General features: G+C 45.0%; 2 protein-coding genes and 1 non-coding gene across 3 annotated transcripts; 2 read left to right on the top strand and 1 right to left on the bottom strand.

The window, feature by feature from the left end:
- Nucleotides 1-34971: 34971 nt before the first annotated feature.
- LOC134361448 (U4 spliceosomal RNA) lies at nucleotides 34972-35114 on the top strand. Its single transcript, XR_010021451.1, has one exon. It is a non-coding gene; the product is annotated as a U4 spliceosomal RNA (small nuclear RNA).
- Nucleotides 35115-67611: 32497 nt separating this feature from the next.
- NUP50 (nucleoporin 50) lies at nucleotides 67612-88449 on the top strand. Its single transcript, XM_063075866.1, has 8 exons — nucleotides 67612-67913; nucleotides 71274-71352; nucleotides 73580-73663; nucleotides 77723-77906; nucleotides 79491-80150; nucleotides 82159-82240; nucleotides 83781-83899; nucleotides 84808-88449. Exons 2-8 carry the CDS (start codon nucleotides 71284-71286, stop codon nucleotides 85008-85010), a joined length of 1401 nt encoding a protein of 466 aa, XP_062931936.1. The 5' UTR covers nucleotides 67612-67913; nucleotides 71274-71283; the 3' UTR covers nucleotides 85011-88449.
- A 1476-nt stretch (nucleotides 88450-89925) lies between these two features.
- On the bottom strand, nucleotides 89926-140117 carry KIAA0930 (KIAA0930 ortholog). The gene is made up of 10 exons (XM_063075396.1): nucleotides 140005-140117; nucleotides 109628-109782; nucleotides 104332-104457; nucleotides 104165-104242; nucleotides 103811-103912; nucleotides 102462-102602; nucleotides 101546-101740; nucleotides 98541-98703; nucleotides 96667-96825; nucleotides 89926-96055 (listed from the first exon to the last, which is right to left on the bottom strand). The coding sequence occupies exons 1-10, from the start codon at nucleotides 140066-140068 to the stop codon at nucleotides 96015-96017; spliced, it is 1224 nt and encodes a 407-aa protein (XP_062931466.1). The 5' UTR covers nucleotides 140069-140117; the 3' UTR covers nucleotides 89926-96014.
- Between the last annotated feature and the right edge of the window lie 4062 nt (nucleotides 140118-144179).

The raw sequence follows: 144179 nt of genomic DNA, 5'->3' as shown, positions 1-144179 counted from the left end.
AGAGCCAATGCTCTGAATCAGGAGTTGCAATGTATGTACCAATCCTGCCACCTGCCCTACTTTACCCCTTTGCCAGTATCAGATAGCCTCTCCCTTCCTGACATGTAAGGAAGAAAATAAGTCAGACCTTGGTACATCTCATTTCAAATAACCTCACTCCCTGCTATGATTTTAATGTTTGTCTTTTTCAAAGATCATGTTGGAACTTAATCCCCAATATGGTATTTGAAAGGTGGAGCCTTTAAGAGGTGATCGCATCATGGGTACTATGCCCTCGTGAATGTTTGGTGAGTGATCAGGTGTCATGGATTATCAGGGTGTAGACTGGGGGCTTTATAAGGAGGGGAAGAAAGCACGTGGAAATGCTCTCCCTCAGCCCTCACTATGCAGTACCCTGCATCACCACGGAACTCTGTACAGAGTTTCCACCGATAAGAAGGCCCTTGCCAAATGTGATCCCTGGACCTTGGACTTCCCAGCTTCCAAAACTGGAAGAAATAAATTTCGTTTCTTCACAAATTACCCAGTTTCAGGTATTCTGTTATAAGCAAAAGAAAACTAATACACTCCCTTATCAAAATCCAATTAGAAACCCTACAAATCCCAAGGTACTAAAATTACAATGTAACTTGCTTTCTTCAAAAGTGATTAGAACAAACTTACTCACCAGGGAAGGTGATGGAGAAGGGAAACGGATAGTCTAAATATACTGGGCGACTTCCCCTGAGACATAATTAGTGTATCTTAGCAAGTGTTCATTTTCAGCTCTGTTATAATTTTCAGCAGCAGGTTGAGCAGCTGAGAATGAAGTCACAGCTATTAATTAGTACATAGATTTATCAAGTAGTAAGAAATAGAAACAAATGGTTGGGGGAATGGAAGTACAAATCATTCCATACATTGATTCCCATGACGGTTGTGTTGATCTGGCTGTTGGGCTTAAGGGAGGTGAGGCTGCTGTCCTCTTTGCCCAATGGCCTGGTTGCTGCTGTGAGAGTGTGTAAGTCCGTTTCTGTCACTTATAACAGAATACCTGACAGTGGGTAGTTTACAGGAAATAAAACTTATTTCTTACAGCTTTGGAGGCTGGGAAATCCATGGTCCAGGGGGCGCATCTGGTGAGGGTCTTCTTCTATGTGGGAACTCCCTACGGGTTCCCATGGTGACCGGGTTGTCACATGGCGAGAATGGGCTGAGGAAGAGAGCTACCTGCTCACTCGCTCTCCTTATAAAGCCATCAGAACCACGCCCATGACTCCATACAATGGATCAATCCATTCACCAGGGCACAGTCCTCACGATGCAATCACCTCTCAAAGGCCCCACCTTTCAAAAACCATAATTGCATCTCCCATCCCCTTATTGCTGTTACAATGGAGGTCAAGTTTCTAATACCTGAACTTTTGTCAGACACATTTAACCCGTGGCAGAGAATGAGGCATGCTACCATCCTCTGGCGGCAGGGCAGTACAAAATCATCCTCCTCCGAGTGAAGCCTTCCCAAACCAGCTCAGCCCAGAGTCACTTCCCCATTCTGTGAATTCCAGACCAGTCATTTACACATTCTTCATGTCCCATCCAGGACAATGCTTGTGCTGTTGCCTTCTATCATTGCTAAACTCATACTGCTGTTTAACTTCTACTGACATTTCTGAAATATTCCCCATGAGAACATAAACTTGAGGGTGGAGACCATAGCCATCCCCCCCACGTCCAGAACTGAATCCTAATTTCAATGAAGTTACTTAGGAAATCGTTACTATTTTAATTGAGGTATATTACCTTCCTACAGAAAATACACTCATCCCATTGAGTGGGAACTTGGGTATCATAAGCTTCAGGGTCATTCAGAGCTGAGGTTATGGAACAGCAAGCTACCAGTAGACAGAGATGGGGGACGGACAGAGGGAGATGAGACTCTACAGACAACCTCAGGTCAATGAGTCCCTGCAACCCCACAGTGACTCGGTGACAGTAATGGGATGAGAGGTGGACCTTTCTTCTTCAAATTAAATGTCTTCTTTCAGATAGCTTACAACTTCACTAATCTCATTTGGACTCACAAAAGTAATTGTTTCGCCTCCTGGCTCTAGCCTTTTTCAATACAAAAAAAGTTTAGTGGGAGAAATCCCAAGTGATCCTCGTTTGGGCCGTGGGGATAAGCCAGGGTGGTCATACATGGGTCTCTTCCATGAGGCAATGTCTTAGTAAGAGGACTGTTCATTCATCCACCGAATATGTACCGAGCCCTTAGAATGGGCAAGATATAGTGCTAGACACTGGGGACGGTGGGGCTAGTGGGTAGAAAGGAGAGGGACAGACAGATGAATCAAAGCTCGAGCCTGCCTTCCAGATGCTTACTGTGGGAATGGGGGAATAAAGCTAGCACATAAATAACAACAGTACAATAGGGATTGATAGGGGGCCGGAGAAGTTCAGAGAAACTTTTTGGAAGCACATGAAAGTAACTGAAATACAAAGACTTTTGTTGGTTCCCTCCCTCTCAGACTTTCTGCCAGGAAAGTGGAGAAACTAGAGAACCCTCTGGGACCAGGTTAAGTGTCCACTTAGGGTCTCTTGGTCATTGTATTCATTTATTTAAAAATATTATATTTATTTATAATATTATTTGGATCTATTGTGCTCATTTTTGTTATATTGGATACATTGTATTTATTGATTTAAAGGCATTGTATTTATTGATTTAAGGATCACGGTGAGTAAATATTGCAGACTGATCATGTAAAAATTGCCATAACCACGAAAAAAAAATTATCTGAAGTGGTTACAAATGTGCTAATGCTTAAATGGACTAAGTGGCCCTTTTCTTTCCCAATGAGAGAGGGTGATATTTAAGGACTTTGGCTCAGGCATCCATTAAATGAAGATTTAGTGCTAGTCTGTAAATAAGCCCCAGAGAGAGCTTACTGTGGCTCAGAGTGGAGGTTCTGAAAGTGACAACAGCCCAAACACTACCTCAGATACATGCCAGCTCTGTGACCTGGGCAAACTGCTCAACCTCTCATGTCTCAGTTTCCCTAACCTTTTAGGGTTGTTGCAAGGATTAAAAGAGCTAACACATATAAAGGTAGAGAGGGCTGCATAAAAGTTAGCTAGTTATTATAAATATCATCACTAGGACCATGTGACAGACATTCTCCAGATAACCTCCTAGCAGTAAGTGTGGCAGGCAAGTAAGAGAGAAAAAGTCCAGAAGCAGCCAGCCTGTCTACTGAGTTCAAGCTGATTTTAAAATGAGGAGAGGGAGGTAATTTCCTGTAATCCCTAACAAGAGGTATGTGAGACTATTATTACTTTTATCTAGGAGAGCGCAAAGTCAGGAGACTGACTGTTTTGGGTCTTCAGAGAAAGGGAGGGGGGCTGCTGTGCGGGGGCAGGGAGAGGATGCTCAGGAACAGGCTTCTTAGTGTTTTTCGTGAGCTGTTTGCTAAGCCCAGGGTAAACAACTTTCTGTCCCCAGCACCTCTGGCCCTGCAGCCTGTGGCTAAGCCAGAGCAATGCTCAGCTGACTGAGTCTGGCTTCAAAGGAAAGAGAGCTGATTGGATTTTTCTGGCAGAAAGTGTGAGCTCTGATAGGCTTGGATTTGAAAGCAATGAAAAGGTGGGGGAAAGGGGGGAAATCTGGGTGGTGTGAATAGGAGAAAACATTTTTTAAATAAAATCTACAGGATCCCACTTCCCAGAACCAGACATACCACACCAGTGTCTCAGGGCCCACCCGGGGACCCAAGGCATGGAGAAGGGGACCGGACCCCCCTCCCACAATCAGGCACACCATGCCAGCACCTCAGGGCCTGCCCGGGGACCCAGGGCATGGAAAAGGGGACCGGACCCCCCCCTCCCACAACCAGGCACACCACGCCAGTGCCTTGGGGCCCACCCAGTCACCCGGGGCATGGAGATAGGGACCAGACTGCCCTCCTACCACCAGGCACATGTCATCAGTGCCTCAGGGCCTGCCCAGTGACACCAGGGCATGGAGAAGGGGACCAGACCCCCCTCTCACAACCAGACACACTGCGCCAGTGCCTCAGGGCCTGCTTGGGGACCCAGGCCATGGAGAAGGGGACCAGACACACCCACAAGCAGGCACACCACCAGCACAAAGGATCATGCCAAAAACATCACCTACATGAGTGTGGCCCACCACAGCCACCACAATAACCACGGCTGCTGCAAAAGCAGCTAGACGCCACAACCGCCAACCACTGGAGTGCATTGACACAAGGAGAGTCACCAGCAGAGATAAAGAAAAGAAGAGGATGGCTCTCTCCACAAAGCCCATTTCAGAGTGACAGAAGAAGCATCTGCTCTATGATAATATTGGGGGACCTGATCACATCTCTCAGCATTGGACAGATGATCTAGGCAACAAATTAACGGAGTAACCATTATTCTTTCAGAAGGAGAGAAGAAATCTAGGGTAATTGGGGGTGAGGGACTGGGGGATGGGGAGAGATTGGACAAGGGGCATAAAGAATAATTATGATTTGTAACAATATATATGCTGGTAATAATGATTTGATCAACATATATCAATGTTGAACCCAAAAAATATATATAATCAATTTTGATTCAATAAATAAAATAAATTAAAATAAAATAAAATCTAAACCCCTACTAGGGTCACAAAGAAAAGAGAAAAGACTCATAAAAGTCACATACATTTCTTTTTCCAAGCTTTTTTTTTTTTGGCAGCTGGCCTGTACAGGGCTCTGAATGCTTGACCTTTCTGTTATAACACTGCACTCCAACCAACTGAGCTAACCCCCCAACCCCATTTCTTTTTATATTAAAGACTGTCATGCATCTAATTTGCAATGATAAAATGCCTTCCTTTTTAAAATTTTAAGAGTAAGAGACCCTATAAGATAAAATATAATTTACAGTTAAGTAACCAAAAAAATGATTAAAGATAAGATAAACCAGTTTCAAAAGTATCTTCAACTAAATTTGTTCAAAGCTGTAATATCACACTGTGTGCTAGTTAATAATTTTTGAAATTTTAACTTTCAAATAAACCCTTCAAGGATGAAAAAATATAAAAGAATGAATAGAAATAAGCCAGATACAAAAGAGCAATTATTGCATGATTCTACTTATTTAGGTACCTATAATAGGCAAATTCATAAAGACAGAAAGTAAAATAGAGCTTACCAGAGCTGGGGAGAAGAGGAACGGAGAGTCGTTGTTTAATGGGCACAGAGTTTCTGTTTGGGATGATAAAAAAGCTCTGGAAATGAATAGTGGTGATGCTGGTACAACTTTGTGAATGTACTTAGTGCCACTGAATTGAACACTTACAATAAATACACTTAAATACAGTGTCTGGACAGGGCTGCCAATTCATTCTATGATGAGGTCAGTGTCACCCCGATACCAAAACCGGACAAAGACATCACAAGAAAAGAAAACTATGATATTCTTTTTGATTATAATGCAAAAATTCTCAACAAAATACTAGCAAACCGAATCCAGAAACATAAAAAGTATTATACACAATGACCAAATGAGATTTATCCCAGGAATCAAATGAGATTCTTATCCCAGGAATGCAAGTTTGGTTCGGCATCCAAAAATCAATTACTTTAATACACCACCTCAATAGAATAAAGGACAAAAACTACACGATTATCTCCACAGACACAGAAAAGGCATTTGAAAAAGCTCAAAACTCTTTCATAAAAACATCCAGCAAACTAGGAATAGAAGGGAAGTTCTCAACCCAATAAAGATTATCTGCGAAAAACCTACACTCACATCACACTTGATGGTGAAAGGCTGAATGCTTTCCCCAAAGATCAGAAACAAGATGAGGATGTCTGTTCTTGCTACTTCCATTAAACATTTTACTGGAGGTTCTAAACAGAGCACTTAGACAATAAAAAGAAGTAAAAATCATCCAGATTAGAAAGGAAGGGGTAAAACTATCTCTTTATAGATGACATGCCCTTGTATACAGAAAATCCTAAGAAAGCCACAAAAACTACTAGAACTAGATGGAGTTCAGCAAAATTACAGAACATAAGATCAGTATCAAAAACCTATTATATCTCTATACATTAGCAAAGAAAAATCTGAAAGTGAAATGAAGACAATTCCATTTACGATGGCGTAAATAAGAATCAAGCACGTGGAAGTGCATTTAACAAGACAAGTGTAAGATTTGTACACTGAAAACATTAAAGACATACATAAATGAAAAGACACCATGTTCATGCATTAGAAGAGGTGATATTGTTAAGATCCCCAAATTCATCTACAGATTCAATATAATCCGTATCAAAATTCCAGCTGCTTCTTTTGCAGAAATTGACAAGCTGATCCTAAAATTCATATGGAAATGCAAGGGACTCAGAATAGCCAAAACAGTCTCGAAAATGATCAAACTTGGAAAACTCACTTCCTGTTTCTGAAATTTACTACATAGCTGCAGTAACCAAGACCATGTGGCACTAACGTAAGAACAGACATATAGGGGCCAGCCCGTGGCTCACTCGGGAGAGTGTGGTGCTGATAACACCAAGGCCATGGGTTTGGATCCCATATGGATGAGCGTGGTGCTGACAACACCAAGTCAAGGGTTAAGATCCCCTTACTGGCCATCTTTTTTTTTTTTTTAAAAAAGAACAGACATATATATCAGAGGAGTAGAATCAAGAGCCCAGAAATAAAGCTTCACATTCATGGTCAATTGACTTCAACAAGTGTGCCAAGACCATCCAATGGGGAAAGAATAGTGTTTTCAACAACTGGTGCTGGGACAACTAGACATGCATATACAAAAGAATAAAGTTGAACTACTACCTTACACTATAGGCAAAAAATTAACTCAAAATGAATCAAAGCCCTACTTTACACCACAAACAAAAATTAACTCAAAATGGATCAAATACCTAAACATAAGACCCAAAACTATAAAATTCTTAGAAAAAAATACAGGAGAAAAACTTCATGACATTGGATTTGGCAATGATTTCTTGACTATGACAACAAAAGCACATGCAACAAGAGAATAAATAGATAAACTGGACTACATCAAAAGTAAAAACTTCTATGCATCAAAGGACACAATACGTAGAGTGAAAAGGCAACCCTGGAAAAGGAGAAAATGTTTGCAAATCATATATCTGAAAAGGGATTAATATCCACACTATATAAAGAACTCATACAACTCAACAGCAGAAAGACAAGCCAATTTTTTTAAAATGGCAGAGGACTCAAGTAGACATTTCTCTACAGAAGACATACAAATGGCCAATAATTACATGAAAAGATACTCATTATGGAAATGCAAATCAAAACCACATGAGGTACCACCTCATACCCATTAGGATGGCTACTATAAAAACAACAACAGAAGATAGCAAGTGTTGGCAAGGACGTGGAGAAACTGCAACCTTGCACACTGTTGGTGGGATGTAAAATGGTGCTGTGGAAAATAATATGGCAGTTCCTCAAAAAATTAAATTAGAATTACCATCTGATCCAGCAATTCCATCTGGGTATATATCTGAAGTAATTGAAAGCAGGGTCTCAAAGAGATATTTGTGCACTCATGTTTGTAGCAGCATTATTTATAACAGCCAAAAGGTGGAAGCAAACCAAGTGTCCATGGATGTATGAATGGATAAACAAAATGTGGTGTATGTGTTCAAGGGAATATTATACAGCCTTAAAAAGAAAGGAAATTCTGACATATGCTACAACATGACTGAACTTTGAGGACAATATAGTAAGTGAAATAAGCCAGTCACCAAAGGACAAAGTCTGCATGATTCCACTTGTATGATGTACCTAGAGTATTGAAATTCATAGAGACAGAAAGTAGAATGGTGATTTCCAGGGGTTGGGAACAGTGGGGAGTAATTCTGTGGATGGATGGTGGTGATGATTAAGTACAATCACTGTGAATGTACTTAATACCACTGAAATATATGCTTAAAAATGATTAAGATGGTAAATTTTACGTTATTTTTTTTTCTTTGTGGCTGGCCATTACAGGGATCTAAACCCTTGACCTTGGTGTTACAAGGTGGCACTCAAACCAACTGAGCTAACTAGCTAACCTGTTACGTGTATTTTATCACAGTTTTTAAGAATCAAAAGAGAGGATAGAAAAAATAGATTGAAGTTCCAAAATAAGAGCTAAAACTATGAAACTCTTCAAAGAAAACACAGGTATAAATCTTTGTGACCTTGGATTAGACAATGGCATCTTAGATATGACACTAAAAGCATGAACAATAACAAAAAAATAGATAAATAGGATTTCAACAAAATTAAAAACTTTTGTGTTTCAAAGGAAACCATCAAGAAAGTGAAAAGGCAACCCACAGAATGGGAGAAATATTTGGTTATCATATACCTGACAAGGGACTGGTATCCAGGACATATAAAGAATTTTTACAACTCAATAAAAAAAGACAACCCAATTATTTAACTTTTTTTATTTTTCCCCTCTCCACATCCGTAACCCAATATTTTTAAATGAGCAAAGGATTTGAAGAAATATTTATCAGAAGAAGACATACAAACATCCCACAAGCACATGAGAAGATGTTCAACATTGTTAGTCATCAGGAAAATGCTAACTAAAATCACAATGAGATGACATTGCACATCCGCTAGTACGGCTGTGATCAAAAGAATGGAAAATAAGGGCTGGCCGGTTAGCTCAGCTGGTTAGAGCACGGCCTTCTAACACCAAGGTCAAGGATTGGGTTCCCTGCACAGTCTGGCCATAGATAACAGGTGTTGATGAGGATGTGGAGAAACTGGAACACTTATACATTGCTGCTTGGAATGTAGAATGGTTCAGCTGCTTTGGAAAACAATTTGGAAGTTCCTCATAACGTTAAACATAAGAGTTACCATATGTCCCAGGAATTCCACTCTTAAGTGTACACCCAAGAGAACGGAAAACATGTTCACACAAAGACTGTTACGTGAATGTTCGTAGCAGTGTTATTCATACAAGCCAAAAAGTAGAAACACAAATGTCCATCAACTAATAACCTGATAATTACAAACAAAATGTGGTATATCCATATAATAGAATATAATTCAGCCTTAAAAAGGAAGGAAGTACTGATGCATGCTATAACATGGGTGAACCTCCAAAACATGCTACATCTCAGAAGCCTGTCACAAAAGATCACATATTGTATGACCCCATTCATGTGGAACGTCAGAATAGGGAAACCTACAGAGACAGAGAGTAGATTAGTGGTTGCTAGGGGCAGGCGGGGAGGGGAAATGATGAGTGACTGCTAAAGGGGACAGAGTTTCTTTTCGGGGTGATGAAAATGTTATAATTGAGTGTGAGGATAATTCTGCAACTTTGTGACGGTACTAAAAACCATTGAATTGTACAATTTAAATTGGTAAATTTTGTTATGTGAATTATATCTCAATAAAATGGAATGATGTGTTTTCTTCTCCTACTTAGGTGGCAATGCAGAGGGGATGGTTAGATTTAACCGGGATTGGGGATTTGCCGAGAGTGCTATGAAGAGAGAAAGGAGAAGGAGAATCATAGGTGTTTGCAGGTGAGTGGCTGTGATAAGGGGCCATGGACTACAAATTGGGAAAGAAGGGAAGGGACAACGTGGGTGGTGGGGGTGAGGAACAGTGAAACACTTGTAGGGTCAAGGGATTGGAGTCTCCATGAGGTTGAAGAACTGCTGCAGTGGGGCATCAGAGTAAGTTATGTAGAAGGATTCGAGTGTGGGGAGATGAGGGTCAAAGAAAGGATGCTTAAAATAGCGATGTGGGGTGGTCCAGTTATTAGTGATTGATCAGGGCTAGGGCAGGTCTACGTGAGTGGACAGTGGAGCAATGTAGAGGAATGTAGAGGAATGTAGTGGAATGAGGAGATTAAGCAACTGAGAGACATGGTAATATGTGATGATGTTGAAGTCACCAAGAATGACAACAGGCCTGGTGGTGGAAAGACAGAGACTCAGGCACTAAAGTCATCAATGAATGCGGGAAGGGAAATGATTGGAATGTTGCTAGATGATAGCAACAGGAAGAGAAAGTGACAGGAGTGTCGTAGCTGCTTAGTAAATAACCAATGAGCAAATGAGCGAGTGAAATCTTGCCTAGCTGTTTTTGGGTATCTTGCTGTAATAACAACCGCCCCAAAACATATTGGCTAAAAACAACTGTTTTATTATTTCTCATGATTTGAGATTGACTAGAGCTCAGCTGAACAATTCTTCTTCTGCTCTCCCTTGGGGTCTCTCATGCAGTTGTAGTCAGATGGCATCAGGGGCTTTACCCACGTGTCTGGTGCTTTGGCCAGGCCGATTGAAATGCTGGATCGGCTCAGCTAGGGCTCTCGGGCATGCTCTCTCTCCTCTCTCTCTCTGTCTCTCTCTCTGTCTCTGTCTCTGTCTCTCTCTCTCTCTCTCTCTCTCTCTCTCTGTCTCTCTCCCCGCTCCTCTTCCCCCACCCTGTCGTCTGTGTAGCCTCATGGCTTCTCCCTCTCCATGTGGCCTCTCTAGGACTCCTTACACAGTAGCTCAGAGCTCCCCAAAGTGCAAAAGCACCCTTGAGGCTTAGACCCAGAATTGGCCCAGCATCCCTTGGGCTCCACCGTATTGGTTAAAGTGAGTCACAGGGCCAGTGTGGGAGGGGCTATACAAGGACATGAATACCAGGAGGTGGACCCACTGGAGCCATTGCTGAAATAAGCAACAACACCAGCTTCAATGCCAGTGCCCCAATCCGCGGCCCCACTGCACTCCATTCCATCCACACCAGTCTCCTTTTTTTGCTGCTTCTATCACTAGCTTAAGAAAATGCAAACATACACCTATAGCTGAGTACATTTCACCCACAAAAACAAATTGTCCTAAGCTTCGTGCTTGGCATGATAAGTGCCGGGCCAAGAATCTTTAACCTGGGTAATTGTGGCTCTGCTGCTGGGCCACTGTGGGCACATCATTCTTTGAACCTCAGTTTCCCTATCCATAGGTGAGAGAAAAGAGTAATACACAGTTTGCCCACCTCGTAGCATTGTTATAAGAATTTCAATAAAACGCACTGACACAGATGAAGGATCTTTGGGAAAGCTTAGAACACTGCACAGGCAGGTATTACTTAATAAGCATATGACTATTTTAGCTTTGCATCTTGCTTTTTTAAAGCCTATTTCTTTGGAAAATCTGGCCTTCTATAAGAATGCTGATTTTTACACTGTCGTGTTACTGTAAGTACACAGGGCTACAAGCTCCCATCCACAATCCACCAGTGGTTACTGATATTGCTTGAGCAATATCCTGTTTACAAGTTCTGATGGAACTGTACTTTGGGCTATAGAACAAAAATAAAACTCACTTGTCCAGTAAGTTAAGTAAATAAACTTACTTGTCCAGTAAGTCCGGTTACAGGACTTAACAGGTCAGAATCTCAGATTACACATAATAGACTTTTAATGTATATTAATGAGAATAGTCCTATAAGATGCCTGCATATAAACAGGTACAATAAAACCATGAATTGTTCTTGTCAGGAGTAAAGTTGCCATTTCATGAGCACAGAATTTCTGTCCTCTGAATAGCTGATGTGACTTTTGGCATAACAAACCTAAGGGTCTGATTCCAAAAATATATATCTCCTAAGATTCAAGAGCCCTGAAAAGGTTGACTGATTGAAAGACAGATGTAGAAAGAGATGTTTCATGAATTGGATAGTGGCATTCTGAGAATCCCTGAGATTCTCAGCTATTCTGTGGGAAGTTTCCTGTAGTACAATTGTAATACTGCTCTCAAGTGAAATAGCAATGCAGGTGGCAGATAAATGTGCTCCACAGCATCTACTGTGGCTAAATTCAGGCCTCTGTCACATTCAGCTAAATGATATAATGGCTTTCTAACTCCTCTTCCCTCATTACTTTTCTTAGACTGCTTTTCTTAGACTGCTGTTCAAGACTTCTCACAGTCTGGCCTTTTACTGGTAAATGGGGCAAAAGTGAAATGTTCCCCAAGGAACCCAGAGATAAGGGAAATTAGGCTGCTCTCTGAGATTTACTCTAGAATTCTTGGACAATGATAACATTAATGATTCGCAGGAGTAATCAGGGAATTTCTACAAATGTGAGATCCAAGAGTTTGGAATCCATGACCCCAAACTCCAATCAAGAAGTCTAGGCGGTGCTGTGCTGGTAAATGTTCAGCTGGCTCTCTGAGGAAGAAGTCCTGATTTGCAGAGTTTGCCAATGTCCATGGTGTAAATGCTCACACCATGGCTAGTTCAAACCACCAACTTGACATAACTGAATGAAGAGTCGGGGAGAGATGTGCACAATCAATTCTCCCGAGCCAGCATGAGCCAGTTCCAGCAGCCTCCCAAGTCTTGGAGAGACAGGACTGGACTGTGAGTGTACATTAGTAAGCGGAAAATAAACTAACCATATTTTACCCTATTTGAAGAAATTCTGTGCAAACTAAAGAAATGGCAACCATAGAAAAGAGGGAAAAAAAGAAGAACAAAGAGCCAAATCCACAGTGTCTGCATGGCACTGTCCAGGAAGAGGGGACCACGCTCCCAGACTCAAGACGACCCCGCACAGAGGGGCCAGCCCTCATATCAGGCTGGCTGCATCAGACTGGAAACTCTCAGTTCTACCCCCACAATCTGATCCCCTGCTCATAAAGCAGCTTTCTGTTCAGAACTTGGTTTCCCTTGAAGAGTGGGTTTGTCTGTCTAGAAAGGAGAAGGCATGGTCTGCTGATCAAGTATTTTACTCTATTGGACAGTTTTATTTATCATTTATTGTTAATTGACAAACGGGAATTGGAAAACATTTTCCCATTCACAGTCTTTTATCATGTCCTGACTGCTTGGGTGGCAGTGGACGCCAGTGCTCTCCCCAGTACCCAGAGACTGCCAAGGCTCTGGCCAGCACTCTGCTCCGCCTCTAGTCCCTGAGCACAGATCAGCAACTGCCCTGAACGGACAAGCAATGGCAATGTCCTGGCTGCTTTGGGTGGTCTCCAGGGCCTTCAAACAGGTGTTTTGGTGTGCTATTCAGCTTTTGGAATTGCTCTCAGTAGGAAAGTTGGTCTGTTATAAGGTACTCATCATAACTAGAAGTGGAACCCCTTGAAAATATCTTTCTCTATATCTGATCATGTTTACTCCTATTTCAAGATCTAGTTTGGGCTGGCCAGTTAGCTCAGTTGTTTAGAGCACAGTCTTCTAACACCAGCATCATGGGTTCAGATCCCCATACCAGCCAGAGCCAAAAAAACCAAAAAAAAGTTCTAGTTCAAATGACCTCCTTGTCATAGTTTTCTCTACCCAGGAAGAACTGTTTCCCCCAAAGCAGCGTATAATACCTAATTTCTTCCATTGCCCAAGGAAGTGAAAGAAAACTGTCATAAATAAGACTTCTTCTAGCTGTGGACATTTTCTTTATGAATTTGTGAGGAGCAGGAAGAGGGGAGAGGAAGCCTCGCAATGAGACCTGCCTTCAAAGTCAAGGTCCAAAAATGGGGTGACCTCTGCCCTCCTGACATGTAACTACTTAAGATTAGACTGTGACCCACATCAGTGTTGCCACATGCCATAGGACACTGTGGATTCTGACAGGCGTGGGAACATTAATTAAGACAGAAAGTGTTGTGCATAGAAAAGGCAGCTCCAGGGTGCTTTCAACATGCAGATGCTCTGAGGGGGCAGAAGAAAGGACAACTAGGGATCAGAAGCACCACTAAGAAGGGCTTTGTGAAAGACCATCACTTGGATTACTGGAAGGTGACAGCCTAACCAATGATCTCACTACTGGCTCTGCTGATGAATGTGTTATTCTGAAAACTGCTATACTTGCAAGGTCTAAATGGTCCTAGATTTTCAGAAATAACACGAAGATGGTATGAAATCATAATTCTGCTAAGCCTTTTTTAAAAAAAAACTCAAAGCATAAGAACCATTTCTTAAACATTTTAGCACAATTGTCCACCGGACATCTTTTTCCTGAAATCCTTGGTTTTGACAAAGGCAATGAGCAATTTTAAAAAATTCCGAAAATGAAGGGCCAGCCCGTGGCTCACTCGGGAGAGTGCGCTGCTGATAACACCAAGGCCACGGGTTCGGATCCCATATAGGGATGGGCAGTTTGCTCACTTGGGGGAGCGTGGTGCTGACAACACCAAGTCAAGGGTTAAGGTCCCCTCACCACTCATCTTTAAAAAAAAAAAATTCCAAAAATGAAAAGGCTGCCATGATCGTTCCCATCCATTCTGATCTCGTTCTTTGCTATTTTATACTTTCTCATTTTGAAGCTCTTCAACTGTCCTTTATAGGTCTGTGAGAATGATTTGCAAAGCCTTAAGAACATTTCCCTCATCTCCAACTACTAATTCCCTAAATAATTCTGTGGCCTGTCATTTGCAGGACCCCCAGTCTCCCTCATTGTCCTCAGGGTGTGCTGTGCACGGCACATGTAGGGAAGGCATGCAAGGGAGCAGTCCCTTGCTCTCTTTAAATGGGCATCGTTTCTGTAGGAGGCATAAACTAAAGGCTGGTGGCACTTTCCAGCAGGGCAATGCAGTGAAGTGACAAAGCTGTTGGGACATTTTCCACACTGATAGCATTCCCTAGTCACTTAAAGAAACAAGGGAAGGCAACTATTCCTGGAAATAACCAGGAGTGATCAGTAGCTGTTCTCTTAAGGATAACCAAACATGTCATCTGCTCCGTCATCCTCCGGCTGCACTGGATTTTGCAGAGGTGTCGTCCTGCCGGGCCAGTGAGCTTGACATGGTTAACAGCCCGTTCAGGCTGAAAGGCAGCTTCTCAGAGGCCATGGAACATGGTTTCCCTTCATTTGGGCAATGGGTGCTGTGTGATTGTTACATACACAACTATGAGAGAGGCATTGTTTTGACCAATAAGATAATGACAGAGGCTTCCCCAAAATACCTTTTGCCGGTAAATCCACACACAGCTGGGCAATTCCAGGAGCACCTCATTTTAAGCACGATTTCTTATGATATGTGAAACTTGCTGTCGTGGTCAATTTGGGCTGCCACAACAGAACACCATAGACTGGGTGGCTTAAACAGCCAAAGTTTACTTCTGACAGTTCTAGAGGCTGTAAAGTCTAAGATCAAGATGCCAGCAGATTCGGTGTCTGGTGGGGGCCCTCTTCCTGGCTTGTAGACAGCCCCATTCTTGCTGTGTCCTCACAGAGAGAGAGAAAAAGAAAGCAAACTCTCTCCTGTCCCTTATTAAAAGGGCACTAAAACCCATCCTGACAACTCCACCCTCATGACATAATTATCTCTCAAAGGCCCCATCTCCTAATACCATCACATTGGGGATTAAGGTTTCAATATATAGATTTGGGGGGCAGGGAGGACAGAAATGTTTCATCCATGGCACTTTTATTCAACTAAGGCATGTCCTTTAATATACAAAAAAAGTCCATAAGAGATGCCCTTAAATAGCCAGCTCAGCTCCCCAATCCACCTAAAGCACAATCAAGTAGTAAACATCCAATTCACCATTCAGATCTATAGAAACAAATGAGACTTCATGACTAAGAGCAGTTATTTACTATACAAAGCATTCCTGAGGAAGCTGCCACCCTTGAAGTGCTTATATTCTAAGTAGCACTAAGTTAGCATTTCCTTGATATGTAAACTGCAGTGGAAAGGAACAATTGTTTGTAGAAGTGAGGGGACAGTCATAAAAGAAGGCTCAACTATGAGAAAAGAGAAGAAGTGTGCCTCCTTGCAGCAAAGACGACAAAGGAGCCCTGAAGCAGGTTTCTGGTCCAGCAAAAAGGTGCTCAAGTTGTCTTGATGTTCTCCCACTAAAAACACCTAAAATTCTAGACTAAATATAAGAAGTATCCTTTTAAATGCATGACTAGTTTGTGAAAAAGAAAAGAAGAATTCCAAGATGCCAAAAACAAAGTAGGAGCAGAAATAATGGAAGAAAAGAAAGCCCTGGGGCCTGAGGCCAGAGCTGCCTGAGCATACTCTGCCAACTGCAGGAAGCAAGAGCCTCAGTGCTGGGATTCATGGCTAGGATGCATACAAGATGGGCATTTGCATCAGAAACCACTCAAAGGATGAGCAAAGGGGGGAAAAAGGCCTGTGAAGAGGTCAATAAGAAAGTGATTCCATCTCAGCTTCTACTCTAGACAGAAGGGGAAAGGCTACCGTCAACCTCTTTTACTTGCCTGTAATCCTGCCAAATGGGCCAGTTGTCAAGCTAGGGCTGGGTATGGAGCTCACAGACCTCTCAAGCCCATTCACAGACTGGGCCATAAGCCCTTCACACACTAGGCTGGGTCACCAGACCCTTCACATTCAGGTCTATGAGCTAGGTAACCAGCAAAAAGGTCCTTGGAAGCCATAGGTTGGAGAGCACGGCCGCGTGGCAGATGCCTGAGGCAGATGCCAGCCAAGTCACTGAGCTGCACAGGCACACTAACTCCACCCCCCCACACACAATTTGCTTACAAAGAATGCATCACCACCCCCAATCAGACCTACAGCGGGGGACCTGATTAAATTATTCTATTTTCCCAACAGCTCTCCTGAAAATTCTTAACCACAAGCCAGTCCTCAAACAGGTTTGTGGCTTCAATTAGCACATGGTCAGAAAAACTTCAAACTGAGTATTTGATCCACAGTAGTCCCAGATTAATGGTCTCCAGGAGCCTGATAGCAGCAACCTAACTGCACCGTCAAACAGCTCCTCAAAGAATTCCCACTGACAAATTTTCAAGGAGCTTGAACTTTCAATCAAAAAGCATATACACATGAAGAAGTAAGTCTCCACAACTGAGAGTGAAAAGATACAACATATAGCCGACTAGCAAAGGATCAGATACAGAACATAAAATTAGTATAACTAATATATTTAAATAAAAAACAGAAAATTGAAAGTATGAATAAAAAACAAAAAAATTTTAAAGAAAAAGACTAAGCAAATTTTTAAAAGAATCAATTAAAACTTCTAGAAATAAAAAGCATAAAACTTTATGAATATGTTAAACAGCTGGTTAGACATAGCTCAAGAAAGAATTACTGAACTGGAAGTTAGAACTAAAGAAATTACTCAGAATGCAGTGAGGTGGGGTGGAGATGGAAAATATAAGAAGTTGAGAAAAAAAAAAGGTTCCAGCAGGGGATGACAGAGGAATACGGAAGAGATAATAATTGAGAATTTTCAAAATTAAAAAAACCAAATACCTAGATTCAGGATTTGCAGTGAGTTCCAATCTGGATTTATTTATTTATTTTTTTTTTTTTTTTTTTTTTTTTTTTTAAAGATGACCGGTAAGGGGATCTTAACCCTTGACTTGGTGTTGTCAGCACCGCGCTCACCCAGTGAGCCAACCAGCCATCCCTATATAGGATCCAAACCCGTGGCCCTGGTGTTATCAGCACCACACTCTCCCGAGTGAGCCACAGGCCGGCCCAATCTGGATTTAAAAAAAAAAAATCATACCTTGAATATCACTGTAAAACTGCAGAACATAAAAGACAAAAAAGTCTGAAAATCAGACAGTAAGAAAACAATGATTACTTACAAAGGCACAATAATTAGATTGACACCTGACTTCTGAGCATCAGTAATAAAAGCCAGAATCCAGTGGAATGCTATCTTGTGAGAAAATAAGTGACAGCCTAGGATTGCACATACTATAAAACTAACTTTCAAGAGCAAAATTAGGTCAAATGAAATTGAGAAAGTTTACCAGCAATATCCCCTCAAATGGAACAAACAAAAGATAACTTCAAGAAGGACAGTTATCCAAGGAGAAAAGTCTGAGATGCAAGAAAAAGCAGTGAGTAAAGAAAATGGCAGACATTTGGGGAAATCTTGGTAAACCAATTACTGTACAAAAGAATAACAGAAATTTGTCAGGGTGTTAGAGATCCCAATAAACAGCATTCATTTTCCACAAATAAATTGTAAATGGATTGAGAAACAAGAAAACATAAGAAGGCAGAGAAGAGAATAAAATGTCCCCTTTATCACTGACAAAACTAAGAGTGGAAAATATAGTTTATAAAAGGGTGCTTCAAAAAGTTCACACGAGGATGCATATCATCTTTTAATTACATTTTTTCACAAACTTTTTGAAGTACCCTCTTATTTTCAGGAAATTACATAATAATGAACCCCAGAATTAGGCCAAGTTCCCAGCCAGTCAATACAGTTCAAGATCTTCACAGCTGCACCCTAGCCCTCTCCATTGCCAAGTACATGGGAAACTGCCTTTGTAAAACTTACAGCATGGAGAAGAATTGAATGTTTTCTTCCTGAGAGCAACTCACTCCTGAGGAAAGATAACACCACACATGCCTAGTTTTCCCTTCCTAACTCACCCATTAGTTTTATCGATGGAAGAGAGAAGCCAGAAGTGCTGTATTAGTGAGTCTCCCTACACATAGAAGGAAACAGAAGAAACAATGAGTAAACAATACTATTCTACAATAAAGACTAATTTCGGAGCAGAAAGAGACAGGTAAAGCTAAAATACGCAACAACAATAACACATAACTAGAAGGGAGGTGACTGGAAGGAAAATGTTAGAAGGTCCTTGTATTATTTGGAAGAAAGATAAGGATATTCATTTAGACTTCATGAATTGTTAAAGCTTCAAGACTAATTATTAAAAGAATAGAAACAGTTTGCAACTTTATATCAGCAGAAGGAAAATAATGGAATGAAAAAAAAAAAATAAACGTATTCCTGAAGAATTCAAGAAAATTTTTTTAAATGCTTAAAGCAGAACAAATAGAAATCACAAAATAGCATGCCATAAGTAACTTAAATGCACCAACTACAACAGTAAATAAAAGTGTACTAAACACTCCAGTTAAAGGCAAAGATTGTCAGATTGGGTATAAACAGAAAAAACTAATAATATACTGTTTCCAAGAAACTCACTTAAACCATTAGGTTACAGAAAAGGCGAAAGTAAATGATGGAAAAATATATACCAGGCAAACACTACAAAAAAAAGCTGGTGCATGAACTTTTGTTTCAAAACATTACACCCAAAACCGCAATGAGTTACCACTTCCTACCCATTAGAATGGCTATTACAAAAAAACAGAAAATAGTATGTGCTGATGAGGATGTGGAGAAATTGGAATCTTCAAGCATAGCTGGTGAGAATGTAAAATGCTATTATTGTTATCAAAACAGTATGGCAGTTCCTAAAAAAAAAATAAACATAGAATTAGCATATGATCCTGTGAGTTCAATTCGAGGTATATACACAAAAGAATTGAGAAAAGAGACTTGAACAGATTTTTGTATGCCCATGTTCACAGCATGTTCATTATTTACAACAGCCAAAAGGTGGAAGCAACCCAGCTGTCTATCAACAGATAATAAAGAAAATGTGGTATATACATACAGTATTATTCAGCCTCAGAAAGAAAGGAAATTTTGACATATGCTACAACTTGGATGAACCTTGAAGACATTACGCTAACTGAAATAAGGCAGACCCAAGACAACAGATAGCGTATGACTCCGCTATACAAGGCATGTAGAGTAGTGAAATTCACAGTGACAGAAAGTAGATTGGTGGTTGCCAGGAGCTGGAGGGAGGTGGAATAGGGAGTCACTGTTTAATAGGTACAGAGTTTCAGTATGGGAAGATGAAAAATTCTGGTGGTAAATGGCGATGATGATACAATGTACTTATGTCACTGAACTGTATGCTTAAAAATGGTTAAAATGGTAAATTGTGAGTTATGTATATTTTACCACAATAGAAAAAAGAGAGAGAGAAATTACTACAGATAAAGATAGTCACCGTCACTAATTTTGGAAGTTATCAGAAAGATAGAAGAGTTCTAAATTTGTTTGATCTAATAACTTAGCTTCTAAATATATAAGGCAAAAATTAAAAGAATTACAAGGAGAAATTCACAAATTGACAATCATGTTTGGGAGATTCTAACATACCATTTTCCATGATTGATACAACAAGCAAAGGAAAAATCCAGTAAGGAGATTATATAGTTTAAAAGCAAAATTAACAAGCTTTAGCTAAGGGACATATATAGAACCTTATAAACAACTCCACAATACGCTTTCACATAACAAGCATGAAACAGCTTCTGCAGATACTATATTTAAAATAAGACAATAACAATACATATTATTATGGATAAGTAACTCCTTTGCACAGGAATAAAAACCCATCAACACAATCTACATATAACTCCCCACTCCTTCATGCTTAAACGTTTATTATAGTTAAACTTAACATTCTATCTGTTCAAAACTATACTGTTTTTTTTTTTAATATACCAAGGCATTTATAAAAAGTTACAGTCATTCCTTGGAGAAATGGCTGGTTCTAGGGCTGGGGCAGGGAAAATATAAGATAAACCCAGAGCATCTTGTGGTGCCAGAAAGTAAAGTAGTGCTCAAAAAACAGAAGTATGGGGCAAGTCAAAGGGACACAGGAGCCAACCTGAAAAAGTTCCTAATGGAACAATTTGAGCAAAACAAATAATGTAATATGGACTATAACATAAAATATAAATAAACATACATGAGTATACACTGGTATAAATAAATTGATTGAATAAGAGTGAAGAGGAGAGAAATCTTTCTTTCAGAAGAATTCCAAATATATGTAGATGCTCCCCGCAACAGGAGGTCGAGCTTGATTTCCCACTCACATCACCTTGACGATGGGCTGAACTTAGTCACTCACTCCCAAAGAATAGAGTATTGAAAAGGGGAAATAGTAACTTTTCAGTGGAAGCACCTGTTGGACACCATCTTAACCGAGTGATCAGAGTTAACATCACCAGTTGTAAGGCAGGTTGATACCATGCACTCCTGACATGATGTGGCAAGAGGGCACTTCCCATCTGCGTTATTCTCCCCTAAAACCCAAAATCTGTCTAAATAGGAAGAAAACATCAGAGGAATCCAGATTGAGGGACGTTCTATAAAAGACATGACCAATAGTCCTTAAAACTGCTGAGGTCATATAACAAACAAGAAAAGATTGGGGAGACTAAGTCCAGCAGAGACTAAAAAGACTTGACAACTAAATGAAACACGGCATCCTGGATTGGATCCTGGAACAGAAAAAGGGCATTAGTGAAAAAAAATGGGTAAAATCTGAAAAAAGTCTAGAATAGATAATAGTAATGTACCAATGTTAATCTCTTAGTTTTGACAAATGTACCATATTTATGTGGGATGTAAGATCAGGGGAAACTGAGTGAAGGGCATAAAGGATCTCTCTGTATTATCTTTGTAACTTTTTTATAAATCTAAAATTTCTCCAAAACTAAAGGTTTATTTTTTCAAAATGTTCTAATACACTTACTAGTATCACAATATAAACTGATGATTTGGTTTCTATCTTAAAAGATGTATTGTAAAAAAATTTTCCAAAAACCCCAGTTGGCTGGTTCTATGCAATTTAATACAAGGTAAGAAGTCAGTGGGGAAAGTGAAAAGATAACACTGAGTTTCATAAAATGTGCTGTGGATTAGATGTCCCCCCCAAAGCTCATTGAGACTTAATCCCCATTGTGACAGTGTTAAGAGGGTAGGAAGTCCTATTATGGTAATCGAAAGGTGGGACCTTGAAGAGGTGATTAGATTGTGAGAACCATGTCCTAGCAAATGATTAATCCACTGATGGTTTAATAGTGGTCATGGGCAGGGTTCTGATGGCTTTAAAAGGAGAGCCAGTTAAGAGATTTACTCTCTCTCTGCTCTGCCATCTGACATGTGACACCCTGCATTGCTGTGAAGAGCCACCACCCAAGAACAAGAAGGCCCTCACCAGGTGTGCTCCCTGGACTTTGGACCTCCCAGCCTCCAAAACTGTAAGCAATATATATTGTTTCTTTACAAATTATCCAGTTTTGGGAATTTCTGTTATAAGCAACAGAAACGGACTAATGCAAAATATTTTTATTTAAATAAAAGTCAAATCTGAGTAATTACCTGGATAGAGCTTTCTGAATTAGTAATAAAACTAAATTTTTTAAGGAAGAAAACTTACAAGAGACTTTACAACGTATCCCAACCTGCTCTTCCTTACCCTCCCTGTCCAGTGAACTGACCTATAGTAATGGACATAACCTGCCCTGTCAGAATTCCCCATACCTTTGTCTTTGCTATTTCCTCTGTCTAGAATGCCATTCTGCCTCCACTTCTCCACCTAGCAAACTCTTATGCATCCTTCGAGGTCTAGCCTACATATTCACTCATTGCTTTATTCATGACTTAGGTTTTTGCAGTAATTCAGGGAGAGATAGTGGTGGTTTGGGTGGTGAGAAATGGCCCACATTATTCAGTGTTCTCCATAGAAACAGAACCAATGGGATGTGTTAGTAGCTCCTTGGTGGTCTAGTAGCCAGGATTCATAGGCCCATCAGTCAAGGGGTAGAAATGGGAGCAGCACCACTCACTATTACCCCTAATGACCCACTAGCAAAATTTGTGTTTCCTGTCCCTGCAACCGTATGCTCTGCTGACCTAGAGATCTTATTCCAAACGAAGGAATGCTTCCACTAGGAGACACAGCAATGATTCCATTGAACTAGACGCTAAGACTGCCTGGCCATTTTGGGCTTGTCATGTTTCTTAATCAACAGGCAAAGAAGGAAATTACCATGCTGATTGATTCTTACGACCAAGGGGAAATTGGACTACTTCTCCACAATGGAGGTAAGAAAGAATATGTCTGGATTACAGGAGGTCTTAGTATTACCATGCCCTGTGATTAAAGTCAAAGGAAAATGAAAACAGTCCAATCCAGGCAGGTCTGTGAATGGCCCAGACCCTTTAGGAGTGAAGGTTTGCGTCACCCCATGTATTAGTTCGCTTTTGTTGATTATAACAAAATACCTGGAACTGGGTGATTTGTAAGAAAACAAAATTTACTGCTTACAGTTTCAGAGGCTGTGAAGTCCAAGTACAGGGAACACATCTGGGGAGGGTCTCTTTGGTGGTGGCTTCAGAAACAGAGGGTATCACATAGTAAATGGCAGAAGCAAAGAGAAAGAGATAGCTCCTCATGTGCTCTCCTTTCAAAGCCCTCAGAACCATGCCATCCTTGAGCCATCCTTAAGCCATCAACTTAATCACCTCTTCAAGGCCCCACCTTTCAATTACCATAATTGGGTTTCCCGCCCTCCTAACAATGCCACAGTGAGGACCAAGCCTCAAACACATTAAACTTTGAGCGGGACACAATTCAATCCTCTACATTCCACCCCTGCCCCCCAAAACTCATGTCCTTTTCACATACAAATACATTCATTTCATCCCCAAAGTCTTGACTTGTATTGACCCAAAATTCCAAAGTTCAAAGACCCATCAGTGAAATCAAAACAAGTTATCTACTGCCAAGATACAATGGTGGGACAAGAATAGGACACATATTTCCATTTGCAAAAGGAGAAACAGGCCAAAAGAAAGGCATAACAGGACCCAAGCAAATTCAAAACCCAGCAGGTCAGGCATCAAATCTCAAAGCTGGCAAATCATGTACCTTGACTCCATGTTTGATGCCCTCTGCATACTGGTATGGAGGTTGAGTCCCCAAATCCTCAGGTAGCTCTGCTCCTGCGGCTTTCCTGGTCTCAGGTGATGCTTTAGCTCTTGCAGGCTGGCACTGCATGCTGATAGCTCTACAAGTCTGGGCACGCCAAGGTAGTCCCACTCCCACAGCCCCATGGCCTTGGTGGGGTTTTTCTGCTGCAACTCTGACTCCACATTTCCTCTTGGCATTATTCTAGTGAAGACTATGCTGTGAATCCGCCCCTGTGACAGATCTCTTCCTGGGCCTCCAGGCTTTTCCATACATCCCTTGAAATTGGGGTGGAGGCTCCTAAACCTACACAGCTCTGGCACCTAACACCATGTGGACACCACCACAGCTTCTGGCTTGTATTTTCCAAAGCTGCAGGTCCAGCCATACCTGGGATAGATTTAGCCACAGCTGAAGCAGCCGAAGAAGCTGGGGTGCTGGTGTGGGGAGCAGCATCCCACGGATGGTGCCTCCGGCCTGTTCCCCAAGACAATTCTGTCTCCATAGGCCTCTGGGCCTGTGATGGAAAATGCAGCCTCCAAAGATCTCTGAAATGTCTTCAAGGTCTTTTTTCCCTTTTCTTCATAATCTCTTTTTTCTGTACTAATCTTCTTAGCAAATGGTTGCTGGGTGTCACTGTTGCATTTTTCTCCTGAAAATGCTCTCTGCTTCTCTTCCACATGGTCAGGCTGCAAATCTTCCAAATCTTTACTCTCTGCATCCCTTTTAAATTCTGGATTTGTGTCATGCCTTTGCCACCATAACTCAGCATAGGCTGTTGGAAGTAGCCATGCAGCTTCCTGAATGCTTTGCTGCTTAGAAATTTCTTCTGTCAAATATCCTGGGTCAGCACCTTGAAGTTCCACATTCCATAAGATTTGGGGACATGAACAGAATGCAGCCAAGTTCCTTGCTAGTTCATAGCAAGGGTGATCTTTGCCCCCGTTTCCAATAATTCTCTTCTCATTTACATCTGCGATCTTCTCAGAATGGCCTTTACTGTCAATATTTCTATCAGCATTCTGCTCACCACCATTTAATCAGTGTCTAAGAAATTCCAAACTTTCCCTGGTTTTCTTGTGTTCTAAACCCCCACCAAAAAATAAATAAATAAGTAAATAAACTCCCACCAACAGCTAGGCTTTTTCTATCCTGCTCCTTCAAATTCTTCCAGCCTCTCCTCAACACCCAGTTCCAAAGTCACTTCCACATTTTCAAGAATTTGTTATAAGCAACACCCCACTTCTCTGGTACCAACTTTCTGTATTAGTCCATTTCTATCGCTTATAACGAAATATCTGGAACTGTGTGATGTATAAGAAAACAAAATTTATTGCTTACAGTTTCAGAGGCTGGGAAATCCAAAGTCCAGGGAACACATCTAATGAGGGTTTCTTTTCAGTGGTGGCTTTACAGCAATGCAGGGGACTCACATGGCAGAAAATGGCAGAGCAGAGAGAGAAAGACTCTCATGTGCTCTCCTTTTAAATCTCTCAGAACCATGCCCCAACCACCATTAAACCAACTTAATCACCTTTCAAGGCCCCACCTTTCAATTACCATAATAGGATTTCCCACCCTCTTAACACTGTCAAAATGAGGACCAAGCCTCCAACACATTAAACTTTGGGGGACACAATTCAATCCACTGCACCCCACCAAGTAAACAATCACAACCAGCAGAGGTGCTTGCCAATGGCAAAGGGAATATGGAATGGATATGGAAAAAGGTGATTGTAAGTACCAGCAATGGTCATGAAACCAGTTACAGAAACAAGGACTGTAATTGTCATGAGTATTTCTTCTTTTCTCCAGAGAGAGATGTATTTTAAGGAATTGGCTCACATGATTGTGGCAAGTCCAAGAGGTCCAGGGTAAGCCAGCAGCCTGGAGACCCAGGGAAGAGGTGACGTTGCAGCTCAAGTCCAGAGGCAACCTGCGGGCAGAACTCCTCCTTCCTTAAAGACCTCCAACTGATTGGATGAGTTATTTGCTTTACTCAAAGCCCGCTGATTTAAATGTTAATCTTGTCTAAAAAACACCTTCACAGTAACACCTAGACCAGTGTTTAGCTGTTATCTGAGCATATCTGGGTACCATGAGCCAAGCTGACACATAAAATTAACCATCACATGGCTGGATTGAGGATATGCATAACAGAGAGAAAGCCAACGGGGAGCCGAGACAAGGAGAGGTTTTGTTCCCAAGCACCTGGAATTATGGAGATACCATTAACCAAGATGGAACAACCACAGGGGAGGCAGACAAGGGAGGCAGAGTCCAAGGGGGAGACTGGGGTTCAGGCTTTGAAGTGTGAGACATCTGTTAGACATCCAAATGGATGTGTTGTGTAGGCAACTGGATATACGAATCTGGAGTTCCGGGGAGAGGTTTAGCCTGGAGATAAAAATCTCACAGCATCTTTTCTGTGAGCTTTTTGTAAGATTTCCCACGCAACTGCTAAATTAAAACAAATCCTTTGTGCCTTAGTTTGGGATGTGGGAAATAACTAAAATTAAAAACAGAGAAGGATTAAAGCACAGGGAGACAAGCCGTGCAGAAGAGGCCGAGGGTTAATGCAGCCTGAATTGTGAGGGTGGAGCAGGAGGAGCCTGCTGACTGAAGAGATGCTGAAAGGAAAGTTAATGCACTGCCTTTGCTGAAAAGATGAAAACGGCACTAAATCTTGATTGCCCTGGAAAACTGGTGATACCCAGTGCACAGTGTTGTGGCCAGTCATTTTTCTGAGGTGTGGTTTATGAGCAACAGCACGCTGTGATGTCACCATGAAGCACTTAGCCTCCAGAGTCCTTTCTCTAGGTTTCCAGTCCAGCACCAGAGTTTCTTCTAACCTAGGATAAGTAATTTCCTTTCTCTGCACTTCCGTTCCTTCACCTGTTAACGGAGAATCTCACTGCCACCTACTTCCTGGGGTTGCTGTGAGACCTAAATGCCATGATTGTGTGGCCTGGGGTCCATGCTGCATTAATGTTAGCTCTGATCATGGTTTTTTGTCTCCCCCACTTCTCCCTAACTCCCTAAGGGCCGTAGAGTCATTCTCACCTGTATCACCAGCTCATAGCATAGTATCTGGCACAGGTGAGCAATCAGCAAGTGTCTGTTGAGTTGAATTGAACAGAAAAGTGGCAAATCCCATGGCACTAAGGAAAGGAATGTTATTATGCAAACTCTCCTGCACCTGCGAACAGCATTGTTCCCTCCCACTCTCCTGGTTCACGCCTCTGCTGTGTGCCCTGCGTCCCAGCTCCTCCCACCTTCTCAAGGATGGCCCTCTTTTCATTACTATATTCTTTTATTGTCTATATCTTCAACCTCTCCTTAGATGCTTCCCCTCTGAATTGTAATATGCTCAGGGTTCTCCCACTTGAAAGGTGAAAACGAGAAAACGACTCCCCTTCCACCCCACAGGCCCCTCCAGCTTTTCCCCACTCTCTAAACTCCTGTTCTCAGCCAGACTTCTGCAGAGTTGTCTGACTGCTTTCTACAGTCTCCTCCTCGTTTCCTGATCCATCACAAAGGGCTTCTTCCCAACCCTCCCTTCTCCGAAATGGCTTTCTCCAGGGTCAGCGCTGACCAGTTATTTTGCTGGATCCAGTAGATTATATGATGTATTATGTGATCTTCATCTTACTTGCCCTTTCAGCAACATTCGCTCCCTCGTTCTTGGAACACTAGACAGCCTCTCCCTGTTCTCTTCCTGATCTTCTTTGCTCACCACCCTCAGTCTCCTTGGCTGCCTCATCATCCTCCAGTGCTTTTTCAACAACAAGGGAATTTCTCAAAAACATGCCTTCCCTTCCCACTCTAAATTCCACCTCCAGAGGATTTCATCTACTCCCATGGCTTCAGTCACTTCCTGAACACTATGATGACTCCCACCTTGAACCTCCTCTTTGAACTTCAAACCCACATAGATGTATCGCAGGCACCTCAGACCAATATGTTCAAAACCAAACCGTCTCCTCTCCCCTCCCCGTACCCCCACCGTCTTCAACACTGCCTCTCTCATAAGCAAAAAACTGGGAGGTCATCCTCAGCTTCCTTGTCTTGCAACGCCCGTAATCCAATCAATCCTCAAGTTTTGTCAACTCTACCTCCTCAAATCGGGTCAAATATCTGTCGAGTCCTCCCACCTCCCTCCATTGTCATTACTGAGAGTTAAGCACTGTCACTGTGCACGTGACTCCACAGGGAGAGGACACCTTGAAGCTCCACACCTGGTCTCTCCTGGACTCTGCCCTATGTAGTACCTTTGCTGATTTTGATCTGTATCTTTTCGAGGTAATAAACTGTGACCATGAGTGTAACAGCTTTTCTGAGTTCTGTGAGTCTTTCTGGCAAATCATTAAACCTGAAGATGATCTTGGAGCCTCTAGTACATCAACTTATAATCCAATGCTAAACCACATGATTATAGTCTTGGATGTGAAAGAAGTGAGAGAAATCCTTTTGGTTTCTTGTAGGACTAGATGAGTATCCCAAAATCCTTGGCTGTGCTTTGGGTTGGGGTGGCAGGTTATGGAAAGAGTAGTTGGTTATTAGAAGCTATCAGAAAGTGACAGTCACAATCAAATATAAGAACTTCAGAGCATTTAGTTCAAAGTCTCTCACTTGGCAGAGGAGGCACTGAAAGGAAGCCCAGGAATGTAAAATGATTTGACCCAGGTCACAGGTTGGTTCAAATAAACTGAACGCTCGTTGAACATTCGGTGCCAGGCTATGCCAGATGCTGGGGCAATTAATTCCCTGGGTTCAAGTAGTTCACATAAGAGGCTTGGGCCAGGGCAAACAGTGGAGGATGCTTAAGTCAGCCTTTGGCCATGGGTAGGCACTGAATATGTAAATGCTGTCCCTTGCAGTGTGAGTGGCTCTGCTGCTGCTGCCAGCGTGCCATGTGCCAGGCACCATGCAAAGTAGAAGAGGAAGGAGCCATTACCCTCCAATGGGAGCTGGGAGTCCAGAGGGGTGGTGAAGGGGAGCTGGGGACGAGGCTTCAAAAGAGAGACATCTGCAGTGACTTGGGAAGCTACACCTGGGGTCCAGGCCTCTCATCCCCAGCCCAGCTCTCCTTAATTCATGCATTTTGAGGTATCCACCCATCATACTTGGGTGGATACTGCAGCAGAGAGAACTAAACAAGGGGTGTGCTTAAGGGCCTTGTCATCTGAATGAATAGGGCTGTGCCTTTTAAAGAGATGGAGAGAACCACTGTGGCTGAGGGCACAGCAAAAGCTAACCGCACTTGGGCCGGCCCCGTGGCTCACTCAAGAGAGTGCGGCAGTGGTAGCACCAAGGCAGCGGGTTCAGATCCTATATAGGGATGGCCGGTGCACTCACTGGCTGAGTGTGGTGCAGACAACACTGTGCCAAGGGTTGCAATCCCCTTACCGGTCAAAAAAAAAAAAAAAAAAAAGTTAACCACACTTAAAACCAAGGTGCTTTGGGAGCTCCATCAGGCAAGGATCTGACTCACTCAAGCTTCCTACCTGCAGTAAAGTGTACAAACATGCATCACAGGCAGTCCCAAGGGACAGGAAAGCTCAGGTGACGAGAGCCAGTTCAGATTAGCCTTATCACACACACGGTGTTCAAGGTGGTTTGCAAATGGGCTGTTGGCACAGTTGACTTTTGGCTCTGCGCTCACATGTAATCAGCTAGCCCATACTGGAGTCTCAGATGGACCGTGTCCCACGTGTTGTAAAACAGGAACCCAGGGAAGAGGATGCAATCACTGAGTGTGCTTCCCAGGAACTCTGGGAAAGGAAGAGACTGAATCTGCTGCTTTTTCCTCTTGGCTCCAGAGTCTCCCCTGAAGTTCTGGGAAGTGGAAGGACAACCTCCAGGCACTGCAGACAGACTCCTGGCAGTGCTGGGAGAAGCAGGCAGCACCCCCAGCGGTGACCCAAATGAGTGAGCACACTCACCCTGCCCGGCTTTGACCAAGCCCCAGAAACTCCAGCCCACTCTTGAGTCCTCCTCTTAGAACTGCTTCCATTTCATGGTCTCTATATCCATGTCCTGGGGCTGCCATAACAAAGCTCCACAAACCAGGTGGCTTAAACAATAGAAATGTATGTATTCCTTCACAGTTCTGGAGGCCAGAAGTTCAAGATCAAGGCATCAGCAGGGTTGGTTCCTACTGAGGGCCGCAAGGGTGGATCTGTTCCAGACTTCTCTCCAGCTTCTGCTGGTTTGCTGGCGATGTTCAGCATTCTTTAGATGGTAGATGCATCACCCAATCTCTGCCTCCATCTTCACGTGGCAGTCTGTCTGTGTGTGTGTTTTCAAACTTCCTCTTTTTATAAGGACACCAGTTATACCAGATAAGGGCTGACTCTACTCCAGTATGGCCTCATCTTAACTAACTACATCTTCAACAACCTTATTTCCAAATAAGGTCACATTCTGAGTTATTAGGGGTTAGGACTTTAGCATACAAATTTTGGGGTGACACAATTCAACCCACTAAAGTCCCCTGCTAGAGGGGAGTCTTCATGTCCCCAAACCACCCACTCAGACCTCCTCCTCACAGGTCCAGTCTCCCCCCAGCAGGGTGGTAGTGAACACTGCCTGCTCCTCTAAACCCATCACGCACTGTCTCCTCTTCTAGCTGGTGGGATCAGCAAGAGCCAGACACCGGGCCTCAGTCACCAGGCGACACTTATTCCTTACTCCCTTGGACCTCTGTTCTCCCAGCACAGAACAAACCAGGTGGCTGTCCAGGGGTCTGCTTCTGCCCACGGTGGGGTGCGGGGCAGGAGGTGGATCTATGCAGTTCTCCAGTCCTGCGGCACCTGGTAACCCTGCTCTTCTGAGGTGAACGGGCATTTGTGTGGCCCGTTAATAAAGTTGATACTGTACTTTGGTCTTCAGTTGCTCCTTGTGTTGTTTTCAATCGGTTTAGAACCTGATGTATTTATTATACAATACGTACATAATGAGTGAATTGATTGAACGTGAATACAAATGAGTATATGTGTGTGCATGAGACAGCCGGAGGGACTGGGGTGAAGCAGGGAGGAAAAAAGGGGAGAAGGGAGAAGGAGAGAGGAAAGACAAACTATTTACCCCACACCTGGAGTCCCAGGACCCTGCAAGGCCCCACAGATGATCTGCTGGGTGGCTTTGGACACTGAGGCTTTCAGATGTGATTATAGCACCCTTATTTTGGCAGACCTCCTGGGCCTTAAAGCTTCCCCATCTCACTCAAAACGGACAATGGCCTTTCCAAACTAGCTTTTATTTGTCTGACCTTGAGAGAGTCAAAATTGCCCCCTTCCATCTTTCTCTTTTCCTCTCCCACCAATGGCAGTATTGCTTTCACATCCTGAGGACTGCTGGCTTTTAGCACCTTCTCTATCATAATGAGCTAAATCTAAACACACACACACACACACACACACACACACACACACATACACACACACACGCACGCACACACGCACTCCTCTCAGGATCAGAAGAATAAAAATAAAATGGCCTAAAAGGAGTGTAAAAGCATCTGTAAACTTTATTTGTAAATCACATATGTTTTAGAGGAAGCCTCAAATACTTTTTGAAAAAGTGAGATATAAGGTAATTCCAGAAAAAAATTTTTTATAAAGGATTCCCCCAATTTTTCTGAGCAAGGAAGAGGAAAGAAGGAAATAAGTATTTGTTGAGGATGTACAAGAGGTCAAGGAATAAGCTAGACCCACCTTTTGTCTCAATGATATGTGATCTTCCCAGTAATTAGAGGTAGACAGCAGGGGTCCCCTTTAACAGATGGAAAAAAAATATTAAAGTACCCAGGAAGATGAAATACCTTTACTGCCAAGTAATACAGTTGGAATTTGAGTTCAGCTCTATCTATTTCCAGTGCATTGAGCTTTTACCATTCTAGGAAAACTTCCTCAGCTCCAACTTCCAGTAGACTCTGTTTAATAAATATGATGTCACAGAAAGTTCTGGCAAAGGCCACAGTAAGGAAAACAAGGAAGTTATACTCTCATCCTACCTTTTCTGCAGGTATAATCTTATGCACCTGGCCATGAAGCTGCTCCCTGTGCCTCTGGCATTCTGCCTCAGGGTTGCTCTGACACTGCAGTGTGGTCACCTGTGGGGACCTGCCCAGCATTCATGCATCTGCAACTGGGAAGTAAGAATTAACATCCCATAGGGCCAGCCTTGACCAGTGGGAGATGGTGCCAGTGGTCAACTGCTTCTCTGTCCCCAGGTGGCGCAGTCTGAGGCATATTCTACACACTCCTAGGAGGTGCCTAGGGATCGAGCCTGTAACAATTTATTTTGTGTCAATCCGGAGGGTGTTTTTGGATGAGATTTACATTTAAATCAGTGAACTTTAAGTAAAACACATTGCCCTCCATAATGTGAGTGCGCCTCATCCTGTCAGTTGAATACAACGAAAAGACTGATGTGATGTCAACTTCAGATGTTAACTCAACTGAATTAAGGAATACCTAGACAGCTGGTGCAACTTTATTTCTGAGTGTGTCTGTGAGGGAGTTTGCAGAGGAGGTTAGCATGCGAGTCTGTGGAGTGACTGGGGAAGACACACTCTCAGTGTGGGTGGGCAACATCCCGTCAGCTGGGGGCCTGAATGGACCAAAAAGGCAGAGGAAGGGCGAATTCTTGCTCTTTTTCTCTCTTCTGGAGCCAGGATGCCCTTCTCCTGCTCCTGGATGTTGGAACTTCAGGTTCTCTGGATTTTGGATTCTGGGACTTGCACCAGCGGCCCCCCACCTCTGCCTCTGAGCATTCGGACCTTTGGCTTCAAACAGATGGTTACACCTTCAGCTTCCCTGGTTCTGAGGTTTTCAAACTTCATCTGAGCCATGCTACTGGCTTCCCTGGTTCTCCAGCTTGCAGACGGCCTATCGTGGAACTTCTCAGCTCCCATCTGTGAGCCAATTCCCCTAGTAAATCCTCTGTCATCCATCTATCTATCTCTCTCTCTATCTATCTTACTGGTTCTGCCCCTCTGCAGAATCCGGACTAATACACCTGGCCTCCTGGAGCAAGAGGGAATTCTCCAGCACACTGTCGTCAGACTTCATCTGCATCATTGGCTCACCTGGGTCTCCAGCCTGCCAGCCTTAACTGCAGATTTTGAACTTGCCAGCTTCTGTAATCTCATGAGCCAATTCTGTAATAAATCTCTTTATATGTACATATACACACACACACACCTCCTCTTGATTATGTTTCCTGGAGAACCCTGACACACAGAGCTCCAGTGCCCACAGCAGTAATCAACTTGACACACCCTTGGACTGGCTTTTCTACTTCCCTGTTACACTCTCCCCAGTCCCTGGGATCACTCACTTCCTGAAATAAAATAGCTATGTGCAAACCCTTGTCTCAGGCTTGCTTTTAAGGGGAACCCCAGCCAGGATAGAATGTTTGTGTATGAACAACTGAGGACAATCAATACATACGTGTATTCACAGCTCAAAGGGAGCTGTGTTTCCAATTTCCAAGCATCCTGAGATCTAGAGCACTAGCCAGGAGACGACGGTGTAATGGAATAAACATTGGGTGCACACCTCCCACTTCCCTAATGGGACTGAGGTTCTCTCTCAAAGAACAATATCCTTTTGTATCCCCTCCCTGCTGTGTTCTTGGCATATGGGAAGTTGGTAAAAATGCTTGCCGAACTGAGTTGGATATTATATTTTAAGATTTGCCTATGTGTTGTCATGATGCAGATACATTGTGGACTTTGATATTGTTCAAATGTTATAATATTTGGTGAATCCAAAGACAAAGGATTTGGTTAAGAACTTCAGTTCTGGTGTCAGATGGGCCTGGAGTTGAGCCTCAGTTCCTCCAGTAACCAGCTGTGGCACATGTAACTTCTCTAAAAAGGAATATAATTAAATTTATCTGCTAAGAGAAGATAAATGCCCACTTAGAATTCCCTTCCCAGCTAAATGTCAACCTAAGAATGAGAGAGAGAAGAGGGTTTTTTTTTCCTTAAAAGATTAAAAGTATACCACTATAAAGATTCCCACTGAAAGAAATACTACAGGATTTACTTAAGAAAGAAAACATTTGAAAGGGAAAAATGTGAGAAACAATAGTGGACAATAATTGGTAACTACATGGGCAAATCTAAATAAGCACTGACTGTATAAAAGCAGAAGCCATAGTAACTAATCTGAAGAATATAAAAATGAGGTAGAAGTAAAATAAAGTTATTCCTCGGTATCCACAGGGGATTGGTTCCAGGACCCCCCGCAGATACCAAAATACACAGATGCTTCATATAAGTCCTTTATATAAGATGATGTAGTATTTGCATATAACCTACACACATCCCCCCATATACTTTAAATAATCTCTAAATTATTTATAATACCTAATACAATGTAAATGCTATGTAAATAGTTGTGCTATATTGCTCTTTATTTGCATTATTTTTTATTGTTTTTCTTTTCCCAAATATTTTTGATCCACAGTTGGTTGAATCTACAGTTGCAGAACCCGCAGATACAGAGGGCTGACTGATATGGACAATAATGTCATGTAAGACAGGAACAGGTGTTTGCAGTAAAGTATTCGAAGCTTTTGGTATTATCCAAGACTAGAGTAGAGGAGAGATATTAATTAATTTCAGATAAGTCAAGTACGAATGTTAAATATGCAAATAAAGTTAAACTTCAAATCTGTGGCGTAGGGTAGAAGTAGAGGAATGGGTGTAATGAAAACTAAATCCAGTGAAAGGAAAGAAGAGTTTTCTTTTAATCAAATAAATAAAAAAATATGAAAAGTAGAGAGCACAGAATTAGATAGTACCTAAAGTCACAATAACTGTAAACAGACTGAAGTTACCACTACAAAGCAGAGAATCACAGACTACATACAGATAAGGAAAATTTATCTCTATGATTGGAGCTGAAGCAGACGAATATTAACCAAAAGAATACTGGCGCAGTTATTTCATTCGCAGAAGAAGCTAAAAGACAGAAAGTACTATTAGGGACAAGAGGCTATAATAAAAGCAACACTTTCCCACAAAGGTATGAAATTCTGAACCTGTTTAAAACCTAACAACATATTCTCAAAAACTGACAAAATTACAAGGAGAAATTGGCAAACCTACAGTCAAAGTGGAAGTATACACCATTTTTCCAAGGACATATTGGACCTTTATAAAAATGGATCACATACCAAGCTATAATGCAAGACTCAACAAATACCAAAAGCTGATATAATGAAGACCAATTTTTTGAACTCAGTTTAATAAAAATAGAAATCAATAACAAAAATATAAGCCCAAAGTGTCCATACAATTGGAAAATTTAAAAATAAACTTCAGTGTAACTCATGGGTCAAAGAAGAACTCAGAAATCATAATGTAGAGATTCACGCAGTGGCAGTATCATGGCCAATGAGGTTTATCCAAAGCCTGATTATAGCTCATTGAAAACTTTCCCCAATACCCTGCCATGACGACTTGCATTATAGTTGGCATTGGCAATTTTTGACAGTGTCTATGCAGACTGAATATGGTGCTTTAAAAAAAAAAAGAAACCATAATTTAGGACTGAATAATATTTTTTAACATCCCTTCCACTATGCCACACCACCCCATCCCAACCAGTGCTATTACACAAAATACAAACACACACACACACACACACACATACACACACACAAATGGTATATTGGAAATGAAGAAACAAAACTCATTATTTGCAGAAGACTCCAACACAGAAAATCAAAGAAGATCAAAGACAAGTTGTAGGTAGAAAAGAGTTCAATTAGGCTTCAGGATATAAGATGAATATCCAAAAGTCAGTCATGAGCTTGCATGCCCACAACAGATGGCTGGAAATGGTAATTTTAAAAGAACTACAAAGTATCTAAGTTGCCTAGGAATATAACAAGCCAAAGATGTATGAAAAAAAAGAGAGAGAGAGAGAGAGAAAGAAAAAGAAAAAGTTAAATTGGGAAAACAAGATGTACAAAATCTTTATGTTGAAAATTATAAAACTTTTTTTTTTTTAAAAGATGACCTATAAGTGGATCTTAACCCTTGACTTGGTGTTGTCAGCACCACGCTCCCCCAAGTGAACTAACCAGCCATCCCTTTATCGGGATCCAAACCTGTGGCCTTGGTGTTATCAGCACCGCACTCTCCCAAGTGAGCCATGGGCCGGCCCTGAAAATTATAAAACTTTTTGAATAACATAAATGGATGGGAAAACCTGACGTTTTAAAAATGAGAATTCTCCCAAAACTAATATTAAATGCTATTTCACACAAAATTTCAACAGAGTTGTTGAAGAACTTGTAAATTGATTTTAAAACATACGTGGAAGAGCAAAAAGCCAAGTACAACCAAGAACATTTTTAATATTGTAAAGAGGCTTGCTTTGCCAGTTGTCAAGATTTACTATGAAGCTACTGCGATCAAGATATTGGCACTGAGATAAATATACCATAAACCAGAATAGAAAGCAGCAAAATAGACTCATGCATATGTGAAAACACAATATATGATAACTGGTATTACAAAAGCAAAGGGATTTAATAAATGGGGCTTGGCAGAGTTGGTTTTCTATATGAAAAAAGTTAAAACTAAATTGCTTCCTAATACCATTTACAAAAATAAGTTCCAGGTGGATTAAATACCTAAAAGGGAATAGCAAAACATGAAATAGAAAAAAAGAGAGAGAGAGAGAAGAAAATAGAAGAATAAAAAAGTGAAGACAAATAACAAAACTTGAAATAGAAGAATACAACAAAAACAGGATATTCTTATGATCTCTGGGGTAAGAAAGTTTAACATGCAAAACACATAAGCCATAAGGGGAAAGGCTGATAAGTTTGACCATATGAAAAATTAAAACTTTGTTACAATAACAGAGAGAAAAGTCAGGGTACAGGCGATGCATATAACTGACTAAGGATTTATTTCCAAAGCATATAAAGAATTTCTATAAAGAAAAAGAAAAAGGCCAAAAACTCCATGAGGAAAATGGGGAAAAACACAAATATACGAATAGGCAATTGACAGAAAACAAAAGGCCAAGAAAACCTCACTAGTAATCAAGGAAATGCAAATCAAAATAATGAGGTTCCCTTCCATACCCATGAGACTGGGAAAATATTTAAATCAAACACGATCAAATTTGGGGGGAAATGTGGAACCATAGAACCTCTCACATACTGTGAAGGGCAGTACAAACACTTGGAGGAAACAATTTGACATAGACTCAAATGGTTGGTAGATGAAGATGCTGGCACCATATAACCCAGTCACTCTACCCCTAGGTATATACCTAAACTCTTCCACAAGGATGTATGTACAAGGACACTCATTGCAACATTGTTAGTAATGGTGAAAATTTTAAAATAGATAAACTGTGGTGCATTTATTTGATGGACTGTGATTAACACTTATGATGAACAGTGCCTGGTATACAGCAAGCACTATGTAAGTGCTGATGATATCATCAGCAGCAGCAGCAGCAGCATAGATAAACCTCAAGAGCTCAAGTTCAGTGTAAAAGAATCAAGCAACAGAAAGTTGTGCAGGGTATGTTATTATATGTATAAAGTGAATATGAAGTTTTAAATCCGTGGACAGATACACGTGTAATAATATTATAAGTTATGAAAACCTGCATGGGAATGATAGACACAGAATTCAGGATAATATTCATCTGTGAGGGTGAAGGACAGAGAGGACTTCGCTTGTATTTGCAGAACTTAGGGCTGGCTGGTTAGCTCAGTAGAAGCACAGCCTTGCAACACCAAGGTCAAGGCTTTGGATCCCCAAAGCAGCCAGCCGCCAAAAAAAAAAAAGAAAGAAAGAAAGAAAATTTTTTAAAACTGAGTTGGTATTTGCAAAGCCTTCTTTCTTAAGCTGGACAGAAAGCACATGGAAACTCTTCATGTTATTCCCCATGTCTTTATATACTGAATATTTCATGTTTTAAAAAGAAGTCTGGTCATGCCATGTGCCAGTGAGGACTTTCCAAAGAAGAAACTCCTCTGCTGGTGGGAATATAAATTGGAGCAGCCACTTTGGGGAGTAATTTGGCAATCATTAGTGAAGTTTAAATGTCTGTACCAGGACCCAGCAATCCCACTTCCAGGAGTACTATCCTAGAAAACCTCTCCTTCATGTGGGCACAAAGTCATTGATGAGGATGTTTCATGAACCACTACTTGTAAGAATGAATAGAAACGATTGTTTCTAAATGTCCATCAATAATAATACTTGTAGCTGACATTTACTGAGTGCTTGACACACACTAGTCATTGTGTAGAGGAATGAATAAATAAATAGAAATAGAGTGAATGAATAAATAGAATAGTATACTACTATTAAAATGAGAAACAGGACCTAAATATATCAATATGATAAGCCTAAAAAAGTTAGGTAAAAAAGGTAAAATACAAAAGAGATACACACAGAATGAATTTTCAATTCATAAAATGATATCAGATACTGCAATTTATAAAAACATGACAGGGAAGAAGTTTTGAGAGTCATTGACCCCATGAGGCTGCAAGTAACCCTGGGAACAAATTTACTTGATGGCAGTTACCTCTGAGAAAGGGAGAAGGGACCAGGGACGGGGGCTTTATGCTGCAATGTTATGTTTCTTTGTTTAAAAAATCTAAAGCAAATATAGCAAAATGTTAACATTTGTTCAATCTGGATGGTAAATGCACAGGTGCATTAAATTCTTTTGTATTGTTCTAAATGTTTGAAACATTTTAAGTCTTATTTAAAGAAAAAAAGAAATTGTTCAGACCATCGTCCCTGAAGAAATGGCAATAGAACAAGAAATCAATAGAACAAAAAAACACAATGAGGATTAGCCCCAAACACTAACCTCTTAGAAATGAGAAGCCCCAACTCTGAATGGTTCTTTGATTACAAAGGAAATCAAAGTTGCTGACTTCTAGTAACAACAGGCAAGCTCCGATAAACCAAACCACTGAAAACGTCTCAAAAGCTGTATTAAACACACAAACAAACATCCCATTACTTTCCTATTTGTTAAAAAGCAAGTCATAAGATCTGGGGGTTACGCACAGGCATGACAGGGATCGGGGCTCATGGGCAGCCATTTTAGCAGGCTGTCCACTACGTAACCCTTAAAAACACTGAAACTGGGAAAAGCTTGTAACCAGAGGGGTAAGGAGGGTGAAGGAGACTGTATCCAAGCACAAGCCACTTATGCACCGAGGATGTTTTCTAATACCATGGACCTGCGTTTCTGTTTCATGGCCCTTGGGCCAGAGTAACAGAGATCAGAACCCACGACCTACCTGTCTTGGGGTGTCACATAGGAGACTGTACCCATGTTGGTCTGGGGCTGCAGGATAAATGCAAATCAGATGTTGTTATCATACCTCCCCAATACGTGCGTGTACACACACACACACACACACACACACATACACACACACACACACACTCTCTACTGGGAATATGGAGAGGGCAGCCTTGACACTGAGTAATGATACTGAAGCTTAAGAATAGAAACCAAAGCTGAAAAAATGAAAGAAGCTGCCTTTGGGAGAGTGTGGCCATGGGCTAGCCCTCAAGTATATTTGCATCCAGGGCACTTGTAGCCTCTGTGGGCCAATGACGCCCAAAACTTTAACTTGGCTAGAGGTGGTGTGACCTTGTGGTGCCTCTAGAAGGCTAGCAGAATAAGACCCAAAGCCTCCCTGGAGGAGGGTGGGTCCTTCTGAGGCCTCAAGGAATCCCCACAAATAATTTTTCCAGGGTAATGGCAAAAGAAGTCAAAGATTATTAGGAAAAACACACACACACTCACACGCACATATATGTGTACACATATATAACAACAGGAAGAAAAGCCAAGGCAAACCACAAACAGAAGAAAGAAAGCTGCAAAGACTTTAGAAATTGGAATCACCAAGCCTAGTTTTAAAAACCATTAAATATTATGATCCCAGTTGGAAGTGATCCCATGTTTAATGAAATAAATGACAAACTTGGAAATATTTGTAGGAAACAAGAAACTAAGGAGTGACATAACAGATTTGAAAAGGAGTCAAACAGAATTCTTGAAAATGAAAAATATGATACTCCAATTTAAAATTCAATAGACTGCTAGTGGCAGGTTAGACACAGAAAAAAGAAAATTAAATGAACTGAAAGACAAAGCAGAGGAAATTATCCAGAATGCAGCTCAGAGAAGAAAAGACAGAAGAAAGAGTAAGAGATGTGTGGGATAAAATGAGAGGGTCTAATGTATTTGTTCAAAGATCCACAAAGAGAGAAAAAGGGAAACAAGGCAGAAGAGAGAATGCTGTGAGTTCAACCCACCTGATCAAATACACTTACCCACAGATCCAAGAAGCCTGCTGAATCCCAAGCAATACAAATAAAGAGAAACTTCCACTTGACATACAGTGAGATTGCAACAGAATCAAAGACAAAAGTAAAATTGTAAAAGTGTCAGCGATGAGATTGACTTCCCACAGCAACAAGAGAGAGAAGACAGCGGAGAGAATAACTTCGAACAAAATAACTGCCAAGAAAACTTTCAAGAATTAAAGCAAAATAAAAATATTTCCAACGAACAAAACTGAGAGTCTGTATGAGCAGACTCTCACTAAACGAAACTCTAAAAATTGTACTTTAGGCAGAAGGAAAGCGATCCCAGTTGGAAGTTAGAAGATGAAAAAAAAGTGATAAATGTGTGGGCAAATATAAATAGACATTAATCATAGTAAGAGGTAATAATCATGTCTATTATGGTTAGAAAAAACAATAATATGAGACAATAACAACATAGATGGTTAAAAGATGATATAAGGAATTGGTGGGTAGGATTTTAATAGGCAGAGATGGCAGAGAAGAAAGAACATTCTGGGTAGAAACGAAGCCTGAACAAAGAAATAACAGTCTTGGCAATAGAGAGAACGTGCAGTCCAGCTCGACTGAAACTCAGAGCAATGCCACGTCGGGAAGGACGTGAGGACCTAGTCTTTGATGACTTGTGCTCACGGGGAACATACAGGCAACTGCAAACGCTCGGTAAATGTCACAGGACTCCCAATGTCTTGGAAAACATATAAAACTGATGTGGTTCCTGTCCTCACTGAGCTTTTAGAGGCAAAAATAGAAGAACACCAGAGATCTGCACAATTTATCACCAACACAACTGATAGTTCTGAAATGAACCTCTAACAAGCATGCTGGAAAATTACAAAGAATATATATTACCTCAACAATCTGCTTTCTAGTCCCAAGATATCCTTTCTAAAATAACAGCTTTGTTGAGATGTAATTCACGTACCATAAAATTCACCCTTTTACAGTGTATAACTTAATGGATTTTAAAGTATTCACAGAATTGTGCACCCATCAACCACTATCTAATGTTAGAATATTTTTATCACCCCAAAGAGAAACCTGGACTCATTAGCAGTCACTTCCCATTCCTTCCTCCCACAGCCCCTGGCAACCAATATTCTGCTTTTCATTTCTCTGAATTTGCCTGTATTGGCTATTTCATATAAAGAATTACACAGCAAGTAGTCTGACTGGATTCTTTTACTTAGCATCGTGTTTTCAAGGGTCACCCACATTGTGGAGTGTATCAATACTTTGTTTCGTTTATTGTCAAATAATATTCCACTGTATGGGTATGCCACATTTTGTTTATCCATTTATCCACTGATAGGTACTTGGGTTGTTTCTACTTTCTGGTTATTATGAATAATGCTGCTATAAACATTTGTGTAAAAGTTTTTAGACATGTGTTTACCTCTTTTCAGTATGAACCTAGGAGAGCAATTGCTGGGTCCTACAGTAATTCTGTTTAACATTTTGAGGAAATGCCAAACTGTTTTCCAAAGGGGCTGCACCATTTTATACTCCCACCAACAGTGTATGAAGGCTCCAATTCCTCCACGTTACTATCAACACTTGTTATTGTCTGTCTTTTATTATAGCCATCTAGTGGATGTGAAGTGATATTTCCTTGTGGTTTTGATTTGCATTTCCCTGATGTCTAATGATGTTGAACATTTTTCATGTTCTCATTGGCTATTTGTGTGTCTTCTCTGAAGAAGTGTCGATTAAGGTACTCTGCTCATTTTTTAATTGGGCTATTTGTCTTTTTATTTGTTGAGTTATACAAATTCTTTATATATCCCTTATCAGATATATGATTAGCAGATATTTTCTCTTATTCTTGGGTTGTTTTCTCACTTTCTGATGGTATGTTATGAAGCACAAAAGTTTTAGTTTTGATGAAGTCCAATCTGTCTTTTCCTTTGTTGCTTGTGCTTTTGGTATTAGATATAGACACATTATATAAGAAACCATTGCCTAATTCAATGTAAGGAAGATTTATGCCTATATTTTCTTCTAAGAGCCTATAGTTCTAGCTCTTATATTTAGGTCTTTAATCCATTTAAGCTAATTTTTGAATACAGTGGAAGGTGGGGGCTCAATTTCAATTTTTTCCATGTGGATATCCAGTTGTCCCAGCACCACTTGTTGAAAAGATTATTCTTTCCCCATTGAAATCTTGCCACCCTTCTTGAAAATCGGTTGGCTATAGATGTATGGGTTAATTTGTGAGCTCTGATCAATATGGACCAATTTCTTGATCAATATCTCTAAACTTCTGCCTGTACTACGCTGTCTTTTTTTTTCTCAATCCCTTTATTGAGCACCTACTGCATCTGTACCACACTATCTTGATTAATGTAGCTTCAAAGCAAATTTTGAAATTGGAAGTCTGAGTCCTTGAAGTTTGTTCTTATTTTTCAAGATTGTTTTGGCTATTCTAGGTCTCTCACATTTCCATACAAGTTCTAAGATCAGCTTTTCAATTTCTGCAAAAAGGGCAGCTGAAATTTTGAAATTTTGTATATCAATTTGGAGAGTGTTACCATCTCAATGATACTAAGACTTCCAACCCATGAATGTGAATTTCTTTCCATTTATTTAGGTCTCTTTAATTTCTTCCGACAATGTTTTATAGTTCTGTTTTGTTTTTTATTGTATATATCTGTGGGGTACAGCATCAAACATCAATACCGGTGTGTAACATGTGATGTTCAAATCAGGACAATCAGCACATCTACCATTACACAGTGCAATCGATCCTCACAGCCCCCCAACACCTCCTCTCCCCCACCTCCATCCCCAGCAACCCAGATCTGTTCCCCTCTCCCGAAAAGTCCAGCGACTTACTGTGATTGCTGCATCCCTTTTCCTCTTTATTTATTTGTTCATTCATTCATCTATTTTTTTATTAGCTCCCACATGTAAGTGAGGACATGTGGTATTTCTCTTTCTGTGCCTGGCTTATTTCACTTAACATAATTTTCTCTGAATTCATCCATGTTGCTGTGAATGGCAGAATTTCAATCTTTTTAATGTAAGAGTAGTATTCCATTGTATAAATATACCACGTTTTCCTTATCTGCTCATCTGATGATGGGCGTTTAGGGTGGTTCCAACTCTTGGCTCTTGAAAATAGAGCTGCAATAAACATGGGAGTACAGGTGTCCCTTTGACATGAAGATTTCCATTCCTTTGGGTATAAACCCAGCAGTTGGATTGCTGGGTCATATGGCAGGTCTATCTGTAGTTGTTTGAGGAACCTCCACACCATTTTCCATAAAGGCTGCACCATTTTACAGTCCCACCAACAGTGTAGGAGGGTTCGCCTTTCTCTGCATCTCACCAGCATTTGTTTTTCTGTCTTTTTATGATGTTTTTTAGTTTTAAGTGTACAAGTCTTACACATCTTTTGTTAAATTTATTTTAAGTACTCTATTCTTTTTCATGCTGTTGTTAATGGAATTGTCTTCACTTCATTTTCAGATTTTTCATTGCTAGTATACAGAAATGCAACTGATTTTTTCATTGATCTTGTATCCTACAAGCCCGCTGAGCTCAGTTATTCATTATTATAATAGTTTTTTATGAATTCCTTAAGATTTTTATTTACAAGTTCATGTCATCTGCAAATGTAGTTTGCCTTCTTCCTTTACAATCTGAATGTCTTTTCTTTTTCTTGCCTAATTGTCCTGGCTAGAAAATCTAGGAGTGTTGCAGCAAGGTAACCATAGTGTACATCTTTGTCTTGTTCCTGATCTTAGGAGGAAAGCACTCAGTATAATGTTCATTGTAGGTTTTTCATAGTTATCCTTTATCAGGTTGAGGAAGTTCCCTTCTATTCCTAGTTTGTTGCATGTTTTTATCATGAAAAGGTGTTGGATTTGATCGAATGTTTTTTCAACATCAACTGGAATGATCGTGATTTTTTCTTCCTTTGTTCTATTAATGTGGTGTATTACATTGATTTTCAGACGTTGAACCACCCTTGCATTCCTGGGATAAATCTCCATGAGTCATGGCAAATAACTCTTTAATATGCTGCTAAATTTGGTTTGCTAGTATTTTGTTGAGGATGTTTGCATCTATGTTCATCAGGAATATTGGTCTGTAATTTTTTTTTCTTGTAGTATCTCCGTCTGGCTTTGGTATGACAGCAATACTGATCTCATAGGCTGAGTTAGGAAGTGTTCCCTCCTCTTTTATTTTTTTGGAAGGGTTTGAGATGGTTGATGTTAATTCATTAAATGCTGGGAAGAATTCACCAGTAAAATCATCTAGTGCTGGCTTTTGTATGTTGGGAGGTTTTTTATTACTGATTCAATCTCCTTACTTGTTAAAGGTCTATTCAGATTTCTCCCTCTTCTCAAGTTTTAGTAATTTTTGTCTTTCTAGGAATTTGTCCATTTCATCTAGGTTATATAATTTGTTGGCATATAATTATTTATAATATTCCCTTCTTCATTTTTATTACTTGAGGCCTGTTGTCATATCTCCTCTTTCATTTCTGATTTTAGCAATTTGAGTCTTCTCTCTTTCTTGGTCAGTTTCACTAAAAGCTTGTTAACTTTCTTGATCTTTTCAAAGGACCAACTTTTGACTTTCTTGATTTTTCTTTATTATATCTCTATTTGCTTTTTCATTTATTTCCACTCCAACCTTTATTATTTCCTTCCTTCTGCTTGTTTTGAGTTTAGCTTGCTCTTTTTTTCCACTTTCTTAAAGGGTGGAAGCCTTGGTTATTGATTTGACCTTCTGCTTTTTAATACAAATGTCCTTCTAAGCACTGCATTTGCTGCTTCTATCTGTTTTGGTATGTTATGTCTTCATTTTCATTCATTTCAAAATATTTTATAATTTCCCTTGTGATTTTCTTCAACCTCTCATTATTTATGAGTATGTTGTTCAATTTCCATGTTTCTCCAAATTTCCTTCTGTTAATGGTTTCTCATTTCATTCCATTGGGGTTGAAAAACTTACTTTGTGTGATTTCAGTCCTTTTAACTTTATAGGGCTTGTTTTATAGCCTAACGCATGATTTATCCTAAAGAATGTTCCATGTGTACTTGAGAAGAATGTGTACTCTGCTGCTGTTGGGTACAGTGCTCTACAGATGTCGTTCCATCTAGTTGGTTTACAGTGCTATTTAAGTCTTATACTTCCTTGTGGATCTTCTGCCTAGTTGCTCTATCCTTTATCAAAAGTGAGATATTGAAGTTTCCAACTATTATTATTGGACCGTCTACTCATATTTCTCCCTTCAACTCTTGTCACTTTTTGCTTCATGTATTTTGGTTGTATTACTTTTTGGAAGAATTGATTTTTGGAGGTCTTTACTACACGATGCCAGAATTTCTTCCACCCTTGATATCTTATTTGGATCTTGGTGATTGTGTAAGATTTCCAGTTAGAATTAATCTTGTTCTGTAAGTAGCTTCAGGGGTGCAATATCAGGATTCATACACTGTACAACGATCATTTGTTTTCTCCAGTCAGGGTTATCATTTAACAGGTCTTACCATCTGGTGACATATATGAGAGTTATGATAAAGTTCAAGATAAAAACTAATGCACCAACCCCTAAGGCCCTCTTCAGCTTCCTTGTGTAATATTCATTGCACCATGTCTCCAATATCCTCAGCTTTTACAATATATTTCCCCAGGCTACATATTTCATCTGATAATCTTAATCATCAAACTATATAGTTGACAGGATTTTATCTCCATCTAGAATCTATGTAAATTCCAACTTAGCTTACCTCACTATTCTCAAGTTCTCTAAATTTTCAGTACATTACTTTATGTATCATACATAGATTGTTTCAGTTCATTATCTGCTCACCACTCCATTTCTCCTCTCTCACAACGTTGGTTTTTTTAATACAAAAAAAAAAAAAAACACCCCACCTCAAAGTGAAATACTAAGTTGGGATTTCATTAATCCCTATAATGGAGAACTTTGCCCGGTAGTTTATCCCCTTTAGTCTCTGTCTTCATAACATGCTCTGAGATATTCTTTTTTTTTTTTTTTTTTTTTTTTGTCTTTTTCATGACCAGTACTCAGCCAGTGAGTGCACCGGCCATTCCTATACAGGATCCAAACCCGCGGCAGGAGCGTCGCTGCGCTCCCAGCACCACACTCTCCCGAGTGCGCCACGGGGTCGGCCCTGAGATGTTCTTTTCAAATCAAGTTTATCCAATTATAAATACTAAAAATTTATTTTGCATTCAGCAGTCTATGCCAAATGTGAGTTTTGCTGGCAAAAGATCTGAGGTAAAAGCTCAAAACAATTATAGAAATAACTATGCAGAGTCATAGATTGGGTGGCTTATTGCTATTGTAGATATCTGAAATGTAGCATGTTCTTCTGGAAAAGATACCAATTAGAGTATGTAGTATCCTTGCCTAATACAGTTCAGTGTAAGTATTTTGTATATATAATTATGTAGATATATATAACCTCAGATTATTTTATTCTACTTGTGTTCATGGTTTTCAATTTCTACTTTTTATTCAAAATATTCTTTTTATTCTAGTTATTTTCCTATAGCTCGTGATAGTCTAGTCATACCTAGTCAGAAACTGGTGTTCACTAACAACACTTTGAGACTTAATTTTTTCCAAATCACTTTAAGCCCTGATTGACCATTTGTTATGAACTGAAGTATGTCTCCCCAAAATTCATATGTAGAAACCCTAATTGCCAAGGTGACTTTATTTAGAGATAGGACATAAAAGGAAGTAATTAAGGTTAAATGAAGTCATAAAGGTAGGGTCTTGGCCACCAATAGGATTAGTATTCTTACAAGAAGAGACACCAGAGAGTTCCCTTTGTCTCTGTCTCTTTTTCCTCACGCGTGCATTGAGGAAAGACCATGTGAGGACATAGCTAGAAGACAGCTGCCTGCAAGCCAGGAAGAGAGCCCTCACTAGAAACCAGCCCTGCCATACTGCCAGACCTTGATTGAGGACTTCCATCCTCCAGAACTGTGAGAAAAATAAATGTCTGTTGTTTAAGCCACTCAGCCTATGATATTTTGTTATGCAGCCTGAGCAGACAAATATACCATGTTTGGCTCTAGAGATACAAGGGTGAATCAGACACAAACCCTACAATTTAGGAGCACACTGTCTAATGAGAAGAGACATTTCATGAAAATGCAACATCATAAGTACTTCTAACTCAGCACTGGAGAGCTCCACAGGGTACACATTTGAGCAAAGTTTTCAAAGAGGTCTAACAAGGAGAAGAAACAGCAATTCAGGCAGAGAGAATCCCCAGCAAGGACTCAGAGATGTTCAAAGACAGGATATAACACTGAGAGGCCAAAGGGTATAGAGGCATGACAGAGTATCAGAAGAGGAGGCTGAATAAACGAACTGGGGACAAGGTGAAAAGATCCCTGAGTGCCAATACCAAAGAACCCAAATTTCAACGTGAGAACGTATTTATTAAACAATGAATTAGTTCATTAGGGCTGCCATAACAAACTACCACAGACTAGGTGGCTTAAACAACAGAACTTTATTTTCTCACAGTTCTGGTGGCCAGAAGTCTGATATCAAAGTGTCAACAGGGTTGCTTTCTCCTGAGGTCTCACTCCTTGTCTCATCAACGGATGTCTTTACGTGGTCTTCTCTCTGTGCATGAATCTATGTCCAGATTTCCTCTTCTTATAAGAACATCACTTATACTGGGTAGAGCCCACCCTAATAACCTCATTTTAACTTAATTATCTCTTTAAAGAACCTATCTCCAGATGTGGTCACATCCTGAGGTGTGGGAGTTAGGACTTCAACACGTGAATTTTAGGGAGAAACAACTCAAATACCACATGCATAATACAAATAAGTTTAAGACACTGCCCTCAGGGAAGTGATTCCTTTTACACCACTTTTTCACTTTTCCCCCAATGGACTCCCAAGTTTTGAAAGATTTCATTTGCCAAATTGCATTTATTAATGTAACTTCCTCATTTTTCCTTTTTTTAAAATTAAAGACAAAATGTCGATCAAATCTGATCAGTTGGAAACATCTAGAATGACCAGACTGAGTTGATAAAATCCTACTATGGTTTGAATGTGTCCCCCAAAAGTTCATGTGGTGGAAACTTGGTCCCCAATGCAGTAGTATTGAGAAGTGGGACCTTTGGGCTCTCCTCTCATGAATGGACTAATCCATTCATGGATTAATGGATTATTGAGGGAGTGGGTTAGTTATCACAAGAATGGGTCTGCTATAAAAGCCAGTTTGGCTGACTCTCCTGAACCTCCTCACCATGTGATGTCCTGCACCATCTGCAGAAAATCCCTACCAACAGAAGGCCTTCATCAGATGTGGCCCCTCAACCTTGGACTTCCAAGCCTCCAGAACTGTAACAAATAAATGTATTTTCTTTATAAATTACCCAGTCTCAGGTATTCAGTTACAGCAACAGAAAATGGACTAAGAAAAATTCCAACCAAGAGAAAAAGTTGGCATTTTAATTGAACTGAAGACCCCTTGTGGGGTAAACATGTGACTACTGACGAACCTTTTGAAATATTAGATTTTCTGAAGTATCTGTAGCAGTGCCCTACACACGTCTTTATCACAGCACTTATCATACACTTGGGATTGAAATTTTGTGTTTACGTGACTCTTTCTCCCCGCCTCCACACCATACTCTGAATTCTCTGTAAATCGGAACCACACCTCATTCATTTTTACATCTCTAGCAATGCTCCTGACTGTGTTGAACTGTCAGGAAGCCATTACCACCTCTTCAAGACCTCTAGAGACCAGCTGAAAACCACTGATCTAGGATCCTAAATGTAAACGGTAAGATCACTCAGATGCACGCACATTCATTCACATGTTCATATGAACACGAACTCCCGCTTTAAATGCCAACACAACGCAGATGAAGATGCATGGAAACATGACATTGGAGGTGCTATGGGATTTTGAGGAGGGGCCGATCAAAGCTGGAGCATTCGGGCAAGGCTTACTGGAGAAGGTGAGGTGGGCTTTGAAAGATACAGCAGAGCTTGGATAAGCAGAGAGGAGGGGGAAGCATTCGGATGAGGAAATAACATGAGAAAATTCAGGGGTGGAAAGGAGACATTATATGGTTTTCAGCAATTAAACTTTTTTTAAATAAAAGTTTAACATACATAGAAAAAAGCGTACCCACATCTCAATGAATTATCAGAAACCTAATATAACCACCTAACTACCTTTCAGATCAAGAAATAGAACATTACTCTCTGTATCTCTTTTCATATATGTGCATGTGTGTGTGTGTGTGTGTGTGTGCGCGCGCGTGTGCATGTGTGTGTGTGTGTGCGCATGTGTATTTTTTTGGGGGGGGGGGTTAAAGATGACCGGTAAGGGGATCTTAACCCTTGATTTGGTGTTGTCAGCACCACGCTCTCCCAAGTAAGCTAACTGGCCATCCTTATATAGGGATCCAAACCCGTGGCCTTGGTGTTCTCAGCACCACATTCTACCAAGTGAGCCACAGGCCAGCCCCTTTTCCTTTTATATTTTTAAATATTGACCCATGGCATGTATTACCTATCAGAAAATGAATGTAAACAAATGAGAAAGAAACAAAAGCAGAATAGGGGGACACATTCTGCCTCCTACTGTAATAGGTTGAATAATGGCCACCCAAAGATATCAAGTCCTAATCCCAGGAAGTTGTAAATGTTACCTTATTTGGTCTTTGCAGATGTGACTAAGTTAAGAATGTGGAGACGAGAAGAACACTGTGGATTATCTGGGTTGGTCCTAACTGCCATCACACTGTCCTTTCAAGAGACAGGCAAAGGAGGGTAATGCAGACACACAGAAGAAAAGGTGATGTGAAAACAGAGCAGAGGTTGGAGCGATGCAGCCCCCAGAAGCCGAAAGAGGCAAGGAATGGATTCTCCCCTAGAGCCCTTGAGGTACTTTTTATGCAAGTCCTAGGAAGCTACTGTAAGGATAAAATATAAAAAGATGATTTTATCATTGTTTTGAATATCTTATTAATTTGACTTGAATTTCTTAACCAGGGCATTCTCCTTGGGAAGCATAATTACCAATGTTTCCAACGTGGTACCATCTTGTTGTATAAAGGTCCTTGGTTCAACATAAACTCTCGGGTCCTTTCATATGAGAATGTGCTTATGAAGCTCCAAGACTGGGGAGATAGTATATCCCAAACCTCCTTGACCACGGAATCCTTTTTCTTCAAAGCATTTCTCAGCATTGATATTCCATTGGGTATTTTTTGGTAAATGCTGAATTGCAGCAAAGAAAGTAGTGTATAGTCTTGAGAAAGATTTCACTCGACGAGGAAGCAGTCTAATGATGAAACGTCGCTGACCCACTGAACACACCACTTCTGTAGTAACCAAAATGTTTGTGTCCCCAGGCTTCTCGTCTCTTTCACCTGGACAAGGATGGATTCGCGTGGCAAACTTTTCTTTTCCAAACTCAGCTTTTCTGTCCTTTACTAACAACACCGTCTTCTGATGAATTATTTTCTTGAGTTTACTGTTACCATTAATTATGCCAGTTAGCTTTCCCTAATCAAGTAAACTTTATGCAGTGGTTGTATCAGTTTCCCAGGGCTGCTCTAACAAATCACTACAAAATTTGCAGCTTAAAACCAAGAGAAATTCATTCACTCACAGTTCTGGAAGCTAGAAGTCCAACTTCCAGCAGAGCCACACTCCCTCCAGGTGGTTCCAGACGGTCCTTGCCTTACGGCTGCGTAACCCATGCTCTCTCTCTGTCTTCATACGGCCTTCCTTACCTCCTCCCTCTGATAAGGATGTCTCCCATTGCACTTAGGGCCCGCCCAGAAAATCCAGGATCGTCTCATATCAAGGAACCTAAATACATCTGCAAAGACTTTTTGTCCAGGTAAGGTCATATTCACCGGTTCCAGGGGTTAAGATATAGACGTATCTTCTTGGGGTCCATTCAACCCACTACAACCACGGAAGAGATATTAGTGTCGGTCTGCCACCAGGATCATCACCGGGTAAGCAATAACAAAAGTTTAGACCTGCAAAGTTGAGGGCCAGATCCTGGACAATAAATTCATTTAGTGAGACCTTTTGGCCTCACATGCACCACCCCCCATCAGTTCTTTCAATCAAACATCGGTAAAAGTCATTATTTCCATTTTACATACAGATGAGTAAACTGAGGTTCCACGAATGTGAGTAAACCTCCAAGGTCACACAGCTAGTGAATGACAGAACTGGAATTCAAACTCTTGTCTTTATGATTATGAAACGATACTCTCGCAACTGTATCCCACTGCCTTCCTCCTTCCTTCTAGGACTGAGTCTTCTCTACTTCTGAGCCATAGGGAACAAATATACCCGATGACAAACGAGAAGAGACTTTTCCAAATATATGAGAGGCTTTCCATATCCTCTAAATTTTCTCTTTTTTGTCTTAACATCTCTGGTCCTTCAGACTTCACTTAGATGGCATGGCTTGTCCCCTTGCATTCATAGCCATATTCTCTAAATCTGTTGCATTTTGTCTTCTTTAAAGAACATTTCCCAGAGATGACTGATTATAAAAAACAATTTTTATTTAGTACTTATGTGCCAGGCCCCAGTTTAAAGCATTTCAGTTGTATTACTCTGATTTAATCTTCAATAACCCCATTAGATAGGTTACTAATATTATTCTCCATTTTGGAGATGAGGAGACAGAAATGGTGTCAGTGTCTTGCTAAAGGTGACAATGCTAGGAAGTAAAAGCTGATATTATAATGCAGGCCACCTGTCTCCAGAGCCCTGCATGCTTAACCTCTACCCTCTAGGCTGCCTCTCCTTATTCCTCCTTCTAGTGTGGTCTCAAATGCTGGGAGTAGAGACCACCTCCCTTGTTCTAAGTATTATACTCCAATTAATGCAACCTAAGATTATATCGTGGTCATATCATGTATGGGCATTTGGACACTGCTAAATGCGTACCTAACACTGATTCCCCTCCTCTTCCTTCTCTAAAGGATCTCAGTTTTGTTCATGTGTCTGTCCTTCCCCCTCACGAAATAGGGGATATTAAATTAGTGACACCACTCCCAGTGCTAGAGGTACAGCTTGGCTGGCCTAAGACCAAAGGTATCCACTTGATGACTGCTCTTGGTCCAGGGATGAGCTTATACTGAAGTTAGCCCTATGAGAATTAAAGGAGCACTGGCAACTTTCAGAGGAATTCTTGCCTCTGTGTATTAGTCAGCTTGGGCTGCTATAACAGAATACCACAGACTGGGTGGCTTTAACAACAGCAGTTCTAGGGACTGGAAAGTCAGTTCCTGGTGAGGGCTTTCTGCCTGGCTTGCAGACGGCCACCTTCTCACTGTGTCTTCACATGGCAGAGAGAGAGACAGTTCTGGTATATATTCTTACAAGAACACTGATCCTACTGGATTGGGCACCAACCTTATCCCCTCAATCAGCCTTAATTTTACTTCCTTACAGTCGCGTTGAGGGTTAGGGCTTCAACACATGAATTTTGGGGGGACCCAATTCAGTCCATAGCACCCTGTAATGTTCCTAGGAGGTAAGCAAGAGGGAAAATGTATTCACCTTCTATTTCTGCATTCTCTGAGAATGAATCTCAGTCCCAGACTCTTTTGCTCTCTACTTTCACTGGATGGAACCAATTAGCTGAGGATATGAGGCAGAAGAAGAAAAGGGACCTGGGTGAAGACCGAAAGCACAGTGACTGGGGAGAGGAGAAAGGCTGAAAGGAGGGGCTCCCTGATGCCCAGGCAAGGCAGACTCAGTCTGGACAGATAGGCAACTTGAGAAGAAAAATCTTTGCCCTTTCCTCAAGGGAGCACATATGCAGATGATCTAACACTAAGACTTTCTTCCCAGTAAAAGTCTGTACACTTTCAATCATTAATGGTAAACCAAGGAAGTGCAGTAGTCCCCCCTTATCCATGGTTTCACTTTCCACTGTTACCCGAAGTTCGAAAATATTAAATGAAAAATTCCAAAAATAAACAATTCATAAGTTTTAAGTTATGCACCATTCTGAGTAACAAGATGAAATCTCTTGCCATCTGGTCCATACTGCCCAGGACACAAATTATCCCTTTGTCCAGCATGTCCATGCTGTATATGCTACCCGCCCATTAGTCACTTGGTAGCTATCTGGGTTATCAGATCAACTGTCGGGGTATCGCGGTGCTTGTGTTCAAGTAATCCTTATTTTACCTAATAATGGCACCAAAGTGATGATGGCAATTTGAATACGCCAGAGAGAAGCCATAAGTGCTTCCTTTAAATGAAAAGATAAAAGTTTTCTACTTAATAAGGGAGAAAAAATTGTATGCTGAGGTTGCTGTGATCTACAGTAAGAACGAATCTTCTATATGTAAAATTGTGAAAAAATAAAAAGAAATTCGTGCATAGTATATATATGGTTTGGTATTATCCATGGTTTCAGGCATCCACTGGGGGTTCTGGAACATACCACCCACGGATAAGGGGGACACCTGTATGCTTTTTATTTTTAGTTTTTAATTTTTTTTTTTTTTTTTGGTGGCTGGCCAGTATGGGGATCCGAATCCATGGTCTTGGTGTTACCAGCACCACGCTCTCCCAAGTGCATGCTTCTTAAAACTGTTCATAGGTCAGAAATATCAAAGGTCCAATATATACATTTTTTAATCACAGAAATGGGTTGTTTCAAATCCCAGTTTTCATCAGTAAAACCTTTCATATATCCCTGTTATGGGCTGAGTTGTGCCCCCCAGAAAATTCACATGTTGAAGCCCTAATCCCCAGTACCTCAGAATGTGACTGTATTTGGAGATAGAGCCTTTGAGGTAATTGAATTAAAATGAGGCAGTTAGGAATCCAATATGACTGGTGCTCTTATAAGAGGAGAGGTCAGGACACAGACATATTAGATGGAAGACCATGTGAAGACACAGGGAGAAGACGGGCATCTACAAGCCAAATGTCTGAAGGTGGGGCAATACAAAATACCCACCAAAATGAGAGGGCACCGGGAGATGGAAAAATGAAGCAGGCACTTTCATGGAATAAGGCAAAGAAGTTTAATTAGGAGGGTAATTTGCTTTCAGGGTACTGGATCAGGTGGGCAGTAACCCAGGAGCTACACAAAGTTTCCCAGTGCCACCCCTGGTTAAGCCCAAGTTTATATAGGTGGTTCACACAAGCAGTGGAAAAAGCCAAGAAGCAATTACTAAGAAACAAGCTAATGTCACTACTTATGAAAATGAGTATTATTTTTGGTGGTCTTGTGATACCCAGAGGTACCCGGAGTGGCTGTTACCAAACCAGTACTTAATCATTAGATCCCTTCTTTATAGTCAGCCAGCCATTTCTACCTATTGTTCTAACTACCTTACCCCTAATTACTGTATAACTTCTGTGGGTAGGGCTCACACAAAGGACATAGCAAGCAGTAAGGGCTTTCCAGATGGAGTTTAGTTATGTTCACAGTCACACCACGGAAAGAGGCCTCAGAAGAAATCGACCTTGCTGACACCTTGATCTCGGACTTCCAGCTTCCGGAACTGTGAGATACTAAATCTCCGTTGCTTAAGCTATATCCAGTCTGTGGTACTCTCTCATGGCAGCCTGAGCAACTAATACAAGGCCCCAGCCGGAAGTGCTCCCCCCTTCCCTCGGCTACCTGTTGGAACTTCATTTGGCACTTAATCAAGCACTGCTTTGTGTTATCTCATCTGCTGTCCTCTTACACAGTAAAACCGTCTATCCACTTTTTTCCCATTCATTTTTCTCCTGTCTCCCCAACGATTCCATGACAAAATCTATGAGTATAGACTTTGTCTTACAGAATATACATCTTGGAATCTGTCAATGGCCCAGCCCTTCAGGCAGATGCCACCACAGTACCAGGCCTTGGGGTATGCTGGTGGGCAGTCAGAAAGGTCTGCTGAAGTCACAAACCTGGAGAAAAAGTACGCAAAGGGAGATGGGGGTGGACAGGAGGAAAGAAGGTTAAGTATAACAGAAGGCCAGACACAAAAGGAACCAGACGAGGAATCGAAGGGTGAAGCAGCAAACAGGTCAGCACGGAGCAAACAATGACAGAACACGTGCAGGGAGACTGAGGGTTGGTTTAGGACAAATCTCACAGACACAGTGTTTGAGTTATATTATTCCTCCCATAAGAGGCGTTAAAGGAAAGCCAGTCACCATACTCAGTATCTAGAAAAGCACTCACACACAGTAGCCCTGGAAAAGAGTTAATCACTTGTAGGTCTGCCTTGCAGACCACAAGGCAGCAGGAAAGGGCCATGTTCCAAATGTTTTTGACATAGAGGGGAATGATGGAAGGAGAACAAGCTGGATCTGTTTAAAGATATGGTAAGTCTGCTCTTGTATAGTTTCTATACCTTCTTCCTCAACACTCAGGTACCTTAATTACTTCAAACCTCTATTGGGCCAGCCCTGTGGCTCACTCGGGAGAGTGCGGCACAGGTAGAGCCAAGGCTGCGGGTTTGGATCCTATACAGAGATAGCCGGTGCACTCACTGGCTGAGCGTGGTGCAGACCACACTGTGCCAACGGTTGCAACCCCCTTACTCATCAGGAAAAAAATAAATAAATAAATAAAAACCTCTATGTCTTCTGTCCACACTATTCCATCTCCCTAAGAATGCTGCCACCACCCCTACAGTGATTTTTCCCTCCTGGAACTAAGACCAATTGCCTCTGCTATCATTGACCTGTGATGTCTCTTGATGGTTTTATTATTTAATCAACTAATTTTGTTCCCAGCAAAATGATACAATGTGCTACTTTGTATAATTCACACTATGTTTAATAGTTTTTTTACATACTACAAATTGTTACTACATTTTTAGTGACTGGAAAATCTCCAGAGAAAATAAATAACTGCACTAGAAAGTTTAGCTATTAGTTTTAATCCTTTTGCACTGAAGCCTAAAATATGAAAATTACAAGTTATGAAAGTTTCTGAGTGCCTAATGGATTGGAATCTCTAGGACAAAATAAGTCATGCTCAGCCCAAAGTCTCAAGAGAATTCAGCTGAACCCGTTTAATAATTCTCTATTATGAAGCCAAATGTGTTCAGATTGAAAAAGATCCAGTCTAGAATCTATGAAGGGGAACACGGAGTCCCCGATCCCTGGGCAACATTTCAAAAAGCCTACTGGAAATCATAAATCTAACTCACAATAAAACTGCTCTGGCTAAAACATCACAGCTCTTTGCTTTTAGCCAGAATTATAGGAACTCAGGGTGATGATACTAGTAACGATATGGAAGCCAAAACCTGTGCATGTCAGTTACATTTTTGAGTAAAAAAATACTTTATAACAAATAAACAAAATCTTTTAAAACAAGAATTAGAAAAATATTAGCTTTAGAAAAAGCAATGATAATCTTTTTAGGTGTTTAGGGGGAAAAAAGCTCCAAGAAATTTAAAAACAGGGGCTATTGTTTTAATAATAATAGTCCATTTACTGAGTCCTTACTGTGTGCTTTACAAGAGTGTTCACATTTAATCCCCACAACCAAACGAAGGTACTATCTTTAGCCTCACTTTATAGATGAGGAAACTAAGCTCAAATAGTTTAAGAGCTTGTCCAAGGCTGCCCAGCTGGTGCGTGGCATGGCCAAGAATCAAACTCAGGGTGATTAACTGCAAAGCCCCACTGCTGGGCTGATGGTAGAACACTTCCTGTCTTAATTCCTTGACACTAGGAGCAAAGCGTGGCCCTGTAGGCTTCCTATAGTTGGGGGTGTTCTTGTAAATCCAAATGGAGAATGACTCCATCTCAAGGTTCAAGCCTGTCTAAAACAAAGACCAGAACACAATTGGAATTCAACAATATTATCTTGCAATTTTCTTTACTAGGTTAAACTAGTAAAGTTGAATTATCAAAGACATTTATGATTTGATCACAATAGCAAAACCGATACAATGGCGGTTGCTGTAATGGAATTCTAGTAGCAGAAAGAAGGCAGTATTACACCATCATAAACTTGCTTTGAATTAGGTAAAGGTAGGTAAACCAACACATCTGGATATTCACATACTGAACATCAGTATGAAAATCACCCAGCTTTAGCAACCATAAAAATCCTTTGGCTCTCAGGGGTTAAGAAAATTGAAAGGGATTTTTTGAAAGACTTCAGAAAAAACTGGCTAATACCTTTGGAGGACTATTTCATAAAAGGAGGGACAAAGAGCCTCATTAATGGGAGTAGCCAAATTCAATGGAGGTAGATGTCTGCATGCAACTGCCTCCATTCTCCTGAATTACAGCCAGTTTAAAGCCATCAATTCAGTAAGCACTGAAATCCATCCAGTAATGTGCAAGTCAGCTACAGTGCTATTATATGCATAAATCTTTGTTTTACTTGCATTAGAAAGGCATCAATTACCTCATGCTACAATGTGCAATTAAGAGATGTTTTATTTCACTTAAACTTACAATATAAATAATGTGTTACTGCAAGAATGAAAGTCATGATCTTCACTAAGTCACATTACAATGTTGGATATAAGAAAGTCCACATGACTTAAACTGTGTATGTCCCTTACATGGTAGGTAACAGCCTAGAGATTATACAGTGAATTGACTAGTGATTACACATTGAAGTTAAAAACAAAAATCACCATTCATTATAAGAAGGTACTAGAAACAGCTTGAAATGAATGAGCTTTACACAGACAGGACCAAATATGAAGATTCACTAGCTATTAGTCAGAAAGGAACTCAGAAATTGTCTGGGATAATATTTCTCTCAATGAAGAAAAAGGGTTCGTTCATTTCGTAAACAGTTGAGTGCCTTCTATATACTAAGAATAGAGCTGGCTTCTTGGGATCTTGGTGCTGGAAAATACAGAAGACAAAGAAGAGATAATTAGCAAAGGAAAATTCCAGAGAAGCAGGACATCTTTACTAGATTTGAGGGAAGAGAATGCAATTGGGTTAGGACAAACGTAAATAAGACTGACTCTCCTCTGTGAAGCAAGAGGTGAGGTTGGGGGTTGGGAGATGGGATAGAGAGGAAGGTAGCTAGAAAGATTTAAGTGATAAGAGTTTAGAATAGTACAGGGGACAGCTGAAGAGATGAGGGCCCTGCTGTGGCTCTGCACTATACATCTATAGAGTCTTCAGCAGTGGGTGTTCAATGTTTGTTCAAAGAGCATGCAGAAAGGGACGTTGGGCTGGAAGTGAGATCCGGGCCTTAGCTCTGTCACTAAACTGGATGGCTCCGGCAAGTCATGTATCATCCTAAAAGGTCTGTACTAGAAGTTCTCTCTTTTTTGATCAAAACAAAAATCCTGAAGAGCATGCCACTGAAGACCTCTCTTCAAAATAGTTAGTCGACATTCTCTGATCACAATTTCTCAACTAATTACACATACAGTTGACATTATTCCATCCAATTCAGAAGGATGGTGTAAAACATATGTTGAGATGAAGATGTACAAAATATAATATAGTTTCCTTGCTGGATATTTCTTTTCACATCTATCCTCAGAAAAAGAACAAACATCTAGCAACATCTATGTTTTGGATTTCTTGTCTTTGGGGAAGTAAACGCATTGGCTGGGAATAAATCTGACTTTTTCTTAAATGTCCAATGTTGGGGTGACTTTTTTTTAAAACCCTTGTATGTACAAACTAGCCTCTCAATAAAAAGACCTCAGCAATAGGTCCATGGATGGGCTTTTAGGGAGCGTTCGAACACCATGTTACACACCATATTACATTTTCGACTGTTTTTCTACATGCATGTATGCACAAACTTTATTTAGATTTGCAAAGTATATCCACACCCCCTCCCTAAAGGTTAAGAACCACTGCTCTAAAAATGTTCCTTTTCTGGAGCAAGTTTCTGAAAGAAAGTGAGCCAAGATGCCGGGTACTGTTCAAGCTTTATTAAAGAAAGAAATCTGCCAGGCTGTACTCAAAATTGAGGACAGCCCTGAAAATGGGGGACAGCACCAAGTGTGGGGGTGGTAGAGCTTATATAGTGTGCCAAGGGTTGGCTGATACTATCAAGGAGGGTGATTATGCTAATTTGGGTCAGGTAGAGAACTGCATCCTTGTGGAAGCAAAAGCGGCTTCTGTTTAAGACAGGAGGCTTCTCGGAAAGGGGAGCGGGGGAAGGAAGGGGGTGGGCGGTGTCATTTTGTACTTGGCCTTGCCTAAGATGGCGCTGGTTATGTTGCAGATCTATTATTCCTGCCTTTTAAGCATAGGAAAAAGGGGGAAAGGGTGGAGGTCTCATTCTTCTGAAGCTACTTCCTGCTGGAGATGGGTGAAGATATGGAAAAAATAAAAGATTTATGTTGGCGGGTAACACATTTAGGTGGCGGGGTACTGGTTTCGTGTGGGGAGGCTGTATTCCTCTGGGGAAGGGTCGCTGATTCTGAGGGGCTGACATCTTCCTCACAGGAACAATTTGGTGACCTTTCGGTTGGTGAGAGCCTGCATACGTTCCTGCGAGAAATTAGAGAAACAACAGAAGAGACAGGGACCAAAGGGTAGGTTGAGTCCCAGCACAGTTAGGGGTCCTAGCAGGGGCATAGGCCAGGGTATCCAAGGGCTCAGTGAAATGGTGTAAGTTGTCTTGGATCACCCTGGACTCACTTATGTAATAACAACATTCCTCCCCAAGAAGGGGCAGGTGCCTCCCTTCTCTGTTGTAAGGAAGTCAAGGGCGCGAAGGTTCTGTAAAGCGACTGTCACGACTGTCACGAGTGAGGTGACCTGTCGCTGGAGGGAGGAGATGTTACCTATGATTAGTTCTTTTGAGAGTTTCTGATAGAATTGAGAGGCAGTAGCAGGGCCCGCTCTGCCAGTCCCAGCTGCAGGAAGGATCCCTGCCCCAATTAAAAGGGTATAATTAGTGCCCTACGGGAGCAGGGGGCAGTTCCTGAGAGCGGGGGCTGAAGGTAGTCCCAGTCCCGTCTCCATCTCTCCATCTGTCTGGAGGGTGATGTCGGGGATGAGCCAAACGAAAATGCAATAAATTGCGTTGCGGGGGCAGGCAGCAGGATAACGTAGTTTTACAAAGGAAATATATTCCGGTTTTAGGGCACGGATAAGGAGGGGGTGAGTGAGTGGCAGCGTTTGGTGTTAGTGAGGCAGAGTGTGGGCAGGCCCCGCACAACGCTGACAGTCCCCACTGAGGTGACATTAGAGGAAAGTGAAGAGACATTTGTGGACGGGGGTGGTGACCACAAAAAGTTTCTCGCGAAGTGGTAGATAGATGAGTCTCTCAGGGACCAGTCTGATTCGCTGAGGACTGCATCGTCTCTGCAGACCTGGACCCTCCATGTTCCAAGTAAGGGGGAGCATTGACATAGGAGGAAAAACACGGGAAGGATGCAAAGGGTTAGGGAGCCAAAAGAATTTAAAGGGGACATTGCCACAATGACATTGCTAAGAAACATCCTACTGATAGGAGGTAAAGGAGTGCAGGAGAAATCTTCCCATAATGTTACAATCTTTTGGGGCAGCTGCTGACAATCCTGTAGCAAGTAAAGGTTAGAGACATGGAGTGGCATATACTTATCACGTCCCACGATGGCAAACCTGCGATAGCAGGTCGGGACCAGTCTTGGAGCAGCTCCTGTGTGAAGGACGTGGAGCGGGCCTGCAGGAGTGAGAGGATGATCGCCGGGGGAAAGACCACCCTTCTTCTGGGATTGGGGGAAGAGCGGAGGTCCTAGAGATTTTCAGTTTTGTGGGTCCTAAAATGGACAAAGTGTGAGGAGATGTCGGGTTGGGGGTTGAGCAGAGGAACCCCTCTGGCTTGGTGTTAACAGATTCTTTGGGTAAAGTCTCAGGTGCTAGTTTTACCAAGGATAAGTGATACCAAGGGGCCTTTCCTGGTACTTTTACTGCCGTGGGGGTGGCGAGAAGTTCTGTATAAGGCCCTGCCCAACATGGCGAGAGAGGCTTTGGGATTCGGGTTTTTATATACACTTGCTGTGCCAGGCTCAGTTTAAAGTCTGAGGGGGTGGTGGGGAAAGGATGAGGTAATAGAAGGTTGGCCTGTTCCCTAAGAAGATCCCTAATGAGCGAAAGAGCAGGGAGACACTGGCCTAAAGGCGATGAGCTGGAAGGGAGAGGTGCGAGAGTGAAGGGCCTACTGTACATAAGTTCGAGGGGACTGAGGCCTGTGGGCTTGCGGGGGGCAGCCCGTAGGTGAGTGAGTGACTGGTGGGGAGGCCAAAACAAGGGATAGGTTTCTGAGGTGAGAGCATGCGTTACTGCTATAGCATCCGCTGAAGTGCAGGGAAAAGCCTCAATCCAACCTGCAAAGGTATCTGCTAGGGTTAGAAGAGAGCGTGTCCTTTTGTGGGGAGAGTAATATAAGGGCTGAAGAAGGCATAGTTGGAGTTCATAGCCTATATGAACTGAATGATGGAAATCTAAAAGGATTTGCTCAGATTGTGTGGTAGGGAGGACATAGCGACTGAGAGAGTACACCAGTTGTCCTTTCTCTGTGCCCCTAACTGTTGGAGGTGTGGTATTTCTTGGAGTGTGTATTGGGATAAGGGCATAGGCACCATGAGAAGGACCTGAGCAGGAGAGGAAGAGTGGGGTCTCGGTGATTGAGCAGCCCATTTTGTGGTTAGATCCACCAGTTTGTTTCCCTGGGCTATGGGGTCATTGGAGGTTTGGTGTCCTCTGCCATGTATAACGCCAACCTCCTTTGGGAGTTGTGTAGCCTCAATAGCTTGTGTTAGATTTACTATGGCATAACCCACCCAGGGGACAGGCATGGAGGCTGTGCTCCCATCTATGAACCGTGTAATGGGATGCAGGGAGATGTGTGGAAAGGGATTGAGAAAGAGGTCTAAAGCCTCCATGCAATTGTGTTCTAAGGGTCATGAGTGTTTTGGGATGAGAGTGGCTGGATATAAGGGAGAGCGAGGTTTAAAGAACTGGGAATTTTCAGTGAAAGTAAGGTGAATAAGTTGTAGGTGGGAAAGGGAGAGAACTGACTTGGCCTTATGGCTGAGGAGGTCTTGACTGTTTGTTGACTAAAAGTTAGTTTAGAGCTTTCTTGTGCTAAAATGGTGGCTGCTGCCAAGGCCCATAAACAGGGGCCCATTCTCGAGATGTGCCATCTAGTTGTTTAGAAAGGTTTTTAACTGGGGAGAAAATATCTCCTGCCTTTTGTCACAAAACCCCAACTGCCAATCCTTGGGTTTCGGTGACATATAGGATAAAAGGATGAGATAGGTTTTGAGAGAGATAGAGCTGGGGTTGTGAGGAGAGCGGCTTTTAATCGCTGGAAGGGAGAATGAATGGGCTTTGTGGGATCTAAAGGAATGGCAGGACCCCCTTTGGCTGCCCCATAAAGTGGCTTTGCTAGCACGCCAAAGTTAGGAATCCATAGGCAAAGATACCCTGTAAGCCCCAAGAAAGAAAGGATTTCACCCTTTGTGGTAGGAGTAGGGAGTTCAGAAATTAGACTCTTGAACTGAAGAAGAAATTTGGGCCTTGCTGGGGACACTGGATATCCCCTGGAGGCCAGGAAATTAAGGAGAGCAACAGTGTGGGCTTGTGAATCCTCACAGGAGGGGCTGCAAAGGAGGAGGTCATCCACATATTGTATTAAAGTGCTAGAGGTTGGGGGGGGGGAATTCAGATAAGTCTTGAGCTAAGGCTTGGCTGGAAAAGTGGGGTCTATCCCAAAACCCCTGAGGTAGTACTGTCCAGGTGAGTTGTTGGGAACAGCGTGTGTCAAGATCAGTTCTGTACCAAATGGTATGAGTCGTTAGCCTTTATAACTGGAAGGATGGGTGTATTGAAAAGCGAATGGGTAGGCCCTGAGAGATGAGAAGAAAGGAGTTTGCGTACCACAGGTTTTAAGCTTATTAGGTGTTTGTTAGCGATGGGGCACTGTGGGACATTAGGGAACAAAGAGGGGCTCAGCGATTTAACAAGGATAGTGGACTGGTGCATAGCAATGGAGGGAGAAGAAGCTTCCCGTACTAGGAGTTAACCTTATCTGAGGGGGAGGGGAAGGTGGAAGCCTCAGGGGCCAGGTCTGGGGCAGCCTGTAACAGGAGTGTTGTAGCTGGAGTTAAAGTGTTTAGGGTAAGGGTAGCTTTGAATTTGAAAAGAATGTCCCATCCCAGTAAGGGGGCTGGGCCTTGAGGCATTATTAAGAATTTGTGTGTGAACTGGATGTGATGCAGGATGCAGGAAAGGGGTTGAGTGATCTGTGGGCAGTATTCTCATCCCGACCCCTACTATTGTGATAGAGGACGGGGTTGTTGGTCCTGCATACTTAGGAAGGGTAAAGTAAATGGCCCCTATATTGATGACAAAAGAGAACAGCTTACCTGCTACAAGGTGAGTTACCCTGAGCTCATGAGTGATGATCTCCATGGGGGCCTCGGGCCCTGGGCATCGTCAATCCTCCTCCTGGGCAAAGCCGAGGAGCTCCAGTAGGGATGGCCATGAAGCCAAAGGCTGTAGGTTGGGGACTGGGCCTCTCCCTCTCTGGCAAGTGGCACAGTCAATCCCCCAGTGACCTGGCCATTTGCAGTAGGCCACAGGCCCATGCCGAGTGGCCCGGTTGACTGCATTCGAAGCAGTTCTCAGGTGGCTTGCCCCTTGAGGCAGCCAGCTTTGGGGTATGTGAGCCTCGGATGGCATTAGCCAGGAGCTGGTATTTGGCCTGATCTCTTTTATAGTTTTTTGAATATCAGAGGCTGTTTGGGTAATGAAATGAGAGTGTAAGAGGGCCATGCCTGTAGGGGAGTTTGGATCTATACTTGTGTATTCATGTAAAGCCTCAGAGAGGTGAGTTAGGAACTCACTGGGATTTTCAGTGGATCCCTGTGTGATTTATCTAAGCTTGTCATAATTGGCTGACTTGTGAATAGCCTTTTGGAGGCCATGAAGTAGGTATGTGATCATGTTATCCTGAAGATCCCGATCCCCATGGCCGGCCTGGTAGTTCCAATTTGGGTCCATGCAAGGAATAGCAATGCCTCCCACAGGCCGCCTATTATTTTGAGCATGTACCTGAGCTGCCATCCAGACCCACTCCCTGTACATGGACTCAGACAATTACTTCCATCCCAGCCACTTCACAGAAGGGTTATAAAAAGCCGGAGCCGAGGTGGGGTTGTTACCTGACAAAGGGGGAGAAGGGGAGGAGCTGGGCTGAGGACGAGTGTCTGGAGGCCAGGTGTGGGGAAGGAGAGAGAAATGTGGAGGGCTGACAGATCAGAAGATTGATCTGAGTCTGGAAGAAGAGGTTGAGCACGAGCTAGGAGAATTTGAGACACAGGACAGTTTTGACAGACAGAAGAACATGTTCAGAGATAGGAAAAGGCCTGAACAAGGAATCTCTACAGTTTTTGCTGCTTCGGTGCGTGTCTAAATAGAGTGCCATATTGTGGCCACTGGGATCCATTGTAATGAGGCGTTTGAGTTTTAATGTCTCCCTGGAGGCTGAGAAATTGTCCAGGAGATGGCCCGGAGGTGTAGAGCACCGGAGTACAGTAGAAAACAGGACCACACGTTTAGGTTCAATGTCTCCCTGGAGGCCAAGAAATTGGCCAGGAGACAGCCCAAGGGCGTAGAGCGTGGAGGTTTGGATCCTGAGGATCCCGTATAGATGGTGAGGAAAGGGCAGTCAGTCCTGGTAGAAGAAGCATGCCAGCAAAGGGCATCCCCTTTGGTGCCCACCTTCTTTTTGAGAGAAAAGCCACACCGACTGGCTAAAGGAGTGTCCTCCAATAGCTGGGGGGCATGAGAAGAGTTCCCTTGGCCAGGCTCCTGGGCTTCATAGAGACCAAAGTCGTAGATAGTGGTTAAGGGAACCGTAAAGTAGGCAGGACAGACCCACTGACTCACCCTGAATCGTGGCTGGTGTTGGATGCATTGGTCTGAAACGGCAAAAGTAGAGACTCCGGTTTCAGCAGGTCCACGAAGGGCAGCCAGGAGCCAATCGACCCAAGAGAGGGGATCAGCCACAAAGTCGGCCAAAACCCTTCCCAGGTTTCAGCACCATAATGAAAGAAAGTGAGCCAAGATGGCGGGTACTATTCAAGCTTTATTAAAGAATGAAATCTGCCGGGCTGTGCTCAAAATGGAGGATAGCCCAGGACTGCCCTGAAAATGGGGGACAGCACCAGGCATGGAGGTGGTAGAGCATATATAGGGTGCCAAGAGCTGGCTTATGCCATCAAGGAGGGTCATTATGCCAATGTGGATCGGGGTGGAGAACTGCGTCCTTGCAGAAACAAAAGGGATTTCTGTTTAAGTCAGGAAGCTTCTTGTAAAGGGAAGTGGTGAGGGGAGGGGAGGAAGTGGGTGGCACCATTTTGTACTTGGGCTTGTCCAAAAATTTCCTAATTAGTTAATAATTGGTCTAATTCCCAGAGTGCCTTATGGTTTATATTCTCTCTGTTAGTCTAGGAGAGTTGGACAACACTAAATTGCTTTCTACCTGTTACCACACTGTTTGAAAATGCAGTATTCAAGTAAAAGCACAAAAACACAAGTCCTGAGATGGGAAACATGTACGAGTATTAGTCCCACTGTCCCAACAGTTTTGCAGGGGCTGGCCGGTTAGCTCACTTGGTTCAAGCATGGTGCTGATAACACCAAGGTCGAGGGTTCAGATCCCCTTATCAGCCAGCAGACAAAACAAAACAAACAAACCAAAAAAACGCCTTTGCAGACTTCAACTTCCACAATCCTATTTCCAAACGGAGAGGTTCCTCATCCACTGCCCAAATGACTAAGAAGCCTTTCACACCAAAGTTTGTAGTGTTAAAGATTAGCGTTTATTTGGACAGCCATTCAAAGGAACCCATGGTAGCTAAAGGAGCATTTAAGACCCTGGACTCTCCCATAGCTTAGAATCATAAGCATTTATAGAGAAAAATCACGGCAGAGGTCCCAGAAGTCATGTGTGAATCTGACTGGTTGGGGGTGAAGTCAGCACAACTATTCCTGGCATCTTCACTGATATTTCCATGGCACCTAGAGTCCAGGGTGTGTGTGTGCTTCAAAGAAGGTTTGCAGTAAAAGGTGTCTGCAGAAATAACTCGAGATTGGCATTACAAATGTTATCTTAAGCCATATGGCATTCGGACCTTCAAATCCAGTCTTGGCCTAAGGAACAAACATCCTGACCTTTAAATCCAGTCTTAGCCTAAGGAAGTTTGTGTTTAATCAACTCTACTTTTATCTTATTAACTGAATTTATTACTCCTAGGAATCCAGCCCCTCCTGCTTAGTCAAGCAGGTTTTCTTTTGCTATTTTCCTTTTCCCTCAGCCAAGGCCTGCTCTAGGTGAGACTGGGGTCTACCCTGATTTCATAACTAGTCATGTAATTTGGGGCAAGTTACTTCACCTCTGTGGCACCCAACGTGAAAAACAAATAGAAACTGTTGAATGAAGAAGGGGTCCAGAAGGAGGCAGCTGAAGCCCGTGATTGTACAGAGCATATAGAATGGAAGCACTTAAGCTAAGAAACAAAATGGAGTCAGTAATAATAAGGAAACTGAAACTAGTAGTTAACAACCTGTTTTTAACCACACCGATGAGCAGACACTCTAAGACATCAGCCAGCAAACACATGGCACTGAAAAACTAAACAGGTAGTATGGATAAGAGATATGAAAAGGGTATAAAAACCTAAGCCTTTGCTTAGTTGAATGTGGATCGTCCAACCAAGAGCCTCTCTCGCTCTGCCGACGTCTGTCAAATTGAGACTTCCATGCAAGACGTTGAACTTGCTGGCGAGGCCCACATCCGACCAGACCAGCCCCTCCGCACATCGGCTGCTTCCTAAACTCAGACTTTTGCTTTCTATTTTCTCTGTACCTTCATTGAATTGCATTGTTGTTTGTGTGCTGAATCATCAGCGGATGCAGTGGCGTGTGTGCTTGCAGCTCTGAACACCACATGAACCGGTTAGGAGCTAGGGACTTGCTCCTGACGAATTCCGCAGTAGCCGCGGCTGATATTAACCGTCCTTGCATTAATAAGTCAGACATTGTGGAAAGACACAAATGCGTTCAAACCTTGGCTCCTTGCAAACTCCGTCGCTCACGACAGAGATCTGTACAGTCCCTCCTAGCTCCGAAGTCCCAGGCCTTCGGGGCCACCAGGAACCAGGCAAGCTCCAGGAAGGCCAGCAGGGCCACCTGGGGTGCGCCCCTGGGGAGATCGCGGGACCGCGAAGCTGCCTGACTGAAGTCACCCCCATCTCACCTCCCGTCCTTCCCGAGAGTCAGGGGACATGGGGACACCACGAGTCTCGGTCACGCTCCCTGACTGACCATTCTCTGCCGAACGTCGCGCCCGCCCGTCAGCAGCTGCGCGGGCGAGCCGCTTCAAACGCCGCCGGCCCGCCTCACCTCACCATGGTTCCGCGGCTGTGGCCCCTGGGCGCCGGCTCGGCGGCTAAGGCCGTGTGCGCATGCTTTAGACAGGCGCGCTCCTCCCAGCGACGGTTTCCAAGGAGCCGGGCGCATGCGCCGGAGGACACCCCCGCGGCCGGCGGAAAGATGAGCTGCCGCCGAAGGCTCCGGCGCGCTTGCGCAGTAGCTGGAGGCGGGCGTTTCTTTCCTCCCTTTTTTTCGAATCGGGTTTGAGGAGCAGATTCGAGTTACAAAATGGCGGCGCGGGACGTGTTTGGTGCTGTTTCCCCAGCTGTCTGAGGCTGAGCGGAGAGCTGTCCCCCTCAGTACCGTACACAGAGACGAGGTCCCCGGGGGACATGGTGTTTGGGAGTCCGGGCCTGTTGACCACGACGTCCTTCGAGGCTCTCAGCGCACCGGAAGCGACCGAGCGCGCTCAGCCGGGTGGCCCGCAGCCGTTTCAGACCCGAGCGCCGCGCCCGCGACCTCGGCCCTGCTCGCCGCCGCGCCCACGTCCCGGCAAGAGCTGCGCGGCCGCGGGGGAGGTGAGAGCAGTAGGGAAAGGGGCCGAGGGCAGGAGCCGGGCGCGAAGAGCCCCAGGCCGCGGGGCCGCGGAGACGGAGAGCGGGCCCGGGCCTGCGGAGGGAAGTCGGGGTGCGCGGCAGGGCGACCCTGGGGACGGGCAGCCGTGGGGGGGAGCGGGACCCAGGCCTGCGGAGGGGAGTCGGAGTGCACGGCAGGGCGACCCTGGGGACGGGCAGGAGGACCCTGGGGACGGGTAGCCGTGGGACGGAGCGGGGCCCGGGCCTGCAGAGGGGAGTTGGGGTGCGCGGGCGGGGCGAAGCCGGGGAGGGCGGGGCGGGTGACAGCAGCGACGCAGCCCGGGCTGTGTGTGAAGCCGGCCCGGCCTCTCGTGCTGCGGCGCCGGACTTGAGCTGGGCTCGCCCGGGCGCGGGGCCCCTGCGGCCACGGCGGAGGTAGGAGGCCGGAGCGGGCGGGGACTGTCGTGGCGCGGTCTGATCGGTCCGCTTCCTGACGGCTCCTCTCGGTACCTCCCTCCCCAGCCGTCACACCTCTGTCTTCTGTCGCTTTGTCCCTTACCTCTTCGGTCTGGTTTCACTTTCTTACTGCGCTCTCGGGCCGTTGATCACCCTTTTACCCGGTTCCATTAAGAAGCAGTTTTAAGATCTGGTTTTTTGGTGTCGTTTCAAGTCTTCCCGATCGGCCCACTTGGTTTTTTCCAGTCAGATTTTTGTTTTCATCTTGAGAGACTACACAACTGTATCAGGCATAAATAATAGTGTTTTTTCTAGTCACCTAGACTTTGGCTTCCTATCACTTTGCTTCATAACTGGGAATTATGTCATAACTTGGTGTCTTTTTACCCACAAGCGCCCATGTTAAACTTTTCGTAATAATAGCACGGAGACGCTGGGTGCCAGGCCTTGTTCTTAGCACTGGACGGAGATGCCCGCTCCCCGCTTTCTGCATTGAAAGAAAATTTATTATCTAAAGCGTTATGTTTTGGAGTAAAATATGGGTTTTGTAACATGTCTTTTTAAGTCTGGTTCACAATTCAAGTTATTTTCTTTTTCACGCTATGATTTTTAAGTTTCGTGGGTGTTTTTTATTTGATGGCTGTCCGGTACAACTTTTGCATTTTGGAGGAAAAATAGTATCTTATAGCCTTTTCTTCTAGCAAATCGTGTTTCTTTAATAATATTTATTAAGCACTTCTTCGGTTCCAGGAATTGTTCTAGAATCTTGTGAACCGTAGTCAGGCGCATTATCCATTGAGGCACTGGCCCGCCCTCCAGGCACTGTTCCAAACTAAGATTTTTGTGTATCTCATTTAATTTTTATTACGCTACCCTGTTCCACAGATAAAGAAACCGAGGCACATAAATAACTTGGCCAAGGTCTCACAGATAGAAAATGAGAAAACCAGACTGCCAGCATCTTGGAATATTTTCTCAGATATGTAATACCCCAGATCACTGATTCAACAACAGGTAGAACAATACCTGCTGTGAGCTGGGCAGGTTTGGAGTATTTGTAGAACATCAATAAACAAAATAAAGATCCCTGTCTTCTGGTTATATACTGATTTGGTAAATAGGTTAGAAAATGGAAGCAGCTACATTAGACTTATTTTACTATGCCAGTTATCTCTTTAGTCGTGGGTGTCAGTTAGATATTAAAATTTTACTCTTATTGCAGTTTTTCCACTTTTAGCTCTACCCCTTTTTTGCCCACAGTCTTAAATAGCAAACATGACTATTCCAACTCTCATTTCTTCCTTCTGGTGGAGGTGTTAGTTAATGAATAGGAAAATTGCCAGAAGAATCCACACAGAGACTTGGTCTCTGAACAGTTCAGTAAAGAATCATGTCTATTCCTATATTTGTTTTTGTTTGTATGACAACAGTTAATAGCAAATCCTGACCAAGTGTTTTTGGGGAGGCATTAAAAAAAGAGGATTTCTAGGTAATGGCTGAGAAATATTAATCTCATACTTTATATTTTAGAATCTTGGACTTTAAAATCATTTATTCTATAATCAAAAAAAGTACATACTGTAAAGGAAATTTCAAACATTACTAGGATATATTAAAATATGAAAGCTGCTGTGTAATTGCTCTACTGGGCATCAGATATTGGAGGACTTTGGGATGCCAGCATTCGAATTTTATTCTGTAAATAGTAAAGAGCAGTAGGTGATGTGTAAGTTTGTATCTTAATGGCCATCAATTTCTAGGAAGCTTACTCTGGTGGGTTGGTGTTGAGGGAAAATAAGAATGGGGTAAGACTACCAGGAAGGAGTCCAGGCAGATTTAACCAGCCCTGGCAGGTGCCAAAAACTAATTGATAAATTCCAGGGCAAGGTAGATAGCAGAGAAAATGGAAAGGCTGCTTTTTGGTGGGGGGAGCGGGGGGAGTCCTTTCAGCAAAGAAGCCAGCATAACACAACAGAGCTCTAGGTTCTAGTTTTTGGGTTTTTTTGTATTATTGTTTTTTAATAGCAAAGGATATGATATTAGGTTCAGAAAACAAATAGCAAATTTTAAGAGATGGACACAAACACCCTCTTTGGATAGGTGCTAGAATCCACTGCAGAATAATGCAATTCCTACTCCTTCCCCTAATGCCATGGTATTAGAAGAATTAAGCTGGTGGTTTATTGCTGAAGTTCTCAGAATGTTAATACATCCATATTGGTCATATTTTGATCTTTTAAATGGTATCTTATCTTAGCAACATATAGTTTGGGGCAATTAAATGTTTAATCTTGAAGAACACGTATTTCTATCAACTGTAGCCTCAGGAAAAGTATTCATGTGAAGGTATTTCAAATGCCTTATTAAAATTCTTACATAAGGATAAACTTCTTTAATGGATCATCTTTAAGAGAATTTTAGGGGCTGGCCAGTTAGTTCAGGTGGTTAGAGCATGTTCTTATAACTAACCAAGGTCAAGGGTTTGGATCCCTGTAATGGCCAGTGCCAAAAAAAAAAAAAGGGAGAATTTTAAATATTGGAAATATTTTGCTTATGGCAAGACTTAAGTGTAATTTGCATGGAATAAGTTAGTTAAGGATTGTGTATACAGTACTTAAGATTCCAAATTTTTAAAAATCAGTTCATATTTTGTTTTAATTTTTCCAATTCAGAAAGAATGCCAGGTTCCTTAGGAGTCTTCCACTGCCTCCTTGAATAATTCTGTATTGGATTTGTTACACTGGGAGCCTGACAACACTGTTGTGAAGTACTCATTAAAGCAGTATCCACTGGCATTAGGAATGTTTTTATCTCATTTCATGCTAAAGTGAATTTTCAAAAGTCTTTGTAAAAGTTATATCTTGGTCTAGAAAAGTAAACTTTTTACTTCTATTTTTTATAACTTAGGTTCAAAAAAATGGCCAAAAGAATTGCCGAGAAGGAATTGACAGATAGGAATTGGGATCAAGAAGACGAGGCTGAAGAGGTAAAAAACAGTTTCCCTAAGAATGATTTCCTGCTGCATCTACATTTAAATTCATTTTGGGGTTCCTCATGAAGACTTGTGATAAAATTAAAAGACCTTTTTAAAAATATTCTGAATGGAAGATATTATGATTCCTTATGGACCTGTATTTAGTGTAGAAATACATTAATTACATTTGGGGATGCTTTTCCACTAGTGCCTGTTCCTTAAATATTCTCCTTTGTTGAAGCACCTTCCTCCTGAATTTAATATAGTTGCATGGTTTTGAGTAAGTCGTTTTAGTCATGACTGAAGGGTGAATTAAGTGATCTAGTCATAAGATTAGCACAGTGCCAGCACTCAGACATGAAAAAAATGGTACATGATTAATCATCTCGGTCTGCTGTACCCATAATTTTAGATTTCAGGAGGTTGAGGTCACCTCCCTTACTCTAGTGCTTCTTGGAGTCCTGCTTTATTTCCTATTCTTACAGTAGATCTCAGACTCCCAGCAATTGCATTAATAGGAATAGAACTCAGATTGGCATAGTTTCTTTCCCAGCAAAATAAAAATGGTCTTCCCTGAGGAAATCTTACCATTTTTGTCTTATAAAGAATAGACTGCAACTGCATTTCTAGTACCTCATCAGCAGTTTTTACTCTCAGGCCAGTTCACTAAGGAATGTGTAGCCATATTAGCTTTTCAAGTTAATAGCATAGGGCTAAGTTAAAAAAAAGAAAAAAACCTGTAAAAGTGTTTACAGGGTTATTTTTGATTGGTATCTTCTTTCTTTCTAAGTCTATTACTAACTTTTCATTGTTGTTGTTTACAAATATGTGTACTCTGATGTCTTTAGGGAAACCCAAATCAAAAGTATGTTAATGTTTTGACAAGGCCCTTAACTGATTTGGTGCTTTTTTACTAAGTCGCTGGTTATGGATTTTTTCCTAGGTCTTAAGTGCAGTTACATTCTTGGCTATAGTAAGATCAAGACTACCATATAACAGTTTGACTTCACATTAAAATATTCAGGAATGAAAGAACTCCCATTTGGACAGATTCTAATGAAATCAGTTTGGAATGATTATATTTAATTACATTTAATTTGGGGCAAGTGTAGTTAGTACGGTCACTTGTGTGAGTATAGGGATCCCTTTAAGCTTAACATGATCTGACATAACTATAGAAATATTATATTACAATCCTATAAAATAAAAAAAAGGGTTGAAGTAAAGCCAAAGATCTTCAGCAAATTTCTGATTATAGACCTAGTACTTCAGCATACTGTGGAAGAGCAGTAGTTTTCCAGTGGGGTCACTTAGAGTCCTAGGTTCCTCAGTGGCCTTTTGGACTATGGGCACAGTTGAACAGGACTCTTCTTAAAAAATAATGGGTGTATTATAAAACTTATTTTTAAAAACTGTAGTACTGAGACTAGATTCAGGTATCTGGGTTTCAGAATGAGCTCCACTGTCAAGTATTCATGATCTTTAAAGGTACCTTCTAGCTTTTAGATAATAGCTTTGCTTCTTAAAGGAAACTGAAATTTTATTCTAAACTTTATTAATATTTTAGATTATATATCTGAAATATTTGAATTGGTCATGAATATTTTTGCACCAAAATTTTGATGGTCTTGGGCCGAGCCCGTGGCGCACTCGGGAGAGTGCGGCGCTGGGAGCGCGGCGACGCTCCCGCCGCGGGTTTGGATCCTACATGGGAATGGCTGGTGCACTCACTGGCTGAGTGCCGGCCACGAAAAAGGCAAAAAAAAAAAAAAAAAAAATTTTTTGATGGTCTTAGTCTTTTAAAACATTTGTGCATATGCTTCTCTCTGGATTGGGATTTGAAGCCTGTATTTGTAGATTCTGGAAGATTCATGATTTGCCTAACTAGAATCGAATCTACAAGAGATAATAGACATAAACTTTTTCTTTTTCTTTTTTTAAAGATGACCAGTAAGGGTATCTTAACCCTTGACTTTGGTGTGTCAGCACCATGCTCTCCCCAGTGAGCTAACTGGCCATCCGTATATAGGGATCCAAACCCGTGGCCTTGGTGTTATCAGCACCACACTTTCCCAAGTGAGCCATGGGCCAGCCCAATAAACTTTTTCTTAATGTGCCCTTTCCATAATTTGTGTTACGGGTATTAACATCATTTAAGTTTATCTGTGCTAGCTTGTTTTTCTTTTAAATCTCTTTTTGGGCCTCATCTTAGTGCTGCTTAATTTGTACACTTCTGCAGGTGGGAACATTTTCGGTGGCCAGTGAGGAAGTCTTGAAGAATAGAGCCATAAAGAAGGCAAAGCGTAGAAATGTTGGATTTGAAGTGAGTGCTTTCTTTTACAGCTTTCGGTATTGTTCAGATACTGATTTGATTTCTGAGTTGCAGAGCATTTCCACCTCTGGGACCAATCATATCAACAAATGCTTTTTTTTAAATGCTTACTCCTTGGTGTAGGTCATGGGAAGTAGAAAAAAATAAATAAATATGAGGTCTGTATCAAGGGTAGCTTATCCAGTGGAGGAAATAAGATAAATATAAGCAAATTCAAGTTAAGTGACAATATGAAGAGGAAAAACAAGTATAGCAATACAAAAGGCAGGAGAAGTGGGTGGTGTCTGATAGGAGTAAGAAAGAGAAATGTATATTTTCAGAGTCTTATCTACTTCCTGGGATCAGGGTGTGAGTAGGGAGAGTCCTTTCACTATACTAAAAGCATTGCATATGTCATTTTTTTTCTAGTATATTGGTACTTGTATAGTATATTCAAATGTTTCATTACTGTGCTCAGAAAAATAAAAGATGAGTTTTAAGTCCTGAATTGAGATCGTGTGGTCAGTATTGAGCAATTACCCCACATTTAAGAACTCTTTCCCAGTGTAGTCCTCCCCCTTCAGATACATCCCAGACCCATGAGTGTGGTCTTGGTGGCCTGGACATTTGTGGTCAGGCAGAAGAACCTGCTTTGAATATCCTTGGTGGCAGCTTTGGAATAAACTATTCAACCACACCTTCTGCAGTGTGTAGTGTTGTGTTGTGTTTTGGTTTTTTTTTTTTTTTTTTTTTTTTAGTCAAGAATGAACTATATTCTTAGTTTCCTATTTTCAAATAAAAAGGATAGTAAGGATATATCAATGTTAATACTTTGAGAAACAATGAAAAAGAATTATTATTACAAAAATATTCATTACGTTACCAAAATTTTGATCATAAATTTTTTTTAATTTTGAAAATGTATAAAGAAGGGAGGAAGAAAGGGTGGGGGATGTAAAGAGGCAATCAGTAAGAAATTTACAGCTAGAGTTAGTATAGCAAATCAGTCGCTCAGAACATCTCATAAATGATGGTATATATTAATGGGGAAACAATTTGAATTACTAAAATAAAATATTTACAATTTTCCTAAAATATATACACTGTAATTTTAAGGCAGAGATACATAATTATATAGCAAATAGATTTTCAAGTGGTTCCGTGTAGTCACTAGTACACATTTAGAGTGCAATAGCTAATGTAATGAATACACATTGTTTCTCAGCTCCATTGCATGCTTCAGAGTAACACTATTTCCCGGAGCTGTAAAAGATCTTTCATGTAGAACCTCGTGATTAACTGGGGTAGCACTGCCAAGGAAGGAGATAGAGATAGAGAGCAAGTGTGTCTTTAGTGAAATCACAGGTGGCATGCACATTTTCTCAGAACCAAGCCTAGAGATTAGGACTTATGTTTTTTAATTAATTAAGTATTTATTGCTTAAAGAGATTTATTTTTCATTGATAAATAAAAATTATGTTTATGGTGTACAACAATGTTTTGAAACATATATATACATTGTGGAATGGCTATATTGAGCTAATTAACATATGCATTACCTTGCATACTTATCATTTTTTTGTAGTGAGAACATTTAAATATCTCCTCTAGTGATTTTCAAGTATACGATATGTCATTAACAGTAGTCGCTATGTTGTACAATATGTCTCCTGAACTTCAGTTTTGGATTTTTGGTTGTTATCCCAATTTTTTTTCTCATCTAACTTCGTTATTGCCTTGAGACTGTGACAAGTTGGTAGATGTAGTGTTGAGCTGAGTGATGTTTTTGATGGCTCTTTCACTTAGAAGATACAAGGGGAGAGGGGCAACTTAAATGAGGAGGAAATGATTAGTTTTGGAAATGTATTTGAAAGGCCTCTGGTGCATTCAAGTGCAGTTCTCTAGATATAGAACAGGGTTTAGGGTGAGAGGTGGGTGCAGCTCTGAGAGTTTTCACCGTTCAGGGGGTGAAGCCATAGGAATAGATGAGAAAAGGCATGCAAGTGGGAGCTCAAGATGAATGTGAAGTAGCAGCTCAGCAGAAGCAGCCAAGGGAAGAACGAGCACAGGGAGGGATAGGCCAACTGTTGAGTGAGAGGCAAGAAGCAGACCACAGTCTAAACTCAGCTGAAGGGAGGAGGCGGGGAGAGGAGCGTCCTTGGGCTGTGAAGAGGAACGAAATATACACAGGTACTTCAAAAAGTTCATGGAGAAATAGAATTGAAAGACAATACGAATCTTTCCATGAATGTTTTTAAGTCCCCTCATACATGGATAATTGAGATCCTTGTATAATTTTAGCTATAACTTTTAGCCTCAAGTTTTTATCAGAACTTGTATATTGGAAAAATTAAATGTCACATCATCCACCTAAATGCTGAAATGTGGCTTTTCCCAAATAGCAGATTTGTTTATTCATTCAACAGATCTGCTAGGAACTGGAGAAACATTGGCTAGTAAAACAGACCTAAATATCCCTGCCTTGTGGAACTTAACTTCTTAATCATGGAAGAGAAACATAAATATATAGGATTAGTTTTTCTCCATAAGTGCCATGGAGAAAAATAAAACAAGTGAGGGAGATTGGGGGATGTGGGAATGTTTCAGTGGCCCTGGAGCCCAAGTAGGTATCTTCTCATTCAACTTTTACTCTCATTTTTCTGAATTTCCTTTTTTTTTTAACTAGTGGTTCTTTAATTTTTGTGATGATGCTAGAACCAACTTACTATCAGCAGTTTCCAAAATAGCTGTAAATACCATGTAGCCTTTGAAACTAGTGCAAAATAAAAGGGCCTGAAGAGCCACTTGCAGCTTTACACCTTCTCCATGAATCTTTGTTTTAAAATGATAACTATTAGCTTGGTGTAATTTGGATTTGTTTTTGTTTGTGGTTTGGTTTTTGGGGGGCTTTTTAGCATCTGGCCAGGAAGGGGATCTGAACCCTTGGCCTTGGTGTTAATTTTGGGTTTTGAGTGACCAAAAATCAATCTGAAAGCGTCAAAATTTAAGCCATATTGATTACATGCATTAAAATTCATACAAGTTAAGATTTTGCATTCTTTGCCTAACTTTATTGCCGTAAATGTATCAGGGGTCAATAAACATCTGATGTTTTGTAGATGTGATTGAAACTATTGTGTTTTGGGGGAAATATGCAATAACATTTAAGCTAATTGGCCCATTTAGAAAATGAAGAGGTTCCAGTTTAAGTAAATTTTTGGTGAGATCATGGTTATAATTCATTTGTGTGGGAACTTGAGATTTGTGAACTCTCTTGGATGGTTGGTCTAAGAAGCAGATCACCCCCTGTGGTGTAACCACTACTGTGAATGAAAAAGAGGCACTCTAAACTGAGGAACCTTTTTCCAGCAGTTACAGGGGCACAGAATAGCTTAGAATTTCATAATGAGTGGCAGACATTTCCAGAGCATCTTAGGTTGCACATGTGAGGAAGCTAGAACAAGAGTAAAAGGCCTTGCTAAAGAAGTGGAGTTTAAGGAAGCAGTGAGAAAAAATGAGAATAAAAAGTTGCCCTGGATTGCTCAATTAACAGAAAAACCTAGGTTAGAGATTTGATCGTCTCCTCAAGTTTCTGTAAGCTGAAAGCAGATGAAAACTGCAGAAAAACTTAGTTAACCTAACTTGATGGTTCTATAACTTCCTTAAGCAGATGGTATGTGACTAATACATGAAAAGTCTTTCATTTGGGGTTTAGTTGTATTGAGAATGTACTAAGCCTCAGTTATTATTCTGAGGCTTAGTCCATGAATTTATTTCATTAGTCTTTTATGTCTTAAATGTATATAATACTTTTTAAAAAAATACATCACCATATGTTGTTATTCTTTCTGACTATATCAGAAAGGAAACTTTACATTGCACAGCCGTCTTTGAATAAAATCTTTCTATCTCATTTCCTATTTCTGCTTGTACTAGCGGTTTTCCGTACTTATAATGCCAGTTGCATATGGAGTATAGTTGCTATTTAGCCTAGATAATATTGTCACTTACTTGCTTATTTGGTGATGGAAAGTATACTTACCTAATGTGTGCTTTTTCTTCATATTTCAGTCTGATAGTGGAGGAGCCTTTAAAGGTTTTAAAGGTTTGGTCGTACCTTCTGGAGGAGGATTTTCTGGATTTGGTAGTGGTGCTGGAGGGAAGCCTCTGGAAGGACTGTCGAATGGAAACAGCATAACTAGTGCCCCTCCCTTAACCAGTGCAAAGGCAGCAACAGAACCCATGGCAGCCTTTGGTAAGTAGGTTCCCCTCCCCCCAGCCACATCTGTGTAAATATAATCTATGAAAAATAACTTTGCAAGAATGTTTTTCTTTTTCTTTTTTTTTTAAAAAGATGACCGACTGTTAAGGGGATCTTAACCCTTAACTTGGTGTTGTCAGCACCCCACTCTCCCAAGTGAGCTAACCGGCCATCCCTATACAGGGATCCGAACCCGTGGCCTTGATGTTATCAGCACCGCACTCTCCCAAGTGAGCCACGGACCGGCCCCAAGAATGTTTTTCTTGTACTTACCTGGGTCCTGAGACTTTGTGAACAAAAACAGGGTAATGATGAACTTATGGAGGTGTTGGCTATTTACAAAGTAATGGGTAGAGCAAGGCTTTCAAGCCAAAATAGGCCTAGGTTCTGTTCTCAGCTCTGCCAATTACCAGTTGGATGAGCTTGGTAAAGTTCCTTAACTTCTGAGTCTCAGAATCCTCGACTATGAAAGGAGGAGAAGGGTCAAAGGAGAAAAGGAAGCACTTCATAGATGCTCCTTGAAGGCTTGCTTTCCCGTCTGCTCATTTATTATATGTGGGCCTCACACCAGAATGGCCACTGGGAACTCAGATGACATTGTCCCTGGATGGGGGGGCTCCCAGGCTAGGTTTGTTTAGCACAGGATGTGTTGATTGCCTGATCCTGATTTAAGGGAATTAGTCAAGAATTCTTGGGATTAGTAACAGAGAATGGGATCATGGGTTAAAATCTTGAAAATGATCTGGACTGGTTGGATTATGTTTAGCTAATTATTCAGAAAGTGTGTATACTGTTTGATTTTAATTAGGTAGAATGTTTAGTGTTATTTAAAATAAGCACTTTCTGTTAAGGTTTTAGCTACTTTAATATATGTTTATCCCAACAACTTTGGGGATTAGGTTTTATGCTAACCTGCTCTGACAGTCTCTTTGAAATAGGCATCCTTTTGAAGGAAAAGATTATTTCTAAAACGTAAAGGTTTATTAATGCAGGCATATAAAGGATATTATTCTTATATGTAGTTTGATACGATTTTTATGATAAACAGTTTTACCGATAACCAGTTTCTTCTTTTTTTTTTTTTTTTTTTTTTTTGTCGTTTTCGTGACCGGCACTCAGCCAGTGAGTGCACCGGCCATTTCTATAGAGGATCCGAACCCGCGGCGGGAGCGTCGCCACGCTCCCAGTGCTGCACTCTCCCGAGTGCACCACGGGCTCGGCCCCCGATAACCAGTTTCTAAATATTCTCCTTGAACACATACTTCTTGAACTGTCAAAAATAGGATACAGTAGGGCTGGCCCGTGACTCATTTGGGAGAGTGCGGTGCTGATAACACCAAGGCCACGGGTTCGGATCCCTATATAGGGATGGCTGGTTAGCTCACTTGGAAAAGCGTGGTGCCCCCGACACCAAGTCAAGGGTTAAGATCCCCTTACCAATCATCTTTTAAAAATGAACAAACAAAAAAAAATAGTATACAGTAAAAGCAGAAAATGAAGACAGAGTCGTAGAAAACATCTAGATGGTTTAGTCAAATCAACTTTTAAATAAATTCCTCACATATTAATTTCCCGTAGGTTCTATTGCTGCAAATGGCCCTACCACTTTGGTCGATAAAAAGATTTCAGATCTCAAAACTAATGGCGACAGTCAGCAGTCCTCCTCCTCTGGCCTTGCTGCAAGTAAAGCCTGCGCTGGGAATTCCTATCACAAGCAGTTGGCTGCTTTGAACTGCTCTGTTCGGGATTGGATAGTGAAGCACGTGAATACAAACCCGCTCTGTGATCTGACACCTATCTTTAAAGACTATGAGAAATATTTAGCGAATATTGAACAGCAACATGGGAACAGTGGCAGTAGTAACGCTGAAAGTAAAACTAACAAAATGTTGGTTGAAACACAGTCTCCATCCCTATTTGGTTCAACAAAACTACAAGAGTCAGCATTTTTGTTTCATGGCAACAAAAGTGAGGATACATCTGAAAAGAAGATGGAGGTTGTGTCTGAAAAGAAAATGGACCCATCGATAGGAACAAGTGCCTCGTTTAATTTTGGCAAGAAAATCGATAGTTCTGTTTTGGGCTCATTAAGCTCTGGTCCCCTGGCTGGATTTTCATTTTCCCCTGGAAACTCCAGTTTATTTGGCAAAGATATCACCCAGAGTAAACCAGTTTCTTCGCCATTTTCCACTAAAACATCAGAGAGTCAAGCTGAGGGTGGCAGTAATGAATGCAAAGGTAAATATAAACTTTATCATTGTAAGTTTGTTTTAGATTTTTGTCAAGTTTTATGTTTAGTGGGGAAAGCGTGGACTTTTGATTTGGATGGATCTGAATCCTCATTGTAACTCCATCATTTCCTCAATGTGTGAACCTGGACAATGTTGATTAGCTTCTCTGAGTCTCAGTTTCCTTTTTTGTAAAATGGGATAAGACCTATTTTGTAGGGTTATGAGGATTAAGAATATAAAAATAAAATGAACATAAAAACATCTGACCCAGTGACTTTGAAAAGTATCACACACACGGCTTTGCATATTTTTTTTTTAAGTGAATTAAAAATATTTTTTGAAAATTGTGTTTTATTTGAAAAAGTTTGTCGTGAGTGTCCACTGAATTAATTTGTATTTAGGAAGGTTTGACTAAATAAAGTCACATGGCAAAACAGTACTTGACTATAAATTAAAAAGATAGACTTGTTGTAGCAATAGGAAGCAAATCAACAGTGTTTTCCCTCTATGGGCTTGGATACAGCCATCTTTCCAGAAGGGCAGCGATGGTGTCTTAAGTGACATTTCTGCTATATGTAGTGTCAGTGCCCCAGACCAGGCAGAAAACTTAGGCCTTAGTCCCAGCCCCTTCACTCCCTCTGTCCTTCTCTCTTTAAAAAGTGAGTTTATATCATGATCCCACTTATCAGGATCCCCTTCATCACTTGGTGGTTGTGAACAAATGGTGTCTGTGAAGATACTTACTTGTAAGCAGTTAAAAGCACACCTCCCAAGAGGTGTTAACATACTGATCCTTGAGAAAGAAAACTGCTATTGCCAATTTGCTGCTGAAATATATCTTTATGAACCTGAAGGCTAGACTTTCGTTACTATTCTATCTTGCCCTACATTCAAGTATATCCTCAGGCAAAGGCTCTCAAGAGCAAAGGATAGAATAAGGGTCTCCCCTTTTAGTTCTCTGCTCCCCTAAATAAGACAAATGGAGAGTCTTTCCTGTTCCTAAGGCAGTCACAGGAACACAGTGAATACTGAATTTGAAATGAATCCCAATCTATGCAGGACCCCCCTCAGTACACTTACCTTGTGGTTACCACAACTTATGCGTTTGACTTAGGAGCTTATTAAATAAGGAATACCTGGGGTCCACCCTGGACAGCCTGACTCGGGAGTCCTAGGATCTTTATTTTTTTTTTAATATCCTTAGGAGATTCTAGGCACACTGGCCTTATACACTACCTGGTTATAATTTAAATATTGTGACCTAAATTGTTTGAGCACCAGAATTGTTTTCGTTGGACAGTTGCTTTTTAATTTAGTGAGTTTTATGCAACTGCCTTTCTCTTCAAAAGGATCCTGTATATTTGTGTTTACATAGTTCTTAGATCTCCCCCTGTGGTTGGGCACTGCAGTGAATGAAAGTGCTATTTGGGCTCAGTCAGCAGGGATACCTGTGGTACTAGAGCAGTGAGCCATGTGGCGATTCAAACAAAACTTAAATTGTTTACACCTAGCTTTGGAATGATTCATCTGACAACTTGCCCTGTAAAAAAATGTATTCCCCATCTTTGGCCATTACTGATATTGGTTATTTCTTGGCATGATGCAGATCTGGTCACAGGAACATTTGGGAGGAAGGTATTAGAAGTCCATCTGAGATTTTAATTTTCCAGTGGGTAATCTGAATATAAATAGTTGAATGTTGACTGATTATTTTTCTGTAAACATCATAAGCGTGGATTTTTTTTTTTTTTTTTTTTCTTTAATCCTAGGGCTTTCTGCAATTTGGAAGTTATTTTAGAATAGAGAGGTATGTTCTCATTAAAAGTGATTTTTGTTTTTCACAAAATAAAATCCAGCAGGCACCCATCCCAAAAATTAGGTGTGCATTTTCAGTCTGTGTATCAGCTTACATGGAACGTTTCAAGTTGAGGTTAGGGGTGGCAGATAACAAACTTGTGTCACTTTTTCAAGCTCTTGATTTGAATCTTACTGAGTTAGTGTCATTTTTATAAAAGGTGGAGATGAAGAAGAGAATGATGAACCACCCAAAGTAATAGTTACTGAAGTAAAAGAAGAAGATGCTTTTTACTCCAAAAAGTAAGTAATAATCACCAGAATATACCCGGTGGATGTGTTTCAAGAGACAGGGAAGGAATCTTCCAGACTGGAGATGGTGGGGTTAACATTGTCCTAATGGAACTTTACTGAGCATCCAACCCAATCCTGGAGTCAACCTGGGCCTGCTCTGAACTGGAACAGGGAAGGATCTTGGCTTGTTTATTTTAAAACAAACCAATTCTAGAAATTTCCTTATGGGCATATTTTACTCTTTTCTGTTACTTTAGCTCTTTTTTGCTTTTACGGTGCTTTACAGAGAGGCTTTTCTGTGATCTCTGCACCCATCTTATCTCACACTTCTTTCCTTTTTTTGTCCTTTCTTCTCTTCACCCACAAAGAAAACCACTTAGTCACTGATTTCAGGTTTGGTTTTGCCCCTGCTTTTAATCTGGAGACATCATCTCTGATCCCTTTCTGGAGACCTGGTTAGCCTTTGTGGATTTTCTCACAGCCGAAAAGTTGTACACAGTGACTGCCCCTTCCTGTTAAGGATGTATAAAAACGTCATCTTTCCTCCAGTAATGAAAGCTATTGTTGTGTTTTTTGTTCTGTGTGTGTGTTTCAATGAGAATTGCTGCTTTCTGAAAAAAGTTTAAAGGAAAATTTGGATTATCACATCTCAATTAAATGATATTACTTTTTACAAAGATATTTACTGAAAAACGTGTCATTTCAGAAGCTTTCCAAGATATGTTTTTCTAATATAAAAATTTCAGAAGAATGAGTCGGCAGTTTTACATACAACAAATTACCACATTCTATGGAATTCCCAAGTGTTATTTTATTTTTGAAAACTTGTAAGAGGCCAACAATTCCTTGTTTGTTTTTAAATTTAATTACATAAATGACATAAAGGAGTGACCCTGAGTCTTAGGATTTTTTTTTCTAATCAGAAGGAATTGAATGAACAGGCATCGGTTTTGTTTTATTAATAACCTATGGAGATATACAGCATGAGAAGCTGGGAAGACATTTGATTATCTTTAGTTAGGCCCTGCCTAAGAATGATTTCCAGATTTTTTTCAGCATCTTGGAAGATCAAAAATTGAAGGAGCCCCAAGAATAATTTTAAAAATAAGAAATAGGAAGGGAAAACGAGCAGTGTGGGGAGATGTAAGACAGGGTGTTTATCCTGTATCTCCTCCCATCCTTAGAGGACTAGATCAGCTCTCTTGAGCTCAGGGCCAGAGGAGCAGATAGGGAGGTATGTCGTGGTGAGCTGTGATTCTGACTGACTCCAGAAGAGATAGTTTCAGAAAGTGTTACAAAAATGATTTCTAGGGCCCACTATTTTGATTTGAAAAAGTGGGGAGGGGTTCTAGAATATCCAGCCAGATTTTCTTATTCTGGTTTTTACCCAGAACCAATCAATCTGGATCAATAAAAGATTTATCCTGAAGGTTCCTCTGCGCTTATTTAATGCAGATTATTCTACACAAGTGTGAATAGTGGGTTGTTAGAAATGTGTGATTTGATTTGTCATTGAATGCCTGATTGTGCCTGTTATTTTTCTCTATAGGTGTAAACTATTTTACAAGAAAGACAATGAATTTAAAGAGAAGGGTGTAGGTACTCTGCATTTAAAACCTACAGCAAATCAGAAGACACAGCTTTTAGTGCGGGCAGACACCAATTTAGGTGGGTACCTTTTTTTCAGATGGCACAAAATAATTATAATCACACAGTATATAAAAGCTTTTTTATCTTGCTGATTTCAGTCATTGACATTTTCAAGTTTATTACGTGTTTTTTAGAATGGAGTAAGATAACTCAGGCCAAATTCATCCTATGTTTACTGTTTCTAGACTAGTTTTCAGTGCCAAGATAATAGTATGTACAAAAACAGATATGTTAAAAGCTATAACCAAAAAGTAACCAAAATGGTTTTTATTTTCCTTTGTGTTAGAAAATATGACTAAGAAGGTAGAGATAAGTTGGGAATTTACCATTTAAAGGAATCTTTTTTATATAGCAAGTAATCACTAACGTACTTTCCCACCCACCCCCACGCCACACCCCCAGTTTTACTCTTGAACAGTCCACTGGAAGGATGATAGTGCCGGGAGGAGCAGGCCTGAGAGGAAGTGGTCAGTAGTGGGAGACTACATCGGGCTGTGTTGCAGAAGGAAACTCCTAGATGGCATTTTTCCATGGGCTTGACTAACTTGTGATAATATCACAGTAATGTCACTCTTGCCCAGTGAGCAGCATGCTGGCCTCTGTTGACAGAGATGTTTCTTTGCTGACCACTCATCCTTTGTTCATTTAACACAGTGAAGACTCCAGGTCGTGCTAATGTGTTCTTCCTTAGATGCAAGAATGTACAGTGTTCAGACAGGGCTGAAGGTTCTGAGCAAGGCAGGGCCTCCGCTGGCGTCTGTATCGGAGAACCAGTGCCTGTTTTTGTGACATTTCTTGTGGCTCCCAATTTTAGATCCATTAAATAGAAGTTGCTTCAGTAGTTGATGTTTAGTATATTATGGACTCCTTTCATGGAGCTATAGCTTTTATGTTTTTTATTTATTTTCGCCTTTGTTTAAATGCAGGCAACATATTACTGAATGTTCTGATTCCACCCAATATGCCGTGTACCCGAACAGGGAAAAACAACGTACTTATTGTCTGTGTTCCAAATCCACCAATCGATGAGAAGAATGCCACCATCCCAGTTACCATGTTGATTCGGGTAAAAACTAGTGAGGATGCAGATGAGTTGCACAAAATTATACTGGAGAAAAAGGATGCCTGAACACATGAAGCTCGCTGAGGAATTATTGCCAAGTTGCTGCTTACCCCATCGCCCCTTAAATTAGTCAGTTTTTCTTCTCACTTTGACATTCTAAGAACTTATAGATAACTGAAAACTTTTGTGAGGAAGATTAATATGGCCAATAAAACCTTTAAGTGTTTAGTGTCAAGAAACTAATCGCCCTTCTTAAGAACTGTCTAATGTGTAAAATACATTTGAATGAAATTTTTTGGAAGATTTTTTAATGTTCGTTTGTTTATTAAACTAACCATAAGTGATTTCCTAATGGACTGAAATCAGGGTACCAATTAGCTTTCCCAAAGGCTATTCCAATCCATGGTTGTTCGGGTCTGCTGCCACCACTGCGGCAGTGTTCTGGCTGTGTCTGGAAAGAAACTTGCCTGTATGGTTCTTCTCTCCTGTGTGCTTGACTGATTTGTGAAACTAGCGCTCTTACCAAATGAACCGTGCTGCCATGCTGTGACAGATGTTTGTCCTTTGCTGTATGTTATTAACTTTTATTTTTAAGCTGAAATGTGAGTACTAAATGTTCACCTTCAGCATTAGAGTCATTAGCCTGTTATTTGCAGACATTGCATTAACCATTTCAAGAGGAAATCAATAACTTTTGGAGTAAGTAGTTCTTTGCTTTTGTAGATTTGCTTTTATACTTTTTCTTCATGAGGTGCTGTTACTTCTTTATCCTCCTAAAGACAATTAGGATATAGAGGGATTGCCAGGAATGGGTTTTAAAAGCACAAATTTGGTAGTTCATGGTTTCTAGACCATGACAGTAAACCCTTATGAAAAGAAAGTTAAGTCAAAGTGGAACCATACTAGAAGAGGAAGATATGATGCTTGTAGTCATTTCTAAGATGATGAACTCCATGGATATAAAAACAATTTATTACTTAAGTACAAAGGAGCTTTGATTACACATGAGCCAAGTGAATTCACTAGGAAACATGTAACAAGGTGTAATGGAAAAATTGTGTGTCTATTTTGCCTTTAACTTTAGACAACAGTATATTTTACATTTGATATCTGAAATATCCATTTACTTTTTAAAGAATAAGATATTCAGTATGTCCATTTGGAAGGGAGCTGTGATTATGCACAAGAATATCCATGTCACTTCTCCAGAGCTGTCAGGTAACACTAGCGTCCTCTGAAGACTGGACACACGATAGATACAAGATTTAATGTTTAAATTTCTACTTTGATCCTCATGAATTGATCCTGGTACCAGATGATCTTGTTTAAAGGCTCAGGGTCAGTGCCCAAGGGCTCACATTTGTATATTCTGATCTTCAGTACATAATGTATTCTGACTTAGAATAGTCAAAATAATTGTGGTTGGTACAGTTGCTTTTTTAAAACTACAATCTTCAGGTGTAAGGGGGGGCAGTTTTATGATCAAATATGGTTAATTCTTATGTACTTGGGGTAAGGTAATTGGGCCAACATTTGTCATGGGATTCTTGTACTCTCAGTTTCTGGTTCCAGTAGGAGAATTTGGCCCAGTGTTTGACTTTGTATAAATACATGCAGAGAAAGGTATGCTTGCACTATTATGGGATGTGGTCAGACTCAGCTATTTTGTTCAACCTAGGGAGGAAGGGGCAAATTTTCTTGCATTTACTTTTTAGAATTGTTACAGGTGATTTATAGAAGTGGTTGATAATGTTAAAATAATACTGGCCTTGCCCTATTCATTAGGTTTATACAGTTTTTGGGGTGTAGGGGGTGGGCAGCTTGCCTGTAGGCAGATTTGAACCCTTGATCTTGGTGTTATGACACCACGCTGTAACCAACTGAGGCAACTGGCCAGCACTAGGTTTATCCAGCTTTTAAAATGGTGAAGAGGAAATAAGGGGAACAGATTTCATTATGTTGCAGCTCAGCCATACATGCCCCCATGGTACCAACGAGAATGACACAGGCATCTTTCGGAACACTTCAGTGTTAATGATGCAGTACTTTGTTAGCATCTGCATGTGTAGTGGAATGTTTAAAAAAATGGCATGAAAAGATCACAATTGGATTACCTTTTAACACCCCCTCCTCTAAAAATAGTTTATATATTTTTTAATTAGTGGATATGTGTGGCTTTCTTTTTTTCTAACATTCCCAGCAAATTTTTGCTGCTAAGACTGTCACTGTTAAAGTGAAAGTTACAGGGAAAATGTGATATGTATAACATAACTCAAAATGTGATATTTTCTTAGTCACTCTTTTATGCTTTAGGAACTGCTTGGTCTCCACTTTGTGTATTAGTGTAAAAGAGCCTGAATATATGTGGATTTTATTGTAAAATCCAACTCCTTGTATGTTACTTGGGGAAAGGGGCCCCCGGAGGGCGTACCTATTTTTCCCCTCTGTGTTAACAGACAATTCTGACCCATGGGTTATTTTAGTTTGATTTATTTTTAACAAAATATTAGAAATTAGGCTTTAAAATGTTTAATGTGGACTGAAATTTTCATCTTTAGTTTGAGAATCCGTAAACTGTATGTATATACATGGCCTAAAGTGAGTTGTGTATTTGTTTTAATTCTAAATCAAATTGTTTTGCATCTTTACAAATACTAAATATCCCAGTGGCCTTTTTTCTTTTTTAAACTGATATGTCTATCTCATTCTTTTGCACGTTCTCAGTAAGCAAAAAGTTGAGTCTTGTGCAGCCTTCCTTATTAGAATTACAAGCTGAAAACGTGTGTCCAGTTTTTAAAGAGGTTTAGATTGTGTTTTCCACAGAATGATCATTCATGGACTGATTTTCTTTAAGAGAGTTATTCTGTTTTACAATTTCAATTCTAAATTATATGTTTTATATGCTGCATGCCAAAAACTACCTGTTCTGGGGTAGAGGAAGGAAAAAATTAATATTCCACTTTACTGTTAGAGTTCAAAACAAGTTTCACTGAGAGCCTTTTCAGTATAGTTTTACAGGTAGACCAGGTTGTTCGTTTTTGAACATTTGTCAGTTATTCTAATATTTCAGAAGAGTCAAAATGCAAGCACCATGCATTTGAAGGCTTTGCAAACTAAATGGCTGACTCCCAAACTCCTGAGTCTTCTTCTCATTCTGGAAGTGGGAATATTAAATAGAAACTGATTTGTCCTGTAGTCCCGGCAGGGGAGAGTGAGGAGCTTGTTAAAACTGGTCTTTTCTTCCAATCCAGAGCTTTGAGCACAAGCCCCCGTGTGTTCTTGGCCAGTAGCAATCAGTAAGGACTAAGGACTGCCCATTTGCAGACATAATTGTAACGGAGATGTAAACTTCTTAGCAATCAAATGGATAAATTGTTTGCTTTTTATTTTAAATAGGAAATTGTTTTCTAAAATGAAAATACTTGAATTGTCAGATAATATAATCTCGGTTGTGTTAGTTTTTGAGTGCTGCCATTGAGGAAGTGTAATAATCCATGAATGTGAATAAATGGAAAGTAAACAAAATCAGTGTCTGGCACTTGTGTGTTCCTCTGTGACGCATTTGGTGTTAATGCGAGTTGGGCAGACCTGAGGGAGAAGAACCACTCAGCATCCGGAAACCTCCCCCTATATCAGGCAGGTTGGTTTGGAGGCCAGCGAGAATCCAGTCTATTATCAGATTCCTTGTGTGCGGGATGAGGCCACTTCCAAACCATTCACAGAAGGGTTTCTGTTGGATTAATGTTTTTACAAAATAGAATGGAAGTAACAGATCTTTGATGGGTGAGTGTGCAAAGCATTATGCCGAGGGCTTTTTATGTACTGTCTTGGTCAGTCCTCAAAGCAGACTTCTGAGACATGGACTCCAGGGCAGGTTTTCCAAAGAAATGAGTTTAGGGAGGTTGTTTCTCTTGCGAAAGTAAATGGACTTGGGATTTTGTTCAGGTCCACCTCAGTCAAAACCCTGAGCTTGCTTAAGGACGTTTTAAAACAGGATCAAAATGATCAAGAAAAATCTATAATTATTTTGATTTTATGTAACTTCACTTTTGGTGATTTAGAAAATCACTAGGCATTAACTAAATTCTAATACTATTATGATAGTATTTTGGAATCATGTTCATATTTTTTAAAATTTCCTAAGTTATTCAGCATTTATATAGTTTATAAGAGGTAATTTCCTGGCTAAGAAATATTACAAAGATTTACGTTAGCCATCAAAGTATTTTTCCTGAATTATTAATATCTAGTGGAAACCACTTAAATGACACTAAGAGGATACTATCTGAAGAGTAAAATCATATCTAAACTGCAGCAGCCCTATTTTAAGTACTCAACTGAATGGCTGGGCTGGAAGAGGGGTCCTCAAAGTGTGGTCCTGGGCCCAGCAGCCCCAGCACCACCTACGGATTTACCAGAAATGCAAAGTCTTGAGCCCCACCCTAGGCCTACTGAACCAGAACCTTGGGTTGGGGCCCAATAATTATTCTTAAGTTGAGATATAATTTACATACATTAAATTTGCCCTTTTAAAGCATACAATCTAGTGGCTTTTAGTATATTCACAGAGTTGCACATGCTCAGGTTTGAGAACCACTGGCGCACACGTGCTCCCTATGACTTGCTTAAACGTAATCTATGAAATACCCTTTTGGCACACTCTGGGGGAAGCAGCAATAATTATGAGTTGCCAGGAACTGTGCCAGCCTTTGTACGTAACTGTGTCTCACTTCAACATCATTGCACCCCCAGGAAGGTAAGTGGTGATTGATTCTTCTCTACTGTTGAGAAAACCGAGGCCCAGAGTTTAGATGAAGTGTCTTAAGGTAATGCAGGCTGTTGTGCCAGATTCACGTGGGCTCTTGCCACTATGCCAGTCGAAGATATGTGCTTACGACTAAACAGGGTTTCTGGAATTGGCTAAAATCTTTTGAGCAAGATTGTTTATTCAAAATAAAATCATTAAAGTTCACTAAAAACCGTGGTTATTTAAAACTGAGCAACCTAGTTGCTTTATTAAAGTAAGATTCCAAGATGAAGACCCTTAGTTCACATGTAGGAAAGAAATATCTTGTTAACCTGTTGGCTTATGTAGAGGCTGTCAGGTGGCAATTCAATGAAGCTGTAAACAAAGAGACACAAGATCCTTTCTTTTATCATCCCCAGAAACAGGTATTTTCCCATCCTTCCTCATGTACATTTTCCAGCTGTTCTTGTCATTTTAACAATCAAGCACAAAGTACAGCATTTCCACAGTCAACATGTATATATACAATGAACTATGTTACTGTATGGATTGTTATTTTACTTTTCCCTCTCCTCCTGGTATAAGATTCCCAAAGGTTTTTCTTCCCAGTCAGCATTTTTTTCTAAGCTAGGGCATGACAGAAGTTCCTAAAAGTCCATCTAAGACGGGATAAAAGATCCGAAACAGCAACATTAACCTTCAAGAGTAGGCCATTGAAAGGAATGAGGTTATTGCAGGTAGCTTCCAAGGTAGAGACTATTCCCAACATCTTTCAGGTGACTGTTAAAAGAAGGCGGTTTGATCTAGATGGCAAGGAAATCTTTTTTTTTTACCTGCTAAACCACTATCTTGCACAGTCTGCTCTTGGAGAAGCTGGGTCTGAAAATTCTCCTGGTCTAGTGTTTCTAAGGCAGTGACTGTTTACAAGTGGTGTCATTGGTGTTAAGTCCCATACTGAATCGCTGTATACATAATGTATATGTGTTCCTCTCAGACCCCCTTTTCTCTGTCCCTCATTTTCTATACTGCAACATTCTACAGTGTCGTAGGCCTTCCTTATGCCCATCACTTTGTGCCATAACAAATACATCCAACCATAGAAAGAAAAGACCTGTTGTGTGAAAGGTAACTCTCAGGCTGCTTCCACCTACAATGAACTTGCACTCTGGAAGGATCAGGCAGAAAGCAGATGTAAGCAGCTGTAACATACTACTTCATCATAGAGTTGCAAGATAACAGACCACCTGGTCCAAAAACCTATCTTCCAGACCAGGTGGCTTATTGGGAGCTTGCCAAAACTTGAACTTGGACTCCTGGCTTTTATTCCAGTCATTTTTCCACTTCTGTGGGGTTTTCCTAAGTGGTTCTCTAGAATAAGCGTGGGAAATCTTACAGTACAACTGAAGGGATATATGCTACTTTATGGGGGCCAAGAGCTAAATAGGATTTAACTTTGCAAATATGAAATCTGGCCAAACAGCAGTCACCAGCCCGCTGAACCCCTATCAGACTCCTCATTGGCTAATGACTGCCAAAGCCAGAGCACAGGGTGGCTTCTGTTAGTTACACATTCCATTTCAAAAAAGTAGTTTGTCTGAGAGCTCCAAAAAATGTTTAAGGAATCTTGGGGGCAAATTGAGATTCAATCACTAAGTTATCACTTAGCTGTAACATCTTTACAGTATTTAACCTGAAATGCCTGTTACAGAAAAAAAGAAATAGGTACAGATTTATTAGAGAACACAGAAGAAAAATAAATTTAATCTCTCACATGCAAATCACCTTTCAAAAGAAACATGAAATCATAAAGCGAAGCAAACAGCCAACCACAAACATTGCCTAGAAATAACTTCTACTGGGTGTGGAAGATGGTTAATCAAAAATGCTGTTGATGATGTTTATGGAAATATCTCGGACAATTAGCCTACTAATATATTCAATGTATGCCATCGTGGGTTAAAATATATTTGCTAAAATATATTTTGCAGAAATCACAAGTTAAGCCTCAAAGTAGTGAAAAATCTCAACAGGTTTTCTTTGCAGATTTAATTACTCTCATACATAGAATTTGTTTGGAAACCATAAAAGATTGCTATTTACAAAGGACAAAAGAAGAAGACAGAATTCTTCGAGCTGCTCAGGAGAGTTGGAGGATCACTGTTCTTTTTGATCTACTGAGCTCAAGGAGTGGAGTTGTAACAATAAAAATGCCTAATTGCCTTAGGAATAGCAGAAAACTGGAAATGCAGACTCGCAAACTCATCCAACTCATCACACATCGTGGCTTCCTCCATTTCCGAGGCTCCACCTGCTGAACTCTGAACCCAAGCCCCAAGCCACGCGGCTCCGGTGTGTGGTGTTCCAAGGAATGCTCCAGGGGCTATTTGTTCCAGATGCTCAGAGAAAGGGCTGGAGGATTCCTATTTCCGCTGAGGACCATGTCTGTGTCAAGTCAGTCAGTTGAAAGGAAAAGAGAGAAGATCCAGCAGGTAGCCATCACCTAACTTCCAGAGGTCATCAGCAAGAGGGATAGGGTGGCATTCTGGCCACTTAGCCAAAGAGCAGCTCTCCCTTGAAGGGCAGTTGCTGACGCCTCCAATGGCTACTTCCATTCAATTTCAAGGGCACTGCGTTTTTATATCCCTTTACAGTCTTTGGCTTATGACCAGGGTGGTTATTTTTAAGAGAGAACTAATTCTGCTTTCTGATATAAAGACAAGAAAGCCTGAACAGGAAGAATCAATGTAATGTCAAAATATACTTGGTTTTTGAAACCAGATATGAAACCAAATTCCAGCTAAATTGGAAAAATGAAGAGAGAATATATATCACAGTGAAACATTTTAAGTTCATTAAAAAGTTGAGAGATTTTTAATATATAAGCCTTTAAAGAGTTTTGGCCAACAATTTAAACCCACCATATTAAAACACTGTCAAATATACATATTTTTCAAAAGTCAGTTGTTAGAATGAATAGACCAGCTGCACAGGGGCTCCTTGTAATGTCTCTTAGTGGGAAAAAAAGTTTTCCTCTCATTCTTCAAAAGTCTTCTACTAACTATTTGGGATTAAAACAGCAAAAACAGATTCTGGTCTGATTCTGGCTAGATTCTTTGGCGGGAAGGAGGGACATCAGGAACATGCCCGTGTGTCCTTACTGTCATCACTGCACAGACACAGAAACCTCGCCAATTTCTGACGATTTGCTCAGTCCTTAAAAAGCCTAAATGTTAACCACAATGTGACTCATCGGAAAACCCTCCCACCTCCAAGCTGACTGGACTACAGAATATTTTGCTGCTTTTTACTCTCTTTTGACTACTTCTCTGTTACTTGTGTTTTAAATAATATTCTTATTTTGAAATAATGAGACTTGGCTGTTTTTGTAGGCAACCACAAGTTCCAGACAACAGTACGTGAGATGAACTTGCCTGGACGTTTGTGTGCTGAAAGAAAAGGTGTAAATGGAGACGATGTATCACCTATCAGAATTTAGGATGACGTTTCTTTAAAAGAAAGAAAAAAACCCACAACATTCTTTATGTCCGAAGATGTGACACCTAGTTTTCCTCAGGAAAATTTTACTTTAATTCCAACTCCCATTTAGGAGAGGTGTGCATGCTTTGGTCACCCCTGCATCATACAAGAGACAGGCATGGTTCCAGAAAGATTTAAGATGGCCTTACAAGAAATAAATATGTATCAATACCAGGACACTGGAGGCAGGGCGCTGTTTCCAGCCCTGTCATTTGTCACTCTATTACTTTGTTTCTGATGTCATTCATTACTTTGAAAAAAACCTCAGAGTAACAGCTTAGTGCCCAGTTATCAAGTGCCTCTGAGCATGTTTTAAATTCAGTATCAGAAATACTGAACACTTTGGAGAGGACTGAAAGACTGAGCAAGGTAGACCACCGAATGTCTATCCATCTGTCCCAGGTGGCAGCACAGTGTGGTGAGAGTGCAGACTGGGCCAGAGGCCTGGGTCTGCTCCTGCCCTCACTACTACTTGCTGTTCAGTTCTGGGCAGTCCACTTAGCCTCTTTGGTTGTTTCCTCCTCTGTAAGATGAGAATACCGATGGTACCTAAGTGCTTACAACAGTGCCTGCACATGACGGTGCCACCTCTGTTAGGGGTAGAACAGACCACTGTGTGCATCTGTTCACGTGCTTTACAAATTGGGGTGTGTCTCTAAAATACCGCCATTTGCACACATTTCCATGATCTGCAAAGTGCTTTCAAGCATTAGTGCCATCAGTCCTCACAGTCACCCTGCGAGGCAGGCAGACTTAGATTCACCATCTTGCAGAAGAGGAGTACAGCTTGCCCAGGCCCATTCAGGAATGCTGGCCGAGCCTCAGAGTGGGGCCGAGTTCTGGCTCCAGGGGAGGGAACCTTCTCGTGCTGCTCCCCTCAGAGAACAGAGGGCAAGCCACTGCACCACAGAAAATACATCAGGCCTGTCTTTCTCCCCAGATCCCAGTTCCAGAGTCTTCAGACCCCAGAATGACAAGGGAGAAGTTCCTAAAAAAACGGGTGTATTTTAGCCACCTTGGACATAAACTTGGGAGCAGCATCTGGCACCCCTAGAGAACATTCAAGACAGTGTCCCGGAATAGTGGGGCACGCTCACAGCTCCCTGAGGCTGTGCTCCAACACTCTGGGCTGTGACCTGATTATGCTACCCCCAGCAGACACTAGTTTGGAACATGAAATCGTGTAGCACTGAGAGGCAGTTCAAGCCTGAGCTGGACAGTTAGAGAACATGAGAATGTTCCACCCCCCTGCACGTCACCTTGGCCTGGGTTATTACAAAGAGGGTAGGGGGTGAGCATCCCAACAGCCTGACGCCTGACCCAAGCTATGCATGACTGGTGATCGCGCCCTGGCCCAGTCATGTGCTTGAACTCTGGAGACTGCAGTGAGGTAGGTGGTATCGGCCCCATTTTACAGGTGGGCAAATTGAGGCAGAATGAAATGCAATAGCTCGCTTTTAATAACATACAAAATCTGGAGAAAGCCCCAAAGTAGTCCCCTGTTCCCGGAGCCTGCAGAATAAAAACAGACAGGAGAACGAACCCCTCCTCTTCCTTTTCTCCCCACAAAGAAGATCTCTAAACACATCATCAGAACCCCTCAAATATTCCTGGGGACTTCACACACAATACAGCAACAAAGAGACCCAGCTTCCAGTTGATTCCCAGTTGGGTGGGGGACGCCTCTGCTCTTGAGGACAGTGCAGTGTGTCATCGCAGCTCGGAGAGGCCGCAGGCAGGCCGGGGCTGGGCGGCCATGCACATTCGCTGACTAGCCTGGCTGCACAAGCCATCTGAGCCAATTGCTCTTGGCCTCAGTGAGCTGGTCTGGAGAAATGGGACCAGCACACCGGTCTAAGGAAATAACCTCTAGGAAACCAAGGAAGATGAAACAACATCCCCTCCCCTCCCCAAGCCCCCAGAAGATGGGGTTTCTACCTAGAACCTTCCTGGGAGGATGCTAACCCCACCAACATCGGACGCCCTTTGGCAGAAATCCATTCTTCTGCCAGGCCACCAAGCCCTCCCACCTACCCTCAGAATCCAAATTCTGCAGGTCACTCTGGCCAAGGCCGAGTGGGATGTCCCCAGGTTGGAGGTGTATATGTTGGCGATGTTCTTTGGCTGGAAGCAAAAGGCCATTCTGGCAGGTTCGGGACCTGTCTGCTCAGCTCAAGGCCTTTCTGGAACTGGGCGTGGGGTGAGGTATTCTCAGCCCAGGGCAAAGCCACCAAACATCTTGTCTCCCCATCTCCCCATGGTAACCTATTGTAACAAAGGGGTAAACTAGGGGTGGACGAGTCGGGACTAACTTGGATGCTGAAGTTCACTGGCGCAGCATTATAAAATCTTGAACTGGTTTTCCTTAAGAAAGCGTTGACAGTTTGACACACTGAGTGCTCCCGGCTGGGTGGTCTCCACTGGTGTTTGTTGGGATGTGAACACCATGTCAGTAGGTCTGGACACATTCTGGACACTGGCTACCCCCTGAACTCTCTCATGGCCTCTTGGCATCTCTGTTCCTCTTTGGGAGCAGAGGGATCTCCAGAAATGGGCTGGGGGGCGATGGGCGGGTGGGCACAGGGTGGGAGCAGAGCCAGCAGGGGAGGAAGAGGCACTTCAGTTTGGGCTGGTGTTCGTGGAGTCGGCCCTGGCCCTGGGAATCGAGTGGCCCCGCCTGGCTCCAGCTCTGGCGCTGGCTTGTCACAGAAGACCCCGGTGGCGGTGGACAGGTAGGCACTTGGCAGCACTCCCAGGGCCGGGCAGGGCCAGGGCTCCGCACACAGCTAGGTCATCAGGATGGGCTTCTGCCGTACTTCCAGGATGTCTAGGGCCAGCAGGAGGGAAGCAGATGAGACATGGGAGCTCAACACACACAGCCACGGCTACAGCAGCTCCATTTGTGAAGGAAGCCCACCTAAGTAACCCACGCGCACTTCCTGTCCAGCCCTCACAAAACTGCAGCTGCTGTCAGCATCACGACCTTACAGACCCAGAAACATGCTGGGAGCAGCTGTAGGGCCGGCCAAAACCTAGTGGAAGCAGGGCACAAACGCAGGCTGGGTGACTCCAGAGCCACTGCCCAGCACCGCCACCACAGGCCATGGCAGCAAGGTGGCCTGAGAACCTCATCTCCTCCATGAGTAACATGCACCCAGGGGTGTCTGCAGCCACTCAAAAGTGGACAGCAGGAACTGGCAGGGAGGTACACAAGAGAGACCTTTGGTTCTGGGAAAGCTACAGAACCCACCCCACTACCCCGAAGTCTGAAACAGGGTGACCAAGAACACTCCATGGAAACCTAGCTGACGGGCTCTCACTTGAAATGACAGGATGGAGTTAGCCAACCCCATGAGTGTCCCTCAGGACGCCAGGGCCCAGGAGTCAGGACTGGCTACAGAGAAGTGAATAGTGTACTTGCACATCAGCCCACATCACCTGTTAGAATCCGATGCAGTGGCAAAGTGACATAGGTTAAGTGTGCATAGAGAAGGAAGTTTCCATCTGCTCTGTTCAGCTTCAGCCAGGAACCCACCAGGGACCGTCCGGTGCCAGACAGGGACCGAGACCGCAGATTGGTTGCATTGTGCAGATCGGCTAGAGGGAAGACGGCCAGGTTAGGACCCCGGCAACGGGGTCCCCGGGGGGAGCCACAGGAGGACACCTCCCACTCCAGGCTGATACCACCTTCTGCTGCAGCCTGAGTGCCCCTAACCAAGTGACACCCACTCACCCCAGAGCTGCCACCTCCTCACCTGCGACATCCTTTCCCTGTCCTCCAGGCCCCAGATCACCCCCCCCCCCCCGCTTCCAGGAAGACTTCCTTGACTGCCCCCTGATCCCTGCTTCTCTGTCCTGAACTCAGAGCCTCCTCCGAAGGGTCTGGCACATCACCACATTGTGTAATTTGTTTCTCCGTGCTCCATCTGTCACTGGGATTAGGCACTGCCAGTTGCAGGCATGGGGTCAGCAAGGCTGGGATGAGCCATCCCAGGGAGGCAGACTGGGGTGGCTATTAGCACTTTCCTCGTGTCCTGGAGACAAGCCCAGGCAGGGAAGGGGCTTGTCACACAACAGCAGGTCAAGGAAAGAGCTGGAGTCTCCTGCCCTGGGCTAGGGTCTTGTCCAGTCAGGCCCCTGCCTCTCGGTCGTGGTGGTCAGGACAAGGACAGCCCTCTCTTCCGTTTAATGCTACAGCCACAGCTCCCTGCTAGGGCCCGGCACCAAGACAGTGCTCAGTCCACACTGTCAGTGCGTCCTCCACTCTCTCATTCATTTAATAAACACAGACGGAGGTGGTGTACCATGCACAGCTTGGGGGGAAGGTACCATGCGCAGCTTGGGCCTGAAGACAACAGTGAGGCACACACAGTCCTCAGCAGCACAGAGTCTGCCAACTTGTCTCTGATGGCCACCTTGTCCCCCTATAGACCAATTTCCACATGGACCGCCAAGTCACATCTTGAGTACTCAAATCTGATTTTGTCAATCCCTTGCTTAAAACCTTCCAGCAGGTTCCCCTGGCTCTTAAGACTATGACTCCTCTTTTCTAGCTGCACAACTCAATGATGAGATGCGGCTGTGCTCATGGAGCCTGCCCTGGGAGCACTGAGAGGGGACAGTGGTACCGAGCACTGAGAGGGGACAGAGGGAAAGTGCAGTTGTGCATGAGAGAGTGCAGGCTGTGAGTGTCCTGGGCTGAGGGGCTCTTGGAACTCCAGGCAGAAATGCCCAGGAGGCCACTGGACAGAGGTGGGAAGGCCAGACGGGAGGACATGCAAGTCGTCAGCTCCAGCGGTGACCCTGTCACTGGAAAGCGGTGAGCCCTCAGAAGGCTGAAGAGAATGAGGAGAGATAGGGCCAGGAGAAACCCTGAGGGTCACCCACTACCGAAGGTTCTAGAGTGAGAGTGAGCTGGCCCCAAATGGCATGGAGGACTAAAACCAGGAGAGTCTAAACCAGAAAGTTCCTGTCACCACACACTCGCTGCATGTGCAGTAGTCAGTCCACCAACATCAGCTCTTCCTAAGCAAACCAGAAGGCTTTGGAGGTCTACAAACCCCCTGAAGTCATGCACAAGCTGCTGCACACACATGCTCCTGAGCCCTCTGTCAGGGAGATGCTGAGCCCTGGAATGGGAGCTCGTCCCTGCAGCGGGAAGTCTGTCTGCTCACAGCTCTATCTCCAGCCCCTGGATTAGCACCCGGTGAATGAATGAACGAACAAATGAGTGAATGAAGCACTAGTCTAGATCAAGAGGAGAATGAAGGGCAGCGGGTGGGCCCTTCGGGGCAGAAAGAGGCCAGGGTCACCTCCACCATCGTCCTCCCGGAAGAATTCCTCGCTGTCATTGGCTGAATGAGACTTCTTCATCTCAGCGATCCGGTTCCGGGGCACCTTCCTTTTGAGGGACGGGGAGAAGAAGGCGGGCCGGTTGTTCCGCTCCGGAGTGGGGGGTGTGCTGAAGGAGGTCACCTGGGAACAAAAGCCAAAGTCACCTGAGCAGCAAGAGTAGCCCCTGTACTGCTGGGGGTCGCATAGCCCACTCATGTCCTGCCCTCACACTAAACCCGGCACAGAGTTCCAGGAGAAGAGATGCGGCTGCTCATGGATCCTGCCCTATGAGGACAGGCGGGGTCTAGAAACCAGGAGATGCATCTCGACTCAGGGGCCAGCGGAAAACCTGGCTGCCAGCACTGGCCAAGCAGGAACCAGGCCACCGCCACAGACAGCCGAGGGGCCCCCTTCCGCGCCTCAAACTCTGCTTGTTCAAGTGCAAAGTAACACAGCTGCTCCACTGCTCGGGCACTTAACCACCGACTCCTCCCAACCACCCACGAGATGGCAGCTGGTATCAGCCCCACCTGACAAATGAGGAAACTCAGTGGGACAGCGAGCTCGACTTGGCTAAGGTCACTCAGCAGCACGGTGGCAAAGGTGGGATTGCAGCCCAGGTCTTCTGCCTCCTAAGGCCTGCTCCTCACCCTAATCTCTTCTCTCGGCTAGCACGTCTCCTCTGCGCTCCCCACAGCCCTTCATAAGCTGTACCATGGCTCTGCAGCTCTACGCCCCGTCCTCTTCTTTCTCCTCGTCCTCTTCTTTCTCCTCCCTTCTACTCACATTTGGTTCTGTTCACCAGACACTCTCCACATGCACTCAGGGCCAGGCAGGCACAGAACCAAGGACAGACAGGCATGTGACACTGGTCCCTGCCCTCAAGGAGCTCACAGTCTGCTGGGGTGACAGACTCAGAAACTGACAACCACAGACAGCGTGCCAGTGCAGAGAGAGAAGGGGAAGCACGGGATACAAGGAGCACAAGGCAAGAGGATTCTGACAGCCTGGGAAGTCAGGGAAGGCTTCCTGGAGCAGATGCCGCTGGAGCTGGGTCGTGAAGGACGAGTAGGAGTTCGCCAGGTGAAGAAGGGGGGGAAGGGCGTTCCAGGAAGAGGGAACGAGGCCCATCTCCTCCCTCCTCCCCATGCAAACGAGAATCTGAAGAGCAAGATGCGCTGGGACCAAGACTTCAGGAGCCCCATCAGCCTCCTCACCACGGCTCCGACATGCACCAAAGTCCTGGCGGCTGCTCGGCTCCAGATGGTCCTCCCATAAGTCAGGAAGGTTTTTAAAAGATAAAAAAACAAACACCAGAAACCACAGTACACACAGAGTCTGCATTTGTCATGCACTGGTTACAAATGACCCCTCTGGAAAAGGAGAACAAGCAACAGCAGCACAGAGGTGGTAGTCCCCGGGGTTCAGGCCCTGCCACTGACACTGTGTGACCCTGGCAAGTCCCTCCCCTCGACCCCAGGGCCTCCTTGCTACCAGAGGCCAGGGGCTTTGACACCACTCACAGCCAGGGCCACTGGACAGATGGGAAATTCGAGACTCGGGCAGGTGGAGCAACGTATCTGCGGTCGCTTGGCAAGCACACAGCGGCTGGAGTCGGCACCCTGATTTTCCAGCCCAGAGTTCAGGCCGCATCTTCACAGGGACTTCCACATGCACATTTTGTCAGGGTCCCAGTGGGCCCCTTATCTCAGAAACACAAACCACCTCTATTCCAAAGACAAGAGAAGCCCCTGCCTAGAATTCTTACCCATCTCTGCAAAAAACAGCATTTATTGTCTTTGTTTGGCTTATAAAACACATTGATTATAGAAGGTACCATAAAAGAAGTATAAAGAAGAGAAAGAAAACCAACATCCAACCACCTGGAGATATGCACAGTTAAGATCTTTTTACAGAACTGAGAGCATCGTCTCAGGCACGTCAACAGCAGTAGAACAGTACATTCTTGTGACCAGGTAGGCCAACAGCAAGCAGTGGCCACAGCACTGCTGCCTGGGGAACGCCCCTGAGGGCCGAGCCCCTCTGCAGAGTGCCTGATGTGCAGAGGCCCCTCTGAGCCCCCACACCTCAGGCAGCAGGTGTTTCCATTCCCCATTTCTATATGAGGAAAGCGAGGCTCAGAGAAGAAAAGAGACATGTCCAAGGTCATGTGGACAGCAGAGCTGATTCCAGCCCTGGATGTCTCTCCTGCACATGGCAGGGCAAGGCTGCACTCTTGCCTTAGGGCACTCACCTACCTGTCCTCTTCCCAGACTACAGCTCCAAGCAGCCGGTCAGGAAGCCCCAGGTGGAGCAAAGCAGCCAGGGCTGGAGACTCTCCTGTCTGTGCCCCAGGCCTACAAAACTGGGCTCCACCACAGGATTCCGGGAACAAAGCTGCCACTGAGTTCGACCTCCCACCCGGGGCAGGAGAGTGGCCCAGAAAGAGCAGAGCTGTCACACTGGGCTGTGCAGCCCAGCTCAACCCAAGTTAGCCTGGAGAGCTGGTTCCCAGGCCTGTGAGACGGGAACACTCACGCCTACCCACCAGGCTGCTGCACAGATGCACCTCCACCTGGGAAACACAGGAGCTGGGCTCAGAAAAGAGCCAGGTGGCCCCGGGGCCTCTGCACTCAGGCCCATCCTCACGGGGCAGTAGGGGAGGCCAGCTTATCGGCATCCCCCTCTAACTCACCAGGGCATGGTGTTCACATGCTGGTACTCAGCCAGCAGGTCCACTGAGGCAGGCACCAGGGCCAGGCCTGGGCTCGCAGTCAATCTCCTCTGTCCACTGCCTCCATGGATTGGCCTGGCTGCAGAAGGAGCTCTGGCCCAGACACTAACCTGCTGTGTGACCTTAGGCAAGGCACATCCCCTCTCTGAGCCTCAGCCTCCTCACCAGTACCTATCTCACCAGGAGGGTGTAAGCATGGGGAAGTCATGGGAAGAGAGTCCGCCCCGCCCCTAGCCATGTAGCCCTCACCCGCTCATGCATGGGCGAAGCAGGGCTGGAGTCCTCTTCGGTCCCATAGGGGGATGTGTCGCCAGTAGACACACGGCTGACTGCCATCTCAGCATGACCTTTGCCCTGTGGTCCCTTCATGCGCACAAACTCCATGTTGTTGTACTTGTAGAAGCCAAATGACATCTTCTGTGCCATGCGGGCAGCCACGCTCACCTGCAGGCAGGTGGGAGATGGCCCGAGTCAGGTGGGGAGGGCTCCATGGGGTCTCTCCCTCAGGACAAGAGCTGCCAGATGACCATCGCTTAAGGATCGAGTTCCGAGGGCTGCCCCAGGAGGGAGCATCTGTGCCCCAATGACCCTGGCCATGCCCACAGGCGGGGACAGCGCTGCAGTGTACACCAGACACTGGCTGAGCCTTTCCTCACGGCCCCGATGACCCACACCCACAGCCAGGCCCAGCACCAGGCTGGGGACAGAGTCAAGGGCACTGCGCCCTCCCAGCCCTGGTTCAGGAAAGGCCAGCCTCAGGATGACACCCAGCTGCAGGAGCACGGCCTGTCCACCTGGATTCTTCTCTCCCTTCAGTTTGGTGAGTCCGGGGCCAGTTTTGGGAGTGTTTTCAGAGCCAGTCACCAGGAAGCAGGTGACGTGTGGTGGTGAGAGGGTCACTGCACTGTCAGCTATCCCTTCCCAGGGAACTACAGATTGCGAAGCACTGTGCATAAGGTCCCAACTCACACTTCGAGGGAAGCAGGTGGCCCCAGCGAGCAGAGGCCAGCTATGAAGAGGCAACATAAAGCAGGCCATGGACCACCTAAAAGGAGCCCAGAGGGGCTGAGGGGCCCTGTGGTGGTGGTTACGCACAGCGCAGGCTCAGAGTGGCAGGGCGGAAGGACAAGGGGGCCGTGGAGGTGCCGCCCTGGCCCACACTCACCCGGTTGTCGTACACCTTCTTGAGGGCCTCGTAGCGGATGGAGCCCTGAAAGATGACTCCTTGGAACGTGTTGGATTTGTCACTGGCCACCAGCTCCACACAGACCATCTCTCCTTCCCCCACAGTCATGTCACTAAACACCTGAGGAGATGGAGACATGAACGACCAGCTGCCCACCACCAAACCACAGCCTGGCCCTCCTGCCAGGGAGGACTGAGCAGAGAGGTCAAGCTGTTTGTCTGTAGCCACCCACTCTTCCAGCGTGCCATCTGAGCCCAGCGGGCAGGTGCAGCCTTGCAGAGCAGGGCTGGGCAGCAGGGGAAGATCCAGACAGCAACCCTGGGGCTGGAGGAGAGGCGCTCCGGCAGGCCGCATGGAGGTGGTGTCCCTCACCACACTTCATGCAAAGGAGTCAGGCAGCTTATGAGGACAGTGCACCCACGTCTAGGATGAGCTCTGCCCGCCCTGCTTGAACTTCACCCTGCTTGGGTGTGGCCAAAGGCTCAGCAGCCGAACAGGGGAATGCCCACCCAGGAGAACAACACTTGGACTGAGGGGTCCTCGACAAGCCGGACCCCACACTGCCGCCTTTCTCAGTTACTGCTCCCCGGGCTGGCACACAGACTGTGAGCCTTGAGGTCACAGTCAGATGCAGATCTCAGCTCTGCCACGACTGAGCTGTGTGACCCTGGGAAAGGGACGTAACCTCCCTGAGCCTCAGACCCTGCAAGACATGCTCCCTTCCTTCGAGAGTCCTCCCAGGGGCCTGACCACCTCTGGATGAGGACAAGGACGCCAGCAGGGCAGGGCCACACAGCAGTGGGACACGGCCACTTCCCTCCCTGATCTTCCCAGTGCCCTGTGCTTCTCCAATGAGTCATGTCTGCCCCGGCCCAGTTTTCCCAACCTGAAAACAAAGGCATGGCCCAGGTAACTTCTGAAGCCCCAACCCTCTGACATCCTGGGATTCCAAGTCGGTGCAAGAGTGGAGGCACTTATTTATAGTTTAAAAGCGACAATGACTCCTCCTCCTGCCTGGGCAGCACTTTCTGGAAGAGTTTATGATGCAGTCTCCCACTCAGGAGTCTTTTGATCTTCAGCCCTGATGGGTAAATAGGATAGGCAATAACTACGCTCATTTTGCAGTTGGGGAAACTGAGGCTCAGAGCTGGGCGAACTCACTTGCCCAAAGTCAAACACTGGGAAGAGTGAGGGCCATTTCTGCATCTGGCTCCTGGCCACCCAGTGCCTTCGTGATGCGGCGTGAGGCCTGAGGGAGGAAGTCCTTCCGCTCCCATCCCTTGAGGAGGGGAAGCTGTGGGGAGAAGCAGCCGGCACGAGCAGCTCACCTCCTCGAAGCTGTCAATCATGAAGAAGATGTTGGGGTAACTGATCTTGGACTCTTCCCCTTTGCTATCCATGGGGTGCTTACTGGGGGAAGCAAACACTTGCTGAAAGAAAGCAGATATCAAGGACCAAGTGAGGCCCCACCTGCATGCAGGCCCAGAGCTACCCAAGGAGGGGCCGCCAGTCCAAGGCCAGAGAACTGCTGGCCTTGGACTGCACCTTGAGAGCGAATGGATTTCTAGAGTCAGACCCCTCACCTTGGGGGCAGGGAAGTAGGAGGAGGCTTGCCTCCCCTGAATAAACCTCTGGGCTGAGCCGGCAGTTGGAGGGCCTGGGGCTCTCCCACAGAGGCTCACCTGGGATTTCTTCTTATGGATGTGAATGTCCCCCCCATCAGCACGCGTGCACACCGCACAGGTCACCACATAGTCCAGCTGGAAGACAGCGCAGGTCAGTGTGCGTGGGGGCATCTGCTGTCCCTCCAGGCCAGTGGACAGTCCCACCCCCACACCCAACCGCATACCTTCTGCAGGATGAGATTCAGGCAGACGCTCTCCTCCCAGTCGATGTCAGGGTCTCCCAAGCCTGGCAGCTTCTTGGAGTCCCGCCGGTACACCTCCACTTCCACCTCAGGCTCAGCCTCAGCTTGCTGCGAGACACAGGGCAGAGTGAGGGTCCAGGGCCCACTGTGGCCTCTGGGTCTCTTCTTCCCCCTGACTGCTACACTGGGCAGGCATGAAGATGAACGTGGACTCTAATTCTTGCTCCCCAGTTCTACAGCTATGTGACCCAGAGGTCACCCGTCCGCCTCTCTGGGCCTCAGTTTCCTCATCTGTACAGTTGACTAAGAGCATCTGCCTTTCAAAGTTGTTGTGATGATTAAAAGAGGTAATATTGCTAAATGTCACTAATGATAATAACATCAACATACATTGAGCTCATGGTGGGCAGCAGGGTCTGGGCTAAAGGTTCTACAAATTATTAACTCTTAACTCCAACAACAACCCTGCAAGGCAGGTATCATTAACCCCAAAATCAAATAATAAATACAAATCAAAGAGGAACCAGATCATTTGTCTATACCTCTCCTGGGAGTAGAGGTGTTAAGGAAAAATCAAAAGTGGATTCTGATGCAGCCTGTCCTGGACGAGGTCAGGAGGGCTCTCTTGCAGATTCTGGCTCTGGGGGCGGCTAGCCACACCCAGCTGGGCAATGCCAAGGCCTCTTGCAGGTGACCAGGCATGTGCACCCAGCGGCATCCATGGAAAGAGGGGCAGGAGGCCAACCTGGCCTGGGAGTGAGAAAGATGTCTCATGGGGGCTGTGGGCTATCCCTTCCCACTGCCTCTGGTTCTGGAACGTCACCCCAAGATTCTGAGCTGAGTCCTCGGTCCCACAGGACTGTTGCTGTTCTTGGTCTCACTTCATTGCCCTGTTTAGTTTTTTTTCTTCCCCCCAGTATTTATCACTTTCTCTCATCTTGTTTAGTCCTCTCCAAGACAGCTCCAAAAAAGGCACAAAGTATGTGTGCTTTGCACATAGTAGGTGCTCAGCAAACCTCTTCCGACTCAATGAATTAAAGGAAAAGTACATGGGCATGCTGCCCAACTTTTTCAGGTTAGCACCATGGTACACTGGACAAGGTTGCAGGTTGCCCATCAGAAATGTGCCCATGAGTGCACCAAAAAACAGTGCCCAGAAAGTACTGGGAGCTGCTCAGCTATCCGTCCACAGAAGAATGGACAGACAACTGCAGTACACTCAGTGGAATATTATGCAGCAAGAAGACTGGACAAATTCTGACCACCTGTGTCAACAGGCCTCACTCTCTGAAATAAGACACTGAGAAATATATGAGAAAAATATGACTCTGAAATACGACACATATGAGCCACGAGAACAGGCAAACCCGCCCACAACGTGTGACAAGTCAGGACAGCAGCTGCCTCTGGGGAGGGTGGTAACTGGAGGGGGTCAAGGGGCCTCAGGTGTTCTGGTCTTGCTCTGTCTCTCAATTTGGGGACTGGTAACACCAGGTGTTCATGCTGAGAAAAACCCCCAAGTGTTATTTGTGCATTTTTCTGTATCTATGTTATACTGAAGAAAACCTACCAAAAAAAGAAAACATGAGATTGCCACTCGGAAGCTGTGTGACCCAGGGCAGTTTCCTCCCTATCTCTGAGCTTTAGTTTTTGTGAGTGGGGGGTAGGATAACCTGTACCTCAAGACTGCTGAGGGCAACTAAGTGAGTGACACTGGCACACGGCAGGGGCCACCAGCACAGAGCAGGCCCACAAACGGACGCCAGTGGCCCTCCCTGCCAAAGACAATCTGGCAGCTGGAGAACAGTGGGCGTTTTGCCCAGGAGTAGAGTGAACAGAGGGAGGGCAGGGAATCCAGGACATCCCTCCCTGGTAAAGGCTGGGCTGGGGATGCCCAGGTAGTCCCTCCAGCCCTGGAGCAGGGTGTAGGGATCCCAGCATCCTGGCCCACCCATGCTGCGGCTCCCACCCCTGCCCATCCGCCCTCTTCCCGCCAGGAGCAGGAAGCCCAGTTGGTTGCTATGGCTACTGGTACCCGCGAGAGGGGAAAAGGAGGGGTGAGAAGCAGTTTGCGCTTGCCGCAAAGGACCTGCAGTGCGCAGGCGCCGCGTCCACGCTGCTTTTCTGGCCTGGCAGGGCCAGCTCTCTAGCCAGAGGATCTCCCTGTCTCCCCACTCGCGCCTCCAGCCCGCCCCCTGCAGGCCTCCCTCTGCACTGTGCCCCGCGAGCTGGGAAAAATGTGGCCCGAGGCCCTGCCCAGTCCCAGTCCTCCAATCGCTGCGCCAGGCACCACTGTCTGTCCCAACACGCTGGGGGCTCCCTGAGAATAGGAGCCAGGCCTGAGTCATTTGTGTGCTCACAGTACTGGGGAAGGAGGCTCACAGTGGTATTTAATGAAACATTCTAGCATATGAACAGCTGGATTACCATGTGCTCCCATGGGATTCAGGCTTCCCTCACTGACCTCAAAATCCTCAAATCTTCAAAGAGTTTGGGCATGGCCTTGTCCCCTCCTGATCCAAATTCCTTGGTCCTAGATCCAGGGCTGCTCTTTCCAGAGAAGGGCTCTCATCTTTAACTTCTCCTCCACCCAAGAAAGAGCCATTACCTGCCCATTCTTTTCTCCTCCTCACCTGGCCTATCCTGGGCACATACAGACCTGTTTTCCATCTTCTGCCTCCTCCAGTGTGCCCTCCTGACCAGAGCTGTGACCTCTCCTGAACTGAAATTCAAGCTACTGATGACAGGGTCTCAGATGTGCTCAGTCCTCGTTAAAGCCTCTAGTCACAACAGACTTTGCTCTTGGGGAAAGACCAACATTTCACAAAACAGATTTTCTGCAATCGTACCCCAGTAGAGGTTGACAGGCCAGAGAGGCTGGGGGCAGGGGCTGGGGTCCACTGCCTGCGCCATCTGGCTGCTCAACCTCAGGCAGACCCCCCAAGTTCTGGTCTCCTCAACCATGGGTGATAGGAGTGCCCATACCCCTGAGCTGTGCTGAGGCCCACATGACAGTTACAGACACAATGAGGCCCCCTGGACACTGGACACCTTCCTGCCAAGGGCACCCATGTGGCCACACCCCAAACACTCCAGCCTCCCAGGTGTCCATGACGGAAGGCCCTAACCTTATGGAGCGTCTGCCCTGAGCCCTTTTACAGAAGGAGAGGCTGAGTCCCAGACAGGAGATGACTTGTCACACAAGTCAGGGGAAGAAAGACAGTCTAGAAAGCTGGTCTCCTAGTCAGGAGGAGATGGCATCCTCAGGAGGGGAGGGCATAGTGACCAGGGACTGAGGGGCCTTGGGCAGTCTCTGGAGCACCAGCCATGGCCCTTCCTCAGGCCTCTTTTCCCTCAGCTCCCTCCCCTCTCCTGGCTCCTCCCTCACCTCTCTGGCCAGTCACTCATGGCCTCCTGCCAGTCCCCCCAATGCCAGGCTAGCTCAGGGCTCAGGGCTGCATGCAAGGCGCCAGCCTGGCAGGAATGTCACTGACACCTTTGCAGCAGGCACCCAGGCCTTACCACTTGCAAAAAACCTGTTCTGCGTGTGTTCAGGTAAAGGGCCACAGCTAACAAACCTCGAGCACTGAACCTGGAGCCAGGCAGGCTGTGAATTCCAGACCTGGCTTCACGGCCCTCCCATGTTTTGTTTTTAAAGAAAAATAAAGTGTTCCCATGTTTGGCATGTGGGTTGCTTAAACATTTTAAGACTACTAAAGCTCTGAAAAACAGAGAAGGAAACATGCAAAATTAGTTTTTTTAACTCCTCCACACACTTAAACTTAGTGGATGAAACGCCTCAGATGAGTCACTTCATCTCTAAGACCTCAGTTTCCTCATCTGTAAAAAAAGGGGATAATAACATCTACCCTGTCGAGTTGTTGGGAGTCTGTAACGAGATCAAGAAGTAAAGGGCTCAGCACTGTGTCTAGTCTATGAAAAAGTCTCCATAAGTGGAAGTGGACCATCATCATCACCATCACCATCACCACCATCACCCCCATCACCCCCATCACCCCCATCACCATCACCATCATCATCACCATCACCATCACTACCACCATCACCCCCATCACCACCATCACCACCATCACCACCACCATCACCCCCATCACCCCCATCACCATCACCACCATCACCATCATCATCACCACCATCACCATCATCACCATCACCACCATCACCATCACTACCACCATCACCCCCATCACCACCATCACCACCATCACCACCACCATCACCACCATCACCCCATCACCATCATCACCATCATCACCATCACCACCATCACCATCATCATCACCCCCATCACCATCATCACCATCACCATCACTACCACCATCACCCCCATCACCCCCATCACCCCCATCACCACCATCACCACCACCATCACTCCCATCACCCCCATCACCATCACCACCATCACCACCATCATCACCATCACCATCACTACCACCATCACCACCATCAATCACCACCATCACCACCAACATCACCCCCATCACCATCATCACCATCACCATCATTATCACCATCACCATCATCACCATCATCACCACCACCATCACCATCACTACCATCACCACTATCACCATCATCACCATCACCATCATCACCATCACCATCATCACCATCATCATCACTATCACCACCACCATCACCCTCATCACGATCACCATCACCATCATCACCATCACCCTCACCATCACCACCATTATCACCATCACCATCATCACCACCACCATCACCATCATCACCACCACCACCATCACCATCACTACCATCACCACTATCACCATCATCACCACCACCCTCATCACCATCACCATCATCACCATTATCACCATCACCATCACCACCATCACCACCACCACCACCACCACCACCAAGCCAGGTCACCCTGCCACGGTTGGGGGGAGAAGGGGCACTGGACTGTGGAGTCAAACCTTTGCTCTAGCATTTGTTTACTAATTGTGAGAAGATGGCCCTGAACCTCAGTGTCCTCAAAGCTACGGTGGTGACAACAATCACTGCCCTTCAGGGTCATGGTGAAGATAAATAACAATGGATACAACACACCCAGCACACCCCACAATTAGATGGCACATGTGACCACCTCTACACAGTGCCCAGAATGTAATAGGTGCTTGGTAACTACTGTTTAGCCCTTTTGATGTGCAGGAGGACTGCAGGGAAGCTCACCTTGCATACCAAGAGCAGCCACCGCAGGGATGCTCAGGGCACAGAGGTGGGCATTGGGGCTGGAGGGGTCACTCACCTTCCTCCCATCGGTGCTGCTCTCACTGCTGCCCCCATAGGCCAGCTTCCGACGCACATAGAAGAGCATGTCATCTTGCCGGGGGGCCCATTTCTCCATGAAGTAGGTGGAGAACATCCAAGTCCAGAAGACGATGCGATCATCCTTGAAGCACCCTGCAGAAGGAGGCCGGAGGAGTGAGAAAGGATAAGCCACCCTGGTCCTTGCTGTGTGACCTTGGCCAAGCCCTGCCCACCCCCCACCTGCATTTTGGGTCAGAAATCTGACAGGGCTCTGGGGTGCTCTGCCCCTTCTCCCTCACTGCCTCCCCTATTCCCATCCATGAGACATCCAGAGAGGCTCATGGACACCTCCCACAAGGCCCAATTCCTCCACTCAGCAGCAGCCTGAGATCCCGGCTCCCAGACCCAGAGCTGAGCCCAACTCCGGCCGATGGATGAATCAGCAGCTTCAGTGTAAAAGGAAAAACCTAACAAGACGAGAACGTCACTGGCTGGCTGGCTGGCTGGGCTAGGAGCCGGGAAGGCTGTGGAGTGGGGAGATCCTTCAGGCAGGCACCACCCTCCACCCCCCCACCCCACCCCCAGGCTGCGGCACTTCCCGAGGAGAATCCGACTTAAAGGAACAGCCGCCCCTTTGCCAGCCAGTCAGCTGCAGGCAGAAACCCCTCACCCCTGGGCCCTATGGAGCCGAGAGCACGCCAGATTTGCTCTCATTTGATCCTCGCAGGCACTATTTGTTTTTTAACAACTGTTATCTCTTTATAATAAATATATGTAATCTTTTCCTGCACAGGAGAAAATGCCCACAGGGTTTGGTAGCAAAGACCTGGGTCTCCATTCTAGCTCTGCCACGTTATTATATGACCGTGGGCAGGTGCTCAGCCCCTGAGCAGCAGGTTCCTTGTGGGTGAATGCAGACTAAGACTGTGGCGGGAAGAGCCAGCCTGGTACACCACAGGATCAATGAAGGTGAGTTTCCTCCCTTCCTAGACAGATCCAACAAAATTCCAAAATATGCTCCCAAGCTATCAGCTTATCAACTCGATATATTAAATTGTTGCTGGTTTCTCTCTCTCTCCTCCATTTACCATTTACCACTGTGATCTAGTTCTAGTACTCTAGTGCTGGAAGGACCTAATCCCTACACTTGCAGATAGGGAACCTGAGGGCCAGCCAGGGGCCAGGATTCTCCCTCATCCTCCCAAGCAGTTCAATGGCCTGACAGGGACCCACCCAGGTCTCCTGACTCCCAGTTCAAGTCCCCTGCTCCTGGAGGTCAGCCATCAGGTTGAGTGTTATGCAGAAAACCCCAGCCTTGGTTTACTTCGGCCACAGTTCTAGCCAAAGAACCAGGGCTCAAAACCAGCTCCTGGGCCGAGCCCGTGGCACACTTGGGAGAGTGCGGCGCTGGGAGCACAGCGACGCTCCCGCCGCGGGTTCGGATCCTATATAGGACTGGCCAGTGCACTCACTGGCTGAGTGCCGGTCACGAAAAAGACAAAAAAAAAAAAAAACCAGCTCCTGCCCTCAGTCCCCACCTGTGCCCAGCAGCAGTGTGTCAACCACCCACTCCCACACCCTGCCTGGCTCCCAGACTCTCAGGCAGTGAAAGGGAAGAAAAGAGGAGGAGGCTTCATCAGTGAGGGATCTGGACCAGCAAGCCCCGTCGGCCACAGGAGTGAAGGCCAGGAGAGCCCACAGGACTAACAGGACCTCCCGAGGCTCACAGGCAGTGGGGGGGCCCAGATATGTGCACAGTCTGCAGGAGTGAAGGCCAGGAGAGCCCACAGGACTAACAGGACCTCCCGAGGCTCACAGGCAGTGGGGGGGCCCAGATATGTGCACAGTCTGCAGTGTTGCTATGAAATTCCTTCTGCACATTTGCAACAGTTGACACACAATTCTCACTACAACAGCACCCTGCAAAACTAAGCAAAGGTGCTACAGTCATTCCTGGATAAAACTCCGGCCCTTTTTTACTTCCTCTTAGCATTGTTTCAACAACCTTTTAAAGCCCAAGAGAAGGCCTCTTAGACTAAAATGTTCAAAGACTGCCTGTGCCGACTGCTTTCGGGTCCTGTGATGGTGACAGAAGAAACTCTGGTCATGACAAGCAGGGGGTCATGACTCAAAAACTTGAGGCAAAAGTTTACCACGGTGCCCCTTCTCTGGATGAAGTGCTGCCCTTCCTCAGGTGGCCTCTTTTCATTCTTCAACAGAAGTAATCTGGTGGTGGGGCCTCAGGCACCCAGACCATAACGATGTTATAACGACAATGATAACAAGGACATAAGCAGCACGATTTGTTAAGCATCTGTCATGAGCTGAGCACTGGCCAAGAGCTCCATGTGGGCTATCTCATTAAATTCTCACCCTCACTCTACCGTCACTGCCCTATTTCATAGAAGAAACTGACTCTTGACAAGTTAAAGAACATGTCCAGGGTCACGGGGCTAGAAACTGATAAAGTCCTCAGATCTGCTAGATGCCCACACTCAGGCCCTTGGAAGCCTCTGAGCTCAGCAACCTGTTGACCGGAAGGAGCTAGATAAGAAGCACAAGCTGTGGGCGGGCAGCCAGCACGCCCCAGGAGCATGGTCCTCAGGAGGCAGGGAGTCAAGTCCAGAGACACGCACCGCATGAGTCACACTCCATGCCCAGCCAGGGCGGACCCAACAGCGTCCACGCAAGGGGTCCCATTCCTGCAATCCAGTGCTCAAAACACTCTTCACAGTCCACCCCCTGGGATGCATCAAGTCTCCAGGCCCCACAAGTCTGGCCACTGAGCAAGCTACCTGCCAGCACTTGCTGTGATAGGGAAGGTCAGCAAGCACAGGGATCCTGGGACCTAGCACCTGGGGCCCCCCACCTACTATGCGCCACACCCTGGGGCCTTGAGAGGGAGACAGAGGCAGGGCATATGTGCAGCATGCCAGGCCCATGTTGGTCCCACATGTGCTCCCAGCTGAAACTCACAACAGCCATGTGACTGTCAGAAAGTCCAGTGAGGACCACCGTTGCCACCACCCCACACAAGCTAGCACCAATCTAACTGGAGCGCACTAGCCACCGGCCTCCACTCCACAGCCAGAGTTTTATTCAAAAGATCCCTTCCTGCCCCCTCCCTTAGAACCTTCCCATCGAATTCAAAATAAAACCCCAAATTCTTACAAGGCACACTGTGACAGCCCCCCTCACTGTTCCCAGCCACACCGGCCACCTGCCCCGTGGTTGAGGGTCACACTCCTGCCTCAGCAAGCTCATGCCTGTTCTTCCTCTACCTCTAGTTTTCTTCCCCGGGAGCTCCGCAAGGCGGCTCCTTCCCATCTTGCCAGTTTCAGTTTAAATGTCACCTCTTCAGAGACCCTTTCCTGACGCCACATTAAATGTGCCCCAGGGTCCTCCCTCGTACATCCTCTTATTTTGCTGCCATATAGCCCTTATCACCCCCTGGTGTTTTCGCATCAGTATACTGTCTGTCCCCCACTGCACAAAAGCACCCCAGGAGGAGAGACTTAGTCTTGATCACCATTAGACCCCAGTGCCCAGATCAGTGCCAGGCACATAGTAGGCACTCAGTAAATACAGGTTGAATAAGTGGATTATCCTGAGTTAACAGCAAACAAGCTCAGCGAGGTGAGGCGACTTGTTCAGGCCTCCCAGCCAGGAAGAGGCCTGGCCAGAACGGCCCCTGAAGCCTGGGCCGCCTACGCACAGCACAGTGTGTGGATGTGCCATCTGCTTTCAGCCTCAGGGCCCTGACTTAGGGCTTCCACAGAAGCTCCAACTGTCGCACGAGACCCAAGCTGAGCTTGCTTAGCTCTCTCAGGGCTCAAAGCCAGGACCCCACGTGGAAACTGCTGCTGGGCTGCAGGAGTTGGCAGGCCTATTGTGCACTGAGAAAATGCACGTGGGAGAGAACAGGAGAGTGTGTCTCAACAGGCCGGTCCTCGTGGCTCATCAGGTCCATCGGCTTCCCAACCACTTGCTGCCACCGTGCTCAAGGCACATGCAAGTCAGGAGGCCCAGTGCCAAAGAGCTCTGGGAGAACCAAGGGGCTTGAGGACTCACTGCAAGCTGTAGAATACCATGCAGATACTACCATTAATGTTACTGTTTCAGTACCAGTAGGACAAACCCAGCAGGAGGAAACTCACAGTCTGTCAGGGAAACACATACACACACCTCCCTCATTCTACACAAGGCAGAAGGCCCTACCACAAGCAGGGAGAGAGGCACTCAAGGCAGAAAGGACTTCCAGGACATCCCCAGAGGGGCCCTATGTACGGCACAATAAGACACCAATGGGACCAAGGATGCTGGACATCTCCACACCCAGGACACTTAACATTTAAAAGCAATAAGAAAGGGCCAGCCCGTGGCTCACTTGGGAGAGCGTGGTGCTGATAACACCCAGGCTAAGGGATCAGACCCTATATAGGGATGGCCAGTCAGCTGACTTGGGAGAGCGCAGTGCTGACAACACCAAGTCAAGGGTTAAGATCCCCTTACCAGTCATCTTTTAAAAAAATAATAATAATAAAATAAAATAATAAAAGCAATAAGAAAAATCACAAAGGAAATAGCCAAGAGCTACCTCCTAAACATTCAAACCTCCCCCATGCCCAAGAGAAGCATAACCAAAATCAAACAGAACAGGAAAACGTGGGGGAGGTAGCCCCACAACAGATAACTTACATCCATGATAGACAACGGGTTCACATCAGAGCAGGTTATAATAGATACGTAAGACCCCAGTAATAAACAGGTAAAATACCAAAACAGGCAGTGTACCAGGAAGGAAACACAACTGGTTAATAAAAAAGTGGGAAAATATTAATCTCACTAGTAACCAAAGATTCTTATTAAAATACTAACTTGTCATTTTTAGGAGAGCAAATGTGGTCTTGAAAAAATACCACATACGAAAACCATCAGATTCCTATAAAGTTAAACATATAATCACCAAATGATTCAGCCACTCCTACGTACAAGAGAAGTGAAGCATTTGTCTACATAAAGACTGGTACACAAATGCTCATAAAGCTTTATTCATATCAGCCCCAAACTGGACACCAGGAAAGGGACACATGAAGTGAGGTAGAGTCATTCATGGCATATTAGTCAGCAATAGAAACAAGCTACAGACCCACCCAGTACCATGGCTAAATCTCAAAATCATAATTCAGAGCCACACAAGTCAGGCTTAGAAGGCTATAGACCATATGATCACATTCACATGACGTTTCAGAAAAGGCAGAACCATAGTGACAAAAAGCACTTGATTGTGGTGGTGGTTTCCAAGGTGCATCCAGCCATCAAAACTCATCAGACTGTTCACTCTACACGGATACGGTTTATTTTACGTAAATTATACTCCAATAAAGCTGATAAAAAGTTAGAGATGAGGGCCGGCCCGTGGCTCACTCAGTAGAGTGCGGTGCTGATAACACCAAGGCCCCGGGTTCGGATCCCATATACGGATGGCCGGTTCGCTCACTGGCTGAGTGTGGTGCTGACAACACCAAGTCAGGGGTTAAGATCCCCTTACCGGTCATCTTTAAAAAAAAAAAAAAAAAAAAAAAAAAAAAAAAAAAAAGTTAGAGATGATTCTAACAAGGGTACACTGAACTAGGATGAGAAATATACACTAGAGAACAAAAAATCACTACATTCTTTTGTGAAAAGCCAGCAAGCATTTCCCACTTCCATGAATCCACCTTATGGAAGAGAAATACAAAATACAAAAACAAAAGCCTTATGCAAAGACATTTCCTGCATTATTAATGACAGTAAATAATATAACAACATTTATAAGAAGGAAAAGAACAATTATTTCTGCAATTATTGACATTTAATCTAGGTAAATTATGCCATTCCAGTGTACTTCAAAACGTTTGTGGAAAAACAGGATTAAAAGATAATATGAATCTTTCCATGAATTTTTTTTTTTTGGGGGGGGGGACCGGTAAGGGGATGGCAACCCTCGGCATGGTGCGGTCCGCACCGCGCTCAGCCAGTGAACGCACCGGCCATCCCTATATACGATCCGAACCCACGGCCTCCACGCTCCCAGCACCACACTCTCCCGAGTGAGCCATGGGGCCGGCCCTCCATGAACTTTTTGAAGTACCCTCCTATCTTTTATTTTTTTAATTTTTTAATTTTATTTAATAGTAAACCAGTCTTTTAAAAGGATGTCTGTGAAGACTACATACAGATGCATGGAAATGTGTGTAATATGATGTTTAGTGAAAATGAACCCCAAGCTGTAGACACACTGACTATACCTCCATAAATCACATGGAAACACCAGAAGTAAATACACCAGAATGATAGGAGTTGCTGAATTTAATAGGGCACTTTTTTTTTCACTTAAGATTGTCAATAATAAGATTATACTACTTTTCCCCATGAATGTACAACTTCTTTTTTTTTTTTTTTTTAAATAAATATGACCGGTAAGGGGATCTCAACCCTTGGCTTGCTGTTGTCAGCACCACACTCACCCAGTGAGCCAACCGGCCATCCCTGTATAGGATCCGAACCCGTGGCCTTGGTGTTATCAGCACCGCACTCTCCCAGTGAGCCACAGGCCAGCCCCTGTGAATGTACAACTTTTAATGTCATAAGTCTCATTGAAAAAAGAAACTTGGGCCGGCCCGTGGCTCACTCGGGAGAGTGCGGTGCTGATAACACCAAGGCCCCGGGTTCGGATCCCATATACAGATGGCCGGTTCGCTCACTGGCTGAGCGTGGTGCTGACAACACCAAGTCAAGGGTTAAGGTCCCCTTACCGGTCATCTTTAAAAAAAAAAAAAAGAAAGAAAAAAAAGAAAAAAGAAACTAATAGGACGGGAGGGAGAAGGGATTCTCTCTCTTCAAAAGGAAGAAAGGAGGGGGACAAACACAGAGATACATTCCCCATCCAAAAGTTAGGAAAAGTCAGGACTGGAGTGCGAGTCCTGCTTCCTGGAGGCACAGTGAGATGATGGGATTCGTAGTCGAACATACATGAGTTCAGGTCCTGACTCTGCTCCTCCCTACCCAGGTGGCCAATTCATTCAAACTCTCTGAACCTCAATGACTCCAGCTGTCAGATGGGTTCTAACCTGCCACCCTCCCAGAGTCAATGGCGAAGACTGGGGGAGAGGCCAAAGTGAAAGTCCTTTGTAAGCTGCAAAGTTCCATCCACATGTGGGCTCATGGGACCCTCTGCTCTGCGGCTGTGCTTGTCTCTGCAGGCAGTATAGCCTGCTCAGATGAGGTCACTGACCCCAAACCTTCCAGTGTCTTTTGATCACACAGTGCAGCAACTGAGTGTGAACAAACACACGAGGGGCACCAAAACCCTTGTGTGGACTGTGAAATCACTGCTGTCTCTTCTTCCCACAGGTACACCCCTTCCCCTTTCATCCTTGCCCAAGGCCTGCCCAGCAAGAAATACCCTGGGTCACAAGCCCTGGGAGCTGCCCCTCCAGGAGAGAGCTTCCCTGTCTCCCCTCCATCTGGCCACCAGGGCTGCAGGCTTCCCTGTCCTTGAGTCCCAGCAGATAGACTCATGCGAGCAGAAGCAGCCCCCCTCAGCAGAAGCTGAGCCAGACTCATTGGGACAGAACCAAGAAGAGCTCTGTGCCCATGGGCTGCCTTCCCTCCCAGGCTGAGGTCCTAAGGAACAGGAGCACAGTCCATTCTCCTTAGCTGAAATATCTGTGTTCTGTAAAATAGCCACAAACACTGAATTAGTGAATATGACCCACTGCCCCAGGGGAAATGCAGGGTTAGGTTCCTTAGAGCCTCTGGTCACATTTTCATCAACCAATCAACTCATAACCTTGGTCTAAGTCTGTTTCTATTTAAAGACCCTTTGTTTAATGTATAGTTCATTCATTAATATTGAACTCATAGCCAACAGCATTCATGCCTGAATAAAGTTTCCCTAGCACACGTCTTTTTCTCATAAAGCACAACACAGCCTTCTTGTGCTTGGGACAATCAGCACCGCACTTGGGAGCATTTTAAATCATTACGAAAAAACACAAAAGAAATGCAAAACTGTGGCACTAAATAGATGGCAGAAAAGACACTTATTTACAGTATGAGGACTAAAACATGAAGGCAGAGTGTCCTCCTGTTCAACCGCAGCTGGGAACATGTGTGTCAGATGGCTCAAATTTTTCACCATTCTGAGAATGTCCAGAGCCTTGAAGTACTGATTTGCGGGTTACAAACACAGAATCCATGAATAATGAAGATAGACTGCATCAGGAAAACTGATACCTGCCAGTTCGAAATGGGACTGTAGGGATCCAGCTGCCTCCCCTGCCTCAAGCAAGTGATCTGCTTTTGTATGTCACTCTCTGAACTCCGGAACTGACAGAGCCCTTCACACTAGTGGCTTTGGGACAAGTGGGGAGAGAGGGCATGCAGCGAGGTGGGCACCAGGCCGGTGCCTTTCACACCCACTGCAGTGCTCTCTGCCTCTGTGGCGCCACAGGTCCTCCGCCCCATTCTGCATGACATCGGATCATGGACACGATAGTACCGCTCAACAGCACAGGTTTAAGGAAGAGCAGTGAGGACAGCTCGCGTGTGCCCCGCACTCTACAGTGCCTCCTCAAATCCTCATGGCAAGTTCACGAGATTAGTTTATAACAACAGTCTTTGTTTTCAAGATAAAAGCAGCCAAAGCTTGGGAATCAGGTGGCTCAGTGGTACATGCGGGGACGGGGACTCAAACCCTGCCCCTCAAACCAGAGTCCATATTCTTTCCAAGGCCCCACAGGCAGCCATGGGCAGGGCCAGGATTCTTCTACTGGCTTTATAAGTGAGGAAACTGAGGGGACCCTCAGGTCACCTGGGAAATCAACCCCACTACACTTTCTGAGCCCCCCAGGAACTGCTCTGTCCCTGCCTTGACACTGTGGGGGGTGGGGCAGGTGCACAAAAGCCATTCTGAGCCCTGAAGTGCCCTCAGGGCTTCCTGTGAGGTCCAGGAAGGACAAGGATGAGACACATCATGAGATGCTGCATGAGCATGGGCTGTGGGCCCCACTTCCCAGCAGAGTGCCAACTTCACATAATTAAAGTCCTTTCCACAGAGGTGATCCATCCAAAGTTTACTGAAAAGGAAGGGAACTTCTTATCTCACTAGGCCTTCACATGAACACAATCACAGTGCGGGGCTGGGGAATCTCTTAGACCAGAGGCAGGAGCAGACTTGACTCACGTTCTCAACCCACTGCCCGCTCACGTGAGCTCCTTAAGTTCTCAGACCTTCAGTTTCCTCATGGGTAAAATCAGGAGAACGGCCACCTCCTGCAGTTATCATGGAAACCAAACGAGCTAACTCGGGGTGCTCAGGAGAGCAACTGACACTTAGGAGACACTCTGTGAAGGACAACTGCTCCTGTTGGTACTACTGATAACCTGGAGTAATTTTCCATTAACTAGACCTTCAGAATAATCATGAATTAATTGGATTTTAGGAGGCATTCTTCGAAACCCACCGCAATCCTTTTCTAGACCATTAAACCACACAGGTTAAGCAAGCCATGGTAAAGCCCTAATAGTTTACAGCCATCAAAAATGATGGTCACGTATTACAACAGAGAAATAAGTCCAAGAGCTACTCTCAGAAAAAAGTACATTGGAACAGTAGGCCAAGAGATGTTTTTAAGATAGCAATTCTGTTTTTGGTGGCTGGCTGGTACAGGGATCCAAACCCCTGACCTTGGTGTTATGACACAACCGAGCTAATCAGCCAACCCCCCGAGACTTGCAAATTCTTTTTAACAAGGAGGCCTAACACTGATCCCAAAGACAACACACGCTTGACGTGCACACACACACACACACACACACACACACACACACACACACACACAAAATTATAGGCTAATCTCACTCATGGATATCAACATGAAAATCTTAAATACAGTACTAAAAAGAATCCAGCAATCCATTAAAAATATATGCTATTGGCCAAGCAGGATTTAATTTAGAATCCAAAGAAGATCCAATATTGGAAAATCTTTTAATATATGCATATCTGTTTATAGCTCAAAAGAGAAATAACACATGATTATCCCCACATACTGAAAGAGAATTCAGTAAAATTCAACACTCATTCTTGATTTTAAAAAGTCTCCATAAAATAGGAATGAAGAGGTACTTCCTCAAATTAGAAAAATTTAGAAGTAAATTAAGTATTATTACAATCCACTATTAGCATTGTTCTAAAGGTACAAGACATTGCAATTAGACAACAAAAAGTATTAAGAACAATAGAAATTGTAAAGGTAACGTAAAATCAATATTACTTATAGATGATATGATATATTCCTGACCTGGAAAATGAAAAAAAAAAATTGAAAAATTAACCAAAACAATAGAAGTCATAAGGCATCTGGGCACAAAACCACCAACACATCCAGAAACCAATAGCTCTGATACAAACCAACACTCATAGTTAGAAGATATAATTGGAGGAAATATTCTGTTCAGAATTTTAAAAATAAACAAACACTTGAACAAAAGAAAAGGTTTACCAAGTTCCTAGTTAAAAATACTCAAGTCATAAAGGGAACAATTCTATCTAATTTGATCTATTAATTTAATATACAGAGAGAATGTTTTTTAAAAAGCCAAACGGGCCAGGAAAACTCAGAAGAGTGATGTAGGAATTCCTATCAGACATCAAAACATACTGTAAAGCTAATTCCTCATGTCACCATCAGCCCAAACTATTCATGACATTTCAGCACTGTAGACATAAAACTCGGGGGGCCTTGGGATGCCCATGCCCTGCCATACAGAAGAGGTCGACTTGTGGGGAGAAAAACGGCCAGAGAGAAGCCCAGCCGGGGGCTAGGAAGAGAGGGCTGGGGCCACTTAGTCCTTAGTGCTGGTCTTCCTGTTCTCAAGGTTTGAGTTTTCCATCCTGCCACAGATTGTTGGCCAATAAATTTCCCTTTTGTCTGAGCTTCTACAGGGTGGCTTCTGTCACTCACAACCAGAACAATCCTAATAAATTCAAGACTCCCCCAACTTTTATAAAAACCAAAAACCTCCCTTGACCCCATGTCACCCTCTTGCTACTGTCTAGTCAGAAGCTGAGCCAGTCTCCAATGGAAACAAACCTCCAGTCCTTGTTTTCTTGGACAGATCTGTTCATTTTTCTACTGCTTTTTCCCCCTGCCTGCAGAACTCTCTGACTGTCTGTATCATTCTGCTGATTCTATCATCAAACACAGCCGGAATCCCCCCACTTCTCACAAACGCTGCTCCCACCCTGGCTGTATGACTGGTCTCCATGCTGCCACCTAACAGGCCCCACTGTGAAAACAAAAATCAGCTCTTGTCACTTCACAGCTCATAATCCTCCAGCCTCTCCCCGGGCTCTTTACTGAAACATCACCTTCTCTAAGAGGCCTTCCCCAACAACTCTATTTAAAATTGCAAACTCCACCCTCAACATTCCCTATGCCACTTAGCCTTTATTTTTGTCCATAGCACTTGTCAGTATCTAACATAATATAAATTTTACTTATTTATTTTGTTAATTTTCAATGTTTCCTCTAGTGCAGGAGTCAGCAAATTTTTATTTTTTTAGCCTTGTAAAGAAATGAAATTTATTTTTTACAGTTTTGGAGTCTGGGAAGACCACAGTCCAGGGGGCGGCAACTGGTGAGGGCCTTCTTGGTGGGAACTCTCTACAGGATCCGTGGCAACCAGGATTTCACATGGAGAGAATGGCAAATGGCATGAGCCTAGAGATGTCACATTTCTTTTTCTTTTTCTTTTTTTTTTTTTTTTTTTTTTTGTCGTTTTTTCGTGACCGGCACTCAGCCAGTGAGTGCACGGGTCATTCCTATATAGGATCCGAACCCGCGGCGGGAGCGTCGCCGCGCTCCCAGCGCAGCACTCTACCGAGTGCGCCACGGGCTCGGCCCATTTTTTTTTTTTTTTTTTTTTTTTTTGCCGGCTGACCGGTACAGGGATCCGAACAACCTGTGACCTTGGGGTTTATAAGACTGCATTCTAACCAACTGATCTAACCAGCCAGCCCAGCAAATTTCTTCTATAAAAGTCCAGATAGAAAATATTTTAGGCTCTGCAGACCATATGGTCCCGTCTCAACTACAAAATCAGCCATAGCAATATGTAAGGAAAGGGCATGGCTATGTTCCAGTAAGAGTTTATTTACAAAAACAGGTGACAGTCTGGATTTGCCTATGGCCATAGTTTGACACACCTCCCTAACAAAGCCAACATGTGTTTTAACAGAGATCCCCTGCTAGAACGTAAGCTCTATGAATATTTTTTTCTCTTTGTTTTGTTCAAAGCTGTATACTTAGTTCCTAAAACAGTGTCTGGCACGTGGAAAACAATAAATATTTGCAAATTGAATAAATTAATGATTTAACTGATTAATGAAAGCAAGGTGGTACTGAGCAGTAGAACAGAATAAAAAGTACAAAAACAGAACTAAAACACACAATATAATTTACTTTGTATAAAGACAGCACTTCACATCACTAGGATGAAGATTAGTCTTCAACAGTTGGTCTTGGGACACGTGGCCAGCTGACAAAAGAGAATAAGGTGGAGTCCCCGCTCAGGCTGAAATAAATCAAAACTTTTAATGTTAAAAGTAAAGCCACAGAACAATGAAATAAACCATGAGAGAATATTTTTATTCCCTAGAGAAGGAAAAGCCTTTCTAAGTATAGGAGCTAGGAAAGAAAAGAATGATAAATCAAACTATATAAAAATTAAAATTTTCTACAGTGAAAAAAACAAAAGACCCCCCCCATACACACACACCCCATAAACAAAGCAAAAAAGAAACGCCACATTGGAAAAATAACTGGAACTCTTAAATAAGGGCTAATTTCCTTAACAAATACTAAGTTTTATACAATGCATAAGAAAATAAAATTGAATGGGAAGTAATGAGAGATACAAATGGCTTTTAAAACACAAAAAGATGCTTAAATTCATACAGTTGGAGAAATGCAAATTAAAACTACGATATTCTACTTTCCACCTATCAGATTTGCAAAGATCAAACATCTGACAACACTCTAGGATGAAGAAGGTGTGGAGTAACGGGGACTTTGTATCCTGCAGCAGGAACACACACTGATAAAATCTCCATGAAGAGACACTGGACAATAAAAATCACAAACAATTTTACCTTGACCCAGCAATTCCACTAATGATCTTCCCACTACGGTCTTACTACCACATGTGTAAAATTATGTAGTTATTATAGCACTGTTTGCGAAATATTGGAATCATCTTGTCAATAGGGAAGTAACCAAATAAGTTCACAGACCAGAATACTATGCAGCTATATAAGAAAGAATTGAAGAGACTATCTGTACCCATGAGGAAAGATCTCTAGAATAAATAAAGTGAGAAAAGTGGGAAGCAGACCAATAGGAGATGTTTTCAATATTAAAGCAAACAGTTTAAGATGATGGATGGGCTGGCAGCTGGAGAGTGCAGAAGAGTTGAGGGGTGGGAGCTGGACTGTTGGGGTTCACCCCTGTCCAGCAGCTCTGGCCCTGTGACAGGGGCAAATCCCAGACCTCCAGAGGTGCCTTTTTCCTGACCTGTAAAATGATGGTAACAATGGCATCTATGTCTCTGGGAAGTTCAGAGCTGAAATCAGTAGACAAGCACGAAGCCCTTGGTACCATTCTGGCAAGGAGTGAACACCCAGTGTTAGCAAGTCTTATCTATGCCATTGCTAGTGTCATCGTGGCTTCTGGAGAGAGAAACGACAGAGGAGAAAGGAGACTTGGCTTTTTCATTTTGAATCTTCTCATACCTTTTGAATTTTGTGCCCTGAGCATGTGTGCCTATTCAAAAACTAACCAAATCCCTGCACTGGCCAGCCACCAAAAAAAACCCAAAAAGTAACCAGAATATTTTAAACAATGCAGTTACTTGGAAAAACGCTTATGAGAGAGAAAAAAAGGCCAGGATACAAAATTATACATAAATACTTAAATGAAGGAATTTTTTTTGTAATGCCCAGTGTCTGGCTAGGCTAAGGCCTGGAATCCTCACAGCGCCAACTGTCTACCTCTTAATCCTGTTGTGACGCCAATTGTAAAGCTACTCGACCACGACTACTCCAGTTGTGCTCTTTTACCTGCTGGTAATCCTGCACCAACTGGGCCAATTGTCAAGCTAAAAATGGGTCTGGAGCCCACAGACCCCTCAAGCCCATTCACAGACTGGGTCACAAACCCTTCACATGCCAGGCTGGGTCACCAGACCCCTTCACACAGGTCTATGAGCTAGGTAACCGACCAAAAGGTCCATGGAGCCGTGGAAGCCCAGGGCTGACGCCCACCCGCCTGCTTCACTGAAACTCCTCTCTTGCTCTCTCTCTCTTGCTCTCTCTCCTCTCTCTCTCTCTCTGCTCTCTCTCCTCTCTCTCTCTCTCTCTCTCTCTCTCTCTCTCTCTCTCTCTCTCTCTCTCTCTCTCTCTCTACCTCTCTCTAGAGAACACAAGCATAGCAACAAAACTAAAAAGATACACTGGTGCGCATGCCACTAACTCCACACACACACGCGCACACACAATTTGCTTACAAAGAATGCTGAACCACACCCAACTGGACCCGAGGGGAGGGCCCTGACCAAACTATTCTATTTTCCCAACACCTAGGAAGACTGAAAGGAAGTATACCAAAATGCCCGTAGTAGTTAGTGTTATGAGTGATGGCATTACATTTTCCTGTTTTTCAAATATTCTGCAGAGTATTTATAAATACACTAAGGGTACCCTGTGTGCCAGGCACTGTGCTAAACACTAAAATGCTCGATCTCACAACAATCCCATGAAGCAGGTTTTATTTCACAAAAGAGGACACTGCAGCACAGAGAGGCTGTCCAGGTGGCACAGCTGGTTCCAGCTGGTACCTGAACCCATTTATCCACGCATCGTTCAGTCTGCAGCGAACATCCACTGATTATTAACAGACTCCGTGCTCAGTGCTCCTGGGCATGGAGCATGGTCCCTCAGGAGCTTGTGGGGGGCAGGACTTATCAATAAGTAACAGACAGCCATAAGACGGTAGGAGGGCAAGGGCCAGGAGGGTGGGCTGTGCTCCTGGCCTAGCCAGCAGAAGCTCCCTGCAGACAGGAATTCCAGCAGGGGCTCGTGTCACTACCAGGTAAGCATGCAAAATGGGGATGGCTTTCAAGGCCCAACTCAGGGAATGCCGTAGGACAAGGACAGAGTGGGAACCAGAACTGGAGGGGACAGGACCTCACAGAGCCTCCTCGCTGGGCCAGGGGTTCTGTGTTTACCCTCAGAGGACTGGGGACCCTGAGAGGTCTGGCGGGAGGGGTTGAGACAGCATCTCTCTGCATGGGGAGAAGGGACAGGAGGAGCCTGTACATGCTGGATGCCCTTCCCGGCTGTCTGGGCCGAGGCCGCGAGAGGCACACTCTGCTGGGCCTGGCCAACTCCCCAAGGTGGGGGGTCAACTGGCCTGTTTGGGAAGAGTCCAAGGCAGCCCTTGGCCCTCTGGAGCTTCCCCACGCAGGCGGCCAGGGCGGGATGAATAGGCTTCTGTGCCCCTCAATAGGCCTTTCATCAACTCGTGCCTCTCTGTGCCCCTCACAGACTGAAAGCCCTCCCTCCCTCGGCACAAAAGACAAAAGCAGCTGTCCAGAGAGGCCCCAGGCTGCCTTGATGAGGCACTTGGAAGGAGAAGAACTGGTCAGTCGGGTCCCCATGTGAGCAATCGCTAAGGGAAGTGTGGAGTTTGGATGATTCCATGAGCCTAAAACCCCTGCCTGCTTCTACAGTTCCTTCACCAGATGAGCCAGTCTCTCCAGACAGTCCCTTGAAGTCAGCCAGGTGGTCCCCCAATGATCCAGCCAGCCTCAGTCCTTCTTCCTGACCAAACGCCCTACACCTCCTTGGCAGGCCACCCCCTCACCCACGGGGCTCTGCCTGGATCACACAACTTCCCTATCAGCTCCCAGGGTCCATTCCCACCACTCCGCCCCACCCTGGGCCTTCCCTGACCAACTGGGGCCCTGCAAGGTGTCCCCCGTGCTACTTGTACCCAGCACCTGATCCCTTCCACTTGTGAGCACCAAGCTGCTTCGCCTCGTTTGATCTTTACAGAGATTCCGTGAGGTGAAAATTACTATCTTCACTTACCTCATGAGGAAACTGAGGCTGCTCAAGGCTTGAGTCACCTGTCTGTGTCACACTGCTAGCATGTGGCATGGCCAGACTACAGCCCAGCTCTGCCTCCAAAGCCAACACTCAGCTCTATGCCACGCTCTTCTTGTCACACTAGTCCCTAATGACCTGTTTGCAAGTGTCCTTCCCCACCAAGACAAGGCACCTTGATGGCAGGTATTCTGGTCCCCAGCCTAGGGCAGGGCCCACAACAGGTAGTCAGTGAACAATGAACAAATAAATATGTGACTATGACAAGCACCGGTAGTCGGTGCACTCCAAGAACACAAAAGCAGCTTCTACACTCACCCCAAAGCCACCATCAGCAGGAACTTTATTCACGATCCCTTCCAAAGACTTGCACAATGTTGTAAAATCCTTCAAGTGTTTTTACAACCCTCAGATCACATCTGTGATCTCCCTAGTAACCCATTTTACAGTTAAAGAAACAGAGGCTCATAAGTCCAGGCAAGTTCATGACAGGAGCTGGGCTTTGCGCCAGGCTCTGCAGGAGCTCCCGGGGCACAAGGAGAAATAAACCCTAACCTTAAGGTCCCTTGCATGGGGTGGGGGCATCCACCTGAGTGGCCTGCTGAATCACAGCTCCCTAAAGCAGCCCTTTTTACTCCCTCCTGAAAAGCCACCCACGTGATCTGTGACCAGCACTACCCCACACCAGCCACTTCACTCCCCACAAACTGTCGGATGGTTTCAGTCTTTCCTGAGCACAATTATCAAGCCAAAACAGTAGCTCCAGATTCAAATTCCCAGCTCCTATGAGTATATCCTCACTGTGGCCCTAACTCACTGCTTTTCTGGCACAGACAAGCTGCGTTCTTTCTCCTGCATAATTTCTCGGGCTTCCACCGACACCCACACAAGGTGCCCCCTCCCAGTCAGGAGCCTGAGCTGGCAACCCCAGCTTCCACACCTCCCGCCCTCACGCTCCTCAACTGCAAGGACTTGAGATCACTTTGGCCGTGCCCTGGCCACTACCCAGTCACTATTCCACTTCCCCCTGCCTCCATCCCAATGTGCCACGTGGCATGGGGCAAGTCACAGATCCTAGAAGCCTCAGCAGCCTGGAAGAGACGCTCAGAGCCCACCCAGTCCGACCAGCTCACTCTATCAGCAGAGAAGCTAAAACCCAGGCAGAGGAACTCCAACCACGTGAGTTCATCCTTCGCTCATTTCTTCACTCCCTGCTCTCCACGCCAGGCTCTGAGCTGGGAGCCAGGCACACAGCTGGACCACTCCACCCAACTGTGTGCTCACGTATTGTTCACCGCTGTGCGCAACACCTGCCTCACTATAGAACTAAGCACTTCCAATGTGCCAAGATACAAAGCCAATTACACACCACATAAAATGAGGATTCAGGGCAATTTCTGGACACTGGGCAGACCCTAATGGACAACTGGGCCCTTCCACTGTTCTACCTGTGTCATCCAGCCTACTCCTTCTGGAGACTAGACAAACCCAAACACCTCCCCACCCCACCTACCCCCAGGTGGCCCCTTCTCTTCCTGGCTCCTCATACCCTGGGGATCTCAGTGCCCTTGCTCAATCCTATGTCCTCTGCTATGCAACTTCTTCCTCAGAGATGCCCACTCCCATGCACGGATCCTCTTTCGTATCCCTTCTTTACTCCCGCTTCTTCTAAGACCTCCCTCATTGTGAAAACCAGGGGGCTGGGTTCTTCCTCATACACCAGACAGTGACAGAGCCACCCAGAAAAAAGAGTGTCAAATGCCTCTCCTTAGAAAAATGGATATGTTTGAGCATGAGAATGGACAGGCCACAACCTCAAGACCAGGAAAATTAGGTCCCAAACCCAATGCTGCTATGGGACCCTGTACCAGCCTCTGAGTCTCACAGGCTCCATCTGACAACAGGGATAATATCCCCATCATCACAGAATGAAATGCAGCTGACACAGTATTGGGCACTCAGTAATAGGGGCTAGTAGTTGCTCTGGCTCCAACCATCCTTGGGAGAGCACTGGCCTCCCTGGACTTCAGGGAAGGCTCCTGGCCGCAGAGCCTTGTTGTCACAGCCTCTAGATAAGGATGACCTCATCCCTGCATCCCATAGCAGCACAGTAGCTCTGCTGGGCTGATTCATCGGGGTTTGCTGCAGGGAGAGGTGACTCCCAGGAACTGAGCAACCCCTAATGAGCAGCTGCTACATGCAGGGTGACTCCCTGGGTCAAGAAGAATCCGGTCCTAGAGCCCCACCTCCCACGCAGGTGGGACACTCTCAGAGACCACCTAAGTCAGCACCAGCTAATGCAGACCAACTGTTAAGTCAGCAGGATAGCCCTGCAGACAGAACTGGGGGGCTTGGTGTGTAGGAAACCCATGAGAAGTCCTAGTTCTTCACAGGGTAGTAGCATGACAGGTTCTTATCTTCACTTGTGGGGCCAGGTGGATATGGGAGTCTTCCCATTTGTCTTTTTTCCTTCATTTCTGTTGTCCCTGAAACAAGCACACACATGGCACAGACCTCCCTCAGCAACTGTCAACAGCGCTTTCACAAGCAGCTTGGTTTAAAGCAGTTGAGTGTGGGCCAGTGAACACATGTTGCAGAACCTCGGGCTGTGAGCAGTGACCCAGGTCAACCTTCCTCTCCTCATTTACATCAGAGGAAACTGAGGGCCAGAGGGGAAGGGCCCTGCCCACAGTCACTCCCACAAGCTCTGCCACCTGTCACAGGTGGCCTTTGTGACACTCTCTGAGACTCTAGGTCTGACCCGCACCCCTCCCCAGGTAGAGACAGAGCAGCCACCAGTCCTACTCTAACAAGAGAAACAGAGGCCCAGAGAGCTGCAGTGATTTCCCTGAAGTGCCACAGCAAATTAATTTTTGAACTTTCTCTGCCCTTTTTCCCCGGTCTGTCTCTGCTCAAGAAGGGCCCTCTGTGAAGAATGCCCACTCAAGGGCCAGCTCCCCAAGAAAAGATCACCCTCTTCACTCAGCAGATACCTCTCCACCAACTCATCCCATCACCCACACGTGCCCCTGTGGCACTTCCCCGTGTCGCACCCACAGGGCTGTGCTCAGGCAGTGATCTACTCTGGGCTGGCACAAGGGATCCAATGCAGCCCTGGAGGAGGTCAGGGGGGTGAGAGAGAGGAGCCACACACAGAGTCACAGGACTGGGGCAGGAATCGGTGCAGGTGCCATCCAGGCAGCAGGCAACTGATCCACCAAGGGATCAGGAAACAGCCACAGAAGGGTCCTTGTGCTGAGATCTGAGAGCTGAGGCTCCCCCAACAGAAGGGGTGAGGAGCGAGCTCCAGGCAGAAGGAACAGCCAAGTGTGGACAGGCCCTGAGAGACCCTCTGCAAAGAGTCACAGGGCTGGGGCTCACGTGGCCAGCAGTGACAGGTCATGAGGGGTCGTGGATCTTCTGCCTTATAGACATCAAGAGGTTTTTAAAGGTGTGAGCAACAGGGTGTGACAGGAGTGGCCACTGTTGGAAGACAGATAGGACCAAGCAGGGGGGATGAGGGATGACAGCTCAGAGACAGCACACAGGACTTGGCCACAGCAGGACAGGAGGTGAGAGAGTGCATCACCTGGTTTGCAGGTTAGGGAATGCAGAGGAGCAGCAGGCATGAGCTGGCAGAGAGTCCTGTCTTGGTCAGGCTGGGCTGGAGGTACCTGGGACACAGGTGGGGGACAGGTGCCCAAGGGGTAGTTGGTGGTAGAGTTCAGGACACACTACCCCAAAATATGGCACCCTGCTTGGCATTTGAGAAAACTTCAGAAGCAGGAAGGTCACTCTCACCTTCCCCCACCCTTCTCCCCTCATAAAACCTAGGGAGGATTTTCTGACCTTCCCCCCTCTGCCCAGGGGAAAGGAACATCCTTATCTCTGAAGACACAGGGACACAGAAGAATCTAACAAACAGGCCTCACTAAGTTCCCACCGGTTTATTATCATTAGATCGTCCTTTTTATCCAGTTACACTTCTCCACACCTATCCACTTCTACACCAAACCGAGCATAAAACATACACGGGCCTACCCTGAATCTTTGGGTCTTCATTCCTTTCTGAAGGCTCCCATGTCACATAAAACTTATGCTTAATAAATTGATATGCTTTTCTCTTGTTGACCTGCCTTTTATTATATGGACCTCAGCCATGATAAATAAAATTACAGGAGGCCATTGTTTTAGACTAAGTTCCTGCACAAGGCCCCAAAAGACCAGACTAAAAATCAAAATGGAGTCACGCCTGCCAAGTTCCTTGTCACCAAATCCAAACTAAGTTGTGGTCTGACCTTCCAGGAAATCAGGAGAGGGAGGCAGCCAGTTTCCCAAACAGGCCAGTTTAAATCTTCAATAGGCACGATAACGAAGCTTCCTCTGCTTCAATCCTTAACAAAAGAGATGAGCCTGACCTGACGCTAACTCGTCAGTTGTTTTTCTACTGTTCTGTCTCTCCATCCCCACCTTACAAGGAAAGTAACTTTGAAATGTCCAATCTGCTTTTTGTTCTTTGTTTCTGCTTTCTTCAGCCTTTTCTGTCTATAAAACCAACCTCCTTTGCTTGGCTCATTTGGAACACTTCTTCTAATTCTATGGAATGACATGCTGCCCATGAATTGCAATAAAACCAATTGAGATCTTTAAATTTGTTGTAATTTTGTCCTTTGACAAACCAGAGATGGGAAGAAAATATATTTTTCATCCCTCCACTGGCAGTGGGGGCTGGAAATCCAGAGAGTGTGTGGGCTGGTCGCAGTGCTGGGTGTGGACAGGACACGGGGGCAGGGGACAGAAGCCTCAGGCAGGAATGATCACCCCCTGCTGGGTTGCCACCACCCCCTCTCATGAGCTACAAGCTCAGGGAGGCAGGGCCAACCCAAATTCGGCTCTGCACCTCAACAACTCAGAGCCACACGAATGCAGCAACAGTGACTACCAGTACATAAAAACATACAGTAAGACGGGGCAGAAACTGCAAAAGAGGTGAGAAACTCATAGGCAACAGGGTCTGTGTGGCTGTTGCTGCTGTGCAGGTGCCCATGAAGCAGTGTTTTAGAAAGAACTAGAAGGCAGAAGCCCAGCCCAGGGGAGCCTGTTCCTCTGAACCCACCGTGTACAGGACAGCACCCTGCCGCGCTCCATTCCACATGGCTCTGCTGTGAGAACAGTTGGGGGGGGGGGGCGCCAGCACCTGGTAAAGCTGTGTGCTTTCCTAATTAGACAGGTAATGCGTGCTGTTCGTGGAAGTGGTTTCATATTCTGCGTTCCTCCCTTTCTGTCAGGAGTATTGTCCCAAGTGTGAAAAGCATTTTCCAAGATTCAAAGTATCATTTCATTTGCATTCCAAATGCAAAGTATTCTTACATTAAAGAGAAACAGAAATAGCACTGCCTCCTACAAAACAAAAAAATAAAAATTAAATCCCCCTCCTTTCCACTTTGCCAACAGACTTTTCTTTAGTATACAGTGGTCATTCAAGGGTGGCAAAAAAATATTCTTTTAAAACTCAAGCAAGTTGGGCTGGCCTGTGGCTCACTCAGGAGAGTGTGGTGCTGATAACACCAAGGCCGCGGGTTCGGATCCTATATAGGGATGGCCGGTTACCTCACTGGCTGAGCATGGTGCTGACAACACCAAGCCAAGGGTTGAGATCCCCTTACCGGTCATCTTTTAAAAAAAAACAAAAAAACAAAAAAACTCAAGCAAGTTGGGTGTTTGTCTTGTATGCTGTCAGATAAAAGACTTCCTTTTTTAAAATGAGGGGGTCCCTCTGAAAGTGAGCTGATATCTCCCCATCCAAGCCTGGACTATGCAAAGGGTCTTCCTCCATCTTGGTGGCCCCCACCAGAGAGCCCAAATGAGCCCCAGGTCCTCTGATCCAATGTCTGCAGGTCTTGAGGACAGGAGGTCGGACACGCCCTCTGCCAGCAGCATCCCAGTTCCCCTCCACCACCAAATGGCCCTGAAAGGGATGTCCTTGAGCTTCTCACCCCTCCACACACCCAGCCCTGTTGTTGCGCACGTGAAATAAGGAAACCGATTGCCAGTAGCAGGCTCAATCTCCTCACCCGTACCATGGGGCTACAGGTGGGGATGGTCAAGACCAGGCATTCCAGCTCTTGTGATACATCTGAGATCGTCAGGCTCTCCTCCGAACCCCGCCACCTGTCTGTACCAGGGACAGGGCTAGGCTGGTTAAATTCTGTGATCATTCCTGCTCCATCCCAGCTCCCCCAGGACCGGCTGTGACCCAGAGGACATTCTGCCACCTGAGCCAACACCAGGAGACTGGGAGCAGGTTGCCTGTTCCCCACTCCGGCCCTGGGAGGGGTGAGTTCAGAGTCAGGGGAATGTCTGTCCTTTAGAATAAAGGCAAAAAGGGACAGGGTCCTGGGCAGGCTGGCCCACCACCTTCCCACATGGGGGCTGAGCTGGTGAGTACTTGATCTCAACCTCAGCCTCCATGACATGCAGAGATCTGCTTTGACTCGGGTGCGCAGATACCTCTGGGAGGTAGGGAAGGGCCTCACCTCTGTGGAGCCTTGACTTTCCCACCCACCTCTGGCTGGAATGCTAATGTTGACGACTCTAAGGTCCGTGCTGTTGGGATTCAACCAGCCGGCCCAGGCAGGTCCAAGAATGGGCAGCTGGGAGGAGGCCAGGTCACTCATGGCAGGAAGATGGAGGGCAGGCAACTGCACAGGTGAGGCCATCACAGCAGCCCCTCCCCCCTGTGTGCCTCGGTGGCCCCCCTATGAAATGCAGGAAGAGCAGTAACTGGACAAGTCAGGGGCACCGATGCTGGCTGCCTCACCCAATCATGCAAGGAGCATGCTAGCACCACAGACTCCCTGGCACCGCCACGAGGATTTCAACTCAGATCCCCAAGTGGGGAGAAGCAAGAATTTTGCTTTTAAAGTTCCCAGTGGTTCTGCATGAAGGTGATCTGACACAGCAGCGGGGAGGGGTGCAGGAGTGGAGCACAGTGTGGTGCAAAGTGGTGAGACTGAGGCAGGCAGGGCAGTCCAGGAAGCTGGGGCCGAGGTTCCAAAGTGAAAGTGTAAGTACAGCTGCTGGGCCAAGAACAGTGACAGCCCTTGACCCACAACACAAGCCATGCACCTAACAGCTCACAAGTCCCTCCCCATACACATGGCACAGAAGCTGGTAGGACAGGGTGGGGAAGGACACTCTGACCTAGGGAGTGATGAGTACAAAGGCCCAGAGGCAGGAAATCACCTGGGATGTTTGGGGAAATCACATCTTGTCAGAACATGCCTGAAGAGTCTTTCAAAGTCAGGCAGAGGGGCACCTGCAGTGGCCTCTAAGTCACCAGGGGACCTGGGAGCTGCTCTCCAGGGGGCTGCGAGGGCGAGCCGCCTTGCCTTACAGTCGGTTCGCTGGACCCAACCCAGCCCCTCAGGGACGGGACAAGAGGAGCACCACCCCTCTGGAAGGATTTGAGTGTTGGGCAGTGAATTCTGCCCTCTTAGGAAGCTGAATGCACCCAGACCCACAATGAGGGAGAAAATCACAGAAGTTCTACTCAACTCTCTGAAAAATATGGGATAACAATTCCTACCTCGCTGGGGGTATGAGAATTAGATGCGGTATTGTCTACAAAGCCGTTGGCTTAGCTGCCACTCACTGCATGGGTGAGAGGCGCGCTCCCAAAGCCCAGAAAAGTGGGGCAGAGACTGAACCCAAGGGCTGCTGTCACCACAACCAGTGTGTTCTCCCCTACCCCACAAACACCTTGGCGGGAAGAGCCAGGACTGGGGCTTGCCACTGCACCCAGAAGGCCACGTGTCTCTTTTGTCTCCAAGGTCCAGGCAGGCTGGAGCAGCCTGGAGTGAGGAATGGAAGGGAGCAGCAGCAGCGCTGGCGTCAGGGCGTGCAGGTGCACTCAGAGACTTCAGCTCCCAGGCTTCGCTATCTTTGGCTGAACACCGGGGCCTCTGCCTCCCTCCCTCCCTCGCAAGGCAAGGCTGATACTCCAGGAAGAGATCTCACCAGTGAGAAGACAGGATTGGAGATCACAGACTAGCAGGGCACCTGGCCCAAAGCTTCATCTGATGCTGGGTCCTTTCTAAGCTCCTTGCATAACCTTGTGCTGGGAAGCTCATCACGACCGTCTGCAGCTCACCACCTTTTCTGTTCTGTACCAACTGTTTAAAAAGTTTCTCTTTAAGTCTGATAAACACCTGTCCACCTATGTTCCTAGCTCTGCCTCTGAGGGTCAAACAGCAGTGCCTAAGAAATAGCTTCCCCGGTTGCTAGCGTAAAGAAATAGTCCAAATACGGAAGCCTTTTCACATATAAAGAGTTTTGTTGCAAGATCTAAACAGTGAAAAACTGGATCCAAGCTAAGTTTCCAACAAGCTGAGACCAATTAAGTAAATTATGGCATATCCACTCAACAATCACGTAGTCATTTAAATAATGTTTAGAGTTTGAACAACATGGAAAATGTTTTAGGAATTTTAAGTGAAAAAGCATGAGTAAGAAATTTTAAAAGGCTTTGAAAAGATTGGAGGGCGAGACTTTGCAAAGTTGAGTGTGTCTCGGGACAATTGGAACTGTGAGTAACTTTTTTCCTCTTCTATTTTCCAGTTTCTATAATGTGCATGTAACATTTTTTTAATTGGAAAAACATTTGTGTGGGGATCTTCTCTTCAGCGGCTGTGTGAGTTAGCCCGGCTCAGTGAAGCAGACTTAAGGATGGTGAGGGGATGGCCCAATGGTCAGACCCCTCTTCAGAAGGCTGAAAGCCAGTGGGGAATGACTGGCCTGAGGCTGCAGAGCAGGGCAGCACAGCATCCTCACCCAGGCCGGGTGGCACCAACACAGCTGACTGCAGAGACATCTCTGCGGCCGTGGGCCTTGGCCTCTTTGCAGTGTGAGGCCCAATGTCCTCAGCTTCCCCTGAAAGGACATAGAGTCGCTTCCTCAGGAAAGAGCCTCCCGGGCTGCTCCAGCCCCAGGAACGGGTAGAAGCCAGAACCCACAGGCCTTAAAATAGGGACAGGAACCGAAAGAGGCCCTGCTACCATTCCAAATGGCCACACTTCCTCCCCACTGCACTGGCCACAACCAGCTCTGACTGCCTTACGGTTGGGGAGCCACTAGGGGTCCAGAGAACCCAGGGAGACTGTCTCCACTGCCTGCAAGGCAGTCTGAACTTCAGGGCACAAACACAACAGTAATTCTATGTGCAGGTGCTGGGCCTGAGGTTTGTACCCTGGACATTAATAGCAGCAGAAGCAGCATGGACTGAGCCCAAGTCTGTGCCCAGGTCTGTGGTGAGCTGTAACTGCTGCGTCTCATTTACTACCTGTCACTTCTCTCATGCAATCCCTATGTTCTAAAGAGTTTGCTGTTTCCATTTTAAAGACGAGGACATGGAGGCCCAAAGCTGGAGTGCTCAGCCAGAGCTCCACAGTCCTCCTTTCCAGCTAAATCCCCACCCTGCCACTTATGGCAGCTACACTGTGCCTAGCAAAATGGCAGGGGGCCCGCCAAAGGTGCAGTGTGTTCTTCCCAATTCATGGGGTGGTCTCAGGGCCTAGCACAGCATGGGTGTTCAGCACAGAGGAAAGGCTCGCTGGAAGCCAGTCTCTCCCTCATTCCTCTGGCCCAATCCATGAACCGTCTCCAGGGTTTTGTATCTGGTGGGCTTCAGCTGGAATCCCAGCTCTGCCACCTCTGGGACACAGGACCTTGGATAAGTCACTCTCCTCGGGGAAGCTCAGCTTTCTCACCTGCAAAACGGGGTAATGACAGAACCTACCTCTATGGAAGCAGGACTAAAGTAAATGCTGCAGGTTCAGGGCAGCTGGCCCATGGCAGACATGCAGAGTCCTCTGTACTAATGGCCCCTCCAGTGCAGGCTGTCCCCCAGGCCACACTGCAAAGCTCCCTGAATCTAGGCCCAGGGAGTGAGCCTCTGCAACTCGATCCAGGCCAGTCCCGCCCAGCCTCAGCCCTGCTCAAAGGCCACACACTCCACAAACTCCTCCCTTAGGCAGCATCAGCGGCTTCCTTCTCTGCAGCCTGTCGTTGACTACTCACTGGGGCCCTTCCTCAATCCACCTTGGCCAGGCAGTTATGCAATTTGAGATGGCCAAGCTAACAGCACCCTGAGGACAGGTGTGGGTGGGCCTCATCTCTGTGCAGAGCCCAGCAGTTAAGAACTTGGGCTCAGACAGATTCAGCCACTTTCTAGCCGAGGCTGGGGGCACATTACTTCCCGTCCAAACCAGTGTTCCCTCGTCAGGACAAAAAGAATATAACAATATCTGTTTCATAGGGTAATTTCGAGGATAAAAGGGAAGAATGAATGTAAAACACTCCTTTTGCCCTGCAGCACTCCAGATAAAGGGAGAATCCTTCACGCCACTTAAAAGGGGGTTGGCCCAAAATGCTCAGCATGAAAGGCTCCAAAAATGACCCAGCCAGGTCAGGACCCAAAGCAGCAAGACACAGGTCCCACCTCACTGCACCTCTCGGGACTCACACCAGCTCCCAGGGCCAGGTCTTGTCCATGTTGCTTGACCAGCCATCACAGGCATGTTGCTCCTGTTGAAAGGGGCCTGCAAACACAGCCTGCTCCGGCTAATGTCCAGGGCCCAGGAGCAGGCCCAGAGATGTGAGGCTGGCTGATTAGCTAACTTGGGAGAGTATGGTGCTGAAAACACCAAGGTCATGGGTTCAGACCCCTGTGCTGGCCAGCCACCATTATAACAAACAAACAAACAAAGCAAGAAAAGGCCCAGCAATGAGAAGAAGTGGCAGGTTTTTCCACCTTCAGCCCAGCTGCCTGCATTGCACATCTGGGCATTGAACCACAAGGTTCTTCCCAGCTCAGAGATTCTGCAGTCCCACAGAAGCTACCTCAGCCAGCCACTGTTTCTCATCTGTTACCTAGAACCACAAGCAACACCAAAATCCTACTGGGGCGGCCATAGCCCTGGCTGCTTCCAGCAGGGTTTTTACTTCAGCTAACAGTCACCTGTACACCTGGCTTCTCTCCCCCATCAGCTGTGTCCTCCCACAAGGCAGGGACCAGGCCCAATCCCCCCAACCCTGGACACAGAGCAAGTGCTCAAAAAATGCTTCTACTGCAGAGGCCACTTCAGACGAGATTCAAAAGTCAGCTTTGAGGGCCGTCCAGTGGCTCACTTGGGAGAGTGTGGTGCTGATAACACCAAGTCAACGGGTCTGGATCCGTATATAGGGATGGCCAGTTAGCTCATTTGGGAGAGCATGGTGCTGACAACACCAAGTCAAGGGTCAAGATCCCCTTACTGGTCACCTTAAAAAAAAAAAAAAAAGTCAGGTTTGGATCTACAAGGTGCCTTTCATCATGAGAGCCAAGCAATGATCCCTGCGTGGAGAGAGCCAGTAGCTCTGTCCCATCTCATGGACAGACACTGACTCAAAGATGACAACAGCTTGTCCCAAGTCAAGCATCTCTTCCTGAGGCTCCCTTGACACCTTCAAAACAACCTCAGAGGACACGGCACAGTTTTGAGTAACCTAAGCTTTAATTATATAACAACAAAAATCTGGGGGATTTAAATTCATTCATAAATCTAACAGGTTGCCACAGCTGTAAAGTGGAGATCATAAAACATAATCCTGACCCCACCGGCTGAGATGGTTGAATGAATCAATGGATGGAAAAGTGCTGTGGGACTGGTATTCTAGGTTCATACGTTCTGGGTGCTTGGGCCAACCATCGGGTCCTAACTCTACTTGGCATTAATTTCCGATTAAGTTCGCCCCTCTCTGAACATCAAATATCTCACCTGAAAAATGAAAGATATGGGCAATGTTAACCCTCCTAAGAAATTAAGTCTAATCTCTTTGGCCATCCACACACTTCCTGTTCAGAGATTAATTCTTGCATTCCTTTGCTAAATGTTTATCGGGCACCTGCCCTGTGCTAGGCACTGAGAAGACAGACTAGGCTATTCCCTCAAGGGGCTCACTCATTAACTGGAGAGACAGCCACACAGATCATCACAATGCCACAATCGTCCTGATCATCCTAACAGACGTGTAACCCGCTACAAGGAAAAGACGGGCAGATGGACAGGCTGTCTGCCTGAGAGTTGAGGAAAGCTTCCCGGGGAGGCAGCACTGGAGCTGAGACTTGAAGATTTGCAGGTGCTTCCAGGGCAAATGAGCAGGGGCACCCTCCGGGCAGAGAAAACAGCACACATAAGAGCACAGAGTTTCAAAGCACCATAGGGACTGAGTTCAGGATGGGGGAAGAAGTGGAGACAAGTCCCCTTGCCTGTGAGGGAGGACTGGAGGCCAGGAGAGGATACAACAAGGCACATAACAGGGTCCTAGGCACAGCAAGGCCTTGCTGGGGATATTTGGAAGTATGGGAGGGGCCAGGGGCAATCCCAGCTGTATTACTTCCTCAATGGCTGTCCCAGGGCAAGTCTCTTGTCTCTGTAACCCTCAGGCACCTCATCAGTGATATTGAGATAATAGTCCTACCAGGCAATGTCAGTAGTACTGTGTCAGGATTAAATTGACAGCGCATGCATACAGCACCTGGCACAGTGAAGTGCTTAGTAAATGAGGTGCTATTACTATTGTTCTTAGGGGACGACCCTGTGGGCCCCTTGGGGGCAGGGGCTATCTAACAGGGGAGAGAAGATGCTCACAGGTAAAGGCTGTCAGAGGTTGGAGGACAGTAGGAATGTGTGAACAGAGTTGGGAGGGGCTGCTTGGAGCTGCTGAGCAAACTGGGTTGAGGGGCCTGCAGCAAATGGTCCCTCAGACCCGTCCAGTTCAGACATTCTGTGCCAGGTGACAGGTGGGTCTGCCAGGCTAGTACACAATAGGTGCTCAATGAATGTTTGCTGAATGAATTAATGAGGATCTTCCAATTTCTGCCCAAAACTAAATCTTGACACCTTTTCAGAAAAGAAACCACTGAAATCTATGTTCTTGTTCATCCCCACTTCATAAGCACACCCCTGCCCCCTGCCCATGAGGAAAGCTTTGTTCCCAGGTAGGCAGGGCTGGGACCTGCTCACTGAGAAGTGTCTTGTGGTAAGCCTCTTACAAAAAGGACTCAAATTCATTTTCTCTCCTCACTCCAGCCGCCGGGGCGTGGCCGGGTAAGTAGGGTCCAGAACGCCTGGAGCTGCCATGTTCCTGCTGCTGCCTGGGCCTCAGTTTCCCCACTGATGAATGAAGGGGGTACTGGTAGAATCTGGAAGGCTGACATATCCTACTCAGCAATGCTGTCACCCCCTCAGAAATCCCCAGCCCAGACTGGCGGTGGGTGTGGGGGTGAGGGGTGGCTGACAATGTGATATGAAGTCATTCCTGCGTAGACAAGGGAGGGGTCTTCACGGAGACTACAGGAGAGCAAGAAAGGGGCTCCTCCCCAGCTTGGGTCTGGGCATGATCCATCAGTAATGGATTACCTCACACCCAGCCAAGCAGGGAGACCCCACCCACACCTGCAGTCCCAAGCCCTTTCAAACAATAAGAGGTACCCCACCCCACCCAGCACATCTAGGACTTGGGGCCTCCTTAGCCCAGAATCACACCCCGAAAAGCAGCAGGCCCTACTCCCTCTGCCAGACGGCTGGGTTCAGGGGGCCACGACCCAACAGGTCTCTGGTTAGAGCTAAGGAATGAGAGGAACAGGCGGGTGCAGAGAGACAAAGGCTTCAGGAAGCCGGAGATGTGGCCCTCCGTGTGAGCTGGGGACGGTGGCCAGGGCATGATCGGAGAGGTCCGCGCCGGAGCCCTCAGGGGACTGTCCCTGTGGTGCTAGGCTAGGGGTCGCCCCAAATCCCACGCCTACACTCCCTGCAGAGCTCTGAGGCCCCGGGAGGGCTTCCTCGAGATGGAAGGGGACTTGCAGAGCCACGGAGATTGGACAAACGCACACACCAAATGAACCGGGAAACAGAAAGAGACACACACAAGGGTGCGGGGCGCTCGTGGGACCAAAAACAGAGACGGAGGCACAGGAACACACGAAAGTCCTGGACGCGGAGACCTGGGGGAGCATGGAGGAGGACCCGTAGACACACGCGGGGGAGGACACGCAGAGACGCGCGACGCCCCGCACACCTGCGACGCCCGCCCGGCCTCGCCCCCGGCCGGGTCGCACTCACCGAGGCCGCAGACCTCGCGGCGCAGGCTGACGCGGCCGCGCTCCTCGGCTATGGCGCGCAGCATGTGCTGCAGCGAGCGCTCCTCGGCCTCGGCGCCGCCCGCAGGCTCGGCAGAGGAGGCGGCGGCGGCGGCGGCGGCGGCGGCGGGGAGGGCGGGCGGCCCGGCCCGGAGCCCCGCGGGCGCGGACGCCGAGGCGCAGGCCCGGCCCGGCGGCCGCGCGGAGGCCATGCCGGGCCCCGGCTCATCGCCCGCGCCGCGCCCGCGGGGGACCCCGGCGCGTCCCGCCGCCCCCGCCCCGGCGCCGCCCGCCGCGAGCACCAGTGAAGCCACAGTCCGCCTTTGTGCGCGTCGCCGTCGCCGTCCCCGCCGCCCGCTGAGCCCAGCTGAGGCGAGCGTACCTCTGCGTCGCGGCCGCCCGCGCGCCCCCAGACACCGCCCGCCCCCGGCTCCGCCCCCTGGCCCGCCCCCGGCCTTCCAGGCCCCGCCCCCGAGCCCCGGGCCCCGCCTCTGGCCAGCCAGGCCCCGCCCCCGGCTCCTCAGGCCCCTCCTTTGGCCGCCAGGCCCCGCCCCAGACCCCGGCTTCCTAGGCCGCGAGGCCGCGCGGCCTGGCCCCGCCCACACGCCTCCGCCGGCCGCCGGCGCTCACCGCCCTCTTCCTCAAAGCGCTCGCGGGATCGCGCCTCCGAGCCCCTCCCACCGCCTCTTCCTGGCCCCTCCCACCCCACTGCCTATGCCCCGCGCGACGTTGGCTTTGTCACCGCCCTGAGTGTTGTTACCCACACTCCCTCCTCCCCCCTGTCGCCTTGGACGATTTCTTCTGGGAACTTCCTCCGCAGAACCGGCAAGAAGTCACCTCCCCCGAAAAAGATGTCTCTTGGGGGACACGGAAGTGGCCAAGTCCTTCCTGCCCCCCACTGACTCCTCTGCACCTGGCACAGCGCGCGGTGTGGAGCCTCAGTGTCCTCAGCTGAACGCCGGAGACCCTCTCCCTGTCCTGACGCCCCGAGGGTTGATTAGGCAGGAGGGGTCAAGAAGTAGGGGTGGCATGAGGTCAGCGGGGCGTGTGACTCTGAGGAAGGCCGGACCGGCTGGATATCCGCCCTGCGCTGGCCTCTGCCGAGAAAGGAAGACGCAGCGGGAAGCAGCCAGAGGTCCTCCCCAGACCTCACCCTGGTGACCCATTTCCAAGGGCGGGGAGATGGAGAGACCAGTGCTGCGGGTCTCCAGCGTCACCCTCTGCAGCCACAGTGGTCTGTGCGCAGATCCTTGGACCCAGGAAGGTCGGGCCCTGCCTCCAGGCTCACGCCCCTCCCCCTGTCTGGAGTACTCTCCTCCCCCCATCCTTGCGTAGCCTGCTTCCTCATTTCCTTTGGGTGCCTGGTGTCACCTCCTCCAAGAACCTTCCCTGCCCCCCTTACCTAAAACCTCACCTTCCCTCCCTCTCTATCTCCTTACCCTGCTTGATTTTTCTTCTCAGCACAAGGCTTTTCTCCTCCGACATGACATTATGTAGCTGTGTGTTCTGGGTATTGTCTGCCTCCCCCCTGAGGAGGGGGTCTGTCTTCTGCACCGCTGCTCCCAGTGCCTAGAACGTAGCATGGCACATAGTACACACCTGCTGTGGAATGAATTGTGTTCCCTCGAAATTCATATGTTGAGGTCCTAACCCCCAGTGTGACTGTATTTGGAGAGAGGACCTATAAGGACGTAGTTAAGGTAAAATGAGGCCATAAAGGTGGGGCCCTTGTCTGATAGGGCTGGTGTCCTTAAAAGAAGAGGAAGAGACAGCAGAGCACTCCCTCTCTTTCTCTCTCTCACCCACCATGTGATGGCAGCAAGAAGGCTGCCACCTGCCAGCCAGGAAGAGAGCCCTCACAGGGAACCAAATTGGCCAGCACCTTGATCTTGGACTTCCCAACCTCCAGAACTGTGAGAAAATCGTGTATTAAAGCCACCAGGTCAGTGGGATTTTGTTATGGCAGCCTGAACTGACTGTTGATTGTCTGACTTCCACACTGAGGAGGGGGGTCTGTCTTTGTCTTTTGTGCAGCTGTGTTCCCAGTGCCTAGAACATTGCCTGGACATGGTGGACATCATTAAGTAAATGCGGGCTGAACGAATGAATGAGGGGCCTGATAGGGATGCAGGAAATCTTGGGAGGTGCGGTAGTAAGGAGGCCTTGGACCATGGGGAATGGCCCTGGAGGACAAAATGGGTGATGTGGATCCTGCTTGAGGCCTCACCCCTACTTTTGTGCCTCTAGCCCACAAGCTCCTCAGGGCAGGGCCCATGTCTGACTCCCTCTGTGTCCCCAGTTCCAGACACAGGAGGGGCTCTGTAAAAGGATGTGCAGCGAGGAAATTAATGAAGTGAAGGGTTGGCCTTGGGTGTGTTTCTCTTCTCCTCTGGGCCTGCATCCCCATCTGTAAGATGAGGACACTGACATGAGGGCCCATTTGAGGGGCATGAGTCTGGAGAGCTGTGGTTTGTGCTGGTGGGAATGAGAAATGGGAATGGTGGAGCAGACAGCAGGAGCAAGTGCTCGGAGGCTGGCAGGTCCAATGATCATGTCCCTCTTTGTCCCCCCCAAACTCCACAGCATCCCTTGCCTGTTCCCACTGCCATGCCTTTGCCCATGCTGTTCCCCTCGCTCCAATACTGTGATCACCTTTGGGGCTCACTTTCCCTGGAGAGGCTTCCTGCTAGGCTTGGCCAATGCACTGTGTTCTTATTTGGTTCACAAACCCCCTTTTCCTACCCCACCCCCCACACACAGTTGCCTCCATAGATTCTGTGCCATAGGACCAGCCCTGAATCAATTCATCCCATTTCCCCTGGCATCCAGCCCAGGACAGGTGCCAGATAACACTTGCTGAATGAACAAATAAACATCACTTGAGCTCTCTCTTTTTATTTTAATAACACTCTATGTATCGTCCACACAGGGAATTTTCTAATGTCGACAAAAGTTAAATCCTACTTTGGACTGGAAGAGGCATGAGCAGGACTTCCAGGACTACAGGGCATGTTTTGTTTCTTGAGCGTGGTCAATTTACGAGAGTTACTCAAGCTGTAACTTTGTAATTTATGTATTTTTCCATATAGAAATGTCCAGGATATAAAACAGAATTAAAAATAAGGTTTAAAATCCTTAAAACAATTTTGGTTCAGCCACATTTCCTGTGACAATGAAAATGTTCTTTTCTGCAAAAGACGTGAAATGCACTTTTAGAGAGACCACTGAGAAAAAAAGATGGCCCCAAAGATGTCCACACCCTAATTCCTGGAACCTGTGAATATGTTACATTACCTGGCAAAATGGACTTTGCACCTGTGATTAAGGGTTTGGATTTTGAGATGATGAGATTTTCCTGGATTATCCCCATGGGCCCAATCTAATCACATAAATTCTTAAAATCAGAGCACATTCTCTGGCTGTGGACAGAAAGAGATGTGACAACAGAATGATCAGATAAATGCAGTATTGCTGGCGCTGAAGATGGAGGAAGGGGCCACAAGTCAATGCAGGCTGCATCTACAAACTGGAAAAGGCAAGGAAATGAATTCTCCCACAGACCCACTTGAAAGGAACACAGCCCTCCCTGCCTGCACCTTGATTTTAGCCCAGTGGAACCCCAGTTGGACTTCTAACCTGTAGAACTGCCGGCAAGATAATAAATTTCTGTTGCTTTAAGGCACTAATTTTGTGTTAACTTGTTATAGCAGCAATACCAATACAATGAGCAATCCTAAGAGGAAGGGAATCAGCTAACTCTTAATTCAAGCACTTCTTTTCCTGAGGTTTGTTTTGCAAACAACACTGGAACAACAATAAAGCAGAGTTGAGCAGAAAGAAAAATCAGCCACATTCCAATTGCTTTACTAGGTCAGATGCTTCATTTTTTGGCGTTCCTGCCTAGGACTTGCCCGAATGCCCTTCTTATATACCATTGCGACAATGCTGTCAGTTCACAGTTTTATCTCTAAACGTCTGGGGCTGATCTTACTCAAAGAGCCATTCAGTGTTACGAACACTCACACAGAGCTCCTCTCCCATTTTTTAAGCGGCTGACAAGCCCAGACACTTGTTAGAGAAGACACCAACTCTCTTCTCCAGGACTCGGTTTACTGTCTGTGTGATGAGGCATGGGACTGGATGATCTCTGAGATCACT

The sequence above is a fragment of the Cynocephalus volans genome, chromosome 12, assembly GCF_027409185.1.
Source record: "Cynocephalus volans isolate mCynVol1 chromosome 12, mCynVol1.pri, whole genome shotgun sequence".
Taxonomy (NCBI): domain Eukaryota; kingdom Metazoa; phylum Chordata; class Mammalia; order Dermoptera; family Cynocephalidae; genus Cynocephalus; species Cynocephalus volans.
This window is presented reverse-complemented; position numbering and strand designations above follow the sequence as displayed.

Excerpts from the sequence above, each read along its gene's own strand:
- NUP50 (XM_063075866.1), top strand. The coding sequence starts at position 71,284 with ATGGCCAAAAGAATTGCCGAGAAGGAATTGACAGATAGGAATTGGGAT. Across the intron at positions 73,664-77,722 it reads GTAGAAATGTTGGATTTGAA|TCTGATAGTGGAGGAGCCTT; the intron begins GTGAGTGCTTTC and ends TTCATATTTCAG. Across the intron at positions 80,151-82,158 it reads TGGCAGTAATGAATGCAAAG|GTGGAGATGAAGAAGAGAAT; the intron begins GTAAATATAAAC and ends TTTTTATAAAAG.
- KIAA0930 (XM_063075396.1), bottom strand. The coding sequence starts at position 140,068 with ATGCTGCGCGCCATAGCCGAGGAGCGCGGCCGCGTCAGCCTGCGCCGC. Across the intron at positions 104,243-104,331 it reads TGAATCTCATCCTGCAGAAG|CTGGACTATGTGGTGACCTG; the intron begins GTATGCGGTTGG and ends GCTGTCTTCCAG. Across the intron at positions 96,056-96,666 it reads ACTGCATCGGATTCTAACAG|ACATCCTGGAAGTACGGCAG; the intron begins GTGATGTGGGCT and ends TGCTGGCCCTAG.